This window comes from Actinia tenebrosa, unplaced genomic scaffold, assembly GCF_029948245.1.
Source record: "Actinia tenebrosa isolate PJP-AT-01 unplaced genomic scaffold, QUT_ActTen_1.0 PGA_scaffold12__29_contigs__length_12842862, whole genome shotgun sequence".
Taxonomy (NCBI): Eukaryota; Metazoa; Cnidaria; class Anthozoa; order Actiniaria; family Actiniidae; genus Actinia; species Actinia tenebrosa.
In genome coordinates, this window is record NW_028292572.1 from 4,868,054 (window position 1) to 4,971,355 (window position 103,302).

A 103,302-nucleotide genomic window follows, 5' to 3' on the forward strand; every position below is an offset into this window, starting at 1 on the left:
TCATTGGCTGTGGCGGCACCCGCTCTCTGGAACGCACTTCCTGCAGACCTTCGCGCCATTAAAGATGTTAGTTTGTTTAAGCGCCATCTTAAAACCCACCTTTTTAAATTAGCATTTTGATAGTTTTTTAGTATTCATCAATATATTTATTCATCTTATTTGTAAATAGTCATATAGTTATATATATATTATATTATTATTGTAATGCGCGCATGATCATTGTATGGAATGCGCGCACAATAAGTGATTAAATTATTATTATTATTATTATTATTATTATTATTATTATTATTATTATTATTATTATCAACCACAGCGTGAGATCAATAAGACAAGAGAAGGGACTGCATGAGTACGGGTCTGTGTTCATCATGCCTTGTATGGTAATGTTTGTATCGAAGCTAGACCAGAATGTATCATGTTTATCGAGTTCAGAAAAGGCCTATGCTTGAGTTTGCAGTCGAAAAGCGCAGTTCTTCTACAAATGACCGTCAATCGTTAAATAAATGCATAAGTAGCATTTATTATAATAATTAATCAATTACAATTCATTAAATATATTTATTATTATTATTATTATTATTATTATTATTATTATTATCATTATTATCATTATTATTATTATTATTATGGCAGCGTAAACGTCATATTGCCTTCTACAACTAAACAGAGATGGGGCGCCTAACTAAAGAAAAAAACGTTAAAAGTCTTAAACAATATTATTCTCTATGTGACTTAATTTAAATGAACTTAAATGCATTGTGAACCTAAGTAGTCTATGCATATCTTAATAGGGATAGAAACACAATAACAAATTTTTTAGCCGAATGTCAGTTAGTCTCCCTCGCATCCGTTTTTAGTGTCGGTCGTCACGCAACGTTCCCTCCCCACAAGGGAGGGAGCGTTGCGTGACGACCGACACTAAAAACGGATGAGAGGGAGACTAAATGTCAGTTAACTGTAATAATTTTACGAGCGTTGGCCATAATGTTAATCACAATATGAAAACAATGACATTAAATCATGCCGATAGAGAATGAACTCGATTCCAGGAAACGCTAGGATACTGTAATCAATACTTCAAAGATTCCAAGAAAGGAAAACTGGTTTCGTTTAGGGAAATACCCTTTGAGTCATCACCTGTGCACCAATAATATTTCACCACGCGTTTAATGACTCTGCTAGGGGATTTTTTTTATTCCATAACATTCGACTTAAGTCGAGTAAGCAGCTTTTTAAAAGTCTCCTCAGCGTTATTCACAAAAGCAACTATCAAGCGTCTTACTGCAGTAAAGGTACGTACTGAGAAATCTTTAACTCAAAGCAGTTCAAATTAATAACACTGACTATATTTTAACTTTTAACTGAATATTAATTGAGTCGGAAGGTAATGTCAGTAGAAGGAAGCCGGAGTTTCTTGTGTACATATATTTTGCTGCATACTTGTTTTCAGTAAGTTCAACTTACAGTCAAACAAGCTCTAGCGTTGACCCCTAGACTCGATTAATGAAATCATTAGTCAATTATTCCTTTTACACGTACGAACCGGAATAATGCAATATTCAAATGAAAATTCAGTTCATTATTCGACTCGTGATGAAGAAGGTAAATTATCTAAATTACAGATACCTTCCAGCAGAAGTCGTTCTCTTATTTCATAAGCATACACACTAGGTTTTGGAATTTCCATGCCTCAATTACTTGGAGGATATCATCAATAATTTTGTAGGGAACGCTCCCGCCTTGAGCGAAATGGAGACACAGTTCCATGTCGTCGATAATGTTGAAGTATTTCCTGGACTCCCCCACTAGAAATTTTCAGTTGTCGCGAAATTGCTTTATTGAACAATCCGCTATTGCTGAGATTAACAATTTCCTGTCGAATAATATCAGGTGAAGGCCTTCCCGGCACATAAACACGGCCAAGACTATTTCTGGCCACCATGTTTTCTTGGTCTTCCGGCTCTGTTAGCACTGATTAACCAATCAAAATGTCGTATATGGAATTTAAAGTTGATTGGAATTTTCATATCTTCGTTTTTGACGTTGTAAACTTCAACTGAATAATGAAATCAAAATTCGAAAATTCAAATCATTAATCGACTCTAGGGGTCAACGCGTGAGCTTGTTTGACTGTAAGCCCCGTTTACACTAGCGATTTTTGCTGCGATGTTTTTGCGATTTTGTCCATAATAAATAATGGTAAAGAATGTACTTGTAAAGTTTTTGTCAGGATACCAAGATTTTCCTAGACGAATATCTCTCTTGAAGGATGAGACAAAAGATTTCATATTTCCGAAAATTGCCACAGACCAGCTAGACCAGCTAGCTCGGAGGTTGCTTCAAGGCTCGATAAGATTGCTTGTAATGCTTGATCAAACACTAGTAAACATTTCATTTTGAGAAAGTTCAACTGAATGTTCTAGAAATACAAACGTATTTACCACCAAGACGTACGGCTCAAAATAGCCGGACTCATTCTTTATTGTAGCTGTGTCGCCTGCATATCATATCAGCTCATATATATAGTTCTATTTATTCTAAAGGAATATTCAGTGCTTGACTTAGAATCTTATTGAAACTTGTAGATAATCAATTTGAAGCCAGTTCTCGATGGATTTTGAAGTTGATCGAATTCGAGGTCCTCCACAAGTCGTCCGTCGGGTAGACAAGACTGACGTTCTTCTCCACGACCCTCTCTTGGTGACAGTCCTGGACTTTGATAGACGTGCTCTGGATCAACTTGCACATGGGTTGTATTTGGCGGTCACTTATGCATATGATCACGCTCCAGGAATAAGCAAAAAAAGGTTCTTCGTAAATCAATCCGGGAAGCCTGTGAACCCATCGCAAAGCGAAGGAGGCAATGATGTTTATTGCCTCTTGAAACACATCCAAGAAAACGCCGAAACCTATTCGGAATTATTGAATAAAGACGAGGATGAAATTGAGGAAACATCCAAGTTCCTTCGAGAAAAGATAAGGAATGCAATGGCTCACCAGACGTACCTGAATTGTCCCGGTCTTTCTGATCCAAACAGCCATTCCAGTTGTGTCTTAGACAAGACACAAACTACCGAAAAATGTCTAGATGAGTGTGCCAAACTGCTGCAATGGGTTGTTTACGCTGATTTTTATCGAAATATCAGAGGGAAGGTAATTCTCTTGACTCAGGGATTTTCTTTTTTGCATATGTTAGATACTACGTACAAAATCAACCGAAGCTCCTCCGCATATAATTCCGAAAATTCATATTGATCTCTTTTGTTTTTTAGGTTACTAAAGTCCTTCAAAACATCAAGAACATGAAGAGTCCAGTTTTCGAGGATTTCAAGCAAGTAAAGCAATCTATTACAGCCAGGCAAGCAAACTACTTAAATACCCAGAAGGCTAAAGAACTCCTGCAAAATTTACTTCAAGAACTAGAAAACGAGGAGGATTGTGATGATACTACTGATGACCGCCCAGTAACACATCTAATCAACATGGTTTTGGCCCCCAGGATTAAAGTAACCAAGTACTAGGCAGTGCTCCCATCTACAATCGCTTTTCTAAATCCCCCGAAAAAAAGAAACAATTAAACAGCATAAAAAGGAAGCTAAAAACGCCGTATAAAAAGGCTTGGCATCATCACGTGATACAACCATGATCGTAGGCACAATAATAGATTCTTTCTCAGGGAAACCGAAATCCCTACCTTCTCATGTAAATCAGACTAGATTTCAATTTGGCTTATTTGAGCCAAATGAAAGGGTTACTTTGCATAAACAAATAGTTTTCATTTGTAGTGAAGATTAACAAGGTGCTGTATTTGTTTAATTTAGAGGCTTTGCACCATCATGTGATGGCAACCATGAGAGGAGCCACAACAATAGCCTTTTCCCCTGTATGGGAATACGGAATTCTTTCTCATTTAATCAGATTCAACGAGATTCAATTGTTCCTGCCTCCTGTCATGGCTGCCGTCACGTGATGGTGGAAAGCCTCTATTGAGCCAAATCGAAATGCTTCATGGGTCGTAACGAGCGAGTACCGAGTCTTTTGACCTTAGTCCTGATCGTCGGGTTGTAAAAACTTTTCCCTTCCAAATCCCAACCTCACGATCCAGTTCAGAATTTTATGTAGTCGTTCTTTTACAAGACAGGAATACGTCTTAAAGAAAAGATGTTGCCTTTGCAATGATATAGATTAGTACAAGATATAGTGATTATTCATAAGGCTGGAACGGCCAACATTTATTGCCTGGGGGTGGGGGTCGATCAGAGTATTTTTCTTATGACACTATAATGATTCTCTATTTTTATGATTTTTTATGACCCACCTGTACTAGTGGTTGCTACTTCCTCATTTCTGTGTGATCCCCCTCCCTTTGATGCTTGTCTTATTTCTCTCCTTTCCTTCGAGGGTTTTTCTCCCGCAAAAATCAAATTCTGAATTCTATAAATTTGATCTAGAAAGGACCTAGATGAAAATTACTCTGAGTAATTCTAGTTACCCTACCAAATTGTGTAGTTTCTTTTAAATGTGTAGCTGATTCAGTTGCCTCTAAAAACCATGTGATCCTTCTAAAGCCTTCCACTGCTTCCCCCCACCCCCCACCCCCTCCAAACACACCACAGGCGATAAACAATAACATGCAGTTCATATAAAGCTAGCTTAGTCTGAGACTGACTTCTAAGACTAATACCGGAAAAAGGCGAGATATCGTATATCGGATCAAGCCATTGGGATCAACAGAACATATTGCCTTACTGTTTGTGCGCCATATACGGGGGAAATTCATTGGACTGCCAGTACCAACCTTAATCAAATATGGATTTTTTAAAGCTTTCAAAGTTGGTTTCTGTGTTTTTTTTCTTTTGGTTTTTGTGTTCTTCTGGACGGCGGCAAGACGGGTTGGCTCACCCAGTAGATAATTTTGCAGATAAAAGCTTGAATGTTTCTGCTTCTCGTGTGTGTAAACCAGGTCCATCTTTAACAAATGCACCACAAACCAAAAAATGCCTCGTAATAGGAGATTCAGTGAGTATTGGGTAGGTATGACAAAATAGATCAATCTTACTAAGCATTAAGTTAACTCTTCTATCGTACGTAGTTTATAATTGAATTCTATTTTGGAGTGTTGAGTGCTACATGACATACTCGTGACAGTGAACGTCTCTCCCCAAACAATGCTGCCGATATCTATATATATTTATGGCAGCGTTATTATATATCTATATCTATATTAATATCTTTCTATCTATCTATATATATATGGGCTATATCGATATCTATCAAATTTGTATCTATTTATATTAATGTATACATACATACATATAGATATAGATAGATATATCTATATATATGATACTGACTGCGGTTTGCATTAACTTTGACCCTCTTGTATCAAAAGTATATATGATATATTTTTTTCGAGTTGCCTATCACTCGGGCTTCCTGAAAAGCTAATTTCGCATATAGAATGGCTTTTAAATCCTCCTTAATACTATACAGTGCAATACAATGCTTAACAATTATACCCCCGAAGGCGAAGTGAACATCGGGGAGTATTTACGGAGACGCGAGTCTTTGAGCGGCGAGAGTTCACTGAGGCTGAGGTAAATAATTGTTACAAAAAAAGAAAAAACAAAGATAAAAGACATTTCTTTCCGATAACAGCAACAAAGTGGCTGGCCGCTTGATTATCGCATCGCGTGATAGTGTGAGTTTCTAGACCAATCAGCGCGCGAAATTTTCAATAATCACTTGTGTATTTTTACTAATTAGGTGATTCGCAAAGGTTTATGTTTATTTAACCTATAATAAGACAAGCCATTTATCTAATGTGACCACTTTGTTCTTAATACCGTCTTAAGATTGTTAAGATCATAATCAAAAGAAACCCATCTCAAGCCTATTCAGTGGCCCCAGTGTGACCGCGGCCCTAAGGTTATTTCAGTTCATGCTCCCGACATGAACATTTATCTTTTGTTGTTTATCTGGCGTACGATTGTAACTTCACGTGAAAACCAAAGTTTGCGTAGACGTCAAACAAGAAGGCGAATATTTCAAGTACTACAGCAACATTTTGCTTATCGTAGGCAGCGTTTATTGCAGAACACAGCAGCATTCGTATTTCTGCAACTGTGTTATCAAAATTTAACTAGACGCCATGAGAGGCGATTTTGGACTTTACCTCGGCCACAGATTGGCTGGTTCGAAGTACAGCTTAACAACGCCTCCCAAACCATGTACTGGAAAGAACATTTCCGTATGACAAAAAATACTTTCGAAGAGCTTGTTGCTCTAGTCGGTCCCGAGCTAGAGCGAGAGAATACACGATTCAGACAAGCTGTACCGGTTAGCAAGCGTGTAGCCATGATAACTTTTAAGCTTCAGGTAAAAAACGCGGGAAAGTGCCGAAGTGAGTAATGATCAGATGAACAAACTACTCTTCGCTCATTGGCCAAGATGTTATTCCTTCATTAAAGCGTTTACTTAGCTCGTTTCTAACCTCCTAAGAACTAGTCTTAACTTAAGCTTCGGAACTTTTGTAGTTTTATTTGTTTTCGCCTCGGATTACATGAAATCTCATAATCGAGGTAAAGGTCGGTCACACATGCATTTCTGTATAGAACAGGTTAAACAAACAAGTGTTATTTATTTAGCCAGCATTTAAGCTCCAGTGTGACCGCGGCCTAAAATAGGATACAAATGCAATATTTACTTCCCAAATTAAATTTAGTTACATAGTTATAATACACTTAGATATCGCCATAGCAATAGCACACAACACGCATTGTATACACGGATACAAAAGCGTCCTGCCTTAAAGCGAATGGTATTTTCAGGTATAGAGAGAAGAAAAGCGGAAAATCTACTCCTTCAAAGTTAGATATTGTATCGTCTCGAAGGGGGTTATACCGTTGACGATGGACCATAGTTACTAACTATGGATGGACTAAGAGACGGTGTGAATCTGCTTAATTTATTATCTTATCCTTTAAGATCTGATAGTAAAGCAGAAGTTCATAAATATCACTTCGTCCTGTCTCTGGTTCTTTCTATTGTCATGAGTCTACTTCGAAATAAAGCTTGATGAAGTGCGTGTATTACTTGAAGACGAATTCAGTTTGACATTGCTTTTTTTACGGAAACCTGGCTTAAAGTATCAGTGTACCCCTAGCGACCAAACCTTTTAATCGAAACCTCAACAAAGTATACATTTTCTGAAAGCTGAATAAATGTAGAAACTATTCCTTTTTCCTTTTTGTAAAATACATTTATCCTTTTAAGTTAGAGCGAATTATTCAAATTTTTACCGTGGCATCTTCGCGGAGTTCGATGACAGCCGGTAATGATCGGAAATCAATGCTTATTACCTTTCCGAGATCACAAGACATTACTTGTCAAAAGCGTGTCTCCGATTTTAGATTAGTTGCCCTGTTGCTTTTTTATATGCTCTTAAAGTTATGACGCTGCTATATCACCGGTATGCAAGCCAAAATCCACGATAACTTTGGAAATAAGCAAAAAATCAAAAATCGTAGACACGCTTTTGAAGAACAACTATCCAAGATGACTTCCTCAAAATTTCAGTTAAATCGGTCAAATTCCCTTTGACATCGGACTCAAAATGTACGGGTAACTGAACGCAAAATTACTTCCGAGAAAAACGCAAAAATGCTTCTGACTGAGCGGAAGCGCCTTTGTTGCCGCATAAACCGTATTTTTTTTATTACTCGCTATTGAAGATCACTATCGAAATTTGGAAGGGTGGAGGGGGGGATCGAAGAATATTATATATTTAATCCCAAAATGTAAAAATCGATACTTTTGAACAATTTTGGGGTACCCTGATACCTTTAAAGGAGATAGTTAGGGAAAGATAGAACTCACTCTTAACATGGAGGCGTATGGGTATTGTCGGAGTGGTCTACCATTCTCCAGCTAATGATGACCGGATAGAATGATCTTTTGGATACCTTGTCGAAGATTGAATGTGCTTTTCCTATAGCGCTGTATTATACTCACAAAAAGTTACGCAATCAATCAATCAATCAATCACTAAACAGGCGACTTCAATCAACTAAACACCTCTCAGTTAACCGGCGCCCAATTTCGATCTAAACTCACAATCAATTTTCCCGGTACTCGAGGCAAAAGAACTCTTGGCCTTTTAGCCTTTCTAATCACTGTACGATTACTGCCTTTCTAATTAATATTTTCGTACTAAAGACTGCTCTAGTTACAAAAACTGTTAATATCAGAAACTCGAAATCTAGTGCTAAACAAGCTTTTGGTCGCTACTTAAATACTTTTGACTGGTTTTCCTTGAATTTTTTTGACAACGTCGACGACAAATTTGTATCTTTTTCAAGAATTATTACAGCATTGGTTGGATACTATGCACATCTAAAAGCCCCATTTATTTATTCAATTACCACAATTTAAATTCAACAAAGCCTTAGTTACAAAGCATTTTGGTCTTAATATTCACTGGAGCTGTTGTAGGAGACGAAATAGAAGCCATCTTGCAATGCCAACTCTATCCAGTTTTTCCTCAACCCTATGAATGCCTAACACTCTTCCTTGCATGTATGTCTTATCAGGTACACACCGTGGTTAGAGACATCTTTACAAAACCTCTGTCAAGTATACCATGCCCCCTGGGACACAGCTGACGGTGGCGCACTGGACACGAAATACGCCGTCGAATGTCTTTCCCTTTTCCTTGCCAGTAATGTACTACAAAAAATCCAGTATGACGTAATCGTCTTTAATTTTGGCATACATGACGTCAACTATGATGGCTTTCCAGAAGAATTCACTGATGAAAAGATGTATCGAAAGAATCTGATTTCTATCAAGGAATCTTTACAAGCGACAGGTAGTAAGATGGGATATGTTTTGACCACCCCTATTCCTTATAATATCACTATTAATGATCGAGTCAAGAGATACAACACGGTGGCTAGACAAGTGATGGCTAGTGGACAACCAGTACCAACAGCTGATCTCTATAACTGGGTAGTTTTGGTGTGTGGAGAACCACCTTATAATAGCTGTGTGATTGCTGACAAGCAGCCCAGCCCTCATTACACGAGGCAGGGCTATAAGTACCTATCTGTCTTGGTAGAAGGCCTTTTTCGGGACCTGCAAATAGATATTAATCGAAATGGAACAGAATTTCTTACAGAACGAAAACATGGAATCAAAGCTCAAGTATCAAACCATATAAATCAGGTAGGAATCGACAAAGTGCTGTCTTATAATTGTACTACATTCTAAATGACGACTTCAAAAAATTTACGGCTTCTGTAAATGTAAAATAATAATAATAATAATAATAAATAAGTGGTGAGGATGAAGGGGGGGGGGGGGGGGGGTAGTGTGAGTCAAATGAGTGTTATTGCATTATTGTGGTGATGGTGTGATCTTGTGGTACGGGTGGTGGTGATGGGGTGGTGACGTGATGGGGTGGGGTGGTATTGTAATGAGGTGATGGGAATGGAGTGGTGCGGGTGGTGGTGTGAATTCTGACTACATCATGGCTCTTTTTTTCCAGTTGATTAATAAGAAGCACCCAAACAAGGACACATCTTTTCTGTCGTGCAAAGACACAACAGGAAAGACCGTAACAAAATGCCCACAGACGATGACATGCAGTCCGTGTAAGTATTCCATGACTGGATGGGGCTGCTGCCCTTTGAGCAACGCGGTCTCGTGTAAAGATGGGAGGCATTGCTGTCCCGAGGGGTACGAGTGTGACCCGCTGTGCACTATCGAGCTGTGCTTCTGCATTAAAGAAGAAAACGACGACACCATCAACAAGATTTAAAAGTTTACTGCTGAAAACTTTATTATTAGTTATTCACACATAAATAATGCTGTCTTTTATGTCCTCCTCTATTATGTATTTATCTTTCCCGCTATATTACACCAGCCTCTGTTCCTCTACCTCTAGACATATCTCCATAATTGAATCCCCTTCTTTAACAAAGTAAATTCCTTGAACCTGTCAACTAGCTCCCAAGTTATCCACGCTAATGCTTTCTTTTACCTCTTCCTCTCTTATACCTGCCTTTCCATTTATATTTACCACCTTTATTCCTACCATTACCCCTGGATTTCCGCCTTGATTCGCTACCCTTATTGAAGAATGCGAACTGGTTGCTAAAGTCTACACAGCTACCACTGTCTTCACCAATCAACTTAAATGTCTTGACGGGAGAATCACCAATTTCGTCTGAATCCATTTCTATAGTCTGTTCTGATGAACCAGCTGTACCTTGCTTTACTGATGACCTCGACCTAGGAAAATATCAGTCATTATCAGTCATTATCATAGCGTCCCTTAACATAAAGCTGTGGTGACCCTTCTGCTAGAGCTGTTAGACTTTCTCATTGGTGGCGTGAATACCTTGCCATCAGAATAAAAGGACTAAAAAGACGAAGCCGCCATGTTGGTTGACACAAGACACATCGAAACCAAATCTTTTGTCAAAGTCAACCAAAATGGCGGCTATGATGTCACATGCACCCCAATAATTTTTTTTGCGTAGAAGGGAACGGACTAGTACAACCCGCCAGTTCATTGTATATCGGAATCTTGAATTTTGCGAAACATTTTGCCTAAACAAAAAAATGCAGATTTTTACGAAAAGCTTACAAAAGATCAACAGAAGATTATTTACCTGCTTCTAATGTCGGAATTGGCTGTATCGCACGAACCTTTTGGAAGAAAATTAAGAAAAATAATTCAATTAGCACTTAAATAATTAATGCACCAGTAAAAACTCGGGTAAATCTGAATGCTCATCAGGTAAATCGCAAGTTCTCAATAGAGATTTTAAGTATTCCAGGTCCAAAACGAAAACCAGTTCTATTTAAAAGCTCTTCTATAGTAGTAGTAGTAGTATTTTTTAGGCTGACAGCACGTTTGTCCCCAGTCATGTGTTTGACCGCCATTTGGAGCAAATGAGATTCAAAGACTTTTACCAGCCGATTGAAATACAGCAATACACTGTTTTCGCAAGGTTGAGTGCGCATCCAACTTGACGGGCCACAAAATTGAAAAACGCAAATTCAGTAAAATTGAGAAGACAGTTTTATATTTAGGGAGGAGAATAATCGATTTTATGAATTCTTATCGAAAATTTCATAGCACTGCATGATAATACTCGTGTTCTGATATCGTGGCCCGCCAAGTTCCTTGAATTTGGATGCGCAAGCAACCTTGAGAAAATGGTCTATAGTTAATTACCTTTTCCAGGAGTAACAAGAAATTCTCCTTTCTTTTCCAAACACGTGTCTGTGTGATTCTTGTAGTCTTCCTTAGGAATTTTCTTAAAGCAAATAAAGCAACTTTCAAAATCATCATTGTTGTCTTCGCTTTCCTCAGAGCTACTAATTCTTCTGTGTCGCCGCCTTGTCGATCTTTCATTTGGTTTGTTTTCAACTTTACGTTGTTTTATAGTCACGCCAGAGAGTTCCAGTAACGCCATCTCATTTTCGTAATCATCATTATCAAAATCACCTTCCGTTTTTTTCATCTTTTTCTTTGGGTTTTCTTGTCTCCGAGGTCGTAGAATGTCATTGATGCCTTTTTTATCTTCAAATTTTCGTTTCTTGGATTCCACTTTGACTCCATAAGTGGCAAGCATTTCAATATCGGATTTATCCGAGTCAGATTCTATATCACCATACTTATCACAAGGTATCATGTCCTTTTTTATTGCTGGACCAGTAGACGCACCCATCACTGTTACATCATTTGTAACACCTTTCCTTTTTTGCCTTTCAAGCATTTCACATTTTTCCACTTCATCGTCAGTATCCTTTATATCACCAACATCATAATCACCTGACGAAGGGTACTCTCCTAGGTGTAAATGGTCAAGAGTCGCGAATGGATTGGTACGTGGATCTGTTAGAATAAACAAAGTTGTAGTAACTTCATTTTCAAAACCTAAAGTTTGAAGCACTGACCAATGGCAAGAGAATATTAAGTAACTTACTTAATATTCTCTTGCCAATGGGAAGTGGAATGCTAAATTGAAGGTCTTCCTACCAACAATAAGCATTTATCTATTATTCGACTGAGCACAATATCGAATTCATTAGAGCAGTTTTACTTTTCTGCCGAGTCTCTGACAATTTCGAGACATGGGTTTGCACGAAAACAAGCGTTTGCCATACTAAAGATGCTTTAGAACTGATTCCAAATATGAAAAGGGATAAACCTTCTTTCAGCCCCGAAACTAAAAATCTTTATGGAGTTTTCCCAAAAATTCAATGGAACGGGCAATGATAGTATTGAAAAGCAAGGCAATGTTATTTAGTATTGCATCCTTTCCCCTTGATTTAAATTTTTGATTTAATGTTTTTGATGGAAAGCGCACTTCAAAAGTAACCCCATTGTCTAAATTATTTATCGACTAGAATGTTTTTATTCAACCCGCGAAAGAAAAATGACTATTTAGTTACGGTATGAGTTGATAAAAAACAAAAGGAAACAATGGATTTAGAGTCTACTACTAACTATTATGAATACTATTTCATCACGGGTAAAATATAATCACTCTAAGAAATTGATAGAGTGAAGTCATTAAACCCGTGAAATAGATATTAGACTAAGGCCTAGGGCAAACGTCGAACTTTCCATGCACCGAACTTAATTACATCAAAGAATGCCGCCTCATTATCACCTGATATCCATTGTTTTTAATGAGTTCGGTGCATGGAAAGTTCGACGTTTGCCCTAGACCTAATACACTTTAGTAGACCCTAATTCCATTGTTTTCTTTTGTGTCTTTTTGACTATTACACGTTGACTAGTATTTTTCATTTCACGGGTTAAATGCCTGCGCTCTATCTAAAATGAAATACAGAAGCCGCATAGACACACACCTACTTGCTTTTTCTTCTTCCCTCCATACGTCACCTTGAACTTATTCTTTCTTCGTTCCATTTGGCTGATGACGTAACATAATGACGTAATCAATCTCCAACATGTTGCAAATGGAAAAATGATTCCCACATAATAGAGTTATGCTCTTCTTTCAACTAATGTAGGAGCTTTGTACATGTGCTACTTTTAATGAATTTGCAGTCAAGCTAAAAAGAACCTGAACACTGATCGCGCCGTGGTTGAACAAACATTCTAGACTTCTTTTAGGTGTTTAGAGTTTGCTGCAATTCATTTAATACTCTTTCTAATTGCAATCGAAAGTAAATCTGGAATTCCATAAGAGTGTAAACCACGACTATTATTTGGATATCTTTTAATGTCCTTCATTGAAGAGCAGTATAACCTTGTAAAATGCTTCAATATTAAGTAGGAATTAAAAATGAAGGAAATCTAAAAGATTAGCCATAGCAAAAGAAAAAGGAAAGAAAATTAACCCGAAAAAGCATACACAAATCTTTCATTTTATTGACGGAGCAGAACGTTGGCTACAAGTTTTGGCGAGTAAATATATGAGCATGCTCATTTTCAATCTTTTTGACTACAAAAACGTCCTCTCATTTCGCTCCAAAAGAATCACAGTACAATAGTATAAAGTAATGCAATAAAGAAATGTTCAAAACCTTGCAGTGGTGGAGAACCAGTTGGCGGATGGCGAGTTTTCTTCCGACATTTCCTTCTCATCCATCAAGTCTTCTTTTTTTATCTCTGGATTATTTTCATCATCAATTGTAATGTCAATGAACTTTCTTGAACTTTTATTTTCACTTCCCTGGTTACTTGTACTACTAGCGCTTCTTGTAGTTTTATTCAAGCTTAAGTTTCGCCTTGCTTTAGGGCTTGGCTCGGTTTTTTGTTCAAGTAGTCTGCGGTGAGCTTCTGGAGATCTCGTCACCATTACTCGTAGATTCTTTAGCCCGAAGTCTTTATTTTTCGGTTCTTCGTTGTCAGCTGGTGAGCCAAAACTACCAAAAGTAAGAACAAAATAAATAAAAAATCTCAGTAGAAAATCCAAGCCATGCAAATAGATAACGATTCAAATCTGATAAGATATTTCACGCTTGCCATTCAAAAACCATAAAATTTCAACGTAAACCCATAAAAACAACAAATTAAACCAGAGAATGAACAAAGTTTTTATGGTAGATTCATAACCTTCCTAATGAGAAACTTTTTGATTTCACTATTATGATATTAATTGGGGTTCTTGAACTAAAATGAATGTGAAAATATGAAAATATTTCTCCTATTTTGGAACATAAATATTCTAGAGTTTAAAAATATTTCAAGAATCAGGTTTTCCTAAACTACCTTTTCTGAGACTCGCTACTCGTAGTTGGTTTTCTGGGAGAGAAAGAGGTTGGGTTGGATCTAGGTGTTATTTCATCACATGTAGCTGCATGGGCCTCGATGTCCTCCTTGTAGAACGTACAAAAACAAATAGGACATTCGACTCGACTGTCTAAAGAACTTGGGATGATTTCCTGTGATGGTTCTATACTGCTGGAGATGTCTGGTGAACTGGAACAGATGAACAAATTGAGTTATTCATGTGAGGACTGCTGTCTACGCGCATTCTATACTAGTGGTGATAACTAGTAGAGTACTAGCGTGGACTGCGTCTGTGTTTCTGAATAAAACAGCAGGAACTTGTGGATAAATTGAATCACCGTAAGAAGCTTTGTCAGAAACTGACGTTTCGGACGTTATTCCTTCGTCGGAGTATATGATATACTAGGAGAGTCTATCAGAGGATAGAAAAAGGATTTACATCGGAGTTATCAATGATCTACTAAACAACAAGAATCAGAACAAAAACAACAAACCTATAACCCAAGGGATGTTACCTTTGCAGAGAAGATGCCTTCAGCCTTTTTTCAGCAGCCTCAGCAGCACTCCTTGCAGCAGAAGACATCAACCTTTGTACTCTAGGGATTTCGGTAGGAGTTCTCTCCACTTTCAAATATCCAGACAATGTAGCGACATTCGTCAATGATGCACCAGGTTTGGAATCTCGAGCTTAAAGGAATGAAAACGACGATTTAATAACAATGTCATTTGACATTGCATCTCACTTTACATACGTATTTTCTGGGGAACGGTTTTAGTGTTGCACCATACAGTTGTTGTCGTGAAGGGATGGAATTAATACATTTTTCACGAAATCTATAATTGGCTAGGTTTCTTTTCATACCGGACGAAAAAAGCATATATATCGCAATGAGAGAAGAAAAGAGGGAGGGAGGGAGGGAGGGAGGGAGGGAGGAAGGAAGGAAGGGAGGCAGGGAGGAAGGAATGAAGGAAGGGAGGGAGGTTGGCAGGGAGGAAGGAATGAAGGAAGGGTGGCAGGGAGGAAGGAATGAAGGAAGGGAGGGTGGCAGGGAGGAAGGAAGGAAGGAAGGGAGGGAGGGTGGCAGGGAGGAAGGAAGGAAGGAAGGAAGGAAGGAAGGAAGGGAGGGTGGCAGGGAGGAATGAACGAAGGAAGGGAGGGAGGGTGGCAGGGAGGAAGGAACGAAGGAAGGAAGGGAGGAAGGAAGAAAAGGAGTGTGGCAGGGAGGGAGGAAGGAAGCAAGCAAGCAAGTAAGAGAGGGAGGGATGAAGAAAAAGGTTATCAATAGTCAAACCTGTTGCAATGTGCAAGTCATGATCCCTTTCAACCACATCGTCATCTTCTACTTCGGTACAAAACATAGACAATGGACCACGCCTTTCCTCCTTTTCTTCGTCTTCTACATCGTCAAATAAAGCTTTCTTCGCATGCTTCTTAGATTTGTTCATTCCTATTTCGATACTACTGTCTATCTCTTCTTCTTCTTTATCAAATAACTCCGAAAACATTGTCTTCTGCTTCTCCATTTGTTTGACCTTAGTGACATCATCTTGCCCAATCCAAGATATTTCAGCATATTCGTCGTTAGTTTTGGTTTTAGACTCTAAATCAACACCTCTCTGTGTATTTGGTGAATTTTCCAGTCTTTCGTTTATTTTTAGTTTCTTTCCATCTATGCATTCAACATCATTTTTATCTAACTCGTTTTGCTTCGTTGCTGCAACATTTTTTGACATATCTTGAAAACCAGTAAACGAACTCGAAGCAGCATTCGTAGCTAACGGAACACTCTTAACAGTATTTGCATCGACAGATTTGTCCTCATACTCTGTAGATGTTACAACATTTTCTCCAAAAATTTCGGATTCCTTGGTGAAGAGATACTCCTTCCATGGCTTGGGTTTTGAAGTTGGTTCTCCAAAGACAGGTTTTGTCAAATCATCATCGCTCTCATCACTATCAAGGTAATCTTTTCTTACCTTACTGGAGTCTTCTCTAGTTGATATCGTAACTGGTTCACTCTTGATAGGTGGGGCTACAGTAGATGTCTGGGCACTACGAAGGGTTCTTCTTCTTTCACTAGATGGCACTTCTGAAACAGAAAATTAAGCAATTGAATAAGTTTTGTTCTGAGGTTTTTTCAATCATTTATCTCCTAGTCATGAAGAAATCCAGGAAAAAATCGAATAAATAAAAACTACGATAATCAAAACTGTGCCTTTACACGTACCAAGATATGAAATTGCAGATGTCGATGCCACATTCACATCACTTTTCTTCTTCTCCTTCCTGGCATCCAAAGAGTTAGTCTCTCTTGGGCCTACTATGATAGGTTTTCCCCACTTTATAAAGGTCAAGCTCTTTCTTTGCGCCCTTAAGATACGTTTTCTCGTGTGGTCCATCATTCTCATGATGGCATAGGTGTAGGTTTTGGGGTCAATGCCTGGTGGCGCAAAGTAGAGCCTTGCTTTCATGGCCTCCTTGATAGTCTTGATGGACAGTCTAGGTGTACTGTAGGCACGTTCAAGTCTGGTGGTGCTAGACTGAGTTACAATTAAAACATTCAAAAAACAATTAAAAACAAAAAAACAACAACAAATGAATGAATAAATAAGCGAATAATTGTAAATAAAAAATACTCTAAGTTGCTCAAAAAAGGCATTACCCACCTTTTTCATTTTTGGAGAAGGGTCATTTCTAGATTTAAAAATATATATATATATATTTAAATTTTTCACTTTATTTATTTATTAAAATAAACTAGAATATGTATGTAATTAAGGTGATAATAGGTCGCTGTAGTTTCATAGGCTTGCTATCATTCCTTTTATGATACGCTTTACAACTAGTGAATAAAAACCCTACTTCCACAGAGTCCTACCCAGTCGTCACTCATTCTTGTTTAGTTCGTGTGCGCAAAGACTTTTGAGAAGGAGAGAAAACGTTCCCTTGATGCATCGCGAACTTACTAAATCCTTCCCATCAACCACAGCGCGATATCAATAAGACAAGACAAGGGACTGGGTACGAGTCTGCTACTTCCATGCTTTCCATGAAGTAATATCTATTCACTGAACTGTAAAAATCATCTAATCTCTGACCAAGGTGACCTAATTGTTAATTAGATGGAATTTTGAAGTAGTTTTTTAGGATTTCTAATCATTAGGCATTTGTTGCTTCTATCTTATAGATCATTTTTCTCTCATTTAGTAGCTGTTGCTTTACCTTTTATTTACTTTTCCATCATCCTCCATGCTGCCTTCTGCGTCATCATCATCATTATCATTATCATCATCATCCCCGACAACAACGTGAAGAGGGTCCAAGGTTCTACTCTTTTGCCTGTCATTTTTCCCCCCATGCTTCACATTTAATACTTGTTCAATTGTTTTCTGTTTCTTTTTTGGATCCTTTATAACACATTCTCTCCCAGTATCCTCTGTCCCATCATCTTCATCATCTAAGATGTATTTTCGTTTCTTTGATTCCACTGTTGAATCATTCTCACTTTGGTCAGTTGATTTGAATTTACTTTTATTCTCGGCCTCCTTTTCTTGATCTTTTGAAGGTTCCTTTTTCTTTAACTTGAGTTTACTCTTAGTGTTACTGTCAAATTGTCTTTAAAGAGAATATTGTTGCAAGAATGCATGAAGGAACTTCAGGAAACTTGAAAAATTATACTTATCTATTAACCCCTTCAAATCTTATTGATACCCTTAAAAACAACCTCTGAGCTGATGAAAACCAAGGCATGGCTAACTCACAGTTCAAATCCTGAACCAACCTCTGGGCTGGTCTAAGTCAGGGTATAAACATTGAAACAATCTAATTACTGATCAAGGTAGGGCACCCCTGTCCTAGGGAAAATTCATTCACCAGCAAAAGCGACAGAACACAATAAAAGACAGTACAAAATGCTTTTATTGATCAAATACATATTGCATTTTTTTGTTGTATCCAAGTGGTTAGCCTATGCACAGATTGAATTGGAATTTAGCATTAATTGATGATAGTTTTGGCAAAATGAAGAAAACCTGAGAACCTGAGAAAAAACCCTTGAATCAAGGGAAAAAAACGAAAATGTCAACTTTTTATTATATCACTTTCTTACCTCTTTATTGGAGTAAGATTTATGACCATGTCTTTGTCCAATCTAGACTTCAAGTCATCAGATGAAAAACTTTTGAATGGACTTTTGGAAGGGCTACGAGCTTTATCAGGTATATTTTCTGGCTAAAATGATCGAAATTGTAACACAATTTGTTTTAGAACTTGAATTAAATTAAGTGAATAGATTGATAATAGAAAGAATTAAGTGAATATTGAATTACGGACAGATGGACAGATGGACGGATGGACGGATGGGTGGATGGATGGAGGAAGGATAGATGGATGGATGGATGGATGGATGGATGGATGGATGGATGGATGGATGGATGGATGGATGGATGGATGGATGGATGAATGAAAGGTAAATAAATAATTGAAGAATAAATGAATAGCAATGAAAAAGAAAAAGAAAGAAAGAAATACCTCTTCCTTGTCATTGCTTGGTGTACCAAACAAGTCAGGAGATTCCGCTCTATCCATTTGCTGCTTTTCCACACCAGAGTTTGCAGGAGAGCTTTGGACTTAAGTCAGAAAATAGATTTTCCATTACTGTAAATTCTTTTTTCATTATTTCCTACACTGTATTTGAATATTTTGTTAAAATGGAAGGAGAGAAATTGCACTGTACATGTATGTTATTTAAATGTTGATGTCAAATGCTTTTAAATGGTGTAACAAATGTCCACAATACAGCAGCTTTTGTATGAGTGGGAAACAACACTGCGAAATTTGTAGTACTGTAGCTTATTATATTTTACTCTAGCTGTAACTAGATGAATTACTGGAAAACAATGGGAAGCCATAATAAGATTTCAATGTTACAACAAGCACTGTGAATATGCAGTGAGTCAGTATCATAAGTTTCCCACTCATATGAAAACTGCTAAGCAGTAACTTAACCTTATTTTTTACTCTTACCTGTTAAATAATCTTGAGTTTCATCCTCTGAATCTGCTTTATTGTCTTTAGCTCTGCCAGATTTATCTGGCTCTGATTCTGAAATTAAATTCTGAAAAACAAATCCATCAAACTTTAAATGATTCAAAAGCATTCTTAAGTTTTTTAAATTTGACTTCAACTAAAAAACCTGTAGAACACACATTATAAATTTACTATAAAAACCAATTATTCATGAGTTGGGTTACCTGTGGTCTCCATTCCACAGGGAGCCCATCCTAAATCCCAATATCTAGAAGTAATTGCAATTATTGCTCATACCACACTTTTTGTAGCAGACGTAGCTCTTCGTTTATCTTCAACTTCCATCTGCAGCTTACTCTGCCTTATTGCTTCCTGTTATAAATAGCTAACTATTAATATTTCTGTCAATTATCATTCCACTTGTTTGAGTCAAAAGCATTAGAAGTTTGAAAAAATAAAATTAGGTTATTATTAGTAATCAAATTTCTGCAGCTTCTTTTAAGCAGGTATTCAATGTATGTCTGAGTTAAAATACATGTACATCTACCAGTCATTATATCCACCTATTATATGTTTCCCATTAGTGTTTTTCTCAGCCTCCAGTAATTCAGTTCATACTATGCACATCAGATAATAATATAATATAGCATATCTTAAAAGACAGTACCTTCATCTGTCTCTTTTCATCTTCATCCATCCCTAGTAAAAATGACTGGTGTAAGTTCATATATATCTAAGATGGATACAATGTTTTATAAACAATGAAATAATACTTAAGCAGATAAAGATCCAAAAAGAGACTCTACTTGTGTATGTTTGTAATTCCAGGGATAATTGAATCATATTCCTGAGCAATGAGAACTGCCATCTTAGCAGCACGCAACCTACAGTATGCTTCCTCATCTATGTACTGTACTTCAAAGAACTGGATGGACAGGTAAAACTAAACAAACCTTTCATTTCATCGAGATCATCATCACTATCTTCAAAAATCAAGTGCTTCTTCCTTCTCTTAACTAGAATTGGCTGCAATTCTTCCTCAGCAAATGCAAACTGAAAATACACATCAGAAAGCCATGTATCTCTTGTTAACATTCTTTCATACTACATTAATGTTAGCTGTGCCCTAACTTTGATAGGCCCAGGATGTTTCAGGGTATTGATAAAATTGGAAAGCATACCTGTATATGTATGTACATGCGTGAAATGGAAAATCTGGGGAAATTAAGGTATGGCTAATACTTGACCAAAAAAAGCTGTCGTCAATGAAAAATTTTAGTGGTATAATAAAAATAATGCAAATCCTAGAAGGTGAAGGGGATTACGTTTATGCTGTACTTCTTGTACTTCTCATCATAAATCAGCTTCAGTTTCCAAGTTTATTTGCTTCAGCTCAGATCATAAAATTATGAAATATACTTTAATATTTTCCTAAGACTCAGGTCTGTTGATATTCGATTCATTCATTGTTTTTGTGAAACAAGAATTTCACAAACATACTGCAAAAAATCACAATCCCACCTCACTTGATTATTTGTCAAACAGAAATACAATCTTCAAGTATTTGATAAATACTTTATTTAATAGTACAACTGTAATACCTGATCAGTGAGGTCTTGCACTTCATCATCATCATCTATCTCGACTAACTCCTCTTTTGATCTTCTGTGGACAAACTGAGATATATCCTGAGTATTGCTCTCTCGAGGAACATTTTGGCTCTTCCTACCGGTACCACGGCGATTGGTATTCATCCTAAGAATAGAGGAGTACGTCTAGTCAATGAAAGAAGTATTAAATAAGCCTATTTTTCTTCCCTCTTCAGGTTCATATTTCATGACTAACTTTTAAACTTTCGAGAGCCGTTTCTTGCTCGTATTTTACCTAATGTCTAATCCATCAGGCCAAGAATGAACCTAATAGCACTATTTGCTACATGAAGCAGCTACAATAGTAGAATCAATCCAATATTTCCAGTACAAAGAAGATAAAGAAGAGTAAGTTGCACCAACTTGAAGAGAAAACAGCGCCAAAGAGACTTTTTGGTGAGCATAACATTATTTTCTAGAGCTAGGAACGCCTGTCGATATTTGGAGAGAGCATGATTTGAAGTGTCGTGGTCAGATTTGAAGAATGTTGTAGACCTAAAATATGAGATATCAATGGATTGCTAAGATAAAAGAAAGAACAAGAAGGATGTATACCTTATGGAGCTATTATAGCAACCTGTGGGTGTAAGTATTATTATCTTGACACTATAAAAATAGTTTTTCTTTGCTTTTCCGACCTATGTATTCTGGTCACTTTACTTCAATACAGTATGCTAAATATATTTTTTAAATATAAAATCAAGCCCCTTTGTGTTAATTTGACATTTTCTGGGCTAAGTGAAAAAAAATCAATAATTTTGAATTCTTTTGAGTAGCCACGAAAAAAAATGGTTATACTACAGCTTTTTTTTTTTTCTTTTTTCTTTTTTTTCTGTAGCTGATGCGTTCATAGAGTGCAAACAATATAACCGTAAAACTTTAGTAATACTAATTTAGCACAATTTCATGCAAATTCCATTGTTTTCTATTGTTTAATTAGCACTATTTTGTACTACTTAGTAATTAGTGTTTCACGGATTAATCGTTTGCACTCTACCATTCACTGACATTCACCATTGTTTTGTGGCCCCTGTACATTTCCAAAGAAGGTTTATTGCGAGTTTAGAGAGCTTGTAGATTTTAAATTTCCATTGCATATTAAATGTTATTAAGACAAGGAAAATATAATATCGCTATTTACCACACAAAAATTTTTTTATAATTGTCATACTTTCATAATATTTTTTTATTGTCAAGATGTTGTTTTTGCTGCTGCTATTGTTAATTTGGTAAACAACAACAACAACAACAACTTTATTGTACCACTCTTATCATGACTTTTGTGCTTTTTATTTAACTAAGATACAATACTCAAAAGCGATTTGATGCTATCTGGAATGGCAAGCCAAGGGAAACTGCGAGTGTCCCATTCATGGTAAACAATTTCTAATTTCTTATATATGTATCAAATAATATGGAAAAAATGATGGGATATTTTTGTTTTCAGATTACAGCAAAAATGAGAAAATCTCTCACCTCCCTTGGCTATGAAGAAAGAGATGTCAGATCTATGACACCTCAAGATGCTTGTAATATTATCGAAAACCAAACCAAAAAATCATAAACTGAAAATAGGACCAAAAAGGAAAAAGATGTCAGATCTACTATGACACCTCAAGATGCTTGTAATATCATCAAAAATGAAACCAAAAAATCATAAACTGAAAATTGGAGCAAAATTTCAGGGATAAAATTGAAACTTTACTTTTAGGCTCACCTAGTTTCCTCAGCAGACATTTTTTGTGTTGGTCCAAAAGCTCAAGACTAAAGCATGGTTTTCACTAGCAATGCAAGCACAAGCACAAGCATAAGAAGAATTATTTCATTGTGAAAACTGACTAACGCAAGCATGAGCACAAGCTCAAGGATCAATTTTTTTTATTGCGCTTGCGCTTATGCTGCACCTGAAAACAAAACAATACAAGAGCAACAGTGGCAGAGATGTGGTGGAGACGTGATGGATTATTAATACATGTCATGTGACCAATCTGACCAATCACAACAGCACAGAAGGGGCATAGCACTAGTTGCACTTGTACTTATTTCATGACTTGTTTTCACTGAAATAAGTCCTCTTATGCTTGTACTTGTGCTTGCCTCGCTAGTGAAAACCAGGCTTAAGGCTCACCAGCCTCAGTTACCATGGTACCTCAATCGATTTACCACCACAGGCATCCCATTCACTCATATATTGAGCCTGGTCAGCCTGTGGATAATATGCCTATGTATAATTGTATTCAGCCAAGTATACTGAAAACATAAATAATAGATTTTATTTCATTTCATTTGCTTTCATTTGTTGTATGCTCAACGAAATCCCAGAGACTCTGGAAAACCTAGAATTTCAAGAGCTGTATGACATGTGGTTTGTCACAAATAATTAGGAGTCAGTCATGGTTAATCATGGTCAATCACAGTCAAGCATAGTCAAGCATAGTCAAGCATAGTCAAGCATAGTCAAGCATAGACCATCATAATCAAGAATAGACAAACATTGTGATATATGCACAAACACAGGGCAACATTTAGTCTCCTACGCAGCTGCTGTTAGTGTCGTCATGCAACGCTCACTCCCCGTAGCCACAACATCCCCACCCATTGATAATAATCATGGCTACATGCATGGCTTAATTTCTTAACCAAAACAAATGGGTATTGATTTAAAGTATTCCATAGTTTTGTAAAGAAACCGCAAGCAACTCTCCTCTGCTTAATAGATTTACGTGTTTTTTCTCAGCATAGAATGACAAAGGATACACAGGTAACCCAATAAAAAAATTTCCAATGAAAACAATGTATGTAATTGAGCCCAAAACCGCAAGCCAATAGAGACGCGGGCACATACCTGAGCCCGCAATCCATTGTTAGCCAGTTGCCGTGACGTCACGATCAACACTCGCTGTGTTTTCTCTGCCATTAGAGAAAAATTATGTTCTACAAAATCGCAAAATGTCAAGGCTTCTCGTTTCTTGATCTCTACTAGATTAATCAAAAACGAAATGTCTGACTCTGAGGACGAATCTTCACCAGATCATCAGTTGAAGTTTGTTCTTATCGGCGATGGTGCATCGGGGAAAGTGAGTGGTTTGCCGCTTTTTTAGAAAGCAAACTTCATTCAAGTGTCCTTGATAATTTTTTCTTTCCTTCCAAAATCTGCGACAAGAAAGTAGAAATCTCTTATTTTCTTTCTACGTTTTATCGCTTGCAGACGTCGATATGTATTCGGTACACTCAAGAAAACTTCGAAAAAACCTACAAACAAACTTTGGGACTTGATTTTTTCCTCAAACGAATTGTTATGCCAGGTTGGTGAAGATTACTCTTATCATATGTCAAAACTAACAACTTATATGCGTTATGATTATTGAATATTTCGTCTAAAATAACATTTGTATTCTTTGATTAGGGAATGTAAATGTAACGATACAAGTTTGGGATATCGGGGGACAAACGCTTGGTGGACAAATGATAGATAAATATATCTATGGCGCTAATGTAAGTTTGTACATATTTGTTTAATACAGCTTGTGTTATATGGAATCTATATACTTAGAGTTATTGATGGTAGCACAATTAATAGTTAACATAATTAACTATGATGCTAGATCTTTCGTTAATAACCTTCAACCCCAAGGGCTATAATAATACTAATAACACAGACGAACATTGTGGCTAAAATGTGTGTACTTTTAGGGAACTAGTGCCTTTAGAGAAAATGATAATGAAAAATAGTGAGAAAGAGAATGAATAAAGAGGAAAAAAGATGGAAGGAAAGCATGAGCAATATTCAAGGAAACAAAAAACCATGTCACAAAGGAACAACCAAAAATTGGTTGCCTTTATATAAGATATTTATTTTATTTGTCATTCCAATTTGGCAAAAAGAAGACCAACTTTCCCCTAATGATTGTAGTAGGCCAAAAGAACAGGACATTGCACTTTGACCATTTCAACTTGATAGTCAAGTTGACATTAACCATGTAAAGAGAATCAAATTGACCTTGACCGTGTGAACTTGAAACAAGCACCTTCTCAAACCATTAATAAGGGTCACATTAGTGAAACCTCTAAATAATAGCATAGAGATAGTGGACTTTACTCAAAGGTATCATGGATGTAAGGCTAACATGAAAATACAGAAGAAATCACATTTTTTGATGAAATTTGTGGCATTTCTTTTGTATTTCCATGTTAGCCTTGCATTCAAGACAATTTTGAGAATGGTCCATTTGCTTATCAGACTAAAATATGCAAAGTGTGAACAAGGTTTCTCAATAGCTTGCTCTATTTGTTAATGACACCCATACATATAGCTAGCCATATTATTTCTTTGGCCTCTTCTGGGATAAGCCACCATCCAAATAAGTATATGCATACATGGATAATTATTACCTAAAATCCAATTATCGCTGTTTATTTATAAATATTAATTTTCAGGCTGTTCTGCTTGTTTATGATATCACCAATCAGAGTAGTTTTGATAACTTAGAAGACTGGTATGAGACTGCGAAGTCTGTTTGTGAAAAAAATGGCTCAAAAATGCCTCACATGGCTTTGATAGCCAATAAGAGTAAGTATTGTATCTTCACTAAATAAGACAAATAAAATAAATTGCTGTGTTTCAATTGATATTGCTGACTATTCACTGTCTTGTGCAGAAATATCCATCTGCCTGAATCAAAAGTTTGCAATGGAAAATCTTTCTTGTTGACTGCAAAGGTTGGTCATAGTTTGACCACTTTTTATAAATTTAAGATAAATGAGATTCAGACTCTTATCAGACAGTTGAAACCTGGCAAGTGTTCTTGTTTATACAATAATGGTAACAACATGGGAGTAGAAAAGATGATAAGAATTTGTTTATTCATGAATTTTTAGTGGACTTGGAGCACATGCGCGTAGTCAAACCAGATAGACACAGTAGGTTTGCCCAAGAACATGGACTTTCAAGGTATGTTAGCTTGTTACATATCCAAATTTGATTATAATAACCACAAAAAAATAGCTCCAAGTAGAGGTTATGGATAAAATACAGTGAATATATGAGAAACACCACTGACTTGAAGCTATTGTTTTGTGTTATGTTACTGGCACGGATATATGGGTCCTAACCTTTTTATGATTTTCCTTTTGTACCTTCCATGTATTATTTTGAATATCAAACAAAGGTTAATATATCCCCTACTTTTTCTTTTGGTTGAATGCTCATTACTGTAGTTTTGCTTGATATTTTATTTAATAAAATTCAATCAAAAAAGTACAATGTACATACAAGTTTATTATAAGGCCTTAACAGGTAATTTTTCTGGTGTTTCTTTTCAGTCATTTTTTATCAGCAAAAACTTCAGATCAGGTAATTAAAAGGCTGATAAAATGTGAATAACCTCCTTAACAGCCAAATGATCAACTTACATTTTTTCTGTTTATTTTTTCTGTTGTAAATTTTATATGTGTATTTTAAGGGTTTGTTACGAAATAATTCAACATATGTGTTACATGACATAATTGCATTGTTGCAAGCTGCAGAGCAAAATATAGCTTGTATTTCTTGTACTAGCTTTACCATTTTAGGGTAGTTATGTTAGTGGTTGAAGTTCCTTAGGAATTTTGAAGTGGGTTTCCTTGATGTATTTTCTCCTTTTATCCTACTAGGTAAATTTGTGTTTTCAAAAGATTGTAGCAGAGGTTCTTGGTATCAGGCTAACCAAAAATGAAATGGAGCAACAATCTGTATCCTTTTATATCAATTTTTTTGTAAGATACTTTAATTGGTTAACCATTTTATGGGAATCAAGGGGTGCAGTATTAACAGTTCCAATACCTGTCACCTCTGGGGTATCAGGTTTCAGTCTCGGACTTAGCACCAACTGTGCACATGTAGTCTAACTTTGTTGGGTCTTGATCTCCTTTGAAATCAAGGGTTTTTCTCCAGTTGTCCTCCTTGCTGCAAGAGTTTTTTTCATGTATTTTTTGTTGTTGTTAAAACACACTACAGTAAATCTCAATGTTTCCATACTGTAATTTAGCCTTTCTTGACAATGGGTCAGTCTCAATGTTTTCTTTTTTCTTTCATGTCACTTTGTAGTTCCTGTTGCCAAGAAATTATAGTTTTCCTTAACTCATTACTATCAGAAAGTGCTTAAAGCTGAAGTCATACAGTACAACAACCACGAGGTGCCATCAAGGGCTGCTCCTGTACAGAACAAGAGTTCTTTTTGCTCAATACAATAGCACTGACTTCAGTTCCTATGTACATATTAGATGACATTATTGATAGTTATTGAAATAATATTTTTTTCTTTAAAAACATGTCCTGTCTTCTACATTTCTTGTTATAAATCCCAATATAACAAGATGGCAAGATAACAGGACCCTTGCAATAACAGTGTTATCATATTTGTAACATACAATCCTCATGCAGTTTTTGTCAAGGTTTGTTTTGTTTTGTTTAGCCTGGCTTCCAAATACTGTCTCATACTGTTCTCAAGCCACACCCTCTTCTCTGAGTTACTGAACTGACAAGGCCTTCAGCATAGCTCTTGTTCCCCAGTATGGCAGATGGCTAAAAAAATCTTGACATTTCATTTCATGGTGTACAATAATTTATAACATACATGTGCAGTACCCCTTTTGTTATTCATTATGCACGTTCAATCCTCATCCATTTAAAATGCCCTGTCTTTGAGCAGAGTGCACTGGCTCTTCCAGGAATTAACACCTAAACCCCTTATTTTCACGGACACGGGGGCTCGGGGAGCTTTAGCCCCTCCACTTTTTTTAGAATTACATATTCTATTTTTGTCAAATTTTTGGGTGTACAGGGGAATGGACTACAGCCCCCCCCCTTTAAAGCCTGTTTCATCGTCCCTGAATATTTGAATTTGGACTGGATCTTCTACAGTGTGTTTGTGTGAGAATGATTTACCCTTAAAAGGAGGCAAAATGGCATTTCCTGAAATGAGGGGCTTTAGATTTAGTTGAAAGAAGATTTTACTATTTGTAAAATTGCAAGCCTTGTTATCAGTAATGGATCAATGAAAATTTAAGAAGTATTATAATTATTACTGCGTTCATGCAGCTTCATGTGTTTTGTCTACTGAATACAGCTATTTCAAAAAAGGTTGAATACTGAATACTGCATGGTGAATAGTGCATTCCAAGACCAAAGGGCATTGTGGGTCTTGTTAATTTGAAATCAAAAGTAAATATACAGCAATTAACTCTACATGTAGTTAGTATATTGTGTCAGATGGAATACACTAAAAATAGAATAAATAATTCTTCTTCTTCTTACTTTAGACAATATCACTGACCCACAATGCACTTTGGTCTTGGAATGCACTATTTAGTATGCAGTATAAAAACGTTTTTGAAATAGCTGTATATAGGCATTTAGCATATACCAACTTGTGTACTTCCTAAGAACACGCACACTCATTGGTTAATTGGGGGTGAAAATTGTACGATATTCCTCTGAATCTCGGAATATTGAGTTGGCAACAAAATGGCATCTGCCGGCAATCGTTTTGCTACAATTTCCAATGAGGAAATTGAAAAAATGAAAGTATATGCCATTCCTATCAAAAGGCAACGAAGTATGGCCTTAAAGTTTTGCATGAATTTGTCACGCAAACTGCAAGTTTCTGTTTGTTTGTTTTTATTGAATTATTGTATATAAAAAGAAGTTACTCTGTACACAAGTTGGTATATGCTAAAACCATTATTCATAGGCTCAGTGAATATGGAGAATATTTACCTCGCGGCTCGAAGGCTCGCGTTTCCGTAAATATTCCCCAATATTCACTTCGCCTTTGGCGAATAATTGCTAAATATATCTCAAATTATGTGCAGAGCCTTAAAATATATTAAAATTTAAATTAAAATGTTTACTCAAAAATACATGAAATGCCTTGTTTAAAGCCTCTTATTCTCCTGTTATCACAAAACTTTCCAACTTGACAGGACTGAAATCTTGATTATCCCAGGATATTGGGACTTTAAATTTTTCTTATAGATTTGTTTTACTTCTTCCTGCTGTGGTACATACTGTAGGTCTAAAGACAAATGGCCGGCCACATCCAACTAATAACAGTGGAACTACTGTAACCAATATTAGATAAAATTAAGAGAACCAATTAAAATGTACTGAAATGAAAAAATGCCTTCCAACTTTGGGCCTGGAGTCAGCTCAACTCAGACTGTATGAATAGTAATTTGACCCTGATTTTTCATGTCGCACAATTTTGTTCAAATTTCATGTACTAGGGTACCAAAATCTAAATGCATCTTAAGACCTTTGCTTTACTACTAAGACAAATTTATTAACATGAATAAAGTTAATATTAGTTACTACAAAACCACACCTGTCTACTGATATTGTACACATTATATTATAAATTTACATCAGCATATATCAAATAATATTCATCTTGGGTTTTACATTAGTGAGGTTTTACTGAAAATCTTCAATCTTTTGAGCTAACTCTTGATCTTTTGGAGGGAAGACAAACTTCCCTACTGCCCTCACTACTAGGTGAGTAACATCGTCTTTTTTTGATTGGACGTTTTGATCTATCCCTAGTAGGCATGCCGTCACTGGACTCCTTATCTGCCTGTTCCTCCTGCTGCTGCTTTGGTCTGTCCTGCTTTAAATCCCTTCTCTGTCTGTTTTCTGTTTCACTGCGGTCTTTCCTTGGCCTCCCTCTCTTGCGCTTTGTTGTTGTGTCTGCGGTTGAAGTACCACTTTTCTGCATTTGAGATTGCACTTTGGTGCCTTTTGATTTGCTTCTGTTCATATTTTTTCTTTCTCTAGTTGATTCACCTTTTCCACTACCAGGTGAATGATCCCATTTCCTTTTTGATTCTCCTTTTGACTGACTTGTTCCTCTTTTAGTCCCTTTTCTGGCGTCATCATCATCATCACTGTGATAAGAATCAGAGCTAATTTCTCCATCAAAAGATGACAAATCACTTGTGTGGACAGAACTTACATCAGAGACGTCTGATTCAATGTCTGATTCTAAATCTTCTGGCAAACTATGTTTATTTGCCATGTCTTTTACATCATCATCACCAGATGATGCCACACCCGTTCTACTTAGCTTGACCTGGGGTTCTAGTAAAGGTGGATCTTTGGTTTTCGTTTCCTGGAGGTCTTTTTTAAGGTGGGTCTCAACAGAAGGCTTTTCTTCAACTTGTGCTTCCACTTCAACAGGCTTTATGCTCTCTTGCACAGGTTTGCTACTATCAATATACTTGTCTTCCACTTTTTGCCTTGCATGAAGTCCAACAACTACTTCACTGCATTTACTCTTCTCATGAAGTCCCTTGCTCACGTTACTTAAGGGGGATGTTCTGTGAATATCAGCTTTCAAAGAAGCCACATTTTCTGGCATTCTTGTTACTGGTTTTTCAATATCAGTGCTATCTCTAGGGCTTTCAACCTTAGGGGAGTGGCTCTTAGGTGAGCTGCTTGGCTTACTATGAATGGTTTTCGTTCTGGCATTTATGCTTGAGTCTGCAGTTTTTTCAGAGGCATTGCCTGTGCTTTGAGAAATAGTCGTCTTAGGTGTCACACGCTTACTGGGGTTAAATTTCTTAGCACCCATAATCGTTTTAGAAGAGGGTGTGCTTTTGGGAACATCAATTGGTGAACTATCTCCTTTTCTTTCAAACCTGCTAGATTCACTCTTAGGGAGGCTTCCAGCAGCTTGTTGTTTAGAAAGACTGGAGTCACTTCTGTGATGCATAGAAGTGCTTGGATGCACTGCTTCCTTGGATTCACTTTTCGTAAGGGCACTCCCTTCAATCTTGGTTGTTGGAGGACTTTCTTTAGGTCCAGAGATCTGACTGATGATATCATCAATATCAGAAATAGTTTCCGAGGTTTTCCCAGTAGTTGAAGTTTTAACAGCTTCACTTTTATCAAATGCTCTTGAATGTTCTGGTCTGCTTTGATATCTGGAATGTTGTGGTTTTTCCTTTTCCATGTATATATAGTTCTGTACAACACCCTCTAGTCTAGTTTGAAATGATTTGCTCTTCTTTTCCAATACTTGACTGACTAGCCTTTGTGCACCACTCTTTAGGGCATCAGACCTGGAGAAATGAAATCGGCACATTTTAAATCAAATATCCTGGGTCATAGCTAAAATGTACAGTGGCGGATCCATGACTTTAAGAGGGGGGGTTCATTTTTGCAAATCTCGGCACAACAATAAAGTTCTCTTGCATCATCATTTTTCCCATGAGGCACATCACTGGCCTAGGGGGGCTCCTGATAAGGATAACCTATCCACCAGTCCAGGCCCGATTATTGTGGGCAAAGGTGCTAATTTTCAAAAAGCGGACCTACCATACTTTATTTATTTATTTAAAAAAATATAAAAAATCCAAGGTACCAGCCGGTGATGGGGGGGGGGGGGGGGGGGGTTCATTTGCACCCAATGAACCCCCCCTAAATCCGCCACAGATGTAATTAGTGACCTTTAGATACAACGACGAGTATGAGATCGAATAGGAGTATGAGTTTTAAAATTGGTCCTGTACTCGTGGATAACACTAAATCATAGTCGATTTCTGATTTTTTACAATCTAAAGTTTCAATCTACCTACACTATCACAACTACAAAAAGATAGTGCCTCTCTTTAAAAGTTAAACACTTGTACTCGTACTCGTTCTCATCATCAGATCTAAAGGTCTCTATTACCAGATGACACCATACATGATAGTTCTGAGGTTACAAGTTGTATTACTTACTCTCTTAAAAGTCAACTTGTATTTTGTTTTTAGTCAAAATTCAAAGAGTGCTTATCGTTTTACACTTTCTTTAATCTCTGAATCATATCTTATATGGTGTTGTTTTTACCGAATGTATCTAGGTAGACCACAATACGTGCTGTTTATAATACGAACCCAGAAAAGGCCTTTTGAGAGTCAGGAATTATTTCCTCCTGTCCTAACTTTCATGCAAACCTCCATTTTATTTAAAGCAGATAAATTACTATTAAATAAATATATAATTATGACACTTACGCACAAACATGTTTTCTCAAGTTGTCTCTAATTTGATTTTTGGACAACGATTCTGACCATTCTTGCTTGGACAGAAACGTTGCAACATAGCTTTCAACTCTCTGATTCAGCTGGCGAAATGCTTCCTAAAAAGAATAATATCATTCAATAGAATTCCTAGAATATATGCTATACTTAGATAACAAAAGCTATTGACTTTTTTCATGTCACCTACTGTAGTCAGTATTCGTAGAATAATTATTGATGCAAGATGTAAAACAAATTCATAACAAAACTCGCCATTTTATCAAGTTCTTCTAAACAATCCCTCCTCAATTCATCAAAATTTCCTTGGGACTTCAAATGAGCAACAATTTTTGCTGTCAGGTCTCGAGATTTCTGATCAAGTTGTTGAATGAGAGCTGAGTTACTTGAACTTGAAGACGCCATCTTGAAGATTGGTGATGCAGTACATCATTTGTCAAGCAAACCCGCTGGTCATAGCTATCGCGGTGCGTTCACTACTTCATGTCCATTGAAAGGACCTTTCTCGTAATCGAAAAGTTATATTAATGTTTGAATCAACGCAAAACATAACAAAATGTAGGATACCAAGGTCTCTTGTACGAACGTGGAAAAAAGAACAAATATGAAATTTTTTACCTTGATATTATTCAACTTTGATTTAAAAAATACTGTATGAAAATAAGGCCATTCCTGTTTCGCAAATTTATTAAGAGAAATACGAACTATTTCGGATTATTTTAGCTGTGATACAGGCTGTGTAAAAAAATAAGGAATATAGTATTTGCAGGCGTTCCATACCGCAAACCCAGAAAAGACTGGGTTCTAGCCACAGAGTCTTACTAAAAATAGTACAGCAACTGCAACAATTGTCTAAACAAGGGCGGATACAGGGGGCAAAGGGGGGCTGAAGCCCCTCCTTCAGCAGAAAAAAAACGATGCTTTATTATATTGTTTTCCGTTGTGTTGACGGAAGAAACTCAATTAGCCCCCCCCCCCCCCCCCTAATATTTTGCCTCGATCCGCCCTTGCTAAACCTACTGAAACAGACAAGATAAAACTTTTCTAATTGATGAAAAATGATATAAAAGCAAGAAAAAAAGAACAAAGATAGCTGTGAGTGAGTTGGCAGCGCGTGGACTGAATACTAAAGTATATGTTGCGCGAAAGGTTGCTCCCGTGTATCATGTCGAAAAGAATCGACACACCAATTGGCACAATAACGTTGCACGAAAAGATGATGTTAGGTTTTTTTAACGCTATGTGATAATGACCGCTGTTTTAGTTGATTGCAGATGCATGCGCCGTAAAACTATAACTGAGAACCAATATTTTGTTTGGAGGGGGAAGGGGGAAGGCGGCCCACCCAAAACATTTCGTGGTTCCGCCGCCCCTGGCGTATACCTCAGTGTATGCCCATGTATGACAACAGCGCCCTCACGGGCGATATGGCATTCGACATGAAGCGGCAGGGAGCCCATTCAGATGACGACGGCTGACGAAAATATAATCTTAAAAAAGTTATCATTGAAGCAAATGGGCTAGATGCTAAGAAAACTGTGTTTAGAAGAAGAAGATCAAATAGAACTATAATTCTACATAGTACGATAAATGAGTTATCTTTTTTTCATTTTGATTTTATCGGGTTCGCTGTGGCTGCAATGCAATAGCGCAGGCTCTGGTAACGAGAATGTTGACCCTCGACCGACGCGACCCCCAACAAAAACTTCAACTCGTAAGTCATAAATATTTACTAGTCTTTTATTTGTTCTCGCTCAAGTTATCAAAATATCATACCTGCAATTCGAATTATTAACTTCGATTACTAAAACATTTTTTATATACGAAGCTAATCATAAGAGACTCGGAGAAACTTCAAAACAAAGGATCGATTTTTGAAGACGAAGAAAGAATTCCTGACGAAGCCTTCTGATGAAGGAGCGCGTGGACAGAAAAATCTCAAGAAAAAAACAAGACTTTTACAACTGATTTTTTGTCATTAAGGCGTGGATTGTAAAGAACGGAGGGTAAAGGAGTCCTCTCTAAAGTTTTTGGTTGATTTTAAGCGGTTAAAGACTTGTAAATTGTCTCTAAAGATGGACGGTCAGTACGGCTCGGGAAGCTGTTATGGAATGCCTGCCCCAACTATTCCAACCCCACCTGGTCTGGAAGCTATTTACTCGACATTACGAAAACTATATCCTGACCAACCGAATCCTTTACAAGTCACGGCTCTCGTCAAATGTTGGTAAGTACATTGGTTTCTGGGATTTCGCCTTCAAAATACTAATTTCTAAAGGGGTTTTTTGATCAACTTTTTACCATCACCAACAATGCGGCCTGCAAAGCCTTCATTTCATGATTACAAATAGTATCTAGCAATATAGTATGTATCCTTATACAGTTTTACAGTAGTTTTTCTTGTGGCTTACTGGTTTGTGACTTAACTATAGCTACTACATAGAACTTTAATTTTTCCATAATTTCCTTGAAGTGACTGTGAAACCCATCGACTCTCTCAGTGGGCATTATTCAAATTATAGGTCAAAGGGCAAATACATTAATACTCCAATTTCGAGTTTGCTTTTGCTCGGTCTTTGTCTCGAGGACCGTGGACAAACCTAAGAAGTGTGGCACGCTCATCGGCCATAATTCATATGCGCATGCACACGCTTGTTTGTCACTTTGTGCCTCATGCAGAGATATTAGGATTTGAAAGACAAAAATTATTTCTCTCTTTGTTATTTATTTAATTCACTTGTGTTAAAAATACTAAAACTATTATCATAGGCTCTTTGAATATCGGGGAATTTTTACGCTCGAAGACTTGTGTCTTGGTAAATACTCCCCAATATTCACTTTCCCTTAGGCGAATAATTGATAAATAATTTAGATGAAGCAGGGGTGGATCATTAATAAAGGAATAAATAATACTCAATGTATAACACAAGGACATTAGTTCAATCCTGGGTTTATGGGTTTAACATTGAACCACCTATATGACCTGAGTTTGTTTGATGTGTTGTTCTATCCATTATCCCAACAATTTTTCTCTGGTACTCCGGTTTTCCTCGCTTCATAAAAAATCAACATGTGAGTTGAGTGTTGCTTGTTGTAAATAGTAAAAAAAATTAAGTGGTAGTGTGTGGAGCAAACCTCACAGAAGACTCCCTTACATATGGGGAATGCATGATGGCTGTAAACATACATATGGTAGCCATAGTGTTTGTCTTTTTATTTTCATGAGATAGGATGCATGTGAGCTAGAAGAGCTGATATAGCTAGAGTACATGTTAAGTATTTTGCTAATCAACCAAATTCTTTTAGGCTTGGAGGGCCAGATCCACTAGATTTTATCAGTATGTTTGGTAATCCTGGTAGCCCAATGGAAGGAATCCCACCTCATTGGCATTATGTCTCCTCTGGGCTGTCGGATCTCCATGGAGATGGAAGGGTCCATAAGTAAGTGCCATATTACATCCATTATACTGAAACAAACTGTATTCAGCAGATTGAAAGTGAATAAATGATCAGTCCAGTATTCAAAACATAAAATTAGTGCCATTTGGCATGCTGTCAATGGCTTAATGTGTGAATGTGACCACCTATTCTCTTCAAAAGGTAACTCTTGCTTTATTCTCTTCTTTCACAACCCATATTACTTTTTGGTTCTGAGGGTTAACCACAGAATAAAACTGCACTTATTTTGCTGAAGGCTTATCAGACAATGTTATTTTAAGCCCTGTCCCATTTAACCAGATTTCAGATTTTAGTGGGATTGGGGTCCCACAGGTGCTGTACACAGGACTTTGAAAAAAAACTAAAGTAGGAGTTACATACATGTGTATGTGCTATTAGGCTACGTGTATTCTCATTTTCTCACAATGAGTATCTTTCATAAACTGACATTACAAGTCTCAGTTTGATTTGTCTCTGATCCCTCTAGTATGACTGGAGGATGTCATTTCTCATATATATATTCTGTGTTATGGTATGTAGGTATACAGGGATGGATGGGCCAAGTGGTTATGGGTTTGAGTTAACATTCAGGTTGAAAAAACAGCCAGGAGAGACAGCTCCTCCTGCTTGGCCTGCAGAATTACTACAGCAACTGGCTCGATATGTCTTCCAAACAGGTACAAAGATCTCAAATACAACTAACATGTGGCTACATAGGAGACTAGCCATCAGGATTCAGACTTCTATAAATTTAAAATAATAAAATGTATAGAAATATAGACCATCAACTGCAAATTCACTCCCTAACATTGGACATGTTTCCAACTCAGTTTGGAACTAGTTTTGCTCAAAAACTACCCTACAACTAAATATAGTTTTATATGCATGCATACAATCTTGAGGCATTGAAGAATATATTGATCAATAGACCTCTTTAGCCTGGTCATAATGTTCTACCATTTCAGACCATGTGTCATTCCCTTGATTATCATTTCTTTGTTTAATGGTTATGTATGAGAAGATGCATGAATATGGATACAACTCATGGAACAAAGAATATTATTATTATTTCAATAAAATGACCTGTAGACAAATTGGGAAAACATTGATCCCAAGTTAAAACAGTCTATTACCAGTAAATTATTTGTAGGTAACTGATATGCATATGATGTGTAACCTACATAGCAGCCTTCTGGTGTCAGGGAATAATTGGGTCAAGGCTACCTGATGTACACATGTAGTTGTCCCACCCATAGAGTGCCGTAAAAATTGCATCTGGCTTAATGATCTATTTACATGTAGCTGTGAATTGCATAGTTATGTTTTATAATCCTAAGGTTCTTACATTTGAGAAAGAAGATTGATGACCAGACTGACTGTCTATTGCTTTCCAGAGAATATGCTTTATCCCGTGGATCATATATCTTGGCATGCACCATTAGACTACACTCCATCCAGAGTGGGCAGATACACCCATGGACCAAATACTTCACAGATCCAGCACATGCTATTGTGTGAAGACCCTCAAATCAAACCTATCAACACTCAACTGGGCAGAGTAGAGTTTATACAGGTAATTGGAGTGCATTTGTGTGATTATGAGTACATGGTGATTACTCTATAGCAACTGAAATTGAGCTGAGTGCTGAGACTGACTGACCCACTGACTGACTGACCCACTAAATGACCCACTGACCCACTGACTGACCCACTGACTGACTGACTCACTGACTGACCCACTGACTGACTCACTGACTGACCCACTGACTGACCCACTGACTGACTCACTGACTGACCCACTGACTGACCCACTGACTGACCCACTGACTGACTCACTCACTGACCCACTCACTGACCCACTCACTGACCCACTCACTGACTCACCGACTGACTCACTGACTGACTCACTGACTGACCCACTGACTGACCCACTGACTGACTCACCGACTGACTCACCGACTGACTCATTGACTGACCCACTGACTGACCCACTGACTGACCCGCTGACTGACTGACTGACTGACTGACTGACTGACTGACCCACTGACTGACCGACCCAATTTCCATTGATTTTCCGCTTTCAGGTCATTGGTATTATGGCAGAAGAGCTTCAAGCAGCACAACACTGGCACTGCAAGGCAATCCTGGATATCCTCCGTAAAGTACCTCCGTGAGTAACAAAAATAACTGCATGCTTTCTTTATTTCAATTGATAAATTATTATATAAAATAAGGTTTCATGTAGTAAATTTTTCAACTTTCTGGATTTTTCAGTGCTGGTGGCCCATGGCTTGTGACAGACATGGATAGAGTGGAATCGGTGTTTGAAATCCAGCCTCATTTGCAGGTAGCAAGATATATCCAATCATGCAAATAATTATGCACAGAATAATTCTGGTTGAAATAGCATATCCAATGGATGAATACAATGGAGTCCCATTATCTTTAGCCTCCTGGGAATTATGGAAGAATTTAGAATAGTGGGGGAGGGGAGGCCCAAAATTTCCAGGGGGAAATTATTAGCAAAGATACAGTAGTGCGAGTCCACAAGACCCGGACCAAGAACCTCGTTTCCAGCCTTCAATGAAAGGCCAGCACTAGCCTCGATTCCCAATCATCCATGTAATTTTCTATAGAAAACTTGGCATTCATCTTGACGTAAAAATTCCACACAGGACCAGAAATAGATAGGCACCTTGGCAACATTTCATCTAGTTTTCCTTTTCACAATTTTGTTGAGCATAACGAGAAAAGGTCGTCATAATGTTCGATACTACTGTCTCTTATTTTCCTGTTTCTTCCCATTTCTTATTAAAGATTTCAAATACATTTCTTATTAAATTCTTCTCTTACAGCTGTAGGTTCCTTTTTTAATAAAGAAATAAATAATATTGATTGTTTGTGTTGCTCAAATAGGAGTCTGTCTCTCTTGGCATAGAGAAAGAAGGTTCAAGTCTCAGTGGAGTAGCAGCCAAGTGCTGGTGGGAGGCATACGCACCTGATCGATCTTTTCCAAGACCTTCCTCAGAAAACCCAAATTTTGGTAGAAACATTAGCCCCCAAGGAACGAAGGACCTAGGAACACGGTTCAAGGTCCTTCCTGCCATTGGAGGAGGAGGGGGGTCCAAATTTAAGGTCGATTCTCATGGACGACTTAAAGATTCATCTTATGATAGAGAGTCATCTTGTGCAAGTGCTGTTAGTGAGATTGTGAGGACAAGAACTTTGTGTGGTGTTCACCTAAGGTTCGGTTATGAAGCTGCTATGTTGTTAACCCTCGCTATTAGGTATGGGATCATTGGAGTAATCATGAAATATTACCGTCGATCAGAATCATTATTATTATTATCACCATCATCATCTACATTCATGTTCGTTTCTATCAGCATCATTAACACCATCAAAAAAACCTTCACCATGATCAGCATCACCATAATCTTCATCTTTGCCATAACATCATCACCACCACCATCGTTTTCACTGTTGTCATCTTCATCTTCATCTTCATCTTCATCTTCATCTTCATCATTATTGCATCCACCAGTATCACCATCCCCACCAGCATCATCTTCATTTGTAATCATTATGATCGCCGTTATTAGTACCTTCATCACATTAGTCCCTCATCTTCAGTTAAGTATCATTTCTCAATTCCCCCGTTTTAATTTTTTTTTCTTTGTAGGGGCCGGCTTCGCCATGGCCGTCACTTCACGTTTACTAGTTCAACGTCTGACACAGCCATTACCTTTGTAACCACTAATATAACAGGGTCTATAGCAGACAGGGAACATCAGTATGCAGCATGTGGGACATGGCTACAGGTTAGTCAGGCTCTGAATATCTTTGTAACCACTAATATACCCCTTCCGAGAAACTTTGTCACCCGTGAAGCGAAAAGCGTATAAACTAGTGGCGCGGGGAGTCATGGGATAGTTTATATTTGACCACGTGCACACCAACACATGGGTCGAAGCAATCATGCCGCGAGCATTAAGTGACGATTTACGGATGAGAAGGGTACTGCTATATGGTTTAAACCACAGTAAAGGTGACATTGCTGTTCGCTTTGGCATGTCTTCAAGGTCCGTGTTACGCTTCGCCCGACGATATTACGAGAGACCGAGATGTTTGTGCTGACAAACCAGGAAGAAGCTGGAAGACCTGCTGGTTCGTATTCGCTATCGCAACAAGAACAAGCCGTTTTGATGCAAGAATTGTTAGGACACCCAGAAAAAACTTTATCTGAGCTCCGTAGACACGTTGAAGGAGTATGTGGTGCCAGGCTTCCTGTTTCTACTTTACACGACTATTTCAGAAGAAATGGCATCACACGCGAAATGGTAATATTAAGTGTTAAATGCATTCTTGTAAGCCGATGAGAAATCTGTAATCATGAATGTTGTATTCGAAGATTGCTGCAATTTTTCATTCAACACATTTCACTTTCGGTGTTTATAGCTCAAAAGAATTCCTTATCAAAGATGCGAAGAAGATCGAATAAAATATTGGTCTGTGGTATCACAATTCAATCCTGCGATGTTTGTGTTCCTTGACGAGTGTGGATTTGTAAGTTCTCTTTTCAGAAACTCATTTTGTTATACCTTTTTAACTGATCTCCGCACTGGGTTTGTCACACTGACAGAGATTATAACAAATGTTTCTGCATTACATGATAAACGAATTTCGAGACGCTTTGGATACAGTTTTCGAGGCTATCGAGCTCAAACGCAAAGATGGTATGGCAATTGGGGTCCCAGGATTACTGCTATCCCTGTCATCTGCACGGAAGGAATAATAGACTTCAGTATCCGCCGCGGGAATACCAATGAAGAGAAATTTCTTGAATTTGTGAATGAAAACCTTATTCCTAATCTACAGCCGTTTGATGGGATTAATCCTCGCTCTGTGGTCGTAATGGGTGAGCACTCACCTCACATCAGATTTTGTTAGTATTTTATTACAACGCACTAAATTAATGAAGACAATTGCATTATATTCATTACAGATACTGCTAAAATTCACCGCTGTCGTCGTGTAGTTCAAGCTATAAATGCTAGTGGCGCTCTTGTGGTATTCTTGCCATCTTACAGTCCTGACTTCAATCCATGTGAGAACGTTTTCTCTCAAGCAAAGAGTTGGATTCGAGGAAGTGATGTTGTGTGGCAAGTGTGTCGTGATGATCCAGAGGAAATGGTGTTTGAAGCCTTCATGCAAATCTCTGATGCAGACATTAGAAACTATCTAAGATTTACAGATTACTTGTAAAGCCCTCCGTGCACTTATTTGCAAATGACAAATAAGCATGTAAATGATACTCAGCAACAAACAAAACAACCATAAAGCATTTTACATTATTGTCAAATAATAATTAAAGTTTCTTAAGATCTTCTAACATCTTCTTCTTCTGTTCCTCAAACTCATCATTGCTAAGTACATTGGCATCTTTAAGGTTCTTCAACTCCACAAGCTGTTGAAGAATCATCCCTCGAGCTTTAATCTACAGAGCAAACAGAATTCCACTGCTTAATTTTTTAACCATGTTACGTGTCAAATAACTTTCCTTCTAAACGCAATTTCAAGAGGACTTCACACCTTTGTTTCATTTGGTTCCATGGCGGAATCCACTTGTGTTCTAGCCGACTGAAGTGAGGTAGAACTACTAGTTGAAGTCGTGGTCACAATGGGAGTCATATTAGATGTAGAAGGAACTGCACCTGTAGGCTCTAGTGCAAAAAAGCAGCATTCGGAGGTACGGTGTCTTCGCGGTGACTCCCATTTACCTATAAAAACCATTATCACAATCGTCAATGTTTTGCTTAGGTTCGAAAAGCAGTAATAACCCAAACCATTGTTGATCCCGTGTAGAGGATTATATCTCCGCTTTTTGACTTTTATTGCAGTTTTAATAAGGAAGAAACCCCCAAATTTCCAAAATTACCAGAGTCCTTTACATGCGCGATTGAAAGATCGCTGCAAACTACCACACATTTTATTGTGTAGTGGATAAGAAAACCTAACTTTTTATCTTACATTATGAAAACTGCTCTACAATTTATCGATCCAGTCTAACTTACCAACATTCTAGCCCAACACTTCAGTTTAAAATCGCTAAGAACTGATCCATGTGTTTCACGTAGCCTCGACAAATAGTTATTGAAAAGGCCCTTGTCTTCTTCGACGGAATCATTTTCTACAAATTTAAAGACAAACATTCAATTCAGAATACACCGACTGATACTGAATACTGTAAACATAGCAATGGAACATTTTATTAAAACCCGTAACATAGGTCAGATCATAACGAACTTGTTAGAAAAGAAGTGGCATTTTATAATTTATTCGTTTTTATCGGATTCCCTTCAAATATTCACGTGCGCCATGCACAAACGATTCTAAAATTTAAAACCTTACTAACAAAATTATCACAGTCCAATTTTAAGCTTTACAAAAGAAAAAATACAGACAGATAGCTAGCATAAAGGTATTTATCCATTTTGAATTGTATCACGTTTTAGTGCTCAGTAACTTACTCTTCTTCTTGTTTTTTGACGCCTTGAAATCAAGACACATGACTTCGTCCTCGTCCACAGTCTCTCGTTTCTTTGGCAAACTTGTTTTTTCGAAATGCGTATGTGGCTTCAACCAAAATGTGACATAGTTTAGGCTTTCAGCTAAATATGCCTCTCTTAGGTGTTCCTCTGTACAAATGGTCAGTTTTCTTCCTCTCGTGCCATAATAACCAAGGTCAAAACTGCTGATGTCCTTTGCTGGGCTTATTTCTTCAGCGTGTTTTTTCACTAAATAGCTTTTAAACTCTTGGACAGTTTTGAATATTGGTACTTCTTTCAAAGAGAACATGGAACATTGATTTTTGTTCTCGTGCTTATACACTTTAAGCATTACGTTAATGCGTACTGCGTCGGCCATAATGGCTCTTTTAAAAATCCCGCGTCAAACAAACTCCCGCGTCAAGCAAGTTTCCCGTGCCAAGAAAGCTTCTGCATCATGCATGGTTTATTTGAACGCATTTCCCATGAACCTCCGCGCCACTAGTTCATACGCTTTACGCTTCACGGGTGACAAAGTTTCTCGGAAGGGGTGTATAACAGGGTCTAAAGCAGACAGGGAACATTAGACAAAACACCTGATATCCTGTGTCAAACTTTTTATTTTTAATCGACTATTTTATTCTTGTATTACGCAGATCTTGATCTCAGAAGAATTCCTTCATAGGCTTGATAGAGACCTAGATGAACTAACCAGACCTCATGAGGTAAGTGTCTAAGATGACATAAAAAATGCGAGACTAGGTGCTAAAGACTGGGCCAAGCATTTGGGTAGACAGGAGAAGAGAAATATTTTGATATCGTAATCAATTATTTTCAATTTTCAAATCGAAAAAGAAAAACGAAGAAAAAAACCCATGACCCCAGGCATGTGCTACACATTGGCAAAAGACAGCGCCATAACAGCCGTGCCTTTTATGCAGCTATTTCAAAAAACGAGGAGACAAATGGTTATTGGTGATTGGCGATTGCATGACCAAAAGGCACAGTGGGCATGCATTTAAACACGAATAATCCAGGCGTTTAAATAGTTTCGTCGACTATGTGATTACTAAATATCTCAACAACAACATCTGTGTTATTGATAATACAAGTTATTCCAGCTATCCTTGCATCTTGGATTACCTTCCTACCACTCAGTTATCGTCTATTGCTTATTACCTCTCACCGTTCGCCCCTTTCATCTTTTTTGAAATAGCTGTATATGCTTATCGAAGTGATAACGATGGCTTTAATAACAACGTTAATTTTTAGGAGGCAGCATGGTCGAGCGTTCACAGTGTCGGTGGTGCTGAGTTCGAGTCCCGCTGTGGCCACTAGCTGAGACTGTATTTGTCCTGGTTTCTGATTTGTTCAAATTCAGTTTCTCGACCATGCTTGTTAATAGCCAACTGGTTTGCCTCCTTGTCAGTTGGGATTCTTTTAAACCACTTTATGTTTCTTTGATTATTTCTTCATTTCAGTTTCATTTCAGTGTCCTCGATTAGTTGTGTAAACTAAATACATCGACACTTAAATAAAAGTTATTTTTTGAATTCTTTTTTCTTTTTTCTTTCTCCAGCTTGATCTACCCAAAGAATACAGATGGCCGGGTGACGGTCTTATCATTACTGTACTACCAGACGAAAATTAGCATCATCTTGTATCCTATCTAAAGGGATGTTTTGTCACGGTTGGCAAGTCATAGACAGATAAATGTAAAACTTTAGATTCAGTATTTTGGTTGTCGCTGTAGTGGTCAGTCATGACTGCTAATCAAAATTACCGGCTATATTCTTGCATGGCTTTTGGTAGATATCATCATTAGCTTACCATTATTAATGCATGTTCCAAATATATATAAGGCATATTTCGTTTTTATACTTAAATATTATCATCATATTTATATTTTATATTAATATTAGTAAATTGAAGTGCAATTTAGAAAAGAAACGATGCGAAAAGAAGAAAACTTTTGCGAGGGAGAATTTCATTGAATTTCTCTTACCCTATGATTCAAAGACCCACCTTTTCTCTTCGCTACTTCGGAGTCACTAAAAGTCTTGACATTTTTAAAAAAAAAGATCAAATATTCTGGGTTTCTACGGTGATAGTAATAAAAAATATATATTCTTAGATATTAATAGTAAGAATTATAAAGCTAAAAGAACCTTTTAAAAAATGTTTTCAAAATTATAATGAGAATAAAATTACTCTATAGGTTTTTGTTTGTGGGTTTTTTCTTCAAATATATATACAGTATATATATATATGTATATATTTTTGCTTCGTTACTGAATGAGTAAACTAAGTTCTTTATTTTACGAGTTGTTTTTATTTACATTGCAAATTTACATTTAACATATAGCAACATATTGGGAATATCATGGAGGCCCATTTTGAGTTTGTTATACTAAGTGTTTGTGTTTGTCAAAAATCGTGGTAAAATCGTTGAGGTCTTCCTCCATGTCCTCGCCGGTATTCCAGGATAAGTGCAGTTAGAAAATAGAAAAAAATTAAAATTTTGGAAATGGAAAAAAAATTCGAAAAAAGCTTTTCGTTGACTAAACTTGGGATTGGCTTCTATATTCAAACTCTGATTGGGTGAAGGAGGTCATGCGATTTGATTGGTTTACAGTCAAACGCAATATTTTTACTTCAGTTAAATAAAATTGTACTATACAGTGTGAAAAAGACTGCATTTTTACTTTGTACATAAGTATATTAAAAGAAAAAATAGGTGTAATGCTAAAAAAAAGCTTCGTAACACTTGTCTGAATTTAAAAAAAGTTCGGGCACCATCCATATTTAAGGAGTTAAGGGATCTTTGTTCATGTCAACTCTTCCTTCTAAAGCTTGTCTTTTCCACTTCGTTCGTCTGTTCTGGAACCAAACTTTAACTTGCGTTTCACTGAGTTTAAGATAAGAAGCTAGTTGTTTCCTTTCGGATCCTACGACATAGTGGTTCTTGTCAAACGAAGTCTCAAGGCAGAGAAGTTGAAATGGGGTAAATGCCGTTCGTACTCGTCTTGTTCGGCTTTGAGTCTTGTTGATAGGCTGTAGTCCTTGGGTATTTGGTGTGGAAGTTCGGTTAACTTGTGTTGTGGTTTGGACTCGACCTGCAATAAACAATTAAAGTAAACAATTTAAAAAAGATTACTTTTATATATCTTGTCCGATATGTGTCACCACAATTTGTCAAGCTATTTACATCATAAAATTTGTAGTTTGGTAAATATGACTTTGTTCGTATATCGGGAACAATTCCATAAAAATAATATAAAAAAGATAAGCTTATAAGCTTATGTTGAATTAACAATATTTTATTTCCGCATAAAGCCTCATGATTACGAATTAACACTTGTATTGTGACGGCCATATCGGCTATGACATCTTTGCGGGCACTATCATTGCTATACTAAAAAAATTATCATTCCGGGTTGCCAAACATAAAACGTTTATTATTTGTTTAAGACCATTTAATTCCTTTCTCAAAAGGATTCTAATGCATTAATGCAATTTGATAACGATTTATTTTAAAAACACAGCACATATCTTATAAGTTTTGATAATTTTTGATAATCAAATATAGATGATATATAAATGGTAAAGCATAAAGTTTAGTTTCGTATGTTATCGTTTTGATAATTTAACAACAAGGAAAGACAAAAAGAAAAGAAAAAGATAGAAAATATTAACATTCAAACCTTTAAAAGTTGAAGAAAAAAATTTTTTTGCATGAAAAAAGAAAATTTTAAGAATATCCTCCAACAAATTGAAAAATTAGTTTTTCTAAAGATTTTTCCATTTGTTTAAAGTCGTCCATTGGTTACTATTTCACCTACTTTAATACAGCCATCGGTGTTTCATTGTACAATAACCATCTTAATTTTTTTCTCCAGATCTTAATCTTAAGTATTTATCTTATTTCTTTCGTAATCTGCTGCTTAACCTCTGTAAATCGTGACAAAACATTCATTAAAAAAAGCAAGAGCAAGAAAAAAATCAAAGTACAGTTTTTGAGTTTTCCTAACTACAAGTTATGATCTAACTAGAAGGCCTTTCTTAGTTCATAGTTATTTGGCATTTCCTCAACTCTCTTATCTAAGAAGAGAATATTTTTATTCTTTAACCAATTGTAAAACTAATCACAATAGTAATGAGTATAACTCAGGGTTTTTTAAATTGATTTTTCCCGACTTCCTCAGTCTGAGAATTTTCAAGACGATTTAAATTTTAAGGTCATGACAAGTCAGAAATTACGGTTTAATTTATTTTCATTTTTTTAACACAAAAAAATTTTTTTTTTTTTTTTTAAAGTGTGTGAAAAGTATTTTAAGCAATTAAAAAGACTAAAATAAACTTATATAAATAAATATATTTGTTACAAAAAAGTTTCTTTTCATTGGTAGAAAAATGTTTTATCAAACTCAGTGTTACCAAAAGCCAGAAACAAAAACAAAAAAAAAAAAAAGAAATTGCGGATTTGTTAGAGTAGTTAACTGGCTGCAGTTTACGTACAAACGTTTTAATGTTTACTTATTTCTAATATTGTCTACACTGGTATTCTTCTTAGTACTTACCAGATTCTGGAATCTCTTTTGGTACCATGTCTGCCTTGTTTACAGTTCTTTCTTGGAAGCTACCAAAGGATGAAGTCCATCGTATTGGTTCTCTACTAGCTTGAGTGATAACACGAGTCTTGGGTTCTATTTTAGGCGCGTTGGTAGTGTAGGTTAGGAGTTTCCTCTCCTGAGGGAAGAAAGAGCATGAAGGTGGTGTGTAACTTGCTGCTACTGGCGGCATCATCTCTGGGTATCTACAGATAGAGCCGTTACATTCAGTAGATGGGCAAGGACAACGGTAGTAGTAGTAGCTGTCTGACATTGTGGACAAGATTTCTTGGCGTTGTCCTCAGATTTCTTCGTATCTTTTTCTGTATTCACGTTTCTTCTTGGTAGTAGTAAACTCGTGTATCGTCCTAGCTTTTTCTGGCTTTGAGCTCTTACCGATGCTAGAACGGCTCGTACGACTTAATCTAATTGACAATCCACCCTTTTTTATAGTCGATCGCTCACCTTGCGTAGAACAAACAAATGTTCCTGGCTAAAAACGGATATTGCGCTATTACTAGAACTGTAATCAATTTCCAATTGTTTGATCAAGGGTGGCTCTAATAATCTATTAATATCCTCAAGAAATGTTTAGTGTTAGCATAAGGCAACCACAGTTTAAACATTCTATTTCTTTTGTAACTTTATTGTAACATTTTTTCAACGGTCCGAGAAGACCATTCGTACTCATATTTGAAGATAAAGTGTCCTATAGGCGCTTTCCCAGACTTTTTTTAAAGCTGTAGAGGAATTGTATTAGATATTTTTTTGCAAAGAATCGACCCTTAAATATTTTTTACTCAGTTTGAATTTTAGGACTTTTTAGTGAAAAATAAAGTTCATCTTTTGTTGCGTGCGGTTATTTTCTCTTAGAAAGTGTTTAACTAATTCGTGTAATGTGTAATATTCTGTATAAATTTCATGTGCAGCGTTTATTGTTTAGAATAAACTGTTTATGGCGGTTGTTGTATTTTTGTATTGGATGTTCAATATCACAAATAAATGCAAGCAATTTAATATAAAGCTTTCTTAAATGAAGCACGTTTAGAAGATGATTAGATATTTCATTCAAGTTAAAACTGTTTCCTATCATTAACTCCTGTTTGAGACGCAAAAAGCCATTGCTACCATTCCATCAAAAGAAACTTTATGGAACAATGACTTGACTTGGAATACTTTTTCGTTATTAAACCGCGTGTCTTTTGTCTTATGCAAATCCTTTATTTGTTTGCTTCATATATGATTCTTTTATGTCGGAAAAAACGAAGAAAGAAAAAAAAAAAGTGGTACGAAAACTGTAATAGTTATTGGTACAAGATTTTGTTTGTTAAGTTAGTAAATCAAATTCAAAAGTTATCTTGAAAAAAGCAGTTGTTACCGTTAAATAAGTTAATTTTTGCTAGTAATTTTTTAAATCATATATAAAAGATAAAAAATTGGATTCGCCTTTGAAAAACACATCAGTTATCCATTATTCACTGTAATTCAATTTGCGATTTCACCGCAGCAGAACACGTTATAAAAATCTTGTCCTTCATCCTTTTTGGATCAAATTTTTTGAAATAGTTAGGAATGACTGAGACGGCTGTGCCTATAAAGCATGCCAAATGGAAGAGTCCTTTATAATAATAATGGGCTGGAAACAGCTAGTCACTAATTAAATGTCCCTAAATAGTTAGTGTCAACACAAGAAATACATTTGCTTATTTTTATCTCGGAAGATTGTTTCTAACTCATATTCGGTTGACGTAAAAGAACCATGAGTAAATAAAAACAAAATTAAAAAATCTTTCGCTGTTTATCTTGCTGTTCAAAGGAGTTACTTGAGACAAAGAAGAATTGGTCATCCTACCGTGAAAGAAATCGTCTTTCTCCCTATTACTATAATTTCCAATAGCGCGAAAATGATCAATATGGAGGCGTATTTTTTTGGTTTGGAGATAACGAAGATAAAATGGATTCTTAGCGTCGAGTCTTTTTCAATTTCAAGTCAACATGGAGTCGAGAAAAAAAATTAACAACAGATAAATTAATATTTTTCTTGTGAATGCCGGCTTTAGTTAAGATATCGGGGTGTGTTTCATTACATTCTCACTTGGCAAAGCTTTATTCTGAAAGTATATAATAAGATTTTGATAAGTACTTGTCAGAAAAGCACCGTGAGTGTACGAATAGTATGGCACGCGTGGATATGAAATACTGTTGTAACTCAAATCACAACTTGTTTGCCAAACTTAGATAAAGTAATAATTGCAAGTATCGGGCAAATAGCAGAAAAAGATAAAATATTCGGAAAGTCAAACCGCTGTTAAATGTTTACTGAGAGAAAACAAAAAGAAATCTTTCACCATATTTTCTTCTTTTTCTGTTTCGTTTTATTCATTTCTTGTATAAATTTATAATTTTTAGCCGAGCTTCCGAGATATTTTTTAAGGTTAACAAAAGCAAAGTACGGAAAAGAGTAGCTAAAGCAATTGAAAATTGAATTAGTGAAGAAGCAATTCAATAAAAGTAAGAATAAAAACGGTTTGTATTGGAGAATACTTATTAGAACTCCCCAACGCCAGAAGATTAAGACATGGACGTGTTAGAGAGGGAAGCAGATGTCCGAGAGAAGTGTTAAAAAGCTTCTTTTCTTTCAAACTTTTAATGCAGCTCTTTTCCCTATTCAAGACAACAAGCTGCAGGTTGAGTCATTGTTAGTTAAGTTCATAATTTGGACGAAAGAAACCAGACGTTTTGCTTTCAATCTTAATTTCGACTTTTCTCTAAATAACAAGCGGCCTAGGACAGCTTAATTATCGATTAAGATAAGTGTAGACTAAAAACGGTAAATATTTGCGAAATTAGCAGGGGGTACTCTGGTTTCAAATCATAAAAATCTTTATTCTCGACGTTATACCGGCGACTGGCTGTCAAAAGCAGATGTTATAAATTCGCATACGTGAAAACTATATCGAGGAAGTTGTTCAGTAATTTCATTTTTACAAGTTCAAAGAAAGCTTTGTTTAATTCAAACCGTCTACCAGTAGTAGTCTTTGTTCCATCCTAACTGCCCCAGACGGGCTTTATTTCCTTGCAAGTACTTGTTCAGTCCTGCTAGCTTCCTCTTCACTTCTTTAGCTATTGTCTGCGTAGTTTATCCTCTTAATTGTCGAGCAATATAAGATAACAATGATTTGTTATGCGAAGTTCACTACATTATATATGTTCTTTGATTCGGCTTTTAATGACATCACCGGCAGTAAAGTACGCCATCTCAATCAAATGAGGGCTTCTTTTGTGTGTGTGTGATAAATAAGAGTCGAAATAACTTTTTCACTTTCGAAAGATAAAAGTTTTAAACAAAAAAATAAAAAAGGAGAGACGTAAAAAAAATGAAAGTAAATTTAATTTGCTAAGGAATAAAATTATGAACACACGTCTTTGTTTAACCAATATCTTTAGCTTTTGATTGCCATATCTTTATTCATTCGACGACGCCATTAACTTAATGAATTTAAGTTAAATTATTTCCAAAATTTACTTGTCTGAAGGCTAAGAATTGCATTATCGGTAATACTCCTGATTGAACTAACGATAAACAAATATTATGTTAATTGAATAGTGAGATAACGTAAAATAATATTTTAAATCGTTTAAAAAATCATTTGTCCTAAATAATGATTATTGATGCAGATGATATATTTAGGTTATGGAACTTTAATGGGACCCTGTATTTGGTACGTATGTGCATAATGAATAAATGAAATACTAAATGCATTACTGAATGACATGGAAACCTTCTACTTGAGCTGTCTCGTAATGGTTCCCTCTCCAGAAATTTGCAAGGAAATTCGTGACGATCTCAATAGATCACGTAGTATCCTTTAAACTGACCTAAAAAGGAATGTTCTTTATTATAATGTAGGGGTTTATAAGAACAAAGAAACGTTATAAAATATCTAGAATGTGTATAACATTCTTGAATGAGTTCACCTGACTTTAAATTTGCTTTCGTGGTTTTCTATCCGATCCCCGTTTCTTGAATCCGCGTCAAAGAAAGCGCGGGAAAAATACAATCCAGATTGAGTGATACATCAATGTCAATAACGCCATCTAAATGTAAAGAAAATGGTCTTTTAACACTATTCTCATGTACATCTTAAAATACGGTTATATAACCATAATAAATATATGATTAAGCGACACGGCAATTTCTTTCGTATAGGTCTTACTAGCAACACGATAAAAGTACCACAGTTTAAGATAACGTGTAACGGATAAATGAAATAAAGCAATTGTAAAACTTTGGGATTTTAACTGATGAAAGTGATTCAAGATATCGTAGAATTACCATCGTACATTTAGCGGCATTTTGAAATTTCGAGAATCGTGGGCTTTGTTTGATGGAAGAATTTGCGTGTTCAAAATGGGATTTTATCTTCGTCAATCGCCTGTTTGTTTGCAATTACCAAACATATGAAAAGACCTTTCTTGATTAAGAGAAATTGTGTTAACTTGTTGATATTATGAGTAGACGCGGCGTATTTAGAAGTATAGTTTAAGCGATTTTCGTGTTCCATCTTATTTGGGCTTGCATAAACATTTCTTGATTAAGAAGAATTGTGAACTCGTTAATGTTATTAATAGGCGTGTCTAGAAGTTTAGTTTAAGCGATTCTCGAGTTCTCTTGTTATTTGGGCTTGCATAAATATTTCTTGATTAAGAAGAATTGTGACTAATATTATCAGTAGGCGTGTCTAGAAGTTTAGTTTAGCGATTCTCGAATTTTCTCGTAATTTGTGATTGGAATTTTTTATTGTCATAATGATCATGATCTTGTCTGCAATTACTTGAAAGTTATGATAAAATATTTCTTGATTTAGAAGGATTGTTAACTTAGTGACGTTATTAGTAGGCGTGTCTAGAATTTTAGTATGGAGTTCTCGTAATTTAAGCTGGCATTTTCAGGATTTTATATTTGTCTTAATCAAACTTGTTTGCAATTATGAAACTTAAAGCTAAAATCTTTCTTGATTAAGATTAACAAGTTATTATTAGCAGGCGTGTCTAGAAGTTTATTTTAAGCGAGGACGGAGTTCTCTCGTTGTACGAGCTTGTATTTTATGGATTTTATGTTTAAAATAATTAGTCTTTTCTGTAAATATATGTAACTTACTATATACAATATTTCTCCGATAAAGAAAGATTGAACGCTGACGACTTGTTAATGATAAGTAGGAGAATGTCTAGAAGTTAAGCCAGAATGGAGTTCTCTGCATGGTTATTTTAGCTTGTATTATATGAATTATATTTTTATAATAATCATAAACTTTTCTGCGATTTTTAAAACTTACTAAATAAAAAATTTTTTGATTAAGAAGAATTGAGCATTGGCTTGTTAATCTTATTACTAAGCTGTTACATGTAGTAGGCGTATCTAAGAGTTTAGATTGCTGAAGCGAGGATGGATTTCTTTTGATATGTGAGCTTGAATTTTCAGAATTATATTTTTATAATCTACAATTATGTGAAAGTTACTAGTTAAAATATCTCTTGATTAAGAAGAATGTGACACTGACTTGTTAATATTATTAGTCTCGAGTTTTATTGTTATTGGGTCTCGTATTTTATGGTTTTAGGGATTTTATTTTATCCTAAGTACTTTGCCATGAATTGTGTGCAATAATTAAAAAAACTATTAATTATGAACAAAGAATTGTTAATTTATTATTATTATTATTATTATCATTATTATTATTATTATTATTACGTTAAAATTAATTTGATAACTTTCAAATATATATATATATATACTATCAAAATTTTGATCTTTTGATCTTGTAATCTTCACATGTCTAAAAAAAATTACATTTGAAAGTTATCATCTTTTGTACTATTGCGATCTTTTTAAAGCGACCTCATTAGATTTCAAATTTATTCACTTGCCGAAAGTGATGTGACTCATCTGAAGATTTCGCTTCGTAGTTATAACGAAATAGGAGAAGATCACTCAGTTTTGAGTCACACTGTTTCCTTGGCGTTTTTGTGTTTCTTGATACCAGTTCCCCTACCACCGTAAGCTGCTTGAGAAAAGGACAGTTAAACCACAACTACATTAGAAGATGGCAATTATAGTGTTGGTCATTGTGCTAACGGGAAATCCTTTGTAAGAGGTCAACCAAAGATTTTATTGTTTGGGCTTCCTGTGTTGTTTAGTTCCAGTTCTATACCTCTCTTAAGACTGCTCAATGACACTGAAACACCACCAGTAACTCTAAAGTTCATCAACCATTTACCTACTATTTCACCTGTGAGTCTTACATTATTGATTGAAATTTGACCTCAGTCCAATTTTTTTTTTTCGTTTCCAAAATAAGAATGTAACTATTCTTACTTGATAAAAGGAAAAAAAAGCATATATTTAACCAGCAATAGTCTGATATGATATGAAGGCTTTCTTTGGTAAGTAATATATCTTCAATATTTCTTGCTTAGTGGTATTTAAACTATTAAGTTTAATTCCTTGTTGGAGCATTAGACGAGTTTAAAGACTAATCAAAGTCCGCTGAAATACGATGCTTTTCAAATTGGATCTCACAATCCAAGTTTTTTTCAGTTTTGTTTTTTTCTCAACTTGTATTCAAATTTATTTTTTTCGTTTGACATACCAATATTCCTGGCACTTTGATCCTGAGGCGGGGAAAATTCTCATAAATATAAACATAGTTTACCCAGTGGTTGTCCCAAGACAAAATGCAGATTTGTTTAGGTAACGTGAAACAAAATAGAATTCTGAATAGAATTAGATTAATTGTGGGATATTATATTTCATTGTAATTGTTATCAAAACTGTGTAGGCACTAGTTTTCGGGAATAGCTCACTCTAGATATTAGATTTTTACCTCATTTCTACCACGGAAGCCAAACATCTGACATAAATATTAGCTTCCGTCGTCAGGTATTAAACAAAATGTTGGAATATCGAAAAATCCTTCGCTTATTTTTTGTCACATGACGTGGATAAGTAAAGTGAGAAAAGTTCTGAAATACGAGTTTCCAAATTAAAAAATCACAAGTTTTCTATCAAAAAATGTAATTTCTTTAAAAAAATTAAAGACATATTTACAAATTCAATTTTAAGAATTCCTCCAAATTACATTTGTTTTTAATATCTGCCATAATCTGCATAGTTTCCTATCACTCTGATGAATACAATCATATTTTCATGGCCGTATATGCATTCTAATGAAAACTCACTAAAATATTTCCACAGACTCCACGAACAAATGTATGCGCGAAGATTCGTACTTGCCTTCACTATAATTGTCAGTGCCGGATTGGACCTCCTTGTTTGCTCCCACAAATATGTCCAATTTAATAAAAAAGACACACCATCTTGGCGGGGAAAATCAAGGGACGACTAACACGCTTAACAGAAACATTCGTAAGAGCATAGACGGTTACGGGAAAAAGAATTTGGAATGGAATACTCGTAAAGGTTTTAGTGAACATTCAGGAACATTGGGAACATTACACGGAAACGGGCCAGGAAGAAATTTAAGATTTGATCTCAATCATCAACACCACATCCATCATTTACATCTCAACAAATTCGACCACAAAATTGGTCTAGAAGGAAAATTGAACTCTCGGTTCTACAAGCAAAGAAAGCAAGGTTCTGAATTTATAGATAAAGTTGTACAGAAAGATCGTGTTAAATCATTTCGAAGAAATCAATATAGGAAAAAAAGGACGAAGATTACGGAAGAGATTGAAAGAAGGGACAAACTAAAGAATAGTAATGGCAAGCTTTTTCAGGAACTTTTCCCTACATACAAGATGGATAAGCGGTTCATGGTGGTCAGTGGTCCAGGAAGAAATGCCTCGGTGAAGCGTAAACGATTTCATTTTTCGCACGAACTAGTGAACGCCCTCAGATTAGTTTTAGATAAGCGAAATTCCTTCAAGAAAGACGCCTAATATCCTTGATTTGGCGAAGGCACTTCAAAGTCGTGATCAGGAAAGTAATTTGTACAGGAATAACAGTATTACAACAGGGGTGTCTCGTGGCTTGACGCAAAATGGGCAAAGAGTTCGGGTGGTGAGGGTCAAAGATCCTGGATACAACAAATATAAAGACCACCAAAATGAAATCAGATTGCGAAATCCAGCTTACCGTAGCAAGATATTGCAAGAAGGTAGGCATGCCCATTCTGCTTTAGTGAATCCAACAGAGCTTGGGGCGTCTATTCTGAAACTTTTATTTGGCAAAAAGGCACGTTTTGTGACGAAGCCTAAGTACAGGCATCTCGTTGGTGCTGCTCGGCCAAATATGAATTATCTTGAGGGCTATGGTAGCAAGGAGCAGCGAGCTGAGCTTGAAAAAGAAATTGAAAAAGAAAACCAGATGATTATACTGAAAGGAGTAAAAAAGCATGAGCTAGAGAAAACTTTGGCAAAATCGATCAGTAATCTTATCAGTGCTATGAGCAGGGAGAAAGCAGGCAGGCAAGAAAAGGGAAGTAAAGCTGAGCTTAAGACAAGTCGTAAGAATAATTCCGAGACAAACGTGCCAAATGTAGAAGGCAGTAACGGACGAAAGATTTCTTCCACACAAGATCGCATAGGAACAAGAAAATCCTGGGTATTGCTAAAGATGCCAAAGAATAACGAAGAGGTTGTGCAAGACAAAGTGACTAATTTCCATGAAGCCGAAAGAGAGAACGACAATCCATCCAAAGTATCCACACATCAAATAGCTACTCTAGGCAAGAAAAATAATGAGCTATCTGACGTCAAGGTGATTCATCAACATAAACCACATGTGGAGAGCTCATACGATGACATTGCTTCAGACGATGATAGTCGAACTGGTCGGCTTAAGAAACCCTCAGGTCTGGCAAAATATACACACACTGATACTGAGTCAAGAACAGTCCCTCAAATATCATACAATCTAAATGGCATCAAGAGTAACAGAGATGCCCTAAAGCTCTCAGGGGCTGACTCGAATGGTTTGACCTCGACTCTTGGAAAGATACTCAAAGGTATTCAAGAAAGTGTCAAAGAGTTGAAAAATCAACATAAACCAAGGGAGGCTAGTCCTGAGAGTTCTGCAGTAACAAAAATGACATCACCAGCGTCAACGACCTTGCACGAATCAACTACGTCCATAGCCAAAATTCAGGACTTGCTAGTGGCGGTGAATAAGCTCTTGGGCACTAATTCAGGGTCTTCTCAAATGCAAAGCCATTCAGAGATGGCTGGAATCCCTAGCGATCAAGCGACTGTCCAGAATGTACCAACTGTGGATAACAGTGATTCTGAAGCAGCGAGAAGATACGTTAATGACGTAAGAGCTTCCACAAACCCCTTGCAATTGAGACCCTCTATAGGGTATTTCGATGAACCCATTACATCATCTGTTGCTTCCAGGAAAGACATCGGTGAGGACAAGTCGCTTGATAACGTGCTATTCGAGTCTGATGAGCTGGCAACACAAAGGGACAGACAAGAAAGTGTAGATGCTCTTAAGTTAAAAGAAGGTAATGTCCCTACCTATAGTGTTGTTAATATTAAACCAATATTCTTTTGGAAGGAAGTGTATTTACCGTAAACAATGGACCACATTGCTAATAGAATTATTTTAATAGCTCCGGGGGAAAAATAATAAGCACAATACCTATAAGTAGACACCAATTCCAATTGTTTTCTTTTGTTTTACTTCTACTGTTACTCATTAAGTATACAAGGCTTTGTTCACGGTGCAAGTGACAAGAATTTACGAGCAGGAGTTGATTTTCCACTCTCGCAAAGTGGTTTATTGGCCCAGCTATATATGGATGCCTCTAGTATTCATAACTTTTCCCGTGCACTAATTTGTTCTAATTTGATGAAAGAGGTTTACCTATTAATTTGTTTGTTCAGACTTGGAATCATTTGCTGAAAGAGGTCTCAATGCTCACAATAAATACAGAGAGCTCCATCACGCACAAAAACTGAAATGGTCAGACGACCTGGCGACCCAAGCCGAAAAAATGGCCTACGACATGGCAATGAAAGGAACCATTGAAAGATCTGCAGTTGCGTCTGCTCTGGGATACGGCGAGAACGTGGCCAAAATTACTGGAACAACATTCAACAAAGCAGGAGAAGAAGCGGCTAGTTTGTGGTATGCTGAAATAGCTAATTACAGCTTCTCTGACCCTCGTCTTTCACCAGAAACAGATTCTTTTACTCAAGTTGTGTGGAAGGGTACAGCCAAACTTGGGATGGGTTGTGCTAGGGATTTGCAAACCAATGACCTGTACGTGGTCGCACTTTATGACCCAAAAGGAAATGACCCTGTTGGATTAAGGAGCAATGTTCTCAACAAGGGAGGAGTAACTGAAGATGTTTATGCTTCTATATTCAAAAGACACAGACTTCTATAGGAAAAATGGATGCCAGGAGTAAAATAGAAAATAATGAAAATACGATTTGAATTTGAAACTAATCGGCATCTTTACCAACGCAATCCTATCATAATAAGAACTGAGTAATATCGGGAATGGGGTTGCCCCCTATCGCCTAGGTAAAGAGTGTTTCCGTACAGAATTGACATTTTGCTGCGTTTTTATGATTGCAATAATTTATCTCAAAGGTGGCATTGAACAAATACCAAAGAACTTGTAGGCAAGTTGTTATGGCAACTGAGCCTTCGGAAAAACGTGAGAAAAGACATTTTATTTTTAATAACATTTGATTTATTATATGTGAATATCAGTGTAAATATATATTTATATCTAAGTTTACTAACTGTTAATCAATAGTCAGAGGTCTTGATAATGGAATAAAAGCCCTTAAAAAGAGTTAGGTTTATTCATACTTAGTCTTGTGACATTTTCTTGGATCTTCATCTGAATTCTCCTGGATGAGACTGGAATAGCCTTATTTGCTACAACTGGAAATTGAATATGTAATCAAGAGTCCACTGCAGTATTTTATTAAGTTAAATGGGTATCCCAACTCCGACAAAGGAAATTTATCTATGTTTAAAAAAAAACGTTTGGTGATCCTTGGAATAGTCACGCTTTTACCTGGGGAGTATTCACAATACTTTGCTAACACTCGAAATACCCTTTGCCAACTGTGCATATCATTAATCTTTTTATTCTTACATACCAACTAACTAACTAACTAACAGGGTTTCAATTGTAAAAAAGGCTGCTAATATAATCGTTAATGCACGAAAGCAAGGCTAAGCGCTGACAATGCTGGACATCGCAAATCAATATCAAAGTAAGGCAAAGCATCTATACGCACTATCCAGCAGTGTCAGCACATAGCCATAGCCATGCTTTCGTGCATATCGAATTTCCCGATGGTAATTTGTTCTCAAGCAAAAAAAGCGTTTGAAAAGAGGCGTGTGAAGAGGCGTATGAAAAACAAGAAATATATAATTGCAGGTAAACTACACTTCCAAGATATGTTTCGCTTGTCAAGCACGACGGTTTCCGTACGAGGCTACGTGCTATATTAAATTAATTATTATTTTTTCCTGTCGCAAATCACAGAGCATTAAGCAAGTAGCCTCACAATGAAACCTTTGTGCGTGACAAGGAAGTGGGCTATTAATAACAGTCTTGACAATATTCACACTTTGCCGTTATCATCTTCATTAATGTTCCCTATCCACTGTTGCAGCAGGTTGGGTGCCTGCATCATTTCCAACATGAGGGAGAATCGTGTTTTATCCTGAATTTTCCTTCGCAATTGTATTTTATTTAGGATGAGTAAGATTTGGAATCATGGGATATCCTTGTCTTGAAGCACCTCGTTCTCCTCTGCGCTCTAAACGTTACGCCTCCCGCATTATTCTAATAATCCGTCAGAACCAAACTTGCTAAATCTTGGAGGACACTGTACTTGAAGCTTGAAGTATAATTTTCAATTGCCTCACCGAGGAAAGAGGAATGAATTGAATCCATTGTGTAGGTACGCCAGTATCCGGTATTCGTAGAGCCTCGATTGTGAGCAGTATTTTTTTTAATTGGTTGATGGAGTCGCCCTATCTATCTTTCTAACTTGATGGCAGTCCTTCAGGCTTGCCCTTTGTCACTTTCCAAAACGAACACTTTTCGTATTTGATTCATGTTGAAGAGGATTGAAGAAGACTTGTAGCAACACGAATTCCATGGCAACGACACCCTGGGTAGTGGAGCATAGATGATTACCAAGCCTTGTGAACCGTAAGCGTTCAACACAGAGAAAAAGAAGGGGATTAGGTCATCGCGATGAATCGGAAACCAAGAACCTAATTAATCATTCATCTGATGAACAGCGAAAAAAACTCCATCTTAAAACGACAATAATATGGAGTAGAAGAACTCTAGAAAAACAACCATAAATTGTGCTATTTTAATCGTGGACCACTTCTTGACATGGTAAGCATGACGCATATAATGGTATCGTTTGTAAAAGACATCTATAACTAGTTCTGTTATAAGCAAAAGCAATGTATATGAACCAAGCTTAAAGGAGAGAATGTCTAACCTTTACACAAGGATAGATCTCTCATCAGTTGCCTCTTGATTTTTGGGAAAAAACGAATGGCAATTAAGTTTTGTTTTTCGAATTGCCGGGTTTGAAGTTTTCTTAAAGTTGTAGAAAATAACGTTAAGAATAAACATATGGATGGTGTAGAAGACTGCCAATTCTTGGAGTACTTATAGAGAGTCATTGCTGTCTGACGCGGTGTTTACTGAGATTAATCAAAACACTGCTCCGAGATATATTGGTGAATGAGAAGTCAAATTTTTCTACGATGATCCGATTCAAAGGCGAGTTTTATTATGAAGGATTGACAGATGTGACTCGTAAACATGTTTGAAAATATGTTTGCAAGAAATTTATAAGCAGAAAGGACCTGAAAGATTCCGGAAAGATTTCCCACAGGATCTCAAACAACTTTTTTTATACTTTTTTAACTTTGAAAATGTAACTTAAAACAGCTGTCAGCCTTAACTATAAGGAAAAAGTGTTTATTTATTTTTATTTGATTTATTTATTTTGACTTGGCAATTGCAATCAAAATACTTACCGTAGCGGACATGTTAGTTTGCCAAACAAAAGTTCTCGTTCGCTTTATCCAAAATGGCCGCCGCCATATCTTTGAATTTATTTATCGTATATAAATATTATTGCATTCTACTAGATGATGTGTTAAAAAATGATGTTTTATTGAGCAGCTCACATTTTCATTTGAATGTTTTTTTTGGTATTCCATTAAGATGTGCCTTTTCACAGGAATCCCCACCATTTTCCCGCGAACAACAGCGAAGTCCGTTAGATGAAGAATAATAACGATACACAACATGAGACTGAAAAACAGACGTCTTGTTTTGATTTTTACAATTCTGTGCCTCTGGACTCATGGTAAGACTATCATTATGCCATCTTTGTTGACTTCCATTAGTCAATAAGAAACGTAGTCGCTAAGTAGCATAGACCAAATTCAAAACTCGCACCGATGTGTAAGTTGTGAACAAAGGAATCTGGCGTGATTCGTGACTTTTGAATCACACCAGATTACTTTGAGTCACGCCAGATCCCTTTGTTCACAACGTAAGCCTCACATCGGTGCGAGTTTTGAATTTGGTCTATGTACAGTTTGTCTGTGTAAGTTACTTGTATACATGTAAAGGATCATCCTTATCTTTAGAGAGAGTACCACAGTAGTTAACTGACAAATAACCTGGAATTAGTAGAAACAGTTACTGATATTTTCTTTATTTTGGTCAATATTATGGTCAGCGCTTGTAAAATTATTAACAGTCAATTGGTAGTTGACTGACAAGCGGGTACCCCATACACACCCTCTTTAGAGACTTGAAGGAAATCAAGCAAATATCGGAAAGTCTTTGGAAATTTATTTGTAAAATTGATGTCGCCTTCAGTACCTTAATTCGTTCTCATACACTCCTATGCGGACGAAGCAAGGAATCGCACTCTTCAATAGCTGTTATTACATTCGATTTGAGGGGAAGATTTGAGGCTATTATTTTTGATAGTAATAAATAAGTAAAAATTTTGAAATGAAAGCGAGGCTAATATAACAGGCCAATAATGCGTCCAATGATATGTTCCATATCTATCACTATAACAGGGAACGCTTCTCACAAGCCGCATAAAGTTAAGAAGAAAGGTGATTACGACAAAACCGTGAGAAAAAACATCCCACGGTCTGCATTAGTTGGCATCAAACCAGAGGAGTTGACAGAAAATCCCGCTTCACTACAAGGTAATTAAGCGTCTGATCATGAGAACACCGACAACGTTGTTCTACCTGTACTTGTCCTATGGATGGTTTTCACAGCCTCTATGTTGGATGTATTTAACAAAAGATTCGCCATAAGTCTCTTTTGTTACACCATCCAACATGGCCGCCGTGTTTTTCGTGATTTCATTCTCTTGATTGAAAGCCAGCATATAGCATATAGTATGTTTCTTGTACCACGTATGGTGGATGATTTTCAAACAAAACGATTTTATTTACATTAATTATGCTTATTATTATCCTTTGCTCTGAAAACAAGATGTCCAGGGTGCTAACAAAGGGTACATGAAAATAGTTGACTTGCCATCAATGGAAGGTGAGATCTAGATTAATGTCATCTACCTTGCAGATAACCTTCATTAGATAAACAGCTAGTTGCGCGGTCCCGAAATTTTGTTTCCATCTTTGTTGTAAAACGAACTTCTATTCAGCGAACTTGCTTCATTAAGCGAACATCCGATGGTCTTCGCTTAGTACAAATACCCCCGTGCCTTTGCATCGAAGCGAGACGAACGATGAACTTGCAATGATAGAGACGTGAATAAATGTCTGAGGTGTTAAAATCATTTCACCGTTCGTCTCGCTTCGATGCAAAGGCACGGCCACCTTTCAAGATGGCGCAGGGAACTGTGAAGGGAAAAAACCTTACACTTTCGTTAGCTTTCTCTTTCTCATATTCTCTCCCTTACATTGCATGTTTGCATCGTGTGCATGTCATATTTTGGGATTGCATGCTGTAGAAAGTCAACGAATGGCCGCGTTTTCGAGTAAAGTATCCAAACTCCCACCAGGAGAAAAGGGTGTCATTAACGACTTCCTCAAAGGTGACGTACCTTGTTGTAGCCAGTAGTGCATGTCTTAATGTAAAGCTTAAAATTAGACGAGAGTTTTATAGCCATACTAATTTGCATCATACCAATATCTTTAAAATCTGACCTCTGACCAGTAAGTACTTAGGTAAGTATGCAGATTGAGCTCATAATGCGAAGCATATTGGAAGAAAACACTAAATAAGCACTAACAATTTCCGAAAAGGCCCTACAGTTTCCGTCACTATATATTAATAATGCTGCATGCATGACGTAACGTTATACACCTTAAATTTTAATTCCATTCCTGTACATAGCTAACTAAGACAACGAGACATAAAAAATATAATTTATAAACATGCTGCCATCATATTTCGACCGTGATTAGAGTATTGACGGTGGTTTCCCGTCAAAAGCCATACATGCATGTTTTATGGCAAAAACGGAATAGACATCTTTCCTATGAGCTATGATATCTCAGCTTCCATGTTAAAGAATTGCATCTTCCTGTCTCAGGATTTGACAGGATTTTCTATTTTTGTAAAATAGCTTAAAATTCCTGTAAACTAATAAAATTAAAAATATATCTGTTTTACCACGCCATTATGTTTTCCCATTTCACACCATATGTCATTCCATAGAGTAGCATGTCTTTGTTTAACGGTTAACAATGAGATGGCACATGAATATGAGTACCACAAAGACAGAAATTCTTATTCTCAAGTGAATGAGTGATCTGAAATGGAAAAAAAAACAACATTACACATAAAGCTAAAAAGATTTATTACATGCGATCTGTAAATCAATTACTCGGTTTTTCTACATACGCATTCGGTTGTAAACCCTTTTATCGAATTCCTGTTTTTGCAGATATGGAAAGGAGTCAAGGAGAGCTCACTCCTTCAGTGATGAGGAAGATGGTTCAACTAGAAGCATATAACCCTGCAATGAATCCTCGTCACAGCCAACGTCTGCAACTCACCAGGGGTCGTGCGCAGAACTTACAAGGTATAGAAGTCGTTTATGTAACCACGTAGCATAAACTGAAGCTGTCGAGCTTTGAGCTATAGGGCGATTAGTTTAAAATATATGTGGCTTCTTCAAATGTTAGGAATACTTTAAACTGGTGATGATATTCTAAGAAGTATTTGAACAGCTTCTTCAGGGTATAGCTTTGGGATATCCTTGCAATAGTCGACCTTGCATCGATATTTTTCGTGTGCAAAGACCATGTGTCATTCCCTAAGTATCTTTTTTTTTTTGTCTATTCCGTCCAAATAGACCCTTGCGTGTGACGTCGATCTGGGGACAAAACAATGAAAAAAAATTACACGAGAAATGTTTTCAAATCTCAAGAGAAAAAAAATTATTGTTTTGACTCCCGGATAGGGAATTAGTACAAGGGGGTCTATAGATAATGTGCATCTCTAAATTTCCAGACAAAAACGCATCACATCCATCCAAGAATGTGTAGCGGACATTGGTCATGTTACCATTTGATGCATGCACATATTCTAGGCTCTTTTAAAATGAAATATCTAAGCCTAAAAAAAATTATATTTTACTTCTGGTTTTGGAATGAATTTTCTTATTACAGGGTTCATATTTGTCATATTTACAATAGAAAAATAGCTCAATAATTTTCTTTCTAGGTTCTCAACGAAGCTTTGGATTTAACCCTGAACCAACGAATGCCATGAAACCTTCAATCCTTCCATTTAAGCTTTCCGGCAGCAGCGCCACCTATTCCAACACAGAGTCCGATATTGGGGAGGAAACCCAATCATACCTCTCCAATCCTCTTCCAGAATATGACTACAAAGAGAGGAAATACAACCTGCCAACAACAGTAGGAAGCGACTTCGGTGAGGGATACCATAATAATGATGAAGAATATAGCAAAAGTTTTGATCAGGATTACGAAGCTGAAAGCAAATCAGATGATATTGAAGGCGATGCGGATAATAAGCCACAGAACACTATTGCTACTTTAGTAGGCAAGAAAGGAGATAATCTCATCAATGAAATTGGAAGGCGTGTTTTGATGAATATTCTAGAAAAACAGAAGCAGAAAAATGATTACGAGAAATTGAATGGGAAAGGTGTTCCAGACTTACTCGGTGCAGCATCTATGAACTCCAAGGAAATCGTTAGTCCATTTACTGGCGGAGATGGAGATTTGAACTCCCTCTTAAGCCCTAAGGACACGAGTTTTGTAAAATCACATGAGCAGATCAATAACGAGAATGCTCTTCTTCAGAACAGAAATAGCGAATCTTTACAAAAAGAAGTGTCTTTAAAACAGTCTGCAGGAGCCGTGGCGCCTGGTTCGTCGAACGTTGCTAAAGCTATAGCTGCCTTGGGCACAAAAGCTTTGGGGAATACAAAATTGATCACCCAAGAGGTTCAAACCCCAATAGAAAAGGAATTGAACGCGAATGTTGATGAACCTGTAACCGCTACTTTACCAGTAGGCAGCGAGGTTGACGTTAGTGGCAAAGTAAACAATGGTGATGGCAGCAAAGGTATCCAACCCACGACAAAAATAACAACATCAGCGACAACAACAACAACAACACCTACTAAGACAATGTCAACAATGAGTAAAATCTTAGCAAATGTGGGTCGGACCGTATCGACCGACAACACCGCTAATTCGAATGATGATGTTGTCATGTTGAAAATATCAGGCCAGGGAAGGCCTGTCAGCTTTAATGCAGATGCCAGTACAGATGGATCAATAGTTTTGAAAATACCTAAGAAATATTCCGAAAAAATAATTCAAATGAACGAAAAAACGACCATGGCAAAAAGCAGCGACTCGAACCAACAAACATCCAAGAGTGCTGCCGCGAATACACATCCGGGAGATTTGATTGGAGATGCAAGCGCCCTTTTGGTGGGAAATACTCGGCTTCAAGATGCGCTACAAAGTGGTAGTTTTGTCATATCAGGAAAGAAAAATCCATTAAAAGATGTGCAGGTAAATAAAAGTCTAAGTTCCGTTATAGAAGTTAACATTATTTAATTAATTTATTGATTAATTTATTCATCCATTCATTCATTCATTTATTCATCGTTCGTTCATTCATTTATTCATTCATTTATTTATTTAGATCAAAGGCGAAATAGCCGTAGTCTCGGGTTTGATTGACAGTAGATTTTGTTAGATCTCTCCCTTGCTTCGAGGGTTTTCTACTAGATTCTCCGGTTTTCCTCCTTCCGCATAACCCCACACGCTAAATTCCAATTTGATCTGTGAGTTAGTCGACCCCGGGTTAGATCAGCCCAGTTTGTTGGCAGGGTATCCATACTGATATTTTGATAATTGTTCGTATTTTTCTATATTAAGGCCATGCATCCAACGAGGAATGTACTGCCTCCAGAAGAAGAAAAAGAAACTGTCACTGGAGAATCAAAAACTTCTGATGAATTATTACAAAGTTTGAATAATTGGAAGCAAAAAGTCAACGCTCTTGAAAGTCGACAAAGCTTGAAGAAAGGGTCAACTGGGCTTCCTGTGCCTCAAGATTCGGGCAGCTTATCAGACATACCGCAGGACATTGCAGAAAGTATCTTCCCCAACGTGGCGGGAAAACCTTTGAATTCTCCCAACATGGAGCAGTTAATGACACTTCTTGCTCATATGGAACAACTTCCTGCAACGCAACTTGGAGCGACTGCATTTGATGGCATGATTCCTACGAACTACGGTTTACGACAAACTGTTGGGAGACAAGGTCACGGTGATTTTTCTTTGAAAAACGTACTCAAGGCTTCGAAGCTGATAGAGGATTCTGGTGTGACAAGAAACAAGGGAACCGGGAAAGATAACAAAAAGGGTCTGTATTTTAAAGAGACTTTAGGTATACTGATTTCAGAAAAGAGTGCAAGGGGGTTATTTGCAGAACCCCCGAATCCTATTCCTGGATCTTCTAGCGTCTTTTGAAAAAAAACTACAAAAATGCCAGAAACCGCTGAAAATAATTAATTGTGAGGAGATATTTTCAGTAAGTCTTCCTACCTTAATAATGACATCAATACCACGAATCAATACCTTTTTTACCACGAATCAATACCTTTTTTACCACGAATCGCTGCGCTCGTGGTTCCACTTGAGTTTGAATCATTTGCTTGCGCCTTCCATGTTCGATAAGAGTACTGACCATAGAAAAGGGACCTCGATTTGCTAAACAGACCATAGTAAAGGGACCTCGATCGATTTGCTAAATTAATTTATATTTTCAAATTTAATCATTGAAGGGAGTGGAAACGAATGGTCTCCATGTACAGTCACGTGTGGGCGTGGTATTCAGGCACGTGCTCGGCCATGCTCTGGATATGACTGCAGCGGCTTCACCACTGAAAGTCGTCCATGCGAAGCTGGACCTTGTCCAGGTAAGTAATAACAATAGTAAACAATCATTTGGCGAATAAGCCTGAAGCGAGATGACGTTTTATCCCCCGACTCAATACCATAATAGTTTTTCAAATTCTTTTATATTAAAATTTTTGATTCCTTAGAGAATACAGGAACAATAGTCATAATTAAAGAACAAAAGCAATGTGAAAAGGATGATGGTCTAGAGACGGGGGTAAAACGTCATCTCGCTTCAGGCTTATTAAAATACATATATCGATTAGGTTTGTTAAATAAGTGAAGAGCTAGGCGTCTGTCTGGAACGGGCCTATTGGACTTTCCGAGATTGCGCGGAAAACTGGGAAGGAATATTCTTTAATGGCGTCCGCTGAAACAGTCCCATGATTCAGTGCGCGTCCTACTCGTTACCTGTTTTCTGCGCAACCGCGAGCAGGCCAATTGACATCATTCTTTGTCGTTTTAGAACACTTGGCCAAAGAAGGCCTTAAAATGCACAATAAATTCCGTAAATGGCACCGCGTCCCCGCCTTAAAGTGGTCGCAATCTTTAGCAAATAAAGCCCAGAAAGTGGCCCAAGACTTGGCCCTGAATAACGACTCGACTTTGGAGTCGGTCGAATTGAATGAACTTCCAGGAGAAAACACAGCAGTAATCGAAAATGACTATACAACTGCTACCGAAACAGCGGTCAAACAGTGGTACGAAGAGGTGAGGAGCTACAGCTTTGCACATCCCTCTTTAACCGAGTCTACCAAACACTTCACTCAAGTGGTTTGGAAAGACACCAAGAAAGTGGGCATAGGATTGGCTAAGTCTAAAAGTAGTAATAAAACATATGTGATTGCACTGTATGACCCACCGGGGAATACGGAGGGAAAGGAACAGGACAATATTAAAACCCCGGACATGGCTCGAATGTAAGGGAATTAACTGTTCAAGGACATCAGGGAAGATACCGGTAGACGTGTTTTGAACCTCGGACAACTAAACGTCTTGAACGGGAACGTCAACGTTGTTTTTAACTAAGATGGGATATCAGTTCAGCAATGTTTACGTCGCGACCTTGGTTCACGACCAAAAAAAAAACAAACAAATAACTCCCGTTTTCAGATTCCCCTTTGCACTATCACGTGGTGGCAGCCATGAAAGGAGGCAGGAACAATTGATTCTGTTTTAATCTGATTCACATTGGAAAGAATTAAATTTCCCAGCAGAAAAAGACTATTGTTGTGCCACCTGTCATTGCTGCGATCACGTGATGGTGCAAAGCCTCTATAGTCTCCTTCACAGTTCCCTGCGCCATTCTGAAAGGTAACCATGAGAGCTTGCAATGATTAAGACATACAGGAAGTGTGTTCCCAATTTGATTTGATTGAATTGATCGTCACTTAAATTACCAACCACAAGATTAGTTTTTATAAACAGTACATCTACTTATAAAGATAAAGAAAATAAAAGAAGAGGAGGTGAGCACTGCATGAAGTTTCAGAATAGCCCTTTTCACAGTTCCCTGCGCCATCTTGAAAGAAAGCCGTGCCACTGCATCGAAGCGAGACGAACGGTGAGACATGTGAATAATTGTCCAAGATGTTTAAAAAGGTCAGATGTACTGTTTATAAAAACTAATCTTGTGGTTGGTAATTTAAGTGACGATCAATTCAATCAAATCAAATTGGGAACACACTTCCTGTATGGCATCAATGCATTGCGCGCAGTAATGAATTTTGCATCGTAGAAGTGAACTGAGCGCAAAGGGAGATCTGTGTAAACGCGGTGGTGGTCAGTGCACTAACACTCCAATATACCCATTGCACCTGACATCAAACGAGCTCAGTTTGGAGTACTAATAACTGAGAATTGGAAACCTATAGTAACTACTGTCCTCTAAATTGAGCTGCATTCCGACGTACTGCAACCGATCCATTGGCTGACCGTCAGGGGGAAGGGAGAGTGAAGACATTTTAGTGTGTAAATAAAATTGTTCTGCCGGAATACGCACGAATGAGTGTGAAGTACGGAGGTTTGTAAGTGTATGTTTAAGGAGATAAACGGAATAAAAAAAAAAAGAAAACGATAATAATGGTGAGAATAATGGCAGGAAAAATATTTAATAAGAATATGGGGTAAAAATAACATGAAATATCAGAAAATATCAAGAGAATAGCGGTGCTTGGTACTAAAAAAGGGGACCCTACAGGCATAATATTTGTCACCACAAAATCGCTCGTAAGAAACGGACCGTTAAATAATTGCCGAGTGAAGTTGTATAAATCTTTAAAACTACTTCATCTATCTACAAAAATAAATTGCCGGAACCTCTTCTTTGACAACAATGCCTGCAAGCATTATTACACACAAAATTGGAGCAACATGACTTTTGCCCATGGTTTTGATCGATTTTGGACCATTTTCACTCCTTTTTCAAAATTATGCATTATTCATAAGAGATACAAAATAGGTCATTTTTGGCCATTCTTAGGCAAAAAGCATGGGCTATAGCCCATGGTTTTGATCGATTTTGGTCCATTTTCACACCCATTTGAAAATTATGCATTATTCATACGAGATCAAAAATAGGTCATTTTTGGCCATTTTTAGGCAAAACGCATGGGCTATAGCCCATGGTTTTGATCGACTTTGGTCCATTTTCACACCCATTTGAAAATTATGCATTATTCATAAGAGATCCAAAATAGGTCATTTTGGGCCATTTTTAGGCAAAACGCACGGGCTATAGCCCATGGTTTTGATCGATTTTCGTCCATTTTCACACCTTTTTCAAAATTATGCATTATTCATAAGAGATCAAAAATAGGTCATTTTGGGCCATTTTTAGGCAAAACGCACGGGCTATAGCCCATGGTTTTGATCGATTTTCGTCCATTTTCACACCTTTTTCAAAATTATGCATTATTCATAAGAGATCCAAAATAGGTCGTTTGTGGCCATTTTTAGGCAAAAAGCATGGTTTTGATCGATTTTCGTCCAGTTTCACACCTTTTTCAAAATTATGCATTATTCATAAGAGATCCAAAATAGGTTATTTTGGCCATTTTTAGGCAAAAAGCATGGGCTATAGCCCATGGTTTTGATCGATTTTGGTCCATTTCCATACCTTTTTCAAAATTATGCATTATTCATAAGAGATCCAAAATAGGTTATTTTTGGCTATTTTTAGGCAAAAGGTAGGGGCTATAGGCCATGGTTTTGATCGATTTTGGTCCATTTTCACACCTCTTTCAAAATTATGCATTATTCATGAGATACAAAATAGGTTATTTTTGGCCATTTTTAAGCAAAAGGCAGGGGCTACAGCCCATGGTTTTGATCGATTTTGGTGCATTTTCACACCTTTTTCAAAATTATGCATTATTCATAAGAGATCAAAAATAGGTCATTTTTGGCCATTTTTAGGCAAAAAGCATGGGCTATAGCCCATGGCTTTGATCGATTTTGGTCCATTTTCACACCTTTTTCAAAATTATGCATTATTCATAAGAGATACAAAATAGGTCAATTTTGGCCATTCTTAGGCAAAAAGCATGGTTTTGATCGATTTTGGTCCATTTTAACACCCATTTGAAAATTATGCATTATTCATACGAGATCCAAAATAGGTCATTTTTGGCCATTTTTAGGCAAAACGCATGGGCTATAGCCCATGGTTTTGATCGACTTTGGTCCATTTTCACACCCATTTGAAAATTATGCATTATTCATAAGAGATCCAAAATAGGTCATTTTGGGCCATTTTTAGGCAAAACGCACGGGCTATAGCCCATGGTTTTGATCGATTTTCGTCCATTTTCACACCTTTTTCAAAATTATGCATTATTCATAAGAGATCATAAATAGGTCATTTTGGGCCATTTTTAGGCAAAACGCACGGGCTATAGCCCATGGTTTTGATCGATTTTGGTCCATTTTCACACCTTTTTCAAAATTATGCATTATTCATAAGATCCAAAATAGGTTATTTTTGGCCATTTTTAGGCAAAAGGCCGAGGCTACAGCCTATGGTTTTGATCGATTTTGGTGCATTTTCACACCTTTTTTAAAATTATGCATTATTCATAAGAGATCCAAAATAGGTCATTTTTGGCCATTTTTAGGCAAAAAGCATAAGCTATAGCCCATGGCTTTGATCGATTTTGGACCATTTTCACACCTTTTTCAAAATTATGCATTATTCATAAGAGTTCCAAAATAGGTCGTTTGTGGCCATTTTTAGGCAAAAATCATGGGCTATAGCCCATGGTTTTGATCGATTTTTGTCCATTTTCACACCTTTTTCAAAATTATGCATTATTCATGAGATAAAAAATAGGTCATTTTGGGCTATTTTTAGGCAAACAGCATGGGCTATAGCCCATGGTTTTGATCGATTTTGGTCCATTTTCACACCTTTTTCAAAATTATGCATTATTCATAAGAGATCCAAAATAGGTCATTTTGGGCCATTTTTAGGCAAAAGGCATGGGCTATAGCCCATGGTTTTGATCGATTTTGGTCCACTTTCACACCTTTTTCAAAATCATGCATTATTCATGAGATTAAAAATATATGTTATTTTTGGGCCATTTTTAAGCAAAAGGCAGGGGCTACAGCCCATGGTTTTGATCGATTTTGGTGCATTTTCAAACCTTTTTCAAAATTATGCATTATTCATAAGAGATTAAAAATAGGTCATTTTTGGCCATTTTTAGGCAAAAAGCATGGGCTATAGCCCATGGCTTTGATCGATTTTGGTCCATTTTCACACCTTTTTCAAAATTATGCATTATTCATAAGAGATACAAAATAGGTCATTTTTGGCCATTTTTAGGCAAAAAGCATAGGCTATAGGCCATGGTTTTGATCGATTTTGGTCCATTTTCACACCTTTTTCGAAGTAATGCATTATTCATAAGAGATCCAAAATAGGTTATTTTTGGCCATTTTTAGGCAAAAAGCATGGGCTATAGCCCATGGTTTTGATCGATTTTGGTCCATTTTCACACCTTTTTCAAAATTATGCATTATTCATAAGAGATCCAAAATAGGTCATTTTTGGCCATTTTTAGGCAAAAAGCATAGGCTATAGGCCATGGTTTTGATCGATTTTGGTCCATTTTCACACCTTTTTCGAAGTAATGCATTATTCATAAGAGATCCAAAATAGGTTATTTTTGGCCATTTTTAGGCAAAAAGCATGGGCTATAGCCCATGGTTTTGATCGATTTTGGTCCATTTTCACACCTTTTTCAAAATTATGCATTATTCATAAGAGATCAAAAATAGGTTATTTTTGGCTATTTTTAGGCAAAAGGTAGGGGCTATAGCCCATGGTTTTGATCGATTTTGGTCCATTTTCACACCTTTTTCAAAATTATGCATTATTCATAAGATCCAAAATAGGTTATTTTTGGCCATTTTTAGGCAAAAGGCAGGGGCTACAGCCCATGGTTTTGATCGATTTTGGTGCATTTTCACACCTTTTTTAAAATTATGCATTATTCATAAGAGATCCAAAATAGGTCATTTTTGGCCATTTTTAGGCAAAAAGCATAAGCTATAGCCCATGGCTTTGATCGATTTTTGACCATTTTCACACCTTTTTCAAAATTATGCATTATTCATAAGAGTTCCAAAATAGGTCATTTTTGGCCATTTTTAGGCAAAAAGCATGGTTTTCATCGATTTTGGTCCAGTTTCACACCTTTTTCAAAATTATGCATTATTCATAAGAGATCCAAAATAGGTCATTTTGGGCCATTTTTAGGCAAAAAGCATGGGCTATAGCCCATGGTTTTGATCGATTTTGGACCATTTTCTCACCTTTTTCAAAATTTTGCATTATTCATAAGAGCTCCAAAATAGGTCATTTTGGGCCATTTTTAGGCAAAAAGCATAAGCTATAGCCCATGGTTTTGATCGATTTTGGACCATTTTCACACCTTTTTCAAAATTATGCATTATTCATAAGAGATCCAAAATAGGTTATTTTGGCCATTTTTAGGCAAAAAGCATGGGCCATAGTCCATGGTTTTGATCGATTTTGGTCCACTTTCACACGTTTTTCAAAATAATGCATTATTCATGAGATTAAAAATAGGTTTTTTTTGGTCATTTTTAGGCAAAAGATAGGGGCTATAGCCCATGGTTTTGATCGATTTCTGTCCATTTTCACACCTTTTTCAAAATTATGCATTATTGATAAGAGATCCAAAATAGGTTATTTTTGGCCATTTTTAGGCAAAAAGCATGGTTTTGATCGATTTTGGTCCAGTTTCACACCTTTTTCAAAATTATGCATTATTCATAAGATACAAAATAGGTGATTTTTGGCCATTTTTAGGCAAAAAGCATGGGCTATAGCCCATGGTTTTGATCGATTTTGGTCCATTTTCACACCTTTTTAAAAATTATGCATTATTCATGAGATAAAAAATAGGTTATTTTTGGCTATTTTTAGGCAAAAAGCATAGGCTATAGCCCATGGTTTTGATCGATTTTGGTCCATTTTCTAACCTTTTTCAAAATTATGCATTATTCATAAGAGATCCAAAATAGGTCATTTTGGGCCATTTTTAGGCAAATAGCATGGGCTATAGCCCATGGTTTTGATCGATTTTGGTGCATTTTCACACCCATTTGAAAATTATGCATTATTCATAAGAGATCCAAAATAGGTCAATTTGGGCCATTTTTAGGCAAAAGGCATGGGCTATAGCCCATGGTTTTGATCGATTTTGGTCCACTTTCACACCTTTTTCAAAATCATGCATTATTCATGAGATTAAAAATAGGTTATTTTTGGCCATTTTTAGGCAAAAGGCCGGAGCTATAGCCCATGGTTTTGATCGATTTCTGTCCATTTTCACACCTTTTTCAAAATTATGCATTATTCATAAGAGATCCAAAATAGGTCATTTTTGGCTATTTTTAGGCAAAAGGCATGGGCTATAGCCCATGGTTTTGATCGATTTTGGTCCACTTTCACACCTTTTTCAAAATCATGCATTATTCATGAGATTAAAAATAGGTTATTTTATGCCATTTTTAGGCAAAAGGCAGGGGCTATAGCCCATGGTTTTGATCGATTTCTGTCCATTTTCACACCTTTTTCAAAATTATGCATTATTCATAAGAGATCCAAAATAGGTCATTTTTGGCCATTTTTAGGCAAAAAGCATGGTTTTCATCGATTTTGGTCCAGTTTCACACCTTTTTCAAAATTATGCATTATTCATAAGAGCTCCAAAATAGGTCATTTTGGGCTATTTTTAGGCAAAAAGCATGGGCTATAGCCCATGGTTTTGATCGATTTTGGACCATTTTCTCACCTTTTTCAAAATTTTGCATTATTTCATAAGAGCTCCAAAATAGGTCATTTTGGGCCATTTTTAGGCAAAACGCATGGGCTATAGCCCATGGTTTTGATCGATTTTGGTGCATTTTCACACCCATTTGAAAATTATGCATTATTGATAAGAGATCCAAAATAGGTTATTTTTGGCCATTTTTAGGCAAAAAGCATGGTTTTGATCGATTTTGGTCCAGTTTTCACACCTTTTTCAAAATTATGCATTATTCATAAGATACAAAATAGGTGATTTTTGGCCATTTTAGGCAAAAAGCATGGGCTATAGCCCATGGTTTTGATCGATTTTGGTCCATTTTCACACCTTTTTAAAAATTATGCATTATTCATGAGATAAAAAATAGGTTATTTTTGGCTATTTTTAGGCAAAAAGCATAGGCTATAGCCCATGGTTTTGATCGATTTTGGTCCATTTTCTAACCTTTTTCAAAATTATGCATTTTTAGGCAAATAGCATGGGCTATAGCCCATGGTTTTGATCGATTTTGGTGCATTTTCACACCCATTTGAAAATTATGCATTATTCATAAGAGATCCAAATAGGTCAATTTGGGCCATTTTTAGGCAAAAGGCATGGGCTATAGCCCATGGTTTTGATCGATTTTGGTCCACTTTCACACCTTTTTCAAAATCATGCATTATTCATGAGATTAAAAATAGGTTATTTTTGGCCATTTTAGGCAAAAGGCCGGAGCTATAGCCCATGGTTTTGATCGATTTCCGTCCATTTTCACACCTTTTTCAAAATTATGCATTATTCATAAGAGATCCAAAATAGGTCATTTTTGGCTATTTTTAGGCAAAAGGCATGGGCTATAGCCCATGGTTTTGATCGATTTTTGTCCACTTTCACACCTTTTTCAAAATCATGCATTATTCATGAGATTAAAAATAGGTTATTTTATGCCATTTTTAGGCAAAAGGCAGGGGCTATAGCCCATGGTTTTGATCGATTTCTGTCCATTTTCACACCTTTTTCAAAATTATGCATTATTCATAAGAGATCCAAAATAGGTCATTTTTGGCCATTTTTAGGCAAAAAGCATGGTTTTCATCGATTTTGGTCCATTTTCACACCTTTTTCAAAATTATGCATTATTCATAAGAGCTCCAAAATAGGTCATTTTGGGCTATTTTTAGGCAAAAAGCATGGGCTATAGCCCATGGTTTTGATCGATTTTGGACCATTTTCTCACCTTTTTCAAAATTTTGCATTATTTCATAAGAGCTCCAAAATAGGTCATTTTGGGCCATTTTTAGGCAAAAAGCATGGGCTATAGCCCATGGTTTTGATCGATTTTGGACCATTTTCACACCTTTTTCAAAATTATGCATTATTCATAAGAGATCCAAAATAGGTTATTTTTGGCCATTTTTAGGCAAAAAGCATGGGCCATAGTCCATGGTTTTGATCGATTTTGGTCCACTTTCACACGTTTTTCAAAATAATGCATTATTCATGAGATTAAAAATAGGTTTTTTTTGGTCATTTTTAGGCAAAAGATAGGGGCTATAGCCCATGGTTTTGATCGATTTCTGTCCATTTTCACACCTTTTTCAAAATTATGCATTATTCATAAGAGATACAAAATAGGTTATTTTTGGCCATTTTTAGGCAAAAAGCATGGGCCATAGTCCATGGTTTTGATCGATTTTGGTCCACTTTCACACGTTTTTCAAAATAATGCATTATTCATGAGATTAAAAATAGGTTATTTTTGGTCATTTTTAGGCAAAAGGTAGGGGCTATAGCCCATGGTTTTGATCGATTTCTGTCCATTTTCACACCTTTTTCAAAATTATGCATTATTCATAAGAGATCCAAAATAGGTTATTTTTGGCCATTTTTAGGCAAAAAGCATGGTTTCGATCGATTTTGGTGCATTTTCACACCTTTTTCAAAATTATGCATTATTCATAAGATACAAAATAGGTGATTTTTGGCCATTTTTAGGCAAAAAGCATGGGCTATAGCCCATGGTTTTGATCGATTTTGGTGCATTTTCACACCCATTTGAAAATTATGCATTATTCATAAGAGATCCAAAATAGGTCAATTTGGGCCATTTTTAGGCATAAGGCATGGGCTATAGCCCATGGTTTTGATCGATTTTGGTCCACTTTCACACCTTTTTCAAAATCATGCATTATTCATGAGATTAAAAATAGGTTATTTTTTGCCATTTTTAGGCAAAAGGCCGGAGCTATAGCCCATGGTTTTGATCGATTTTCGTCCATTTTCACACCTTTTTCAAAATTATGCATTATTCATAAGAGATCCAAAATAGGTCATTTTGGGCCATTTTTAGGCAAAACGCACGGGCTATAGCCCATGGCTTTGATCGATTTTGGTCCATTTTCACACCTTTTTCAAAATTATGCATTATTCATGAGATCCAAAATAGGTGATTTTGGGCCATTTTTAGGCAAAACGCACGGGCTTTAGCCCATGGTTTTGATCGATTTCTGTCCATTTTCACACCTTTTTCAAAATTATGCATTATTCATAAGAGATCCAAAATAGGTCATTTTTGGCCATTTTTAGGCAAAAAGCATGGTTTTCATCGATTTTGGTCCAGTTTCACACCTTTTTCAAAATTATGCATTATTCATAAGAGCTCCAAAATAGGTCATTTTGGGCTATTTTTAGGCAAAAAGCATGGGCTATAGCCCATGGTTTTGATCGATTTTGGACCATTTTCTCACCTTTTTCAAAATTTTGCATTATTTCATAAGAGCTCCAAAATAGGTCATTTTGGGCCATTTTTAGGCAAAAAGCATGGGCTATAGCCCATGGTTTTGATCGATTTCTGTCCATTTTCACACCTTTTTCAAAATTATGCATTATTCATAAGAGATACAAAATAGGTTATTTTTGGCCATTTTTAGGCAAAAAGCATGGGCCATAGTCCATGGTTTTGATCGATTTTGGTCCACTTTCACACGTTTTTCAAAATAATGCATTATTCATGAGATTAAAAATAGGTTTTTTTTGGTCATTTTTAGGCAAAAGGTAGGGGCTATAGCCCATGGTTTTGATCGATTTCTGTCCATTTTCACACCTTTTTCAAAATTATGCATTATTCATAAGAGATCCAAAATAGGTTATTTTTGGCCATTTTTAGGCAAAAAGCATGGTTTCGATCGATTTTGGTGCATTTTCACACCTTTTTCAAAATTATGCATTATTCATAAGATACAAAATAGGTGATTTTTGGCCATTTTTAGGCAAAAAGCATGGGCTATAGCCCATGGTTTTGATCGATTTTGGTGCATTTTCACACCCATTTGAAAATTATGCATTATTCATAAGAGATCCAAAATAGGTCAATTTGGGCCATTTTTAGGCAAAAGGCATGGGCTATAGCCCATGGTTTTGATCGATTTTGGTCCACTTTCACACCTTTTTCAAAATCATGCATTATTCATGAGATTAAAAATAGGTTATTTTTTGCCATTTTTAGGCAAAAGGCCGGAGCTATAGCCCATGGTTTTGATCGATTTCTGTCCATTTTCACACCTTTTTCAAAATTATGCATTATTCATAAGAGATCCAAATAGGTCATTTTGGGCCATTTTTAGGCAAAAGGCATGGGCTATAGCCCATGGTTTTGATCGATTTTGGTCCACTTTCACACCTTTTTCAAAATCATGCATTATTCATGAGATTAAAAATAGGTTATTTTATGCCATTTTTAGGCAAAAGGCAGGGGCTATAGCCCATGGTTTTGATCGATTTCTGTCCATTTTCACACCTTTTTCAAAATTATGCATTATTCATAAGAGATCCAAAATAGGTCATTTTTGGCCATTTTTAGGCAAAAAGCATGGTTTTGATCGATTTTGGTCCAGTTTCACACCTTTTTCAAAATTATGCATTATTCATAAGAGCTCCAAAATAGGTCATTTTGGGCTATTTTTAGGCAAAAAGCATGGGCTATAGCCCATGGTTTTGATCGATTTTGGACCATTTTCTCACCTTTTTCAAAATTTTGCATTATTCATAAGAGCTCCAAAATAGGTCATTTTGGGCCATTTTTAGGCAAAAAGCATGGGCTATAGCTCATGGTTTTGATCGATTTTGGACCATTTTCACACCTTTTTCAAAATTATGCATTATTCATAAGAGATCCAAAATAGGTTATTTTTGGCCATTTTTAGGCAAAAAGCATGGGCCATAGTCCATGGTTTTGATCGATTTTGGTCCACTTTCACACGTTTTTCAAAATAATGCATTATTCATGAGATTAAAAATAGGTTATTTTTGGCCATTTTTAGGCAAAAAGCATGGTTTTGATCGATTTTGGTCCAGTTTCACACCTTTTTCAAAATTATGCATTATTCATAAGATACAAAATAGGTGATTTTTGGCCATTTTTAGGCAAAAAGCATGGGCTATAGCCCATGGTTTTGATCGATTTTGGTCCATTTTCACACCTTTTTCAAATTATGCATTATTCATAAGAGATCCAAAATAGGTCAATTTGGGCCAATTTTAGGCAAATAGCATGGTTTTGATCGATTTTGGTCCAGTTTCACACCTTTTTCAAAATTATGCATTATTCATAAGAGATCCAAAATAGGTCATTTTGGGCCATTTTTAGGCAAAAAGCATGGGCTATAGCCCATGGTTTTGATCGATTTAGGACCATTTTCACACCTTTTTTAAAATTATGCATTATTCATAAGAGATCCAAAATAGGTTATTTTATGCCATTTTTAGGCAAAAAGCATGGGCCATAGTCCATGGTTTTGATCGATTTTGGTCCACTTTCACACGTTTTTCAAAATAATGCATTATTCATGAGATTAAAAATAGGTTTTTTTTGGTCATTTTTAGGCTAAAGATAGGGGCTATAGCCCATGGTTTTGATCGATTTCTGTCCATTTTCACACCTTTTTCAAAATTATGCATTCTTCATAAGAGATCCAAAATAGGTTATTTTTGGCCATTTTTAGGCACAAAGCATGGGCCATAGTCCATGGTTTTGATCGATTTTGGTCCACTTTCACACGTTTTTCAAAATAATGCATTATTCATGAGATTAAAAATAGGTTATTTTTGGTCATTTTTAGGCAAAAGGTAGGGGCTATAGCCCATGGTATTGATCGATTTCTGTCCATTTTCACACCTTTTTCAAAATTATGCATTACCGATAAGAGATCCAAAATAGGTTATTTTTGGCCATTTTTAGGCAAAAAGCATGGTTTTGATCGATTTTGGTGCATTTTCACACCTTTTTCAAAATTATGCATTATTCATAAGATACAAAATAGGTGATTTTTGGCCATTTTTAGGCAAAAAGCATGGGCTATAGCCCATGGTTTTGATCGATTTTGGTCCATTTTCACACCTTTTTCAAAATTATGCATTATTCATGAGATAAAAAATAGGTTATTTTGGGCTATTTTTAGGCAAAAAGCATAGGCTATAGCCCATGGTTTTGATCGATTTTGGTCCATTTTCTCACCTTTTTCAAAATTATGCATTATTTATAAGAGATCCAAAATAGGTCATTTTGGGCCATTTTTAGGCAAATAGCATGGGCTATAGCCCATGGTTTTGATCGATTTTGGTGCATTTTCACACCTTTTTCAAATTATGCATTATTCATAAGAGATCCAAAATAGGTCAATTTGGGCCATTTTTAGGCAAAAGGCATGGGCTATAGCCCATGGTTTTGATCGATTTTGGTCCACTTTCACACCTTTTTCAAAATCATGCATTATTCATGAGATTAAAAATAGGTTATTTTTGGCCATTTTTAGGCAAAAGGCCGGAGCTATAGCCCATGGTTTTGATCGATTTTCGTCCATTTTCACACCTTTTTCAAAATTATGCATTATTCATAAGAGATCCAAAATAGGTCATTTTTGGCCATTTTTAGGCAAAAGGCATGGGCTATAGCCCATGGTTTTGATCGATTTTGGTCCACTTTCACACCTTTTTCAAAATCATGCATTATTCATGAGATTAAAAATAGGTTTTTTTATGCCATTTTTAGGCAAAAGGCAGGGGCTATAGCCCATGGTTTTGATCGATTTCTGTCCATTTTCACACCTTTTTCAAAATTATGCATTATTCATAAGAGATCCAAAATAGGTCATTTTTGGCCATTTTTAGGCAAAAAGCATGGTTTTCATCGATTTTGGTCCAGTTTCACACCTTTTTCAAAATTATGCATTATTCATAAGAGATCCAAAATAGGTCATTTTGGGCCATTTTTAGGCAAAAAGCATGGGCTATAGCCCATGGTTTTGATCGATTTTGGACCATTTTCACACCTTTTTCAAAATTATGCATTATTCATAAGAGATCCAAAATAGGTTATTTTTGGCCATTTTTAGGCAAAAAGCATGGGCCATAGTCCATGGTTTTGATCGATTTTGGTCCACTTTCACACGTTTTTCAAAATAATGCATTATTCATGAGATTAAAAATAGTTTTTTTTTGGTCATTTTTAGGCAAAAGATAGGGGCTATAGCCCATGGTTTTGATCGATTTCTGTCCATTTTCACACCTTTTTCAAAATTATGCATTCTTCATAAGAGATACAAAATAGGTTATTTTTGGCCATTTTTAGGCAAAAAGCATGGGCCATAGTCCATGGTTTTGATCGATTTTGGTCCACTTTCACACGTTTTTCAAAATAATGCATTATTCATGAGATTAAAAATAGGTTATTTTTGGTCATTTTTAGGCAAAAGGTAGGGGCTATAGCCCATGGTTTTGATCGATTTCTGTCCATTTTCACACCTTTTTCAAAATTATGCATTATTCATAAGAGATCCAAAATAGGTTATTTTTGGTCATTTTTAGGCAAAAAGCATGGTTTTGATCGATTTTGGTGCATTTTCACACCTTTTTCAAAATTATGCATTATTCATAAGATACAAAATAGGTGATTTTTGGCCATTTTTAGGCAAAAAGCATGGGCTATAGCCCATGGTTTTGATCGATTTTGGTCCATTTTCACACCTTTTTCAAAATTATGCATTATTCATGAGATAAAAAATAGGTTATTTTGGGCTATTTTTAGGCAAAAAGCATAGGCTATAGCCCATGGTTTTGATCGATTTTGGTCCATTTTCTCACCTTTTTCAAAATTATGCATTATTCATAAGAGATTAAAAATAGGTCATTTTGGGCCATTTTTAGGCAAATAGCATGGGCTATAGCCCATGGTTTTGATCGATTTTGGTGCATTTTCACACCCATTTGAAAATTATGCATTATTCATAAGAGATCCAAAATAGGTCATTTTGGGCCATTTTTAGGCAAAAGGCATGGGCTATAGCCCATGGTTTTGATCGATTTTGGTCCACTTTCACACCTTTTTCAAAATCATGCATTATTCATGAGATTAAAAATAGGTTATTTTTGGCCATTTGTAGGCAAAATGCAGGAGCTATAGCCCATGGTTTTGATCGATTTCTGTCCATTTTCACACCTTTTTCAAAATTATGCATTATTCATAAGAGATCCAAAATAGGTCATTTTTGGCCATTTTTGGCAAAAAGCATGGTTTTGATCGATTTTGGTCCAGTTTCACACCTTTTTCAAAATTATGCATTATTCATAAGATACAAAATAGGTTATTTTTGGCCATTTTTAGGCAAAAAGCATTGGCTATAGCCCATGGTTTTGATCGATTTTGTCCATTTTCACACCTTTTTCAAAATTATGCATTATTCATAAGAGATCCAAAATAGGTCGTTTGTGGCCATTTTTTGGCAAAAAGCATGGTTTTGATCGATTTTGGTCCAGTTTCACACCTTTTTCAAAATTATGCATTATTCATAAGATACAAAATAGGTTATTTTTGGCCATTTTTAGGCAAAAAGCATGGGCCATAGTCCATGGTTTTGATCGATTTTGGTCCACTTTCACACGTTTATAAAAATAATGCATTATTCATGAGATTAAAAATAGGTTATTTTTGGTCATTTTTAGGCAAAAGGTAGGGGCTATAGCCCATGGTTTTGATCGATTTCTGTCCATTTTCAAACCTTTTCAAAATTATGCATTATTCATAAGAGATCCAAAATAGGTCATTTTTGGCCATTTTTTGGCAAAAAGCATGGTTTTGATCGATTTTGGTCCCAGTTTCACACCTTTTTCAAAATTATGCATTATTCATAAGATACAAAATAGGTTATTTTTGGCCATTTTTAGGCAAAAAGCATTGGCTATAGCCCATGGTTTGATCGATTTTTGTCCATTTTCACACCTTTTTCAAAATTATGCATTATTCATAAGAGATCCAAAATAGGTCGTTTGTGGCCATTTTTTGGCAAAAGCATGGTTTTGATCGATTTGGTTCCAGTTTCACACCTTTTTCAAAATTATGCATTATTCATAAGATACAAAATAGGTTATTTTTGGCCATTTTTAGGCAAAAAGCATGGGCCATAGTCCATGGTTTTGATCGATTTTGGTCCAGTTTCACACGTTTATAAAAATAATGCATTATTCATGAGATTAAAAATAGGTTATTTTTGGGAATTTTTTGGCAAAAGGTAGGGGCTAAGCGTTTTGATCGATTTTGGTGCATTTTCACACCTTTTTCAAAATTATGCATTATTCATAAGATACAAAATAGGTGATTTTTGGCCATTTTTAGACAAAAAGCATGGGCTATAGCCCATGGTTTTGATCGATTTTGGTCCATTTTCACACCTTTTTCAAAATTATGCATTATTCATGAGATAAAAAATAGGTTATTTTTGGCTATTTTTAGGCAAAAAGCATAGGCTATAGCCCATGGTTTTGATCGATTTTGGTCCATTTTCTCACCTTTTTCAAAATTATGCATTATTCATAAGAGATCAAAAATAGGTCATTTTGGGCCATTTTTAGGCAAATAGCATGGGCTATAGCCCATGGTTTTGATCGATTTTGGTGCATTTTCACACCTTTTTCAAATTATGCATTATTCATAAGAGATCCAAAATAGGTCATTTTGGGCCATTTTTAGGCAAAAGGCATGGGCTATAGCCCATGGTTTTGATCGATTTTGGTCCACTTTCACACCTTTTTCAAAATCATGCATTATTCATGAGATTTAAAATAGGTTATTTTTGGCCATTTTTAGGCAAAATGCAGGAGCTATAGCCCATGGTTTTGATCGATTTCTGTCCATTTTCACACCTTTTTCAAAATTATGCATTATTCATGAGATAAAAAATAGGTTATTTTTGGCTATTTTTAGGCAAAAAGCATAGGCTATAGCCCATGGTTTTGATCGATTTTGGTCCATTTTCACACCTTTTTCAAAATTATGCATTATTCATAAGAGATCAAAAATAGGTCATTTTGGGCCATTTTTAGGCAAATAGCATGGGCTATAGCCCATGGTTTTGATCGATTTTGGTGCATTTTCACACCTTTTTCAAATTATGCATTATTCATAAGAGATCCAAAATAGGTCATTTTGGGCCATTTTTAGGCAAAAGGCATGGGCTATAGCCCATGGTTTTGATCGATTTTGGTCCACTTTCACACCTTTTTCAAAATCATGCATTATTCATGAGATTAAAAATAGGTTATTTTTGGCCATTTTTAGGCAAAATGCAGGAGCTATAGCCCATGGTTTTGATCGATTTCTGTCCATTTTCACACCTTTTTCAAAATTATGCATTATTCATAAGAGATCCAAAATAGGTCATTTTTGGCCATTTTTTGGCAAAAAGCATGGTTTTGATCGATTTTGGTCCAGTTTCACACCTTTTTCAAAATTATGCATTATTCATAAGATACAAAATAGGTTATTTTTGGCCATTTTTACGCAAAAAGCATTGGCTATAGCCCATGGTTTTGATCGATTTTGGTCCATTTTCACACCTTTTTCAAAATTATGCATTATTCATAAGAGATCCAAAATAGGTCTTTTTGGGCCAATTCTAGGCAAATAGCATGGGCTATAGCCCATGGTTTTGATCGATTTTGGTGCATTTTCAAACCTTTTTCAAATTATGCATTATTCATAAGAGATCCCAAATAGGTCATTTTTGGCCAATTTTAGGCAAAAAGCATAGGCTATAGCCCATGGTTTTGATCGATTTTGGTCCATTTTCACACCCATTTGAAAATTATGCATTATTCATAAGAGATCCAAAATAGGTCATTTTTGGCCATTTTTACGCAAAACGCATGGGCTATAGCCCATGAAAAGGTCATAGATAGCATTGAAAAGCTCATAGATAGCATTGATAAGACAAATCTCGATTATTATTTGTTAGGTGATATAAATTGCGATCTCTTAGAACTAACGAGAACGAATCTAGCTTCATCTAATTTAATTGATATTTTGGATATCTATGGGCTTTATCAGCTATTAAATGAGCCAACACGTGTAACGCATAACACTAAATCATTAATTGACTTATGTGTGACAAACACTCCCGACAAAATTAGTAAGTCAGGTCTGTATCATCTTGGCATCAGTGATCACTCTTTAGTATTCATGACGAGAAAAATTCATTACGAGCCGTCAAAGGCTCGCAAAATTGAGGTACGTAACTTCAGAAATTTCGATCAAGACAAATTTTTGAGTGATCTCAAACAACTGCCATGGTCAGACATCAAGTCTTACGATGATCCGAATGATATGTGGATTCGCTGGAAAACCTTGCTAACCGAGTGTATTGATTCCCACCTGCCTGTTCGCCACAAGCGTGTGGGAAGGAAAAACTCACCATGGATCACAACGGAGCTAATACAGAAAATGCGGTCACGTGACCAATTGAAAAGGAAAGCAATTTCCACTGACAGTGACTTATTTTGGAAAAAATACAAAGAATCGAGAAACAGGATTAATAACGAAATTAGATTAGCGAAGAAAAAATACTTTACGGAAAATTTAGCACTAAATAAATCTGATCCTCGGAAAACATGGCACCTCCTTAATGATCTAAGTGCTCGAAAGGCTAGCAAATTTTCCGGCGTTTCCGAAATTAAAGTTGCCAATAAATCAGTAACCTCACCAAGTGAGATGGCCGAGATTTTCAATGAACATTTCACAAGTATAGGCCAGACTCTAGCCAATAAATTACCTCCATCTGACATTAAATTTGAATCATTTCTGAAACCTACAACTGGTAAAACTTTCGCTATCCAACCTCCAAGTGAGCAAACTGTTTGCGACTTGTTAGGAAGTATAAAGGAAAAGAAAGCTGCAGGCTTAGATAACATACCCAACAAATTGCTAAAAATGTCCGCCTCTATAGTGGGACCATCTCTCACTGTGATTTTTCGACAATCTATTAAAATGGGCATTTTTCCTAGGGAGTGGAAAATAGCGAAAGTAACGCCTATATTTAAAAAAGGGGAGAAAACTGACCTAAACAATTATCGCCCAATCTCGGTCATCCCACTGCTTCAAAGATATTTGAGAAGATCGTTTATGATCAACTATACGATTATTTGAATGAAAACCAGTTATTGACGGAATGCCAGTCAGGCTTTCGCTCCCTGCACAGCACTGTCACCGCGTTGCTCGAAGCAACGAACGAATGGTCAGTTAATATAGACAAGGGACTACTTAACGGAGTAATCTTCATAGACCTCCAAAAAGCCTTCGACACCATAGATCATGAAATTCTTTTGTCCAAACTATCGAATTATGGTGTAGATGAAGGCTCACTCAAGTGGTTCCGTTCTTATTTACTGACGAGGTCTCAGCTGTGCAGTGTTAACGGAAGTCTGTCTGAGCCTTGTACTGTGAGCTGCGGTGTACCACAAGGCAGTAATTTAGGCCCACTTTTATTTCTCCTGTATATTAATGACTTACCAAATTGTTTGGCGCAAGCCATAACAAGAATGTTTGCTGATGATACCAGCATCAGCGTTCATGGTAAAAATGTAGGAGACTTGGAACCAAGCATCAACACTGAACTCACTAATATACATCAGTGGTTGTTAGCAAATAAGCTAAGCTTGAATGTAGCGAAAACGGAATTTATGATTATTGGGTCCCGCCAAAAGTTCACAGCGCAATGCGATTCCACTATTAATATTGCGATTAATGGAGCTAGCGTTAAACAAGTTGATCACACCAAATCTTTGGGTGTCACTATCGATAAAAACCTTAATTGGTCAGAACATGTTAACAACATTTCGAAGAAAATCTCTTCAAGTATAGGGGCTCTAAAACGTGTTCGCCCATTTATTTCGACCGATAGTGCCATCCAAATCTACGAAGCCTTAATTCTACCCAAACTGGACTATTGTAGTGCAGTTTGGGATGGATTAAGTGATAAACTATGTGTTCAACTACAAAAGCGTCGAAATCGAGCGGCTAGAGTTATCACAAGATCTAACTATGACATAAGATCTAGCCATCTCCTTGACCAATTAAACTGGGATACACTTGCAGTTCGTCGTAAAAAACAAAAAGCCCTACTAATGTTTAAGACGATGCAGGGACGTACACCAGTTTACTTACAAAACCTTTTCTCCGACTACCATACTAAATACAACCTTCGAAATCATGATCATAAACTGTCAATACCTAAGCCACACACTGAATATCTAAAACGATCATTCAGCTATAGTGGGGCAAAATTGTGGAATGACCTACCGTTAAATATAAAAGAGGTCAAGTCAGTACGAAAATTTAAAACGGAAATTGATAGTTTGTACAGTAAGAAAAGTTGTAACTAAGGGCTCCACGGCAAACATGTAAAACAGTAACTAGCTTTTTAATCGTAAATCTTTACTTTTAAATATTTTTAGGCAATCGACTGATGTTTTTACCGTGGCAAAATAAAGAAGCTTCCTTCCTTCCTTCCTTCCCATGGTTTTGATCGATTTTGGTCCATTTTCTCACCTTTTTCAAAATTATGCATTATTCATAAGAGATCCAAAATAGGTCATTTTGGGCCATTTTTAGGCAAAAAGCATAGGCTATAGCCCATGGTTATGATCGATTTTGGTCCATTTTCACACCTCTTTCAAAATTATGCATTATTCATAAGAGATACAAAATAGGTCATTTTTGGCCATTTTTACGCAAAACGCATGGGCTATAGCCCATGGTTTTGATCGATTTTGGTCCATTTTCTCACCTTTTTCAAAATTATGCATTATTCATAAGAGATCCAAAATAGGTCATTTTGGGCGATTTTTAGGCAAATAGCATGGGCTATAGCCCATGGTTTTGATCGATTTTGGTCCACTTTCACACCTTTTTCAAAATTATGCATTATTCATAAGAGATCCAAAATAGGTCATTTTGGGCCATTTTTAGGCAAAAGGCAGGGGCTATAGCCCATGGTTTTGATCGATTTTGGTCCACTTTCACACCTTTTTCAAAATCATGCATTATTCATGAGATTAAAAATATAGGTTATTTTTGGGCCATTTTAAGGCAAAAGGCAGGGGCTATAGCCCATGGTTTTGATCGATTTCTGTCCATTTTCACACCTTTTTCAAAATTATGCATTATTCATAAGAGATCCAAAATAGGTCATTTTTGGCCATTTTTAGGCAAAAAGCATGGTTTTGATCGATTTTGGTCCATTGTCACACCTTTTTCAAAATTATGCATTATTCAGAAGATACAAAATAGGTTATTTTTGGCCATTTTTAGGCAAAAAGCATTGGCTATAGCCCATGGTTTTGATCGATTTTGGACCAGTTTCACACCTTTTTCAAAATTATGCATTATTCATAAGATACAAAATAGGTTATTTTTGGCCATTTTTAGGCAAAAAGCATGGGCTATAGCCCATGGTTTTGATCGATTTTGGTCCATTTTCACACCTTTTTCAAAATTATGCATTATTCATAAGAGATCCAAAATAGGTCTTTTTGGGCCAATTCTAGGCAAATAGCATGGGCTATAGCCCATGGTTTTGATCGATTTTGGTGCATTTTCAAACCTTTTTCAAATTATGCATTATTCATAAGAGATCCCAAATAGGTCATTTTTGGCCAATTTTAGGCAAAAAGCATAGGCTATAGCCCATGGTTTTGATCGATTTTGGTCCATTTTCACACCCATTTGAAAATTATGCATTATTCATAAGAGATCCAAAATAGGTCATTTTTGGCCATTTTTACGCAAAACGCATGGGCTATAGCCCATGGTTTTGATCGATTTTGGTGCATTTTCTCACCTTTTTCAAAATTATGCATTATTCATAAGAGATCCAAAATAGGTCATTTTGGGCCATTTTTAGGCAAATAGCATGGGCTATAGCCCATGGTTTTGATCGATTTTGTTGCATTTTCACACCTTTTTCAAATTATGCATTATTCATAAGAGATACAAAATAGGTCATTTTGGGCCATTTTTACGCAAAAAGCATAGGCTATAGCCCATGGTTATGATCGATTTTGGTCCATTTTCACACCTCTTTCAAAATTATGCATTATTCATAAGAGATATTAAATAGGTCATTTTTGGCCATTTTTACGCAAAACGCATGGGCTATAGCCCATGGTTTTGATCGATTTTGGTCCATTTTCTCACCCATTTGAAAATTATGCATTATTCATAAGAGATCCAAAATAGGTCATTTTGGGCCATTTTTAGGCAAATAGCATGGGCTATAGCCCATGGTTTTGATCGATTTTGGTCCAGTTTCACACCTTTTTCAAATTATGCATTATTCATAAGAGATCCAAAATAGGTCATTTTGGGCCATTTTTAGGCAAAAGGCAGGGGCTATAGCCCATGGTTTTGATCGATTTTGGTCCACTTTCACACCTTTTTCAAAATCATGCATTATTCATGAGATTAAAAATATAGGTTATTTTTGGGCCATTTTAAGGCAAAAGGCAGGGGCTATAGCCCATGGTTTTGATCGATTTCTGTCCATTTTCACACCTTTTTCAAAATTATGCATTATTCATAAGAGATCCAAAATAGGTTATTTTTGGCCATTTTTAGGCAAAAAGCATGGTTTTCATCGATTTTGGTCCATTGTCACACCTTTTTCAAAATTATGCATTATTCAGAAGATACAAAATAGGTTATTTTTGGCCATTTTTAGGCAAAAAGCATGGGCTATAGCCCATGGTTTTGATCGATTTTGGTCCATTTTCACAACTTTTTCAAAATCATGCATTATTCATGAGATACAAAATAGGTCATTTTGGGCCATTTTTACGCAAAAGGCAGGGGCTATAGCCCATGGTTTTGATCGATTTTGGTGCATTTTCACACCTTTTTCAAAATTATGCATTATTCATAAGAGATCCAAAATAGGTCATTTTTGGCCATTTTTAGGCAAATAGCATGGGCTATAGCCCATGGTTTTGATCGATTTTGGTCCATTTTCACACCCATTTGAAAATTATGCATTATTCATAAGAGATCCAAAATAGGTCATTTCTGGCCATTTTTACGCAAAACGCATGGGCTATAGCCCATGGTTTTGATCGATTTTGGTCCATTTTCTCACCTTTTTCAAAATTATGCATTATTCATAAGAGATCCAAAATAGGTTATTTTTGGCCATTTTTAGGCAAAAAGCATGGGCTATAGCCCATGGTTTTGATCGATTTTGGTCCATTTTCACACCTTTTTAAAAATTATGCATTATTCATAAAAGATACAAAATAGGTCATTTTGGGCCATTTTTAGGCAAAAGGCAGGGGCTATAGCCCATGGTTTTGATCGATTTTGGTGCATTTTCACACCTTTTTCAAAATTATGCATTATTCATAAGAGATCCAAAATAGGTCATTTTGGGCCAATTTTATGCAAATAGCATGGGCTATAGCCCATGGTTTTGATCGATTTTGGTGCATTTTCACACATTTTTCAAATTATGCATTATTCATAAGAGATCCAAAATAGGTCATTTTGGGCCATTTTTAGGCAAAAGGCATGGGCTATAGCCCATGGTTTTGATCGATTTTGGTCCATTTTCACACCCATTTGAAAATTAAGCATTATTCATAAGAGATACAAAATAGGTCATTTTTGGCCATTTTTACGCAAAACGCATGGGCTATAGCCCATGGTTTTGATCGATTTTGGTCCATTTTCTAACCTTTTTCAAAATTTTGCATTATTCATAAGAGATCCAAAATAGGTCATTTTGGGCCATTTTTAGCCAAATAGCATGGGCTATAGCCCATGGTTTTGATCGATTTTGGTGCACTTTCACACCTTTTTCAAAATTATGCATTATTCATAAGAGATCCAAAATAGGTCATTTTTGGCCATTGTTAGGCAAAAAGCATGGGCTATAGCCCATGGTTTTGATCGATTTTGGTCCATTTTTACACCCATTTGAAAATTATGCATTATTCATAAGAGATCCAAAATAGGTGATTTTGGGCCATTTTTAGGCAAAACGCACGGGCTATAGCCCATGGTTTTGATCGATTTTGGTCCATTTTCACACCTTTTTAAAAATTATGCATTATTCATAAGAGATCCTAAATAGGTCATTTTGGGCCAATTTTAGGCAAATAGCATGGGCTATAGCCCATGGTTTTGATCGATTTTGGTGCATTTTCACACCTTTTTCAAATTATGCATTATTCATAAGAGATCCAAAATAGGTCATATTTGGCCATTTTTAGGCAAATAGCATGGGCTATAGCCCATGGTTTTGATCGATTTTGGTCCATTTTCACACCTTTTTCAAAATTATGCATTATTCATAAGAGATCCAAAATAGGTTATTTTTGGCCATTTTTAGGCAAAAAGCATGGGCTATAGCCCATGGTTTTGATCGATTTTGGTCCATTTTCACACCTTTTTAAAAATTATGCATTATTCATAAAAGATACAAAATAGGTCATTTTGGGCCATTTTTAGGCAAAAGGCAGGGGCTATAGCCCATGGTTTTGATCGATTTTGGTGCATTTTCACACCTTTTTCAAAATTATGCATTATTCACAAGAGATCCAAAATAGGTCATTTTGGGCCAATTTTAGGCAAATAGCATGGGCTATAGCCCATGGTTTTGATCGATTTTGGTGCATTTTCACACATTTTTCAAATTATGCATTATTCATAAGAGATCCAAAATAGGTCATTTTGGGCCATTTTTAGGCAAAATGCATGGGCTATAGCCCATGGTTTTGATCGATTTTGGTCCATTTTCACACCCATTTGAAAATTAAGCATTATTCATAAGAGATACAAAATAGGTCATTTTTGGCCATTTTTACGCAAAACGCATGGGCTATAGCCCATGGTTTTGATCGATTTTGGTCCATTTTCTCACCTTTTTCAAAATTATGCATTATTCATAAGAGATCCAAAATAGGTCATTTTGGGCCATTTTTAGCCAAATAGCATGGGCTATAGCCCATGGTTTTGATCGATTTTGGTGCACTTTCACACCTTTTTCAAAATTATGCATTATTCATAAGAGATCCAAAATAGGTCATTTTTGGCCATTGTTAGGCAAAAAGCATGGGCTATAGCCCATGGTTTTGATCGATTTTGGTCCATTTTCACACCCATTTGAAAATTATGCATTATTCATAAGAGATCCAAAATAGGTGATTTTGGGCCATTTTTAGGCAAAACGCACGGGCTATAGCCCATGGTTTTGATCGATTTTGGTCCATTTTCACACCTTTTTAAAAATTATGCATTATTCATAAGAGATCCAAAATAGGTCATTTTGGGCCAATTTTAGGCAAATAGCATGGGCTATAGCCCATGGTTTTGATCGATTTTGGTGCATTTTCACACCTTTTTCAAATTATGCATTATTCATAAGAGATCCAAAATAGGTCATATTTGGCCATTTTTAGGCAAATAGCATGGGCTATAGCCCATGGTTTTGATCGATTTTGGTCCATTTTCACACCCATTTGAAAATTATGCATTATTCATAAGAGATCCAAAATAGGTCATTTTGGGCCATTTTTACGCAAAACGCATGGGCTATAGCCCATGGTTTTGATCGATTTTGGTCCATTTTCACACCTTTTTCAAAATTATGCATTATTCATAAGAGATCCAAAATAGGTTATTTTTGGCCATTTTTAGGCAAAAAGCATGGGCTATAGCCCATGGTTTTGATCGATTTTGGTCCATTTTCACACCCATTTGAAAATTATGCATTATTCATAAGAGATCCAAAATAGGTCATTTTGGGCCATTTTTAGGCAAAACGCACGGGCTATAGCCCATGGTTTTGATCGATTTTGGTCCATTTTCACACCTTTTTAAAAATTATGCATTATTCATAAGAGATCCAAAATAGGTCATTTTGGGCCAATTTTAGGCAAATAGCATGGGCTATAGCCCATGGTTTTGATCGATTTTGGTGCATTTTCACACCTTTTTCAAATTATGCATTATTCATAAGAGATCCAAAATAGGTCATATTTGGCCATTTTTAGGCAAATAGCATGGGCTATAGCCCATGGTTTTGATCGATTTTGGTCCATTTTCACACCCATTTGAAAATTATGCATTATTCATAAGAGATCCAAAATAGGTCATTTTGGGCCATTTTTACGCAAAACGCATGGGCTATAGCCCATGGTTTTGATCGATTTTGGTCCATTTTCTCACCTTTTTCAAAATTATGCATTATTCATAAGAGATACAAAATAGGTTATTTTTGGCCATTTATAGGCAAAAAGCATGGGCTATAGCCCATGGTTTTGATCGATTTTGGTCCATTTTCACACCTTTTTCAAAATTATGCATTATTCATGAGATACAAAATAGGTCATTTTGGGCCATTTTTAGGCAAAAGGCAGGGGCTATAGCCCATGGTTTTGATCGATTTTGGTGCATTTTCACACCTTTTTCAAAATTATGCATTATTCATAAGAGATCCAAAATAGGTCATTTTGGGCCAATTTTAGGCAAATAGCATGGGCTATAGCCCATGGTTTTGATCGATTTTGGTCCATTTTCACACCCATTTGAAAATTATGCATTATTCATAAGAGATACAAAATAGGTCATTTTTGGCCATTTTTACGCAAAACGCATGGGCTATAGCCCATGGTTTTGATCGATTTTGGTCCATTTTCTCACCTTTTTCAAAATTATGCATTCTTCATAAGAGATCCAAAATAGGTCATTTTGGGCCATTTTTAGGCAAATAGCATGGGCTATAGCCCATGGTTTTGATCGATTTTGGTGCATTTTCACACCTTTTTCAAATTATGCATCATTCATAAGAGATCCAAAATAGGTCATTTTTGGCCATTGTTAGGCAAAAAGCATGGGCTATAGCCCATGGTTTTGATCGATTTTGGTCCATTTTCACACCCATTTGAAAATGATGCATTATTCATAAGAGATACAAAATAGGTCATTTTTGGCCATTTTTACGCAAAACGCATGGGCTATAGCTCATGGTTTTGATCGATTTTGGTCCATTTTCTCACCTTTTTTAAAGTTATGCATTATTCATAAGAGATACAAAATAGGTTATTTTTGGCCATTTTTAGGCAAAAAGCATGGGCCATAGTCCATGGTTTTGATCGATTTTGGTCCATTTTCACACCCATTTGAAAATTATGCATTATTCATAAGAGATAGAAAATAGGTCATTTTTGGCCATATACATTAATTACGTTAATATTTAGTACTATTATAATCTAATTCTTCTTTTTTCTAAGGTCACTATCTGGCTATTACATTGTAATCAGTACACATTCTTTCATGGGATTATGAAAAACACTCTATCTAAACAAACAGCTACTGTTATATTGTGAAGCAGTATTAATAATATTATATTTGGTTAAAAGAAATTATTCACCAAAAGTTAATATATTTTTATTTTAATAATATGAGACTCTAAAACGCTCTGAATATTGAGAGCACAAACACTAAATACCACAATTATGTATTCTGTAATTAAATTATTCTAGTTTTGAGACCTTTACCATAAAAAAATCCTGTATAGAACAGCTCTAATCTTCTTGTCATTATTTTCCTTAGTATCATAAATGGAATCTTAAACGTCATGACTCTTCTAGCCTGGCAACTTGACTAGAAGTGTCATTGTCTTTGATCAAAGTTTTTACTTCCGTCCATTAAAATTTATAATTGACAATGACACTTCTAGAGCTGTCTGGCTATCAGAGTCATGAAAGATAGCAGAATTGCAAAAAAAACTTCACAGAATCATGAAAACAGCCCATGTTAAGTTTGTCTCGTACTTGAAAGAACCAAAGATTCATATCAGGTGCACCATCCAAAAGGTCTTGACTAAAGTTTATACAGCTTATTTTTGTAGGAGAGATTGTCCTGTCATCTCTTCTGGGATGTCAAGTCCCATCACCTCAAGAACAGTTGGAGCTACGTCACATAACGCTGCATTGTGGGTAAACTCTCTGTACTTATGTCCACCCGTCATTATCAATGGCACTGAAATAAGAGGATGCAAAAAATTTTGTCCCATTCTCATAGCAGTGCTTAAATTATGGACCACAAATAACTATAAACCCCCAACCAAAAGACACCCTACCGATATACTAACAAAAAACTGACACCCTACCGAAAAAGTACTGACACCCTAATGATATACTACCGATGATGTGCAAATAATGCACCATCACTCTAATGACACCGATTTTAGAGTTGGGAAGATACAGGAATTAAAAAGGGAGTTCTGTTTCAAGGGGCATCCATCTATAAAAGAGGCAGAACCCAAAAAAACGAAATCCAATTTCATAAGGGGAGGGGTGAGAGGAAGCGGGACCAAGGAAGGCTCCTTGCAGTTACAGACATCCAAGCAGCACAAACTAAGTTTTTGCGGATACAAAATCTGGGTTCCCATTTGGGACGGGTTTGGGGATAGGTTTGGGGGTGGGGGCTTGGGGGGCAGGGGGAGGTACTTTAGTCTTCCAAGGTTTTGGTAATGCCATAAAAAGAAGAGTGCTTACCTCGGTTAGTAGTGTGTGCAGTATGTGGACCCCCCTGTTCACTGATCATTTGTTCGGCATTGCCATGATCAGATGTTATCATCAGCGTAAAGTTGTGCTTTTGGCAGGCTTCATAGATTCTACCTATTGCAGCATCTGACAATTAAAATAAACACAATGACTAGGATTAATTAGACTGTAGCCAGGATAATGGTGTTTAAAAAGAGCAAATTTAAAAATTTAAATTTTTGAAATAATTTGGGAAAAGCATTTCCCCCCTTCTCATCACCATGGTTTTTGTGGATATTGGTTCAACCCTCACCTTGGAATTTACATGCATGTTTATATCACAGTATATAGAAACATGTGCTGTGTTATATTCCTAATATATATACAATACTGTACCTGTAGCAGCACAAGCAACAACAGCAGCTTCATACTTCCCAGTATGACCAACCATGTCAGGTGGGGCAAAGTTGCACATCACAAATGGGTGCTTGCCTTCATGGATAGCTTTACAGACCTTCAATACATTCATAAAGTACATGTTTTGGATGACAATCAATGCTGAATAAATTGTCACTCATAATTAAGAACAAGAATGATTAAGAGACGTGGGCAAGGGACCTAGCATTAGACCTCTTGACAGTAATTCAGCTAATAAACTAGTGGTCCTCCTTTAACATCTCTATCTCATAAGGGATGGAACCGCCACTAACATGGTGAAAGTCTAACCACATGCAGATGTAATTACAAAGGCAGCATCTTCTAAATTATTTATTTATATTTAGAGGCTTTCATCACGCTTTTTGACTTACAAAGGAGAACAAGAACAAAAAAAAAAAAAAAAAGAAAAAAAAAGAAAAAGAAAGAAAGAAATTCAAAAGCAAACAAGCATGATGAGGGGTGGGCAAATGGACTTGAGCTCCTGGCTTAAGACCCTGAGTCAAGCCTTGAACCATGACCTCCTGCACTATAGACTGACACTATAGCTAACTGTGCGGCAGTCAAAGAAGTCACAATCAATAACAAACCTTCTTACCTCATCAGCAACACCAGCTGAACTCATAGGAGGTTCCAAGTCATAGGTAGGAACTTTTGGCGACGGCACAAGCTTGCGATCCTCTAAATCAAATTTAGCTTCAACACCACCGTTGAAGAAGAATGTTACGTGTGCATATTTTTCAGTTTCTAGAAAAACAAAAATGTAGAAAAATTAGTTACAAAATATCTAGATTTAGAGTAATAAAGATGACACAACTTTGAAGTTTTCTAATCCCAAGTTCTTAATTATTATAACATTACTGAACACAGTACAGCACAAAAGTGTTTTCCTCTTGTATACATGTAGAATTAATTTTAAAATATAGGTTTTCATTTGGCATGCTATGCACTCTCATAACGCACTCAACATCAACCAATGAGGAACCAAAACTTATTATAACAGTTATTTAATAATTAATTTATGCACAATCTTCTCTGATGGAATCAAGGATGGTGTAGCGGTAGTACACCTGCCTTTGACCCTTGGGGTTTTAGGTTCCAATCCTGGACTTGGCAAATTACAATCATGTGAGTAAGTTTGTTGTTAGGACTCTCTCTTAATTTAAGGGCTTTTCTTTGGGTCCTCTGGTTTTCCTCCCTCAGCTAGCCCAACATGCAACTGTAAAACACTATTATTTTGATCTGTGAGTTAACCCTGTTTTGACTTTGAGTCAGAGTCTGCTTCACTGTATCAATACCACTTGAAGGTTTTTTTTAAACAACAACAAGCATATGTACCTGCACAATGATACTGTGGAACTTTTTTGCTACCAAGCCATTCTGCGAGGACATTCTTGGGTACTTCTGGAGGAAACATCACATCAAATGGAAACTCTTTCTTGTACTCTGTCATAGTGATATGATGCTGAAAATGAAAAAATTAGTAGTTCAGTGAAATAAGCAGATTATCATGTGCTTTATGACCAGCCAACAAACGTCTACTGACTGTCAGCCAGTAGTTGTCCATGTACATCAGCCCGCAGCAAGACTAAAAAGGCCTCAAAAAAGCATTAAGTCACAGAGTCAGCTGATCGTTGACTGACAGACAGCCATTTCCTGGCTGTTAATCAGCCAATCATTGGTCAACAGTTGGTCGATCATCAGTACACATCATCATCAATGTTGTTGGGTGCTCAGGATCATTTCCAACATGAGCAGGAATCATGTTTCATCTTGTATTTTATTTGCGATTGTATTTTAAACAGTCCAGTGATCAATAGTCGGCCAACTAACATTGGCCACTATACAGCAGAGTATTGACTGACATGTGTCGGTTGTTCATAATCGGTATAATGCATCTACAGTGTATTACGTTGCTTTTTAATAAGGACAACAAATGAGATAATTTACTAACAGTAGTTATTAAGCATACCAGGTTCTTTGGAATCACATCTGTTTCAAATGGTGGTTTTATGCCAATGGCTTCATTGATTTGCCTCATACGGTCAGCCCGGAAATCAAAGAAGCACAAAGTATCTCCATCTTTGAAGAAAGTCAAACAAACAATAATAAATAATAGATCAATAGATGAGATAAATGAGATACCTATGGATAGATTGATGGATGGATAGGTGCAGATGGATGCACAGACAGGTGTATAGATAGACATATGGATGGATAGAATCATAACTAACCTTGTATTCTCCCTTCAGGATCAACAATGATTGGTTTTAGAAATTCATCTGTCTCATGCTTATCACCTTCTGCTTCATAACGGCTCTTAATTACCTGAATATCAACAAACAGTTATCACCACATAGAACATAATTATGAATGAAATTATATATTATAATGATGGGTGTTAAAAACAAGCATAATTTCCAGGACAACTACTTAGTATTATAAGAATTTAAGGGACAGGCAATAATGAAAAAAAACTTTGAAAAACTTACATCTATGCATTTATTAAGAGTTGTTGTCTCTCCTTTGCCTTGAACAAGACCTTCAAAGGCAATCTTGATTCTTTCCCATCTCTTGTCTCTGTCCATAGCATAGTACCGTCCAGTAATAGTCGCAAGTGAACCATAATTAAGTTCCTTTAACTTGTCGATTACTTGCTGCACATAACCAACTATAAATAAAATTATTAAATTATAAATAATAAATAAAGAAAACCACAACAGAAATCATTTGATTATGAATAATTAATATAGAAAAACACAACAGAAATCGTTGTCGCAGGAGAAGTCTGTGAATCGGATTTACAGAATCCTCCTTATTTCCATTCAACTTCACCATGGATTTTCTCAACCAAACTTACTCCAATAAGCTCAAAAAATTAAGTAAAACATGAAACTATACTCCTAGACATTTTATTAGTAGTATACAATATTTGCATCTGATCTGTATAGGTTTACAAAGGTTCCCTTCCAGCTAGCTCTAGTATTAATGCTGATACAGACTGGCTTCTCATATTGTGTAATCATGTACTTTATGACCAGCCAACAGGTGGTTGGTGTTGGTCGACTATTGACCAACAGTCAGGCGATAGTCAGCTGACACGTGTCGGCCAGTCATGAAGTGCACAATTACCCTACACTCATATTGTACAGTATATAGTTATAGGTATTAGCTTGCTCTATCAACTATTCACCTCCACTAGTAGGGCGTGTATCTCTACCATCTGAGAAGAACTGGATGAATGTTTTGGGCACACCAAGTTCCTTTACTGCTTCAACGAGACCAAAAAGTTGATCGATGTGCGAGTGGACTCCACCATCACTTATCTTAAAAACAAAAGAACAATCAAAATTATCTTATTAATTAAAAAGAAAAAAATAGAAAATAAACAAAAATATATAATTATGTAAAAATTTACAGGATTGTCCAAAATGAGATGACTTCAATTATTTATCTGCTTAATAATAATAACATCTGCTTACAATATCTTTAATAGCAAATTTTATTTACCAATCCTAGAAAATGAAATCTGCCATTTGATTTCTTTGCTCTTTCAGCTGCAGCTGCTAGTGCTTTGTTCGTGGACAATTTGCGCTGCTCCACAGCCATGTTTATTCTAACAATATCCTAAAAGAAAATGAACAAGACACACATTTAAATGAAGAACTTCTTGTCTCTAAGTTTGATCCAACCCTGAAACATCTAACTTACAGATCAAACCCTGAAATAACCTCTGGGCTGACCAAAGTCAGGGCATGGCTGACTCATCACAGATCAAACCCTGAAACAACCTCTGGGCTGACCTAAGTCAGGGCATGGCTAACTCACAGATCAAAACCTGAAAAAACCTCTGGGCTAACCTAAGTCAGGGCATGGCTGACTCACAGATCGAACCCCTGAAACAACCTCTGGGCTAACCTAAGTCAGGGCATGGATAACTCACAGATCAAAACCTGAAACAACCTCTGGGCTAACCTAAGTCAGGGTATGGCTAACTCACAGATCAAATGCAAATTTACCATGTTGGGTTTTGAGGAGGGAGGAAAACCAGAGAACCCAGAGAAAACCCTCAAATCAAGGGCAAGGCTCAAGGCTCACTCACATGTTATACAAGAACTACAAAAACACAAGAAATCAGAGGTGAGAGGCAAAAGCAACATGCCAATGGCCACTATATCATCCTGCATCCTAAAGCACAATAGATTATCCCTCTCTAAATTATCTTCAATGCTACTACATGTAGGCTAGCATGGGTATGCGAAAGAAATCACGCACTTTTTCGATTGATCTTCTTTTGTATTTTCATGTTAGCCTCACGATAAAGATGAGAGGAAATTTTATGTTATGCTTATTTACTGAAGCATGGTGTGTGATATAAATATACTACATACCTGATAGACTACGCGTCCAGCACCAATATTAAGATGTCCTACTTCAGAATTACCCATCAAGCCATCTGGTAGTCCTACTGATAGGCCTGATGCATCAAGGGTAGCATACGCACAATCCTTGCCGGCAGCAAAGCTGTCCATTACTGGGGTCTCGGCATGATATATAGCATTCCCTGTTGTATAATTACAATCATATATTGAGTATATTATGTACACAATTTTGGAGTAAGTGTGGATTAGAATCAAATTAACGGTATTACTGTTACTATTATTATTAGTATCATTACAGATCCCCCTCCCCATACAATGAATTCTTTGCACCTATGGAGGATGGGCAGGAAAGAAATATTCATTCAGTCCTCCATCTGTTCCTTTGACTTCAACAGATATTACATTTCTAAAAAATCCCTATGATCAGTCATCAATCCTCCTTTTGATTGCATTAGCTTATAAAATGCACATATCGCTTTCTTGCGAGTTAAATAGCCAACACATTTTGCTGTAGGAATTCGACGTTTATTTGAAGTGGTTATTATCTGAGCAGCTGAAGCAAAATTGACATTAACTTATGCAAATTTGACGAATAATTTTGCAAACGACCTGAGTTCAGCTTAAAAGAGAAACTAGAAATGTAAAGAAAGGACATGGACAATTGGAGAAGACTACGACCTAAGGCACAGAGGATTTAAAATAAAAGACTACATATCGCAATCACCAAGGATTGAGATCCTTTTTTCACTATTTGTTTTACCGGTGATGTTGTCATTTGCTACGTGCACAAAATCATGCTTTTGTCCAGCAACTAACCTTCTGTTTTCTCTGATATCCCCCAGCCATCAATGACAATAAGGCACACTTTGTTTTTGACTTCTGCCATTGCTGTGCGGGTTTAGTAAAGGGATTTATGCAAGAACAGAATATCAAAGTGTCGAGTTGTTCAGTTTTTCCACCAGACGAACACTGACCGGTGACAAGAAAGGGCCTGCTGTACTACACGGTCAGGGGATATACCCTGTAATGTAGGCCCTAGGCTGTACGCGGCTGGCTACGGACAGACAGACACACGGACGTACAATACATGGAAATTTTATCAACATTTCTCTACAGACTGTTATTCTTTCGGTTTTATTTGTTTTTTCGTTCTCTCTCTTTCTTTCTGTTTTCCTTTCTCTATCTTTATTTCTTACCTACCTCTTTCCCTTCTTCTTCCCTGGCGGTGTTTCCATTCCTGGCAAAGTGGTAGTGAAGGGGAACGGGGATATTGAAGAGCTTTCGAATTCCTACAAGTCTTTCTTTCTTTTTTTTCATTCTTTCATTCATTTTTCTTCCTTCCTTCTATTCATTTATTCTTCTTTTATTTAATTTTTATTCATTCATTTTCCTTTCTTCTTTTCTCTTTCTTTCTTTGTTTCTTTCTTTCTTTGTTTCTTTCTTCTTTCTTGTTTCTTGTTTCTTTGTTTCTTTCTTTCTTCGTTTCTTTCTTTCTTTCTTTCTTTTCTTCCATCTTGTCTCTTTCTTTCCTTCTTCCTCTTGTCTTCTTTCCTTTTCATCTTCTTTCTTTTTTTTTTCCTTCCTTCCTTCCTTTCTTTTGTTCTTTCTTCCTTGATTTTCTTTCTTTCTTCTGTCTTTCTTTCTGTCTTTTTCTCTTCCGATCGACTCTAGTCTCTAGTTGAAAGAAAGGAGGATTGAAATCATTGGAAATCACTACACTTGCAAAAGTACATAACTGTTGTTTATTGGTGTTTTTTTATGCATTTTAAGAAATATTTATTTACATATTAACTTGATCCAATGTAACTAGAGTAACATAGCTAACAATGCAATCCAACAGAAGTGCTTTTGTGTCCTTACCACACAATCCCTTCATGTTTAATGTTTTTATTTTAAGAGTCCTTCCAGGCTGCGCCCATTTTTTCATGTCCGACGAAATCCGTATTCCTTTTTTGAGATATAAATTTTGTAGATGAGGAATTCCATCATGTTGATTATAAAGTTGCATCATTTACATTTGTGTTTCGTTGTCTCTTGTCTATGTTTTTGGTTTCAATTTTACCATGGCGTTTTATTGTCGACAAAGAACGACATTACGCAGATATTGCACAGGCAGCCCAAAGAACTCGTAGTAAAATACTTGATGTTGTCCAAGTAATAACCTAAGTAGCTTAGTAACCTAGCACACCACAGCTAGTCCATACTTCATTACTGAATGTGGGTCGCAGCCGGGTAAAAATGTTTTGTAGAAGAGCCCGCTCTTATAGTGTTCAGTCGTGATATCCAACTGCATAGGTGCATTAGCAGAAATGTTTATGAAAAACCAAGGTTTTTCTTTTTGTTGTCTGTTTCATCCCCATCAAACATTGCCAGGTCAAGACCATCGAGAATAGAGTTAATATCGCCATCTTTTGTTATTGCATAAGTTGCGCTTCGACCTGGAAAAAAAGTGTCATTGTTTTATGAGAATAGCATTGGAATTCAGGCGTTAAAATCTTGATCATGGGGTCGCATTTAAAACTGCAGAACCTGCCGTTCACATTTCGGGATTTTTCATGCAAAAGAAAAACGAAAGAAAAAAAGAGAAGATAAAAAACACCCCGCTGGTTGATGTCCAGATGTCATGTGAGTGATCATCCTCCGCCATTTTTGAACACAGATAATCATTGCGGAGCTTGATTCGTTTATTCGTATATACACGCAATAGATGGATATTCCGGTCCTTTTCTGTAACATTTTTCACTCAATTTTTGAATTTACCCTTATCCAATCTAATATTGCGGACAACGATCACGTAACCGGTAAGTGTTGGGGCCTTTCTAACTCACCTCCTGTCCATTCGTTTACTGAGAAATAAAATACACCTATAACAATAAAATACATATGTTTAGTTTGGTATCCCTATCAATATAATGTATTTGGCCTTTGATGCAAGATTGGCCAATCGAAGACCATGATCATCGGCGACTTTACTAGTAACTCGTAAAAGTCCTCTGTAAGGTTACTGAAAAAGCACCTACCAACCCCCTTCCCTATCCCCGCATCTTATCCGACTAGAGAGAGAGAGAGAGAGAGAAAGATAGAGCATCAATGTCTATACGTTACCATATATATATTAGGACGTAAAACCAAGCGTAATAGGTGACCTACTAGGAGCTGGTCATTATTAATCACCATTATTAAATCAGGGAGAGGTTTAGACAACTGGAGGGGGATAAGGTAAATATTGATAGGAATAAAAGGGGGATCACTCAGTAGTAAGCACTTATAAGGCGTGGATCATTTAAATTATACTGTCTCTTGGATGGTATCAGTCTTTGTGATATTTAATTAAAAATCCCCAGACCCTGCCCCAGTCAAATAATGACCGCTCCCTAATTAGAAGAGAGCAAATGTCAACCAGTGAGATTCAATTGCAAGTATTCTTCTCACTTCTTCTTCTTATGTTCCTAATTAATTAATCTGATATGACTATTGTCGGTGTTCCATTTGTCCTTTTGTTCTCAAAGGCTCTTGGGGATATTTTGGTTGAGTGTTGTAAACTAACCTTTTTTTGTTTCCTTAAAGCTGCTATTTGAAGAGAATGTTTTCGCCGAAGCTCTTCGTATGTTTGTTTAAATTTCTCATGGAATTCATTCAAGTCTTTTCGCATTTCTTGTACAATCATATTTATGTCTTTTTTTGGCAGGAAGCTTTGCCCATAGAGGCCACGAACCCTCAATTATCTTTACCTTGATGGTTGAAATGATGAATAAAAAATGGAACACTGCTGACAACAATTCATTGCATCCAGCAACTGATAAGCTAATGACTGTAGAACAATGATTTCAAATATAACTTCTAATGAAACGCGCGCGCGCAAAAAAATGATGTTGATGAATATAAATTCTAGTTTAATGCTAGGAATATATGGCAAATGAATTGAAAAAAAAGTAAAAAAAATTATGTAAAATATAAATATAAATTCTAATCTATGAAAAATTATGTCAAATATAAAATTCAATGTTTTAGTTTCTAGGGTTTGTATAGCCTCTGTCGTAGAAGATTCAAGTGAATATGAAAAGTGGAGCTATCGTCTACTGGAAGTGTGCGAGAAGGTAAAAGAGCTTACCCTCAAACTCAATCATATTTTCCGTATACAATTTTATTTCCTATGCACTAAAATCGAGATGCTCCTTCCATTTATGTGGTT

General features: G+C 36.3%; 11 protein-coding genes and 1 pseudogene across 15 annotated transcripts; 7 read left to right on the forward strand and 5 right to left on the reverse strand.

Moving 5' to 3' along the window:
- Positions 1-1,024: 1,024 nt before the first annotated feature.
- On the forward strand, positions 1,025-3,792 carry LOC148912061 (uncharacterized). The gene is made up of 3 exons (XM_089028509.1): positions 1,025-1,295; positions 2,589-3,156; positions 3,276-3,792. Exons 2-3 carry the CDS (start codon positions 2,614-2,616, stop codon positions 3,522-3,524), a joined length of 792 nt encoding a protein of 263 aa, XP_088884635.1. The 5' UTR covers positions 1,025-1,295; positions 2,589-2,613; the 3' UTR covers positions 3,525-3,792.
- A 535-nt stretch (positions 3,793-4,327) lies between these two features.
- Positions 4,328-11,361, forward strand: LOC116307378 (uncharacterized). The gene is made up of 3 exons (XM_031717609.2): positions 4,328-5,033; positions 8,595-9,228; positions 9,551-11,361. Exons 1-3 carry the CDS (start codon positions 4,813-4,815, stop codon positions 9,821-9,823), a joined length of 1,128 nt encoding a protein of 375 aa, XP_031573469.1. The 5' UTR covers positions 4,328-4,812; the 3' UTR covers positions 9,824-11,361.
- LOC116307375 (uncharacterized) lies at positions 9,810-21,338 on the reverse strand. 2 transcript variants are annotated; one of them, XM_031717605.2, is made up of 19 exons: positions 21,198-21,338; positions 20,915-21,068; positions 20,267-20,366; positions 19,981-20,012; positions 19,611-19,685; positions 19,311-19,401; positions 18,816-18,913; positions 18,394-18,515; positions 17,508-17,900; positions 16,952-16,979; positions 16,513-16,825; positions 15,577-16,374; positions 14,800-14,971; positions 14,264-14,473; positions 13,576-13,917; positions 12,895-12,959; positions 11,249-11,911; positions 10,680-10,716; positions 9,810-10,296 (listed from the first exon to the last, which is right to left on the reverse strand). In XM_031717605.2, the coding sequence occupies exons 2-19, from the start codon at positions 21,065-21,067 to the stop codon at positions 10,029-10,031; spliced, it is 3,960 nt and encodes a 1,319-aa protein (XP_031573465.2). In that variant the 5' UTR covers position 21,068; positions 21,198-21,338; the 3' UTR covers positions 9,810-10,028. The 2 variants fall into 2 exon arrangements, with proteins under 2 accessions (XP_031573465.2, XP_031573466.2); XM_031717606.2 differs by lacking the exons at positions 9,810-10,296; positions 10,680-10,716 and having other exon boundaries at positions 11,732-11,911; positions 12,899-12,959.
- Positions 21,339-21,401: 63 nt separating this feature from the next.
- Positions 21,402-23,247, forward strand: LOC116307380 (uncharacterized). Its single transcript, XM_031717614.2, has 3 exons — positions 21,402-21,547; positions 22,265-22,337; positions 22,410-23,247. Exons 1-3 carry the CDS (start codon positions 21,465-21,467, stop codon positions 22,524-22,526), a joined length of 273 nt encoding a protein of 90 aa, XP_031573474.2. The 5' UTR covers positions 21,402-21,464; the 3' UTR covers positions 22,527-23,247.
- Positions 23,248-23,839: 592 nt separating this feature from the next.
- On the forward strand, positions 23,840-27,411 carry LOC116307379 (ras-related protein Rab-28). Its single transcript, XM_031717613.2, has 8 exons — positions 23,840-24,039; positions 24,171-24,267; positions 24,369-24,457; positions 25,400-25,532; positions 25,841-25,913; positions 26,285-26,315; positions 26,615-26,692; positions 27,095-27,411. The coding sequence occupies exons 1-8, from the start codon at positions 23,962-23,964 to the stop codon at positions 27,191-27,193; spliced, it is 678 nt and encodes a 225-aa protein (XP_031573473.1). The 5' UTR covers positions 23,840-23,961; the 3' UTR covers positions 27,194-27,411.
- Positions 27,412-29,218: 1,807 nt separating this feature from the next.
- LOC116307390 (uncharacterized) lies at positions 29,219-32,432 on the reverse strand. Its single transcript, XM_031717640.2, has 3 exons — positions 32,277-32,432; positions 31,998-32,122; positions 29,219-31,060 (listed from the first exon to the last, which is right to left on the reverse strand). The coding sequence occupies exons 1-3, from the start codon at positions 32,424-32,426 to the stop codon at positions 29,428-29,430; spliced, it is 1,908 nt and encodes a 635-aa protein (XP_031573500.2). The 5' UTR covers positions 32,427-32,432; the 3' UTR covers positions 29,219-29,427.
- A 1,288-nt stretch (positions 32,433-33,720) lies between these two features.
- LOC116307397 (suppressor of fused homolog) lies at positions 33,721-44,226 on the forward strand. 2 transcript variants are annotated; one of them, XM_089028416.1, is made up of 11 exons: positions 33,721-33,735; positions 33,850-34,248; positions 35,328-35,462; positions 36,000-36,136; positions 36,854-37,032; positions 37,544-37,629; positions 37,734-37,806; positions 38,376-38,746; positions 39,142-39,280; positions 42,664-42,732; positions 43,587-44,226. In XM_089028416.1, the coding sequence occupies exons 2-11, from the start codon at positions 34,097-34,099 to the stop codon at positions 43,656-43,658; spliced, it is 1,413 nt and encodes a 470-aa protein (XP_088884542.1). In that variant the 5' UTR covers positions 33,721-33,735; positions 33,850-34,096; the 3' UTR covers positions 43,659-44,226. The 2 variants fall into 2 exon arrangements, with proteins under 2 accessions (XP_088884542.1, XP_031573506.2); XM_031717646.2 differs by lacking the exon at positions 33,721-33,735 and having other exon boundaries at positions 33,746-34,248.
- On the reverse strand, positions 40,386-41,588 carry LOC116307106 (uncharacterized). 2 transcript variants are annotated; one of them, XM_089028418.1, is made up of 3 exons: positions 41,534-41,588; positions 41,052-41,239; positions 40,386-40,956 (listed from the first exon to the last, which is right to left on the reverse strand). In XM_089028418.1, the coding sequence occupies exons 2-3, from the start codon at positions 41,148-41,150 to the stop codon at positions 40,828-40,830; spliced, it is 228 nt and encodes a 75-aa protein (XP_088884544.1). In that variant the 5' UTR covers positions 41,151-41,239; positions 41,534-41,588; the 3' UTR covers positions 40,386-40,827. The 2 variants fall into 2 exon arrangements, with proteins under 2 accessions (XP_088884544.1, XP_031573114.1); XM_031717254.2 differs by lacking the exon at positions 41,534-41,588 and having other exon boundaries at positions 41,052-41,334.
- Positions 44,227-44,316: 90 nt separating the features above from the next.
- Positions 44,317-47,189, reverse strand: LOC116307384 (uncharacterized). Its single transcript, XM_031717628.2, has 2 exons — positions 46,588-47,189; positions 44,317-45,123 (listed from the first exon to the last, which is right to left on the reverse strand). Exons 1-2 carry the CDS (start codon positions 46,889-46,891, stop codon positions 44,813-44,815), a joined length of 615 nt encoding a protein of 204 aa, XP_031573488.2. The 5' UTR covers positions 46,892-47,189; the 3' UTR covers positions 44,317-44,812.
- Positions 47,190-52,962: 5,773 nt separating this feature from the next.
- LOC148912062 (uncharacterized) lies at positions 52,963-57,413 on the forward strand (annotated as a pseudogene). The gene is made up of 3 exons (XR_016119383.1): positions 52,963-53,064; positions 53,876-56,147; positions 56,530-57,413. The product of XR_016119383.1 is annotated as an uncharacterized LOC148912062 (transcript).
- Positions 57,414-59,936: 2,523 nt separating this feature from the next.
- On the forward strand, positions 59,937-67,535 carry LOC116307402 (uncharacterized). Its single transcript, XM_089027936.1, has 9 exons — positions 59,937-60,018; positions 60,749-60,883; positions 61,179-61,235; positions 61,660-61,743; positions 62,599-62,736; positions 63,381-64,711; positions 65,081-65,570; positions 65,992-66,126; positions 66,573-67,535. Exons 1-9 carry the CDS (start codon positions 59,958-59,960, stop codon positions 67,028-67,030), a joined length of 2,889 nt encoding a protein of 962 aa, XP_088884062.1. The 5' UTR covers positions 59,937-59,957; the 3' UTR covers positions 67,031-67,535.
- Positions 67,536-93,177: 25,642 nt separating this feature from the next.
- LOC116302246 (2,3-bisphosphoglycerate-independent phosphoglycerate mutase) lies at positions 93,178-100,112 on the reverse strand. The gene is made up of 12 exons (XM_031711479.2): positions 99,927-100,112; positions 99,120-99,292; positions 98,239-98,355; positions 97,922-98,054; positions 97,221-97,399; positions 96,963-97,056; positions 96,701-96,810; positions 96,067-96,193; positions 95,327-95,475; positions 94,690-94,807; positions 94,306-94,440; positions 93,178-93,787 (listed from the first exon to the last, which is right to left on the reverse strand). Exons 1-12 carry the CDS (start codon positions 99,994-99,996, stop codon positions 93,645-93,647), a joined length of 1,548 nt encoding a protein of 515 aa, XP_031567339.1. The 5' UTR covers positions 99,997-100,112; the 3' UTR covers positions 93,178-93,644.
- Positions 100,113-103,302: the final 3,190 nt, after the last annotated feature.

Excerpts from the sequence above, each read along its gene's own strand:
- LOC116307390 (XM_031717640.2), bottom strand. The coding sequence starts at position 32,426 with ATGGCGTCTTCAAGTTCAAGTAACTCAGCTCTCATTCAACAACTTGAT. Across the intron at positions 32,123-32,276 it reads TAGAAGAACTTGATAAAATG|GAAGCATTTCGCCAGCTGAA; the intron begins GCGAGTTTTGTT and ends TATTCTTTTTAG. Across the intron at positions 31,061-31,997 it reads TTGAGAAAACATGTTTGTGC|GTCTGATGCCCTAAAGAGTG; the intron begins GTAAGTGTCATA and ends TCATTTCTCCAG.
- LOC116307397 (XM_089028416.1), top strand. The coding sequence starts at position 34,097 with ATGGACGGTCAGTACGGCTCGGGAAGCTGTTATGGAATGCCTGCCCCA. Across the intron at positions 37,033-37,543 it reads GCAGAGTAGAGTTTATACAG|GTCATTGGTATTATGGCAGA; the intron begins GTAATTGGAGTG and ends TTCCGCTTTCAG. Across the intron at positions 37,807-38,375 it reads AAATCCAGCCTCATTTGCAG|GAGTCTGTCTCTCTTGGCAT; the intron begins GTAGCAAGATAT and ends TTGCTCAAATAG.
- LOC116307379 (XM_031717613.2), top strand. The coding sequence starts at position 23,962 with ATGTCTGACTCTGAGGACGAATCTTCACCAGATCATCAGTTGAAGTTT. Across the intron at positions 24,268-24,368 it reads CAAACGAATTGTTATGCCAG|GGAATGTAAATGTAACGATA; the intron begins GTTGGTGAAGAT and ends TTCTTTGATTAG. Across the intron at positions 26,693-27,094 it reads ATGAAATGGAGCAACAATCT|AAAGTGCTTAAAGCTGAAGT; the intron begins GTATCCTTTTAT and ends CATTACTATCAG.
- LOC116307106 (XM_031717254.2), bottom strand. The coding sequence starts at position 41,252 with ATGGTTTTTATAGGTAAATGGGAGTCACCGCGAAGACACCGTACCTCC. Across the intron at positions 40,957-41,051 it reads TGGAACCAAATGAAACAAAG|ATTAAAGCTCGAGGGATGAT; the intron begins GTGTGAAGTCCT and ends TTTGCTCTGTAG.
- LOC116307375 (XM_031717605.2), bottom strand. The coding sequence starts at position 21,067 with ATGAATACCAATCGCCGTGGTACCGGTAGGAAGAGCCAAAATGTTCCT. Across the intron at positions 16,980-17,507 it reads GATGGAAAAGTAAATAAAAG|AAATGACCCTTCTCCAAAAA; the intron begins GTAAAGCAACAG and ends TTTTAAATCTAG. Across the intron at positions 16,826-16,951 it reads CTTCTCCAAAAATGAAAAAG|TCTAGCACCACCAGACTTGA; the intron begins GTGGGTAATGCC and ends ATTGTAACTCAG.
- LOC116307380 (XM_031717614.2), top strand. The coding sequence starts at position 21,465 with ATGAGATATCAATGGATTGCTAAGATAAAAGAAAGAACAAGAAGGATG. Across the intron at positions 21,548-22,264 it reads TATTATAGCAACCTGTGGGT|ATACAATACTCAAAAGCGAT; the intron begins GTAAGTATTATT and ends TATTTAACTAAG. Across the intron at positions 22,338-22,409 it reads CTGCGAGTGTCCCATTCATG|ATTACAGCAAAAATGAGAAA; the intron begins GTAAACAATTTC and ends TTTTGTTTTCAG.
- LOC116302246 (XM_031711479.2), bottom strand. The coding sequence starts at position 99,996 with ATGGCAGAAGTCAAAAACAAAGTGTGCCTTATTGTCATTGATGGCTGG. Across the intron at positions 95,476-96,066 it reads TCCACAGTATCATTGTGCAG|AAACTGAAAAATATGCACAC; the intron begins GTACATATGCTT and ends TTGTTTTTCTAG. Across the intron at positions 94,441-94,689 it reads TGTTGCTTGTGCTGCTACAG|ATGCTGCAATAGGTAGAATC; the intron begins GTACAGTATTGT and ends TTTAATTGTCAG.
- LOC116307384 (XM_031717628.2), bottom strand. The coding sequence starts at position 46,891 with ATGTCAGACAGCTACTACTACTACCGTTGTCCTTGCCCATCTACTGAA. Across the intron at positions 45,124-46,587 it reads AAAAGAGATTCCAGAATCTG|GTCGAGTCCAAACCACAACA; the intron begins GTAAGTACTAAG and ends TGTTTATTGCAG.
- LOC148912061 (XM_089028509.1), top strand. The coding sequence starts at position 2,614 with ATGGATTTTGAAGTTGATCGAATTCGAGGTCCTCCACAAGTCGTCCGT. Across the intron at positions 3,157-3,275 it reads ATCGAAATATCAGAGGGAAG|GTTACTAAAGTCCTTCAAAA; the intron begins GTAATTCTCTTG and ends TTTGTTTTTTAG.
- LOC116307378 (XM_031717609.2), top strand. The coding sequence starts at position 4,813 with ATGGATTTTTTAAAGCTTTCAAAGTTGGTTTCTGTGTTTTTTTTCTTT. Across the intron at positions 5,034-8,594 it reads GGAGATTCAGTGAGTATTGG|GTACACACCGTGGTTAGAGA; the intron begins GTAGGTATGACA and ends ATGTCTTATCAG. Across the intron at positions 9,229-9,550 it reads TATCAAACCATATAAATCAG|TTGATTAATAAGAAGCACCC; the intron begins GTAGGAATCGAC and ends CTTTTTTTCCAG.
- LOC116307402 (XM_089027936.1), top strand. The coding sequence starts at position 59,958 with ATGAGACTGAAAAACAGACGTCTTGTTTTGATTTTTACAATTCTGTGC. Across the intron at positions 61,744-62,598 it reads CATTAACGACTTCCTCAAAG|ATATGGAAAGGAGTCAAGGA; the intron begins GTGACGTACCTT and ends CTGTTTTTGCAG. Across the intron at positions 65,571-65,991 it reads CGGGAAAGATAACAAAAAGG|GGAGTGGAAACGAATGGTCT; the intron begins GTCTGTATTTTA and ends TAATCATTGAAG.